The 116,802-nt window shown below is 39.1% G+C and overlaps 9 protein-coding genes across 18 annotated transcripts; 4 read left to right on the forward strand and 5 right to left on the reverse strand.

Annotated features, from left to right (window-relative positions):
• The first annotated feature begins 1,079 nt into the window (after positions 1 to 1,079).
• On the forward strand, positions 1,080 to 8,090 carry snx24 (sorting nexin 24). Of its 2 annotated transcripts, none has more exons than XM_044175172.1 (7): positions 1,080 to 1,416; positions 3,231 to 3,314; positions 4,773 to 4,877; positions 5,229 to 5,290; positions 5,413 to 5,442; positions 5,675 to 5,739; positions 5,883 to 8,090. In XM_044175172.1, the coding sequence occupies exons 1-7, from the start codon at positions 1,348 to 1,350 to the stop codon at positions 5,951 to 5,953; spliced, it is 486 nt and encodes a 161-aa protein (XP_044031107.1). In that variant the 5' UTR covers positions 1,080 to 1,347; the 3' UTR covers positions 5,954 to 8,090. The 2 variants fall into 2 exon arrangements, with proteins under 2 accessions (XP_044031107.1, XP_044031106.1); XM_044175171.1 differs by having other exon boundaries at positions 1,090 to 1,416; positions 5,196 to 5,290.
• A 15-nt stretch (positions 8,091 to 8,105) lies between these two features.
• Positions 8,106 to 16,568, reverse strand: ggcx (gamma-glutamyl carboxylase). Its single transcript, XM_044175170.1, has 15 exons — positions 16,343 to 16,568; positions 15,819 to 16,019; positions 15,499 to 15,657; positions 12,780 to 12,945; positions 12,592 to 12,670; positions 12,369 to 12,475; positions 12,096 to 12,259; positions 11,672 to 11,973; positions 11,200 to 11,331; positions 10,568 to 10,719; positions 10,275 to 10,444; positions 10,002 to 10,132; positions 9,775 to 9,922; positions 9,288 to 9,492; positions 8,106 to 9,156 (listed from the first exon to the last, which is right to left on the reverse strand). Exons 1-15 carry the CDS (start codon positions 16,365 to 16,367, stop codon positions 8,997 to 8,999), a joined length of 2,301 nt encoding a protein of 766 aa, XP_044031105.1. The 5' UTR covers positions 16,368 to 16,568; the 3' UTR covers positions 8,106 to 8,996.
• Positions 16,569 to 18,356: 1,788 nt separating this feature from the next.
• Positions 18,357 to 25,091, forward strand: gmcl1 (germ cell-less, spermatogenesis associated). 2 transcript variants are annotated; one of them, XM_044175173.1, is made up of 15 exons: positions 18,357 to 18,768; positions 19,373 to 19,555; positions 19,676 to 19,799; positions 19,927 to 20,023; positions 20,120 to 20,217; positions 20,338 to 20,450; positions 20,568 to 20,633; positions 20,908 to 20,992; positions 21,084 to 21,174; positions 21,285 to 21,425; positions 21,836 to 21,905; positions 22,019 to 22,094; positions 22,181 to 22,326; positions 22,732 to 22,819; positions 22,935 to 25,091. In XM_044175173.1, exons 2-15 carry the CDS (start codon positions 19,380 to 19,382, stop codon positions 23,073 to 23,075), a joined length of 1,512 nt encoding a protein of 503 aa, XP_044031108.1. In that variant the 5' UTR covers positions 18,357 to 18,768; positions 19,373 to 19,379; the 3' UTR covers positions 23,076 to 25,091. The 2 variants fall into 2 exon arrangements, with proteins under 2 accessions (XP_044031108.1, XP_044031109.1); XM_044175174.1 differs by having other exon boundaries at positions 18,358 to 18,768; positions 19,378 to 19,555.
• A 1,422-nt stretch (positions 25,092 to 26,513) lies between these two features.
• On the reverse strand, positions 26,514 to 28,983 carry fam136a (family with sequence similarity 136 member A). Its single transcript, XM_044175176.1, has 3 exons — positions 28,676 to 28,983; positions 28,439 to 28,579; positions 26,514 to 27,326 (listed from the first exon to the last, which is right to left on the reverse strand). Exons 1-3 carry the CDS (start codon positions 28,760 to 28,762, stop codon positions 27,138 to 27,140), a joined length of 417 nt encoding a protein of 138 aa, XP_044031111.1. The 5' UTR covers positions 28,763 to 28,983; the 3' UTR covers positions 26,514 to 27,137.
• A 2,917-nt stretch (positions 28,984 to 31,900) lies between these two features.
• Positions 31,901 to 38,218, forward strand: pcyox1 (prenylcysteine oxidase 1). Of its 5 annotated transcripts, none has more exons than XM_044175179.1 (7): positions 31,901 to 32,045; positions 32,612 to 32,756; positions 33,884 to 34,090; positions 34,208 to 34,382; positions 34,512 to 34,723; positions 35,461 to 35,637; positions 35,752 to 38,218. In XM_044175179.1, exons 2-7 carry the CDS (start codon positions 32,636 to 32,638, stop codon positions 36,420 to 36,422), a joined length of 1,563 nt encoding a protein of 520 aa, XP_044031114.1. In that variant the 5' UTR covers positions 31,901 to 32,045; positions 32,612 to 32,635; the 3' UTR covers positions 36,423 to 38,218. The 5 variants fall into 5 exon arrangements, with proteins under 5 accessions (XP_044031114.1, XP_044031112.1, XP_044031113.1 ...); XM_044175177.1 differs by lacking the exon at positions 31,901 to 32,045 and adding an exon at positions 32,101 to 32,376; XM_044175178.1 differs by lacking the exon at positions 31,901 to 32,045 and adding an exon at positions 32,101 to 32,302.
• A 4,387-nt stretch (positions 38,219 to 42,605) lies between these two features.
• Positions 42,606 to 55,480, reverse strand: slc20a1b (solute carrier family 20 member 1b). The gene is made up of 11 exons (XM_044175182.1): positions 55,185 to 55,480; positions 53,316 to 54,033; positions 52,719 to 52,859; positions 51,749 to 51,834; positions 51,332 to 51,428; positions 47,532 to 47,651; positions 45,946 to 46,215; positions 45,125 to 45,764; positions 44,818 to 45,003; positions 44,587 to 44,671; positions 42,606 to 44,357 (listed from the first exon to the last, which is right to left on the reverse strand). The coding sequence occupies exons 2-11, from the start codon at positions 53,662 to 53,664 to the stop codon at positions 44,202 to 44,204; spliced, it is 2,130 nt and encodes a 709-aa protein (XP_044031117.1). The 5' UTR covers positions 53,665 to 54,033; positions 55,185 to 55,480; the 3' UTR covers positions 42,606 to 44,201.
• Positions 55,481 to 58,652: 3,172 nt separating this feature from the next.
• Positions 58,653 to 63,735, forward strand: stard7 (StAR-related lipid transfer (START) domain containing 7). The gene is made up of 8 exons (XM_044175183.1): positions 58,653 to 59,590; positions 60,080 to 60,243; positions 60,423 to 60,472; positions 60,928 to 61,038; positions 61,248 to 61,330; positions 61,460 to 61,559; positions 61,654 to 61,738; positions 62,023 to 63,735. Exons 1-8 carry the CDS (start codon positions 59,136 to 59,138, stop codon positions 62,199 to 62,201), a joined length of 1,227 nt encoding a protein of 408 aa, XP_044031118.1. The 5' UTR covers positions 58,653 to 59,135; the 3' UTR covers positions 62,202 to 63,735.
• A 6,395-nt stretch (positions 63,736 to 70,130) lies between these two features.
• Positions 70,131 to 80,444, reverse strand: drg1 (developmentally regulated GTP binding protein 1). Its single transcript, XM_044175189.1, has 9 exons — positions 80,264 to 80,444; positions 78,523 to 78,646; positions 78,186 to 78,361; positions 78,015 to 78,084; positions 77,265 to 77,434; positions 76,348 to 76,478; positions 74,609 to 74,776; positions 74,352 to 74,474; positions 70,131 to 70,502 (listed from the first exon to the last, which is right to left on the reverse strand). Exons 1-9 carry the CDS (start codon positions 80,300 to 80,302, stop codon positions 70,403 to 70,405), a joined length of 1,101 nt encoding a protein of 366 aa, XP_044031124.1. The 5' UTR covers positions 80,303 to 80,444; the 3' UTR covers positions 70,131 to 70,402.
• A 508-nt stretch (positions 80,445 to 80,952) lies between these two features.
• kcnn2 (potassium calcium-activated channel subfamily N member 2) lies at positions 80,953 to 105,849 on the reverse strand. Of its 4 annotated transcripts, none has more exons than XM_044175186.1 (9): positions 102,853 to 105,846; positions 102,337 to 102,429; positions 92,265 to 92,683; positions 91,829 to 91,970; positions 91,530 to 91,640; positions 91,299 to 91,426; positions 89,249 to 89,257; positions 86,072 to 86,141; positions 80,953 to 82,957 (listed from the first exon to the last, which is right to left on the reverse strand). In XM_044175186.1, exons 1-9 carry the CDS (start codon positions 103,621 to 103,623, stop codon positions 82,682 to 82,684), a joined length of 2,019 nt encoding a protein of 672 aa, XP_044031121.1. In that variant the 5' UTR covers positions 103,624 to 105,846; the 3' UTR covers positions 80,953 to 82,681. The 4 variants fall into 4 exon arrangements, with proteins under 4 accessions (XP_044031121.1, XP_044031119.1, XP_044031122.1 ...); XM_044175184.1 differs by having other exon boundaries at positions 102,337 to 102,432; positions 102,853 to 105,844; XM_044175187.1 differs by lacking the exon at positions 102,337 to 102,429 and having other exon boundaries at positions 102,853 to 105,844.
• Between the last annotated feature and the right edge of the window lie 10,953 nt (positions 105,850 to 116,802).

Genomic DNA, 116,802 nt, shown 5'->3' on the forward strand with positions numbered 1-116,802 from the left:
GAACCAGAAAATGTTTGGCATTTGCATAAAGAAGTAGTAGTAGCGATTTAGTATTTAATTCACATAAAGTTGTTTGACTTGTGAGAGAAAGATTTAAAAAAGGGGAGAGGCAGCAGAGGCAGAGATATTTTGACCTTTAGACCCTAGTCAAGCTGGATCCTACATTTCCCATAATGCAACTTGACAGCATCTTTCATTAGATCCTCCCTGACTGGTAAACACATGTCTTTCAAACTTCCCACCTCCAGTTTTGACATCACTATGACATCATCAGGGTCAATTTTTATGAATTTGACAAAGCCTCTCCAGAGCCACAGAAAACATTATATAACTTTTTGCTTTTTGCCTTTATTTGATAGGAACAGCTGAAGAGAGACAGGAAATGTGGGAGAGAGAGGGGGGATGAGATGTAGCAAAGGGCTGCTGTGTAAGGACCAGGGCGCCCCAACATAGCCTAATAAGTTAACCATTGATAATTAAATAATAAAGCTCAACAAGGATTTCTGACTAATCTCTATAAAGTGAAAATTATTTAGCTTTTGACAAGACTACACATACTGACCTAGCCAGCTAACTAGCATTACACCTTACTCACTCTCCTTTTAGCTCTGTTTTTGGTCTCCACCAACTCCTGAGGGAAACATCTGGCTCTTTAGATGCTAAATGCTTCACTATGTTCACAAGCTAGTCACTACCTGTGTCTCTCCCCTTAAACAAGAAATCACGTGATCCATTGTTAATATAAAAATACTGATAATAGTCGCTTTAAGAGAGGCAGAGGGCATATGATTGGCTGAAAGATGAGGGGGCGGAGACTGGTGACACCAACACAGTCATGAAATGTGACATTATGAAATAGATGAATGAAATATAAAATAAAAACAGACTTTTGAAAAAGGACATTTTGAAAATTTCAAAATGTAATGAAATAATAATTGACTCCAATAATGCTATTTTATTATGAAAATAAGAATGATGAAGTAACATTTTATTATAATTAATATATTTTTTATTATTGGGTCGTGTATATATTCTACACAATTTATTCATATGATAATTTATTTAAAAATCGCTGATTTATTTGGTTATTTAATATTTTACCTTTGGGGCTCCATCATTTGGAGTATCGCACAATATTAAAATGATCCATAAAATCACAACCTGGTCATCCGCAGTATCCTCCGGTGCTGCAGGCGGCTCCACTGAGACATTGCTCATGTTGTTGGAAGTCACTGATTTTTATCAGGCTGTCAGAGAAACTGGAGTAAATCTAAAACACCAGCAGTGTGTGTGTCTGTGTGTGCCATACAGATATTACCTACAAAACTGTTCTTTTTTTAAGTCAAAATGCATCCGGTCAGAGTGTCGATTCCGTCGTTTCGTTCAGAAAACAACTCGATCGAGAGAGGATACACGGTAAGCTGCTGAATAATAACCTGTCTCTTTCGTCTGCTCTGCTGCTGTCATCAGTTTTTCATTTGAACTCGGATGTTATTTCTGTGCCCTTAAAATAATAAATCGTTTAACATCGTGGATCAAGCTGCGTAAATGTCACTGTTAATGTAAGGTGTTTTGTCTGTTTGGTTAACGGCTGTTCAGATGCCTCAAATCAGCCCTGAAGTCACCTCTGTTTTTATACATTGTAAACATGTCAATGTAAATTAAAAGAACAAAAACTTACAGACAAAACAGAGAAAACGTTAACTCGGGGTTTTAATTTGGTGTCTCGTTTATGTTGAAGAGACTCATGAATTTGTGTCTAAAGAGCCACTGGGCATGTAAACCAACCCACACAGTCCATTACAGACTGGTTTAAATAAAGCTTTATGACATCAATCAATTGTATAGGCAAACTCATATTAAGTGTTAATATGATACATTTCACTTTAAAGGTACACAAGCACTTTAGTGTTGCAGTTCCAGAAAGTTGGGGGACTTATGAGAGACATGTTGTTTTTTTTAAAAGGTCAAAATCAAAGCAGCAGAGACTGAGACATACTGACTTTTAGTCCTTAGTATGGGTCAACTCTCAAAAACATTGGATCCTACATTTCCCATAATGCATTCAATAGCCTTTTGATTAGACAGTAAACTCCCATCTCTTTCAAACTCCATGCCTCCAGATTCCAACGCAGACTTTGTGTCATAAATTAGTCCCAATTCAAATACCTACACTCAGGGTATCTGCTGATACCAAGTACTGACCCGATCCCAGTGCCCTGTTTTTCCCAAATTTAAAGGAATAGTTTGGCATTTTGGGAAATACACTTATTTGCTTTCTTGGAATCAGGCTAGCTGTTTCCCCCTGTTTCCATTCTGCATGCCAAACTAGAGTAAAGTGGCATTAATCCTCTCATCTAATTCTTGGCAAGAAAGCAAATAACCGTATTTCCCAGAATGTTGAACTATTCCTTTAAATTCTGTATTCCTCACATATAAACTGAGTGGGCAGCCTGCCATGACTGAATGAATGTAACTGATAGTGGAAACACTGAATTTTTATAATGACATTGACAAAGAAACTATATTCAATGTGGTTTGGTCATATCATGGCCGATACCTGATCTGTGTAATAAGGTCAGTATCAGCACTGATACCGATCCAGTGTATTGGATCGGTCCGTGCCTAATTTTAAGCGTCCCAAAGAGGTAGAACTATGCAGTATTTCACAAGAAGAAAGCAATAAAAAAGTCAGAAAAATAAATATTCTTCTTCCACATCCTTCTAATCATCTTGTGACCCACTGAGGGGTTATAATTCCTACTTGTTTACTTACTTATTTGGCGGCTCTCTGTCTTTGGGAGATTCAGTATAAGTTTATGTTACCAGTCCAGAATTACATTAACAATACTGCCGTCATTTAAGAGTTGATTTTCTCTTTTACATATTGCTGGCATGAACAGCAGTGTGTATGCAGTATCTGCATTTTCCGGAAGAATCCAGCTGAGTGAGGGAAGTCGGTTTAGGGATGTTAACCATAAGTCTGACAGGTCACATTTTTCTTCTTATTCAGCAGCCAGATGTTTCCTCTTGGTAACTAGCTGACATAGACTGTAACTGACAGCTCTGCAGTCAGCTGTGCCGTCCGTCACGCACTGACTGGGTGCACTGGGTGGAGACATTTGTGGGTGATGGGCTCTGGTGATAAATCATGATTCCCTCAACTGACTCTCAACAACAGAATTCACCCTTTTTCACAAGAGTAGTACTAACCTTTTCCTTTCTTTTAGGTCTTTAAAATTGACGTGCTGATGAATGGCAGACAACATTCTGTTGAGAAACGCTACAGTGAATTCCACACTTTGCATAAAATGGTGAGATTTAGTGCATCCCTAAAGTTTATGATCATTTATTGGTGTTGAGTATTAACAAAGTCCTCCTTTCTCATGAGTTCAAATTTAGTGTTCAAGTCCTTAAACTTTAATAAGTGAAAATAAATGTTTTTTTACATATTAACCATGTATGATGATTTATTTCACTGATATTTGTGTTGCAATAGCATTTTAATGTCTGTGCTGTATTGCCTTAAGTGCTAAAAAGGATTAGTCAAATCACTGAAAATTAATTGACAACCATTTTAATAATCAATTATTATCATTTTAAGTAATTTATCAAATAAGGCAACTGGAATATGACACTTTGGGCTCTATGGGGTTCTATCTTTTCTAGATTTTAGAGACTAAACAATCAATCAAAAAAAAACAATACATACATTGATTGATAATTAAAATAGTCATAAATACCTTTGTAAAACCCTATGTAGCACATTTCATACAAAACGTTCCAATACAGTGTGCTTCACAAAACATAAAAAAAACAAAAACATAACAAGATATACAAGAAATGGGAACATTAAAAACACAAAATTGTCTATTTACCTATTTACAAGTGCAAAATTCAGAGGTGTGTAGGCACACACAGGAAATCACAGCAGCAAATAAATAATGAATGTGCTCCATGGTGGTTAACCACATTCACCATACTTTTCCTGTCCTGTTTAAGAGTCCACATTTAGTTTGATTGGAAATCTGCTTTCTGTACAGGCCTTTTCCTGCGGTAAACATTTTGATATGTCACAGTAGGAAAAGCACAGGTATGGATAATCAAATTAATGATGGCTGAATTCCATTTAGCTGCTTCAGTTTCAGGGTCCTGATATTGTGCATGCTGGCTCACTGTCACAACTTACTGGGACACTTGGATAGAAAGGAACTATTGTTAATGTTATTAGTAACACCTGTGCTTTTCCAACTATGACAAGTCAAAATGTCTGCTGTGAAAAATGTCAATTATGGTTCATGCTGGGTTATTTTTAGCCATTTTAGCAGCATGACTCTGTGGTTGGCAATGTCGGTAGGTCAGTCCACTTTGGTCCAGACTGAAATATCTCAACAACTACAGGATGAATTGCCATGAAATTTTCATTCATGGTGCCCAGAGGATGAACCATAATGACTTTGGTGATCCTTTGAAATATCTCAACATCTACTCAGTGGATCGGCACAAGATTTTGTAGTGAGATCAGGTCAAAATTTTAATTTGTCTTATACTTTGGTTTTTGACCAACTTTGGTTTAATGACAAAACTAATGACATTAGCTGTAGTTTAGTGCTAAAACTGTTAACACGCTACAGTAGGATGTGTTAGCATTTAGCTCAAAGCACCACTGTGCTTAAGTACAGCTTCACAGTGCTGCTAGAACGGTTGCAGACTCTACCTCTTACCTGATCTGCCATGTATATTTTTTTAATGATGTTTTTAAATCCCTCCAGCTAAAAAAGAGCATAAAGCCACCTGAGATCCCTTCGAAACACGTTAGAAACTGGGTTCCCAAAGTCCTGGAGCAGAGGAGGCATGGTCTGGAGCTCTACCTGCAGGTACTCTGACACACCTTCACTGCACCTCCTGGGACTGTTTGCTTAAAATAAAGAACCAAAACATTTCTTTATGTATAAAGCTGTCAGTTTCTCTGACAGCCTGTATATGTATAAGTCAGTGTCATAAACGCAGCCTTTCTGCCTTAACCAAATACAAATTTTGTCTTTTCCAAAGTAAACATACACATTATAGTACAGATGTAGGGAGACTAAACAAATTCAAACTTCACCAGAGAAAGGTCATGCAGGTCACTTGAGTTGTGTACCGCTGCTTCATGTGCACATTGCAATTTGCTTTTGTTTTGTCTGTTTTGTCAGACTATAATTATGGAAAATGGGGTTCTTCCAAAGATATTCCTGGATTTCCTGAACATCCGCCACTTTCCTTCAGTGCCAAAAACAGAAAGCTGTGGGTGAGTTGAAACTGCAGCTTTTTTATGAAATAAAAAACACATTTGTGGCACTTTTTGTGGGAGAGTTTGTTCCAAGGCTACTAGGAGGCTATGTAGCTTAACTTGTATTTTTCCTCTCTAAGGTCATTGGATACAGAATCAGAGGAGTCAAGGTGAGTTGTTTTGTTTAATGTTTCAGTGAATATTTTAAAGACAGTTGGATGAAATAGGTCAGATTTTTTGTTTTGCACCATTTTGAACCAGTTAAAACTCAAGTCACTATTTGCTCTGCACTTAAACTTCACCCAGTCAGTGGCACCACCTACGTTTCTTCATCCTGTTAATTTATAGGTAGCATGTAGCCACCCAAAACCTTCTGACTTCTCCTTTTTGAACTCTTCTCAGTAAACTTTCACATCAGCCAGTCTTGCTGTTTCTGAGAGACCCCTACCTGCTGCCGTCTGCAGACGGTGAGTTCAGGCTACTTATGTGTAATATCATATTTATTCTGTACTTAATCATTCTAATAGCAGCATAGTTTAGAAGATTAATTATGATAAATTAACTATAAAACTACTGTACAAATATTTTGTCTTCCCTTCTTTACTTTCAGATACATTTTCAAATGTTGTGATAGAAGGTGTGATTCATGGAGTTTTCTACCCAGATCTTCAACCAAGGTAGAGCTGCAGAGCCGAATCTGGGAGCATGTCATTACCAACAGATGCTCCATATTTTCACACCATTTTAGGTGTGCATCAGGAAGGACGTAACATGTTAAGATACACTGAGCCTCACTTACATTTTCCAAAGCATAAAACAAAAATCCAGACATAAAAAATAAAAAATGGATGCCTTATGTCTCAATAAATCACTGGCAATACATTTTAAAATGCAACCATTCATTGACCTTACGTTCAGTAACTTCTGCACCATTACCATCAGCTGTTCTTAAAATGAAAAATATTGACCCATATTTCAATGGATTTGAATCCTAAGAAAATAGTTTAATCAAACATTTGTCAGCTATAAAATGTAACTGTATGTGAAACAGTTTAAGTTAACGTAGATATTTTGAGGCATTATAATCCAAATAATTACAAAAAGAATAAGATTATTTATATTTATTTATAGAAATTATAGAGCTTAATACGTCATAATTACTTATTCACTTATATTTTGCTTCTTTCTTCAGAAAGTAATGAGTAAAATAAACACAGGATCAAGTGGAAATCAGTGGCAGATCAAAGTAGGGAGACCTGAAGTCTTGTTTTTAGTTAATAAATACCAGAAATTAGTGAATGGCTCTCCAACTCTGGGGAATCAGAAAGGGAATGCTGGTGTCTGCTGGACTGAAGGTTAGTTTGCCAGACACAAAGGAGGCCTGTAAGGACAAAGCACAGGGCTGCCGTGTGGAGCTGGATCATGGCCTGCAAACAGGGAGGTGCCACTCCCTGTAGCACCAGTACTGTGGTTTTTGAATTTGTTCTGAGCTGCCAAATTGAGCCATCTGAGGGAGAGCAGTGTGGGACGGCATGGAACAGTTTCGAGGCTGCATTCTGGTGCAGTAGACAGATATGTGCCACATGTTAGAGTGGAAATGATTTGAGCTTTACTGTACTGTACTGTAGTGTTTGCAGTGGTGCTAGTGAGCTCTGCAGGGCTACTTGAGCAGCCTGGTTTGGTCAGGTGATGAGCTTGAGGTTTTGGGCCCAAAGCCAAATTGAAATGTAGCCAGGACAGACAGAAATATGTGGCACAACCTGTGAGTGAGGAAAGACTTGTTGACAGAGCAATTTAGAGTACGCCACTGATTTAGCATTATGCTCCTATGACATTGTCGGACTCACAATAGATGGTTTTAAAAGAAGGATTAAAATCGGTGCAGCAGAACCAGATATTGCCTTTTTATTCTGCGCATTCTTCTTCCTTGGCAAAACGTGGCACCTACATTACCCACAATACAACTCAACCATCGACACTTAGGTCGTAGATTCGGGTGTGTTATGGTAGTACCGGCTTGGATCTCCTCCTCCCTCTAAAGCTCTTCCCATGAATAACAAAATATGCAATAATGAGATGTGAGGACTGATAGCATATGGTAGTGACAGCCTGTTTGAACAAATAACGATAACACTTGCTAAAGGCCAGTATCTAACACTAATTCCAGTCATGTTACATTTAATGCTGGATTTACACAATGTAGAAGGCCAGTTTTTCAGTTGTGGTGATTAGAGGCATAGCCAGCTATAATGTAAAGGGATGCAAAATGTGTTTTGTTTTGCAGAGCACTTGTAAAATGAGAGATGGTGATTTAAGACTTAAAACCAGTAAAACACTGTGCAATATGAAATAAAATACAAATTGTCTTTATATTGTTCCTTGCGAACAAATGTATCAACCATCTCCTGTTGTGAACACTCAAAATGACTTGTAGCTTTTATGACACATTATGTTGCATGTCACTTCTTGGGCAGAAATTGATGACACAACACTTCTTATGTGACTGGACCTCCACTACAGCACAGTGACAACTACATATAGTATTTATACTGAATTAAATTAATCCTGAGCAATTAACCTCAACTAAACAGATCATGATTTTATGTTTTAACCAAGTAAATCATTACCCTAGAGATCAATCTTGTAGATTTATACATATTTATATTGTGTAACATTGTTCTGTTTGTGCTCTATGTGAAAAGTGTCATTTATGTGCCATAATGTCAACCTACAGTGAACACTGGAATTCTACTGTAGCACTTTAAGATGAGCGATATGTAAAAATACTGACACCAATAAAAATCATTATTTCCACAAACCTTGTTTATCACGCTGAAAGTTCAAGTTAATTTTTAATTAAAATAACATCAAATTTATTGACATCATAAGCTCTTTCTTAGAAAAGTGACTAGAAAAGGCTGTTGATTGACAAGCTAACAATTGTTTTGTATTTCTGTCAGTCAGTTTTTCTCACATTATAGGGTTAGCATAAAGTCCACATATCCTACTGCATAATCGTAAATGTGCTTGTCATGATTCGGCCAGAATTATTTAAATTATAGCTGGGCAACAAACTGAAAATTTACCAATAGGAGGGGAGTATTGTCAAACCTGATCCTGTTCATGTCAGTATGTTCGCCAAAATCTGTCCCTTTCAAACTTAAAACCATTCAGTAACGTGCTTGTTGTATATTTTCATTCAAAACAAAAGCAGCATTAAAGTCTAATAGTTTAGCTTATTTAAAATCTGATCCTCCAGCAGATCATATAATGCTGACTTCATCGGTCATAGAGCATTTTTAATTAATTGTCAATATGTTGTCAATATCTTGACTTCCTTTCGGTCATGTCACCCAGCCATAATTGCAATTATACAATTCTTAAGCAAAATTGAACAAACAGGAAATGTAATCTTGCACAGCAAAGCAGTGCATATCTGCTAACAAACAGTATTGTGGTTTTGCTGCAGCTACAGAAACGCCATCTGCATAAATTCAGATTCGTAAACAAATGCTACAACAAAATACTGAATTTACCTTTGGAAATAATCTGAAATGCCATATTTTCAGAAGCATAGAGATTTAAAAATCCTTTCTGGGCAGCTTTCTGTCCCAGTAACAGTCCAGTGGTAACAACACACACACACACACACACATCTGTCTGGAATGTGTGATCCAGCAACTGCAGGCAATTCAACAGAGTATCTTTGGACCCAAAGACAGCTTTAAAGTTCCCCATGACCAACTTCGTCTTTCAGCCGTTCATCCTGGTTGGTGTATGCCTGAGGTTCTTTCATGTTGGCAAAGGCAACTTCTCTTGTCAGCTGTTCGAGAGGAGGGAGACCCACCATCAGGTTTCTCATAGCAATGGCTGTCATCAAGAACCTAAAAGAGAAGGGGAAGGGGTTAATGAGATGCGGTGCATTTCCAGATTAAATTAATTTTGGGTTGGACACTTTCTGCGTAAATACGACCAAAGCTGGCCTGTTACTGTGCTGTTAGAGGACAACACTCACCCCCTCCGTATAGTATAGTACTTTTTCACTGCAAAGCGCTCCAGTCGCTCCAGCATGCCAGCCTCCCTGCGTTTCTTCACCTCCTTCATGCGGCGCTGCCTCTTCAGGAACAGCTGCACAATCGGGTCGGTGGAGTTGACCTCCGACCCTTCATCACTGTCTGCAGCGATGAGAGGCTGCAGCTCAGGAGAAAGGGGCTTGGTTTCTGTGGGATGAGACTGTCCAGTCAGCATCTGATGATTTTTTTTTTTTTTTAGCTCTTGAGTAAAACTTTCTTTGCATTTCGATGAAAATGAAGAAAGTTCTCATGGGGGTCAGAGTTGTTTAACATTGTGATCATTGAGGTTATTTTTCCACCAGTCATTTTCACTAAAATATGTGCCTTCACATAAGAAGCCACCTTTACTACATATTTTTTATCATGTTTGTATTGGAGCCTAGTTTTACACTTCATGGTGTGAACTGCCTGACATGAACATGGGTTTACCTGTCCCATTGCGAACACGCTCCTGGAGCTCAAACAGCTTGGTGAAGTTCTCCTGCAGCGCCGCCTCTGTGGTGTTGACGTAGATGTACATGTAGCAAGACGGGTCTTCAGACACAGTGTATACCTTATGGTAAGCCCCAGCAGGCACCTACACATTATGGTAAATGCTTGAATGTGTCCAGGTTAAACGGTATAATGGTAATGGTGGTGATAGTGTGCTGCTGTACCTTTATATGCTCACCAGGCTGAAGAGTGTAGTTCTTTTTCTCCTCCACTACCTCAACGTTCACGTTGCCCTGCAGTACATGTATGCTGGTGTTGCCCAGATCTTCACTTACAAAGTTTTCTAAGTGGAGACCTAAAAGGTATCATACATTCAATTAGCACAAAGGCAGCCTGTGTAGCACCAAGCATTAATAAGGGTAAACAAAACAACAAACTACAAGCATAACTATACTTTTCCATCTAAATTAAAGATGGGACATGGAGAGGTTTGTAACCTGGGAAATCAGCGATAAAGACGATCTCAGTCTGATTGTCCAAACTGCCCTCAATCTCCTGGAACTTGGTCCTCCATGGCGAAAGGTCCACCAGCAGAGGCATCAGCCATGTGTTTGGTCGGAAAGGTGACCAATCAGCCTTCACGACGTCCACACGAGGATCAAAAATCCTTAGAGACAAGTCCAGAGCAAATATAAAAAAAAACACACACTCTTACATTGGATTATTCATTTGATACATCTGAAGTAGTTACATTAATAGCATCTTTTTCTCAAGCAAAAGGCTCTCATACCTTTGCTGGAAGCGTTCATTGATGGACACCCAGATGTCAAAGTAGATTTCCGGATCAGAGATATTATAGCGGGGTAGGAACTGATTGAGGCACATGGCATACTGCTTCAGCATGTCTCCATGGTCTTTCCAGCGACGGCTTTGTGTGAACACCTTCAGCACACAGACAGTATAATTATTACTTTATTAGTAGTCGGCTAAACTGAAATCAAGAGAAAGTCACAATCTCAAAGATCAAGTCAGAAAGTGGTATAAATAGTGAGAACAGTGATAAGTAATAAGTAAAAATGCGATAGCCTGCAGCCAAGTCATGTAGACCTTAGAACCCTTATTTTTGATCTCAAATGGGTTTTTTTTTCCTCAATAAGACAAAAGTAACAGTTTTTCTCAAACATGTGACAAATGCAGAACTTGTCAGTTTTCATTTGCTTTATAACAGTAACAGCGTTTTATCACGAGATGACTGATAGGCCCAATTTACCTTTCATGCTTTGCAATGTGGCTCTTGCTCATACATACATACTCTGCATCATGACTGTCTATGCTGCACTGATGTACCGTTAAGCCAGACTGAATAGAGTTAATGTAATGTTCATATACTCTGTTTCTGACAGTGTTTTCCTTGTAACTCACCCCTGGGTTCAGATATCCAATTTCTCCATTTTTCCCATCTTTATAGGTGATCTTAACATGCTGATGGCTGCGGGAGTGAACCATCATGTCCCATGAGTAACCGTACAAGCCATTGGTCCAGTTGTTGTAACCCTGCATAAAAACAAAATATTAGGATAATTCCATGCTAATTCAATTCACATTGTAAAAGATATCTAACCCTTTCACCGTTTTTATTAAATATGTATATAAACCAAGACTTTAAATTCATAAAGAACAGAAAGAAAAACTGCAAAGTGTTCAGATACTGGATGATGAGTATCTTCCTCTCTAGGGCTTTCACCCCTCTGCTGACAACACCAGTCTGAGTCATTGTTTGCTGTGAACCAATGATTGTGGACTCTGATTGAGCAACTATCGGTCTAGTGACTCAGAGAGGGTTTAAAATGCTTTTGCATTCTCTGTGGAAGAACATGATGCAAGGCAGATGTACCTGTGTGATGAAGTGGGAGTAAGGCAGGAAGAACTGTTCAATTATGTAGAGAAATGTAAAAATGGCTCCCAGCTTGTGCTTAATTCTCAGTTTGGAAGCTCTGGCAACAGGCGGGGCCTCCTGGGGTTCGGTGCTGGTGCTGTGGATCTCACTGTAAACACAGGAAGTACTGGGCTGAGGGTCCAGTGATGTGAGTGGCAGGACTGCCCTTAGGAATACTGGGAAACGAGCAAAGAATCTCCTTGGCCAGTCGGGGTAGCAGAAGAGAGGACTGGTGGCCAGCATTGTGTAGGAAAACATCCCTGTGGAGGATTAACATTCTCAGTTAGATGAAGGTAAAATGATACCCCACAAATTAAAGCTGGAATTAAAAGCATTTATGGCAACAAGAAAGATGATGAAGCACGACAACAAACAAACTCACCGATGCTGAAGAGCTGAGAGTTCATACAGTGGAAGTAGGAGACAAAGAAAAATGCACAAGGTCGTGTGGCATCAAAAAATAGCAGGTAGCCGGCAGTCAAATCCAGAACAAGACCGCCTCCATGCACCACCAGCAGGTTTACTAACTCCACAGGAAGGATCACTCTGAAAAATAATGTGTGATACAGCAACATCAGAGTGGGAGCGCTGACATACAACAGTCAGTGGTTAAAGGCTAAAATATCTTTGGAATGAGCTGCTAAATAATACCTACTTGAAAGGATCAAACAACCAATGGTGTGCCAAGTATGACATCGAGTAACCCTCCACCCAATCAGCATCCAACTTTTTGATTCCAGCAATGAAGTATACAATAAATATCTTTCAGGAACAAAAAACATTGACATCATTAGATCACCTCTACCCAAGCCATGTTTATGAATAATAAAGTTGAAAAATATACAGTATTAGCTGTAAAAAGTCACTGGCGCACAAACCTGTGTCCTCAACACAGTGTAATTCCATAGAGGCACATGAGCATTTCTTATAGAAGGCCTCCGCAATCCATCGATTGACCTACAAATAGACACATGCATAAAAGGTCTTCCTCTGTTGAGCTCACACATATAGACAGGGCAGAAACGCACGAGCAAACACACAGACAGGCCTATAAACATCATCTCACCAGTATCTGTTGCCATCCATGAGTGTGAACTGAAACCCAATGAGGCCATAGAGGTACGAGTGATTGTTCCAGGCTGTTTTGTCCAGAAAGAAGATGTACCAGTACGTCGAGATGAACATGAGGCAGGAGAGACGGTAGAAACAGCCAAGCATGATCCCCAAGGCGCCTTCAATGAGAAACACACAACTTCAGTTAATAATAACAACAACAGTTGTTTCTATTAATTAGTCTATTTTTACATGTAAATATCTGTTAACTTGTTCATGGGTTGTAGTTGTACATTGTACAGTTGTATAATGTCTTCTGTGGCTCTGGAGGAGTTTTGTCAAGTCTGAGAAAATAACCCTGATGATGTCACAGTGATGTTATCAGAATCAGAAATACTTTATTGATCCCCGAGGGGAAACTCTTTTGCTACAGCAGGTCACTATCACGTCAGTGCACACAAGAATAGAAGTACTAAGCAAAAAAATATAATACACTATAATACAGGTCAGAAAATAAATTAAGTACCAAGTGGGTATAAGTATAAAATAAAATTAGTGTGAAGCACAGAGTGAGTTTACCGGTTGATGATAATACGGTATAAGTGCATGAAGTTAAGTGTAGCTTATTAAGATTATAATGAGACGGAGGATATTGCACAGCAGTAATAGAGGTATGAATAAATATCAATATATAGGGAATTTTAAACTAAAAAGAGTATATTGCACAGGAGTATTAACACAGAATATTGCACAATTATTATTAAGTATTGCAGAGATGTAATGATCAATGTCCAGTTTAATTACTTAGGGTCATACAGACTAACACTTAAAGGGAGGAGTTGAAGAGTTTGATGGCCACAGGCAGGAATGACTTCCTGTGGTGCTCTGTGGTGCATTTTGGGGGATGAGTCTTCCGCTGAAGGTGCTCCTTTGTTTGACCAGCACGTCATGGAGCGGGTGGGAGACACTGTCCAAGATGGCATGTAGTTTGGCCAGCATCCTCCTCTCTGACACCACCGCCAGAGAGTCCAGCTCCACCCCCACAATGTCACTGGCCTTACGGATCAGTTTGTTGAGTCTGTTAGCGTCTGCTACCCTCAACCTGCTGCCCCAGCATGCAACAGCATACAGGATAGCACTGGCCACCACAGACTCATAAAACACCTTCAGCATTGTCCGGCAGATGTTGAAGGACATCAGCCTCCTCAGAAAATAGAGGCGGCTCTGGCCGTTCCTGTAAACAGCTTGAGTGTTCTCAGCCCAGTAGAGTTTATTGTCCATGTGTACTCCCAAGTACTTGTAATCCTCTACAATGTCCACACTGACCCCCTGGATGGAAACCGGGGTCAGTGGTGCTTTGGCTCTTCGTAGATCCACAACCAGCTCCTTAGACTTTGTCGCATTGAGCTGCAGATGGTTACAGATGGCTACAGTGTTGCTGACCACGCTGTACGACACACAGTGCTGCAGGCGCACATGCTGTGGTCTGCCAGTCAGGTAGTCCACAATCCAGGACACGAGGGGGACATCCACCTGCATTGCTGCCAGCTTCTCACCCAGCAGGGCTGGCCGGATGGTGTTGAAAGCACTGGAGAAGTAAAAAAACATGATCCTCACTGTGTGCGAACTGAAGGGGGTCCAGGAGGGGTCTGACCATGGGCCGCAGCTGTTCCAGTACCAGTCTCTCCAGGGTCTTCATTATGTGGGAGGTCAGTGCCACTGGTCTGTAGTCCTTGGAGCCACTGGGACACGGCATCTTCGGCACAGAAGAACAGGGACCCTTTGAAGACTCAGGCTCAGGTTGAAGACATGTTGAAGGGCTCCACATAGCTGGGGGGCACAGGCTCTTAGCACCCTGGGGCTAACTCCATCGGGACCTGCAGCCTTGTTTGAGTGGAGTTTCATCAGCTGTCCTCTCACCTGGTCAGCAGTCAGGCACACAGCAGAGGTTACAGGCGGGGGAGGGGGGGGGAGTCCTCAGTCTGAAGAGGGCCGTTAGCCTGATAGCCAGTTGAGGGGGGGAGTAGGACTCTCCCAGGAAGATGGAGGAGCAGAGTACTCAAAGGAGCTTGAGGGCCGACACTGTACTTCTCCTTGGCCTCCCTGATCTTCACCTTCAGGTCAGCCTGGATTGCCCTCACCTCCTCCCTATTACCATCAGTAAAGGCCCTCCTCTTGGCATTCAGGATGTCCTTGATGTCCTTTGTTACCCACGGTTTGTTATTTGGATAACAATGGACCAAATTAGTTGGGACATTGCGGTCCACACAGAAGTTAATGTAGCTAGTAATGCACTCAGTACAAACTGGAGGTGTGGAGTTCAACAGATGTAGACATTTACCGGACAGCAAGGTTCTAACAAAAAGATGGTATAGTGTTGCATTATGGGAAGTACAGAAATTTGGAGTTTGACCCATATTAAGGACTAGTCAGATACCGCAGCCTCTGATCATTCTGTCTCTTGTGGGCAAAATCTAAAAATATATACAAAATTATTGCAAATTATAGTGAATTGAATAAATAAATAAAATAAAAGTGGAAAATTGCAGGTCTGGAATATGTACTTTCATCTTCACCATAGACAGCCACCCCACAGAAACGGTCTCCTATAAAAAGACTGCATCTGCTTAGACTCAAAAAGAAGGGGTGGCCCTTTCCTTCCCAAGCCTCAATAAACACTGAGTTGTGAGCCTTCATAAGTTTCTAACATTAAAAAAAGGAGTGTGACCCACCGAGGAACATCACCACATACACCAGATACATCCAATCCAGTGGCAGTGGCTGCAAGAAATTGAAGAGGGGAAAGCGGCACACAGGGGCACCATCCAGGTACTTATAGTCCAGGTGACTGAGGCCACGTTCCTGTGTGATGTCGATAACCATCAGCAAACCTGCATGACAGACACATGATGCAGTTGGAAGGGCACACAGATTTGCTGCATAAAACATGATTTACCTCAGTATTTTATTAGCTCCTGAGAGCAGTCTCAAGCCTGTTGCAAAAATCACTTAAACCCAGCAGACAGTCTGAGCAAATGTCATCTTAACTTACCGAACAAGCAGCGGAAGATGCCCAGGGATGCAGGGTCAGTGGGACGGTTCAGGAGGGCCACCAGGCTACTCCAGGAGGCCAGGTCCTCCTTCCTGAACCCAAAGATCTTCTCCATCTTGCTTTTGGTCTGTGGTTGATCTTTTTTAGGAGCTGCATCCTTCTTTGCAGTTTGTTCCTCTCCATCACTGCTCACAAGAGCACCTAGAGGTTTAACAGGACCATAAACGTGATCGTTTTATGACTAAGAGCAAGAGTTTTTAGTATTTTGTACTAAACACGATGTCAACTAACTTATTGTGCTTTATTTAGAAAACATGAAAATCCCTGCATGATTTACAAAACGTTCAGCTCTTATTTACACACCAAACACGGTAATGGTTTAGATAACAGCGTAGCCTTGGATAAATGTTGGTCTAAGTGGTCTACACCGTCTTATTTTGAAGAATGTTGGTCTAAGTGGTTACTACTTTGGCTAAACAACAACACACCGCCACACTGACCGTCGCCGCTAACGACAACCTCACCTGCAGTTGCGTCTCTCGCCTCCATGCTACAAAATGTTGAGAATTAAACGGATTTTTAGTGGGGACCTCCCTCTGCTCTCCTCTGCTCTCCCTGCCCCAGGTGGAGGTGTCCTGCCTGATCAAGTCAATGAAACGGACAAAGTTACGTGTCACTATCCCACACACACAAGATAGTCATTGCAGGGAGAGGAGGGAGAGGAGGAGGATGGTTTGGGAGCGATTGGAATGTTGTGAAAGAGGTGTTTGTCGTTTATTGGCTGATTCCTCCAATAAACACGCCCACCAAGGAATACCTCATACGTCATATCCTGTGGTCGGTAGATCCCTCACGGTGCCTTTTGTTTTAGAAGTAGCATTTTTCCTTACATGAACATTTCAGCAAAAACAAAGGTTTTTGCATCTGCATACATGAGTTATATAGGAATTAATCCAAGCAGCAGTAATAAAAAAAGAAGTAAAATGAGCAAGTGAAATAAGATCATTAAAATATGCAGAATATATATATATTTTTTTTTTTTTAATGTCATACTTTAACTATCTTTCTGGAAGTCTCTTTGCTGTTTCTTTTTATCTACCTTTCAACTTGCAACAAGCACAAGGCTGGAGGTGATGTACTCAAGAGGAGGGCAAACCCTGGTCAGCAAGTCACACTGACAAACTATACCATAAGCAGCACCCTGGGTGCTGCTTATGGTATAGTTGGGTATTGAAAACAAAGACGTGTGTTTAAATGAGTAAAGTCTTCATGCATGATAGAGCAGAATTAAACTGCTGGGTAACAACACACTTGAACACAGTCAATGTTTGACTGAGATCTCACTGGATGGGCAAGTCATTAAAAGATCCAACAAATGGCTTTATTGGAATAAGTATTTGTGCTTGCAAGTTAAGTCAGTGATAAAATATGTTTCTGGCCATAAAGAACACGAGACAGCACACTAAGATACACTGGAGTAAAGATAATGCTGTGAGGTATTTGCTCTCAGAATTTTAGGAAGTAGACAGTCACATTATTAAAGACAGCTAGCAATGTTAGTTTTTGATGTTAAATGCTGTTTACTCTGCACCTAAAGGAGAGGGAGGAGTAAAGGGCAACCCGTAAGTAATCACATATTATTCATTAATTATTGGAGACTTTATTCTTCATATGTGTTGAACTGTATGTTTGCTTGTATTGCGAAATTTGCGAATTACACAATTTTGCATGATCAGCTGACCTGCTGTATACCGACTAATAATCTGATTAAATAACGATTATATATGCAGTATTTTTACCTATAATCAGTGACAGATTACATGTTTTTTTTGCAGGAAACCTCCTTGAAATTAAGTGCATTAGTATTAGGCTATTTGTATAATGTATAATAAAATGAAAGCAGTTTTTGTTGTTTTTACCTTCTGAATTCAGTCAACAGATAACACAAAAAACACTTTTTTTTAACATGATATTGAGCATACTTGGCTGTTATATTTTGTGGTCACACAAAACGAAATAGTGGCTGAGCCTACCTTTCTGCTTTCGTTATTGACTTAAACATATTTTAAAGTTAACCTATCAAATTAATCTAAAAAACAAAGAAAATGACCCTTTACTAGCCTAAATACATATTTTTGCATGCTTTTTTGTGGACATAAATGATTAAAATATAATTTTCCTTTCAAATTTTCAGTGCAGTCTTAATTAAAGTTTGCATTAGGCAAAGGCATCCGAGTTAACACAGAAGATGAAACACTGTTGATTTGGCAGTGCCCTTTGGACTCAAAAGGAACCAGACAGACTGGTCAGTAGGGTTCAGCTAGGGCCTAATGTGTAGGATTGGTCATCCAGTTTTCATGTTTTTTTATTTTAATATCTGTTATAAAGGTTTATGGTGAATCTAAGGTATGGGTGCAGCATGAAGGATTATTAAGTTAAGAAGCATTATTAACTTAAAAGAAATTAGATGCAAACAAACAAACGGATTTGTGATATATTTGACTGAAGTTTTTTCAGGGTTGTGTAATCCGTCCATAGGTGGCGCCGTTGAGCAGAGCAGCCACCTGTGACGTAGAAACGCTACTAGTAACCACCGAGAGAAGAAGAACAACAAAAGCAGCCACATATCTTCAGGGCAGTTACACATCACCTTCTACCTCTGTGTTTATATTTGCTTTAATTTAGAAAAATGTAACTGGAACCAAAGAAGGTTTTACGGCCTGTAGGCTTGTGTGGAGTATCAGCTTGTCAGAAGCAACGCTGTTATTGTTTTCAGACTTGTTTTCGTTTGTGAATTCGGCAGCTAAGCTAGCTCTGAGGTTAACGTTAGCTCCTCTTCAACTGGCTCGTCAACGTCTGACAGATTGTCTGACCTGAGATAATCAGCTGCTGTTTACCGTCCAAATTAACCTGACACCTCTCCCTCAGCTTGCCCGGTGCTAATCATCAGGTAAGTTAGCTCAGTTGTTGTTTTTGTTAAACAGACTGTACGTCTGGTTTGCATATGCTGAAGCAGGGAGCCCTTCTATCAGACTTGTTACGGACAAGTGAAGTTAGGTTTTGTTTTGTTATGCTCTCACACTCAAAATACAAGTCCATGCAAATCTCTAGGCCTTTTGGGCCAATTTCTTACCTTTCTTTCAGTTAGATAGGCGCATTATAACAGCCCCACAGTAACTAACAAATGTATTCTAATGTAATTTGCTTTATTCTTGAACATTTAACTAGATAATGCCATTTTTGTATATTATGGTTATTTCAATTGATACAAGGTGATATCGACAAAGTTGTTTTTTTTTTATACCTATATTGTATGTGATGTACTTATATTTTGGAGATGATTAGTGATACTTTCAAAATAACACAACACATTATAATTTTATCAAAATGTGAAATTTGATGCCCAAACATTGACACTGACAAACTTTTGCTGGTTCCAGATTCACAAATGTGTGAATCTGTCTTATATTTTTGAAAATTAAACAATTTGAAGACGTCACCTTGGGTCTGAGAAATTGCGATTGTTTTGTTTGTGTTATGTGTCTCTTTGAAAGCGTAGCGATGGGAAGTCTGGGCAGCAGGTTCCAGTCCCCCTCTCAGGGAAGTGAGGAGGCTACAGAGGGCACAAGTACAAGCCGCAAGCATGGATGTGAGTGTAAGAAGAGGAAACGAAATGCCCAATGTGACTGTGACAGTGAACAAGAGGAGGACGATGCCATACTAGATACACCTCGCAGGCAAGTCCAGTAAAAAAATAAATAAAACCATAATCAATTAAGTGTCAAATCAAGTCATCAATATTTTGTCTTTCATTTGTTTATGTCTCTTCTCTGTTTGTGTTTTCCAAACTTGAGCAGGAAGAAATTAAAAAGCACATCGCGATACATTTATCAGACTTTGTTCCTGAATGGGGAAAACAGTGACATTCGCATCTGTGCTCTGGGACAGGAGTGGAACCTCCACAAGGTGTACCTGTGCCAGGTAAAACATAAATACAAAAACACCACAAAGACAGTCACTGATATATTCTTTCATGCAGATTATCATTGTCTATCACTTACTATTCTTTCTCCTTCTCTTTTCTCTCCCTCCTTCTCGCATTTTGCAGTCAGGGTATTTCTCCAGCATGTTCAGCGGCTCTTGGAAGGAGTCCAACATGATGGAAATCAACTTGGAGATCCCAGACCAGAACATCGACACTGAAGGTGAGAGGACCTCAGTCACAGAAAGCAGCAGTCGACTGTGTTTGTTTGTGTGTTTTACAGACAGAACTTTACTGTTTTGCGTGTGTGTGTGTGTAGCTTTACAAGTCGTATTTGGATCCCTGTACCGGGATGATGTTCTGATCAAGCCCAGCAGAGTCGTCAGTATTCTTGCCGCTGCTTGTATGCTACAGCTGGTCAGTACACTGAATGAAGTCAGCTATTGTGTCAAATGTAAAATTACCATCTTGATTATTGTCTATGCAGTCATATGCTACAAAACCTAATCAAGTCTCATGGCTTGCTGTTATCTATAGGATGGTTTGATCCAGCAGTGTGGCGAGACCATGAAGGAAAACATCAATGCAAAGACCGTGTGTGGCTACTATGCTTGTGCCAGTATCTATGGCTTGGATTCAGTCATGAAAAAGTCAGATTTGAATTAATTTTAATTATTTAAAATCACATTAATTAATCGGTAAATCATTCTTTAATGCTGTGTACTTGCATCACACTGTGTATGTGTTTTGTGAATCTCTTTCTGCAGGTGTCTTGAGTGGCTTCTGAACAACCTGATGACCCACCAAAATGTCGACCTGATGAAAGAACTTGGGTATGTGTGCTCAGTTCCCAATTCTTTTTTACACCATCTTCTAGCCTACATCCTTTCTTGGAGTATCATTGTAACTTTTCTGATAATAAAAATATCAAAATATAATTGTATATTGATTAATATCAGCATGAACCTCGTGATTACAATGTGCTGCTTGATTAAAATTGTCAAAAGGACAATCAAATCGTCGTGTTGAATAATTATGTTTCAAAACACGGTGTAAAAATATTGTCTATGACCATACTCACCATTTGTTTCTGCACTGCATTTACAGGGCAGAGGTGATGAAACAGCTCATCCAGTCCTCAGACCTGTTTGTCATGCAGGTGGAGATGGATGTATACACTGCTCTGAAAAAGGTACATGGATAAATGATATACTTTATAACTCCCAGATACATGCACTGTACCATTAAGTAAGAGCTCATTCTGCAATTCTCTCTTTCTGCAGTGGATGTTTCTGCAGCTCAATCCATCGTGGGACGGCCCAATGAAGCAGCTTCTGGCTGACGCTGATGCCTGGCTTTGCAAACGCAGGACAGGTACAGTAAGGCCACATCTTATGAAACCATTATCTTCATGTCTTTTTTTTTGTTGGTAGCCAGCAACACACAGATGTTTGACTCTGTTTCCAATTGACTTTTGTCTACAGACCTGTGTGAGAAAGAGCCCTTCTTGAACACAGAGGAGGGCGCACCTTTTTGTTCAGTGTTCAAATACGTTCGTCTGCAGTATATCATCAATGATCTGGCATCTGCACGCATCCTGGAGAGAGACAATATTTTGCCCCCTGGTAAGATATGGTTCTGTCTGACATAATTGTATCATGAATGTGCTTCTATGCTCTGGAAAAAATACATTTTCAATTTCATTATCTAATATCAAAGCCGTTAAGGGAATAATTTAATTTAAATTCAGTTTTCAAGGGCTTTCTCGTTACTTGACTGATTATACTGGGAAAAATAAGCCCAGTTATGTAGACCAATATTTTATTTCCATCTTTGTGCTTAATTCAGTTACTTAAGTTGTCTCATTTCATTGTAAGTGCTTTGAAGAATTAGACAGGCTTAGATTTTACTTTTACTACAAATTGTAAAGCAGTGTTACCGTCGTTCATCCTAACGTTTACATCTCTAGGAATGAAGAATGGTCTTTTCCATGTGTTTATGAACTGTTAATATTTTCTATTCAAACTTATTACAGATTGGTTAACGTCTGTGTACAAAAACCAGTGGTTCGCTATGCTCCGGACAGAATTTGACAATGATAATGGGTGAGAACCTGAGACTGAACAATTGTAAAGTCAGTGGACTGACCATAAGAACTGTATGCATAGAATATGATTTGAATGCTGTTGGCATAACAAAGGCACCTGTCTGTCATTAGTCCCCATGAAGCTAACAAAGAGGAGTTCGAGCTGAGCAGTATGAGGTGTGGCAGGAAACTGACTAAAGATGGAGATGTGAGTTGGACAATCACACTGCTACAGTAAATTTTATGTATTTTGTTTAATTTATACAGAGAAAACTGATATTTTTCTCTCCTCAGTACTGCTGGCGATGGACAGGCTTTAACTTTGGTTTTGACCTGCTGGTGACCTACACAAACCGTTTCATAGTCTTCAAAAGAAATACTCTGAGTCAGCCATGTGGGGGCGCTGTGAGTCTGCAACCTCGAAGGCATCTGGCATACAGGTGTAGTTCAGTCAACCTTTGAACATTTATCTCAAAGCTGCATACAGCTGAGTCTATATCACAGACTTTAAAATAAGCAAACTTAAGATGATAATTTTGTGAACTAGACAATAAAAATTACAGGTATAATCTGGAAAACACTTCATCTAAAGGAAGTGTTTCAAACAAAACAAATAGTGATATATTTAGCATTTATTAAAGTTGCTTTACATTCACAGTAGTGCAGTCAGCATAATGGTTGAAAATAGGGGATACGTCAGTCTTCTCATCTAACTCTCGGCAAGAAAGCAAATAAAGCGTATTTCCCAAAATGTCAAATTATTAATTTAAAAACAATGGTTATGTATCTGCAGCTTTAATCTTGGAAAGTCTTTAACCTACTTTTGACAATTTTTACGTGTTCAGGTTACGTCTCGCCTCCTTTGATAGCCGTGGGAAGCTGGTCTGCAGTCGCTCAACATGTTACCAGCTTCTCACCCTTGAGAAAGACCAGGTCAGTGAGCACTGTTAACCTGTAGATGTAGATGGCTCAATTGTCCTGCCATTACCTTGTATACAATGCTGTTCTTGACTTGCTTTATATTCCTCCTTTCCCTTCAATGACTCAGGAATATGTGGTGATGAACCTGGACAGCCGGTTATTATCATTCCCGCTCTACGTTTGCTGTAACTTCCTGTATACATCGCCTCATTCGGACCACCATCCAGATTCCTCAGAACAAGAAAGCGCTGCTCACAGCGTGTCGTGATGCCTGTTCAGAAGCCATTAACAGCTAAGATTCCTCTGGTAATGTTGAGACACTGACACAAGCTTGTATGTACAATCCACAGCCACATTTATCACTTTGACATTGGACATACCATCTGCATGCTATGTAACTCAGTGAGGTGTTTAGGGAAAATGTTTTGCATCTATGTATTCAGTGTTTTGGCACATTCAGAGTTGGCTACAAATACATTACAGTGGCCAGGAGGGATTAGGCCACCCTTTGCTTCAGAGCAGCTTCAAACCGTGGACCTCTGCCATGAACTGTCTGCACTGTGATGTTGGACCATTTCTCAAGATGGAGTCTTTGGAGACAGTGGAAATCTGCTTTGGACTGTGCACCTTAAATAGTGGCTACATGATGTTTAGATCTGGTGATTGTGAAGACCATGGAGGGGTTTGACTTTACACTTAAGTTAATGAAACCACTTGAATTGGTTTATCGGTGTGTATGGGGCCATCATCACCCTGAAATATGGGAACATCATGAGGGAGCAGCACCAGAGGGTGAAATTGTATCTCTACTGACTTGAATGGGAAGTTTCAAGTCTGTTGCTCGTTCTGAACATATGTAAATTGACTGGGATGTGGTCAGAGGTGTGGCCCTTCGCTCCACTGATGGGTGCGCTTGAAAACTCAGCCAGCACAGTGCCATTTTGAGAGGGGTGGACATGTTTTCCACTCCATTTCTAATCAGCACACAAAGCGGCAACTGTCATTTGTACTGACTTGAATCTACGGCTCCATGCAGCAAGCAAACAAAATACCACGTATACCAACAGTGTTGTAAACAATCTAGACTAAAAAACATTTCACATGGCTTGTTGTGACTGAATCCACATGGAAAAGGTACTGTACAATCTTTGCCAACACAAAGACTAAATTAAAGTCTGACACAGCATCTCTAGCACCTGCTGCTGTTTGATTATCAGCTGATAGAGATTCAACATCATACCTGCTGCCTCATACCACCTGCACTCCATTTAAGTGGCTTTTCCTGCCCTTGCCACAATGTGAAAAGTGGCTGGAGCGCAGCTGATGACTACACTTAACAGACATCAGTTTTTAGTTGTGAAAAATGAACTGATATATCCAGTAAAAGCAGGATTTTCAGCCTGTGTTTTTATCACTCTTAAACCCTAAGTCCATCTCACTCTTACTCGAGGCTTTCGGCCTGGAAAGTCCAACACCTCTTCAGTAAACTGGAGAAATCCCAGATTATACCCAGCAGAAGTGTCCCTTGGACTTTGTAACATTTCATGCAAAATTCTATTTATAATACCTGATATGAGCAAAAATATCAAATTCAAATGATACAAGTAAACTAGCGAAGCCCAAGTAACCATGCTGTTACATACCTCTAAGTGAACCTGCATCGTGAGGTCAAAAATCCAGATTTAACCCAATAATCTTTCTTCATGTTTACAGTTGGACATCCAATCATTGAAACCAGCTTTCTGATGTTCACAGCATAATGTTGAAACTCATAGAAATGTTGATACTCTTCAGATTTTGAGACTTTCTGCAGTGTTTACCAGCTACACTGTCAAATGTCCATTTACTGAGTCCACTGCTCCTCTTTTGCAGTGCAGCATGTCCCTGTTTGACACATTTATGCAGGACATTTAGACTGCTCCCATCACCACATTAAGTACCTTTTGCAGTTATGTTGTTGTAAATATTTGTACTATTAATTAGGTGACTATTTGTTTGACAATTTTGGAAATCTGTTGTTACCTCATGCTGTTTTGAAAACAAGTAAATTTTTCAGATTTTCAGCAGACGTACTGCTAACTCATTCTAGTCAGTATGATTCACCTGTATAGCTGCAACTGTAACTGTCATTAAGTACAAAGTTAAAGGTGTTTTTGTTTGGCATTTATTTATTTTTACTTACTTTGTATTTGTATGGATTTATTTTTGCAAAAGAAAATATGTATACAATTCTCGACGGCCAATAAAACTGCCCATTCGTGTGGGCTGTGGTGCTATCACATGATCTCTTTTTCCAGTGTAGGTTTTTATTATAGCTGCACAGTTATTCATGTATTTATGCTTCTATAGATATTACAGAAGTTACCCTTGATGAATATTGATAGTGTCTTCTGCCAAAATTCTAATTTTTACTCCAGAATATGAACAGAAAATGGTGCCCTTTGGTGTTCACCCCCATTATCTCCATTCCTCTATGCTGAAGCCTGATTTCCTACATAGTGATGTTCATTAGGACAAACTTACAGTAACATAGAGCTGTGTACCAATTTTATTCTATTAATGTCATGTTGTCATATCATGTTCTATATAATCCCATGTGAAATTACTCAAACCACTCAGACTACTGTCACAGCTCAATTATCACTTTGTTGTGATGACTAATGTAGTGGTGGCTCAAAGCTCAATGTGTAGGTGGCACAGCTTTTGTTTTTGGTTGGCTCCTCTGTAGAGTCTGTTCTGGTCTCTGCATTAAGGTTTGAATATAATTAATCAGCCGTTTCCCTTGCTAAATGTTTTTTGGGTAAAAACAGTCCTGGCTACCGAAGAGCTTTCTTTCTAACTATGTGAGGTTATAGAGGGTGCTTTTTATTAAGGCTCTAGCCTTTTAGTCTGTCACTTGTTATTCTACATTTATGTGATGTAAAGGACATAAAACAAGAATTTAGTCTTGAGAGTTTGTCAAGAGATTATCACAGTTGTTTTACAAATCCCAGTTATTCCTGTTAACAGTTTGTCTGAAGTATTTTTTTAATCAGAAAATGATGCCATGGTTCCCTCAGAATGATGGCTATTATTACATTATATTAACCTTGTTCCATTTGCCGGCTCTTGTTCACAGGCCTGCTGTTCTATGTTGCTGATACATGCTATATTGCATTCACAGGCCTGCTGTTCTATGTTGCTGATACATGCTATATTGCATTCTCAGGGTGGTTTGTCTTTGTTGCAAACATGAATTCCTTTTCAATTTACCAGATTGGTTGCATAATTAAAATAGTTTATTAAATTAAATTTTATTTATATAGCGCCAATTCATAAGTTATCTCATTGCACTTTTCATATAGAGCATACTCTTTATAATATTACACCAGCTGTGACATTAAAACATTTTCTAAACAAACAGACAATATATTAGATTTGGACCAATGAAATGGGTTGTGGGATTTACATCAGGTCTACAGTGCATTTACTGCGTCTTGTATTTGATCATGTACAATATTCTTCTGCAGCTACTCAAGACTCCACAAGGCCACCGCACAGTGTTGCCTGTCTTGTACCATTATTTGTATATAATTGAGAAAATGATTTTACAGTCATTAAAATGCGTAACGGAAGCATCACTGGCATTTGTCATTGCCTTGTTTCAATACTCGCAAGCAGAGCTCATGTTGTTGATATTACAGAAGTAATGCAGTCCAAAAACAGATACATCTACAGTACTTTTAATCCAGATATATAAACGTATCTCACCATGAAGGTCAGACAATCACAGAACAACTCAACAACAATAAAATGACAAAAAAAGAAATGAGGGATGAGAGGGCTCATACTGGAGAGAAACTTCAGAAATGAAATATGGCTGAGAAGAGTTGAGGACATTCAAATCTTTATGCATGAATAGATGCACAAGTGAATCATGATGGTGTAATAAAAATTCACTTAACAGGTCTCTTTAAAAGCATTTTTAAGCTGGTATCTTGGCCACGTGCAATGACACGACACCAGATGCATCGCTTGATTTATTTCTCGTCGTCAGCTCCCAGTCTCCGGGGAGGTTACTGTTTGTAGATTACACATAGTACAATAACAAATGTCATAGTGAGCAGTTTTAAATTTCCACAACACCAACATTCAGAGTCACAGACTCTAAAACTTCAAAACTCTTGCATCACATAATCCATTTTAAACTTCACTCTCCCCACCCTTTCATGGTGTTCCAGCCCTCTAATTCTTCAGTCGTTACTGGTCAAACTGGCTGAGTGCTGTATGTGTGTGTAATGTACTCCGGCTGTCTCTCTCCAGGACGTAATACAGCAACCCGTCCTGCTCCTCACTGCTGTATAGAGTCCAAATTCTCTTTGAGTCTTCGGGTCATGCTGGGGATCAGGTTAACGTGGTCGTCCACACAGCTGCCCACACAGCCTTCCATCAGTGATCGAACAGCTGGCTCCTTGGCGCCGGAGTCAAAGAGATCCTTCGCCTTATCGTTGCAGTGCATCGTGCATCTGGTCAGACGGTCCTGAGGGGGCAAAGAGAAGAGAAAATGCGATTTAGAGTTACTAACAAAACAGACAGAGATAAGTCCAAGTAGGCATGTTGAGAGATTTGCACACTGGAGCCAGACGGCAAATTCTTTTCAGGACTGGGTGAGTTAGGAGAAGTCACTGCATATGAAAGAATTTCACATAGGATGTGTGACAGGACAGAAACTTATTTCTTATTTCCTGGCTGCAAATCTGTAGTTTACAGTATTTCTTCTCAGGGACATTGAAGCTTGGGTTGAAATGAAGAGAACGGAACAGAATTATTTCCACTTTAGTAAAATCCTACTTAAAAGGTCCAGTGTGTAGGATTTAGAGGCATCTAGCTGTGAAATTGCAGTTTGCAACCATCTGAATACTGCTCGCCTCACCCTCCCCTTCCAAGCGTATAGGAGAAACTACGTGAACAGCCCTATCTAGAGCCAGTGTTTGTCCATTCTGGGCTACTGTATAAACATGGCGTTGCAACATGGTGACCTCCTTCGAAGGGGACCCGCTCCCTATGTAGATAAAAACGGCTTATTCTAAGGTAACAAAAACACAAAGATTCTTATTTTCAGGTGGTTATACACTAATGAAAACATACTTATCAATATTACATTCCATTTCTGCCAATAGATCCTCCTAAATGTTACATAATGGACCTTTAAATACTGATTTTAAAAATGACTCCAGTAAGAATCAACTCAGTTTAAGTAATAGGTAATAGTAACAGGTCCTGAATTTTTACCTAATCTTGAGGCCTGTCTTGTAGAAATGCCCATTGTCAAAAAGCAGTTTCAGTATCTCCATTATTTAATCTTTTATGGTGCATATTCCCAGTTAAATCTGTTTAATTTGTTCACATTGACACATTTTTACCTCAGGGCCCCCAAGTGGGTTAAACCGGCCATGGTCTGTGGCAGATTGATTAAGGTGACCACCTCTATTATTCTAAATGCCCCACTGAAATATAACCTTGTCATTGAAAGGATGCTACAATAGCTGTTACTTGTCATTTCACTACCGACTTTAGAAAATGCCACACACTCAAATGTTGACAGGGAGGCAGAGTTTGTTCAGTGGTGAAAGTGGATATCATATCCCTCACCTGAAACTTCTCCAGCTCTGAAGTGACCAGTCCCTGAGCTCTGGCCAGAGGAGTGTGACACCTCTCGATACACTGATGCACCTGAGACATGGAGTCTGTGGAGCGATCACAGCACTCTGCACTGCAGCTGAACATGCGACCCTGCAGCAAGAACACACGGTTAAGATGTGATGGATACATATGCTGCAGAGATCAGACTGGCAAAAACAAACATCTCCCTAAAGATAAGACACCTACCTGCATTTTACGGATGTGGTCCCTCTCTAGGCTTTGGACCATTTCTTCCACCACAGTCTGCATGCGTGCCTGATGTGCCTCGGCCATCTCTGTTCGTCCTGCTCACTCCGCAGTCTTCGCTAATATTCAAGACAAGTTTAGTATCTAGACCGGACTGACACGGTATACTGCGCTGTCTACGGCAAAGCTGTCTCCAGGTTTCTTTACTTTACAATTTGATAATAACTAAGGTCACCTCCATTCAAGCATGGTTCAAGATGAGACGACGATTACGTCAGTTCCGCTTAACTTCCGCATTCGGTTTGTTAAAAAAAAATCCTCATCCGTTTTGTGTGTTCAGACTTCAGGATTGACTCCCAGGAGATTTCCGATTTTAGCCCGACAGCGTTTAAAAAAACACGGAAATATTCTCAATATTTATTTATCTTTTCGTGAAAAATGACAGAAGAGAGATAACAACTTCCGCTCAGCTCCTTCAACGCTCCAAGAGCCCTGTAACATGTAAATTGCCAGCTAACTGCACAGATCAATTGACCTTTCAAAAAAAGATCACTGAAAAGTATCCTAACTGGATTTTAAGTAGCCTATGGTTCTACATTTTCAAAGTCTATTTTTAAATGTTATCTTTTGAAAGGGTAATTGTAGTATGATCTGTGATGAAGCACAAATGCCCACCTCCACTGTGCTTGTTCTTTATTTAAAGTCAACATTAATAATATTACTCCAACACAGGCTTATGATATAATTTTTTTATGCAGATGATACAGTCGTATTTGGTTCTTCTCCATCTTAAACAATGTCTAAATTACAGTTCACCAGACCAGATGTCGGGACTGGCAAAACTCTTGGTACCCCACTTGTTTAAAACCTCCCTCAAGTCAAAAAATGCATTTGACCTAGTGTTATTTACTTGGATATTTGACCTTCACTATGCAGAATGATGCATGTGCAGACTCTGTGCTCACCATCTGAGTTTCAGACATGTACAGTGGTGTGAAAAAGTGTTTGCCCCCTTCCTGATTTCTTATTTTTTTGCATGTTTGTCACACTCATTTTTGTCCGAAAAGTTACATTTCCCCAAAAGTCTTGATGACTTTTGGGAAAAAGAACATCATACCAACAGTAAAATATGGTGGTGGTAGTGTGATGGTCTGGGGCTGTTTTGCTGCTTCAGGACCTGGAAGACTTGCTGTGATAAATGGAACCATGAATTCTGCTGTCTACCAAAAACTCTTGAAGGAGAATGTCCGGCCATCTGTTCGTGACCTCAAGCTGAAGCGAACTTGGGTTCTGCAGCAGGACAGTGATCCAAAACACACCAGCAAGTCCACCTCTGAATGGCTGAAGAAGAACAAAATGAAGACTTTGGAGTGGCCTAGTCAAAGTCCTGACCTGAATCCTATTGAGTTGCTGTGTCATGACCTTAAAAAGGCAGTTCATGCTTGAAAACCCTCCAATGTGGTTGAATTATAACAATTCTGCGAAGATGAGCTGGCCAGAATTCCTCCACAGCGCTGTAAAAGACTCATTGCAAGTTATTGCAAACGCTTGGTTGCAGTTGTTGCTGCTAAGGGTGGCCCAACCAGTTATTAGGTTTAGGGGGCAATCACTATTTCACACAGGGCCATGTAGGTTTGGATTTTGTTTTCCCTTAATAATAACAACCTTCATTTAAAAACTGCATTTTGTGTTTATTTGTGTTATCTTTGACTAATGTTTAAATTAGTTTAATGATCTGAAACATTAAAGTGTGACAAACATGCAAAAAAATAAGAAATCAGGAAGGGGGCACTTTTTCACACCACTGTATGTACAAATTTGAACTGACTCTCAGTGAAGTAAGAGACATCTTGTATCCAGCAGTTCAACTTTTGAAAATGAAAAATATTTAAATATTGATAGATTGTGGATTTTTCAATGAGGGAGAAGGAGTAAATTTTTAACAAGATAATTGAACTTTTCTGTGGAAAAAACATATCAGACACAAACCATTATTCACAGCAGAGCTTTTGTCTTTGCAGACAAAATCAAATTAAATATATGCAAGTTTACAAGAAATTAGTAAATTGTTGTTAATTTTCACTCCAGGGTACTGGAGAGGAGAATTCGTCCGATAGTCGAACCTCGGATTCAGGAGGAGCAGAGTGGTTTTCGTCCCGGTCGTGGGACACTGGACCAGCTCTATACTCTCCATCGGGTGCTCGAGGGTTCATGGGAGTTTGCCCAACCAGTCCACATGTGTTTTGTGGATCTGGAGAAGGCATTCGACCGTGTGCCCCGGGGCGCTTTGTGGGGAGTGCTCTGGGAGTATGGGGTCCGGGGCCCTTTGCTAAGGGCTGTCCGGTCCCTGTATAACCGGAGCAGGAGCTGTGTTCGCATTGCCGGCAGTAAGTCAGACCTGTTCCCGGTGCATGTTGGACTCCGCCAGGGCTGCCCTTTGTCACCGGTTCTGTTCATAATTTATATGGACAGAATTTCTAGGCGCAGTCAGGGGCCGGAGGGTGTCCGGTTTGGGAACCACAGGATCTCATCTCTGCTGTTTGCAGATGATGTCGTTCTGATGGCTTCTTCAAACCAGGACCTGCAGCATGCACTGGGACGGTTTGCAGCCGAGTGTGAAGCAGCTGGGATGAGAATCAACTCTTCCAAATCTGAGGCCATGGTTCTTGACCGGAAAAAGGTGGTTTGCTCTCTTCGGGTAGGTGGGGAGTCCTTGCCTCAAGTGGAGGAGTTCAAGTATCTCGGGGTCTTGTTCACGAGTGAGGGACGGATGGAGCGTGAGATTGACAGGCGGATCGGTACAGCGTCTGCAGTGATGCGGGCGCTGTATCGGACCGTTGTGGTAAAGAAGGAGCTGAGTCGAAAGACAAAGCTCTCGATTTACCGGTCAATCTACGCTCCTGCCCTCACCTATGGTCATGAGCTCTGGGTAGTGACCGAAAGGACAAGATCGCGGATACAAGCGGCCGAAATGGGCTTCCTCCGCCGAGTGGCTGGGCGCTCCCTTAGAGATAGGGTGAGGAGCTCAGTCACACGGGGAGCTCGAGTAGAGCCGCTGCTCCTCCACGTCGAGAGGAGCCAGCTGAGGTGGCTAGGGCATCTGATCCGGATGCCTCCTGGACGCCTCCCTCGGGAGGTGTTCTGGGCATGTCCCACCGGGAGGCGGCCCCGGGGAAGACCCAGGACACGCTGGAGGGACTATGTCTCTCGGCTGGCCTGGGAACGCCTCGGGATCCCCCCGGAGGAGCTGGAGGAAGTGTCTGGAGCGAAGGAAGTCTGGGAGTCCCTGCTTAGACTGCTGCCCCCGCGACCCGGCCCCGGATAAGCGGAAGAAAATGGATGGATGGATTGTTAATTTTCATCAGTAAACGTGTGTAGCAGATTTAGTGAAGCGTTTGCATTTTTAAGGCTTTTATTGTGAAACTCGAACGTAAGCGTGCCCGTCCGGAAGTGTGTTTCAATATTAAGAGACGTTCACGGTGCTTCGACGAGACTCAACCGTTAAACAAGTTTAGTTAGCTATTGTTATTTGTAGTCTCATTGTGGCCTTTGCTAACAGTTCAGTTTTCTGTTTAAGTAGACAGGGGGAAGTTTTACCGAGCTTCGAAGTTATCTTTAAGTATAACGGTGAGGTTAACTCTGTTAACGGCTACTTCTGGATCAACAGCAGCCCTCCTGTAACGTTAGTGACTTTTGACATAGTGAGTCCACACGGTTCACTACTGAACGCTTTATATTTATAAAGTTTTAAATATTAGACAGACATGATAGCGTTGGCCTCGGCTGTGTAATAAGTCATGTTACAATTTCCTTTGTTATTCTTTGAGTCTGAAACCCTGTGACTGTACGTTAATCTTTGACCAAGACTGATAGAGACTGTTGACTTCAAGTTATTAGCTGAACTTATCGTGGTTCGTATGTATTCCTCCTGTACAGATGCTCCGTAGTGCAGAGTACTAGATGCCCACAATGAATGCACGAACCTTGTCACTGAGAGCGTTGCTCTTTCTGGGGCTTTGGCACACTGGAAGAAGAAGTCTAGCCTCAACCCCAGAGCTGCAAGATCAGCCCAAAAAGATAGGTAAGCCAGTCCCAGGGTGCACAGCAGTCCTCCTTTCTGCAACTACCTCCTCTATTTGTTCTGATGCTTCATCCTCTAAAGTCTGCTTCACTGGAGACTAGACAAGCATTATCCTCCCCTGGATGCTTAAGGTAGAGGATTCATATTATATTTCTAGGGTGGAGACTTCACTGTGACCTCACCCAGAATACAAGTGCACTGACAAACAATGGCCAGTAAAAAAATAAAATAAACATAAGTACATAAAATTTACCAAAGAGATTGTCAGACATCACAATTTACATGAATTGCATAATCTTGTATTTAAGCAAATTTGATAGTAATAGTTATCTGGTGGTACACTTAATAATACAGTGTGTGAGTTCAACAGGGAGATGGCATTTGCAAAAAAATACCCTTAATACTTATAACTGGTGATCCTGTAGTACCTCCCAGAGGGAAGCTTGTTAGATTCATTAGTCAGTCAGTCAGTATGAAGGATCACCAGTAATTTGATGAGATATTTTTCTTGGTTTGATCCATAAAATATTAGACAGTAGTCTGATATTTTTACCTTTGATTTAACTGAATCAGGATTTCAGACTTTAACATAAAAATAATAAGCGACTAATCAAAAAATAATTAATCTATAATGAAAATAATTGTTAGTTGCAGATGGAGTACAGAATTTCATTAAAGGCAGCTTAAGATAATACAGTGTGTAAGATGTGTGTATTTTAGGTATCTCACAAAAGTAAAGTTGCAGGTGTCAAATAAAAGAAAATTGGGGAAAGAAGTTCATCCTATAAATGTGCATATGGACCTACAGTATAACCAGTGTTATTAATCAAATAAAGACACAGACATATTTTCCACTGGGTGAATCAGTTATGATAGGGCCACTTTTTCCACTGCAAATGTCCAGATTTTTGATAATAAAACTCCCTTCCTTTAGCCGTTCCTCCCCTCATCTTTTCCATTCCTGGTAGGAAAGGAGGAGGAATAAAGCTTTATCATGCAGCCCCAAACCTCTGAGTGGATAGTGTGAATTGGATGCACTCGTTAACATATGCAGCAACCTCAAGAGAATGATTCCAGCTGAGCCTGTTGCAAAGTTGGTTTACTCTGTTGTCACTGCTCCTTTAAAGCTGTGGTCGGAGCAGGCATTGGTGGTACAGCGGCAGCGTATTACCTGAGGCAGGAGTTTGGAGCCGGTGTGAAGATCGATGTGTTTGAACCTGACACTGTTGGCGGGCGACTAGCGACAGTGAAGATCGGAGACTATGAGTTTGAGACGGGAGGCTCAGTGATCCATCCTCTGAACCTACACATGAAGCACTTCATTGAAAAACTAGGTAAAATCAACATTTCCTAAATGAAATAGACTCAGAACAAATACATGAGTAATTGAACCATAATTAGTATGTAGTCCAGTATATTTGAAACCAGATTATGTTTCCTGTTTTTTTCAGGTATTCCTCCGAGGAAAGATGTCCCCTCTAAAATGGCAATCTTTGATGGAAAGGAGCTCATGTTTGAAGAGAGTGACTGGTTTATAGTGAATTTCTTGCGCATGCTCTGGCGATATGGGTTCAACTTTCTTCGAATGCAGATGTGGGTGGAGAGTATTTTGGACAAATTTATGAGGTGAGGAGGAGAAGCAGTTGTCATGGCTCCTAAATCTCATTCTTTTAGCATGAGATCCAGGAATATCAACACAGAATTGCTTTTCCTTTTACTGTTGGGTGTCTTAATGATCACTCCTTTTATTCGCAGGATCTATCAGTATCAGCAGTATAGTTACTCATTCTCCAGTGTGGAGAGGCTCCTGCATGCCATGGGCGGTGATAGTTTTCTTACCCTGATGAATCAGACTCTGGAGGAAACGATGATGGGCGAAGGATTTTCGCAGATCTTCCTTAACGATGTTGTCGCACCCATCACTCGTGTCAACTATGGCCAAAGTGTCCGCATCAATGGCTTTGTGGGTATGTTTACAATGTAAGAGTTTGGATTGGTTCATCACATGTCTAACTAGAAGAGTGCACTTAGTAGAGGGCAGATCTCTGCCAGGCCTGGTATTACAAAATTGCATATGAATATGAACGCGCCAATGTCTTAAAGGGACAGTTCACCCCAAAATCAAAAATACATATTTTTCTTCTTACCTGTGTTGCTATTTATCCATCTGTATTGTTTTGGTGTGAGTTGCCGAGGCAGGCTGTATCCAGCGTGTATGCATGAGAGTAGTGGAATGAAGGGGAGACAATATGCAGGTTACATTAGGTGTAACCAGAGTAGACAGTCTATATAGAGACAAACCTCGGACAATTCAAAAACACCAGTGATTTAAAATGTCAATTTCAAAGTAAAAATGGCAACAAAAGAATCCGCCAACACCCTAGCGTAAACAAGATTCCAAACTAAAGCAGTTGTTGATCATTTGCGGCCCCTAAAACGGAGCAGTCAATAAAAGATTTTTCAGAAATTGTGACTCACCGCAACGCTCACCACGAGGGGTCCTTGATCATGCAGTCATAAATGTGCACAAAAAATATTAGGCAGATGGGTCCAGTAGTATGCGAGATTAGCTGCGCACAGATACAAACATCGACCAAACGCATTATACCCTCCAGGCTTATGCCTGGCGGAGATAATAATACATGGTTTTTATTAAGAAAGCTGTAACATAGTGGTAAGATTTACTGTATCTCTTGTCTTCTAGGGGCAGTGTCTTTAGCAGGAGCAGACTCAGGCCTGTGGGCGGTCGATGGAGGCAATAAGAGAGTGTGTTCAGGACTGTTGTACCACAGCAAAAGTGAGCTCATCGATGCCAGAGTAACCTCCATTTCAGTCAAGGTTCGACCGTCCAAGACAGGTACCTTTCAGATTCCTTCATTAGGTATAGAACCAGTCTTTTTCTCTCATGTGTATGTTCACACTTTTTAAATGTCAAACATTTAAACATCTTACAACAACATCAACAACTTAATTTCTCTCTGTCTCCCATTTTCAGGCACCACAACCAGTTACTATGAGGTTAATTATGTTGGAGAATCAGGTTCTGCACACTCTCTGTATGACATAGTGATAATAGCAACACCGCTTCACCAGGGAAAGTCTGACATCAACTTCTCAGGCTTCTCCCCTCCGATCCCATCTCACTACCCTGGGCGTTACCACCAGACTGTCTCCACTCTGGTCCACGGCCTGCTGAACACGTCCTACCTCGGGACCACAGAGCTGGCCTCGGAGTTCACCGTGTCTGACGTCCTCACCACAGACTCAAAGGACTCTGTCATCAACAGCCTGAGCTCTCTTGACCCCGTGCACATCCCTGAGGGTTACAAGCGACCCCCTGCCAGCCAGACCAAAGTCTGGAAGGTGTTCTCCCAACAGCCGCTGTCCCAGGAGCAGCTGCAGCACATATTCCTCTCCTGGGATTCAGTGTCTGAGACGAAATGGCTGGCTTATCCTTCTTATCGCCCGCTGCACCGTAGGACCCCTCCCTTCATCCTGCACAACCGGCTGTACTACCTCAACGCTGTGGAGTGGACAGCTAGTGCCATGGAGATGAGCGCCATCTCTGCCAGGAACGTGGCCCTGCTAGCACACCACCGCTGGCACGGACAGGTCAGCAAGATCGACCAAGAGGACCTGCACACCCGACTAAGAGGGGAACTCTGAAGAGGGAGAACTACTTGAGATGAGAACCAAAAGCAATAAAAAAACTATCAATCAAGTATACAGTATAAACCCACACGCCTGCTGCAATGTAATAACACTCCTGTCAGGGCAAATCCCAACTCTCTTTTAGGTGTCTGGGGTGCTCTGACCTCGTTAAAATTAAAGGACAATTCCGGTTTATTACAACTTGGATCTTATTGTTGTGGTTTTGGCCATAATTTGTGTCTTTTACTAACCAAAGTAATTTCTGAGATCTGGGATCATGGGCAACAAAGACAAGCAGTCAAACAGTCAGACAGGTTGTAAACAAGTCAGCAGTTTAACCAGATTATCTAGACCACTCTCTTTGGAGGTAAATAATCGATCATTGCACAGGAAAACTGCTTGTGTATGCACAGCTACTTCAAATATAATATTTTAAAGTTGAACCGGGAAGTTGTTCTGTAAATTGATGGATGTTTGTCTTCTCTTCCATATAAGTTTGGTTAACCTGGGGGTTTGTTTATTATTTAGCAATGTCTCAGCTTTCCCAGATTTCAGCAGGTAACTTGGTGAGTACAATGAGAACTAACAGGAAAAAAAGACCAACTGCCATTATCATTTAATCACCCAAACAGTAGCCACAGATCATCATTCACCAGCCACAGCAGCACAAATCACACAATAAAGTGTATCAACATTGTACTGTGCTGAATTTTGTAATCACTGTGAGGCATACTGCACTACAGGAGGGGACACATATTAAGTGTTCCTCTGTCTACATGAGTGTCTTGAATAAATGTATTTTTAGATTGATTTTTTTTTAAATTTGTTTTAAATGTGCATAGCTGCTGTTATGAACACTGTACAGCTAACATCTAGGAAATCAGCTTGTTGGTGCCACATAAGCCAACCATCTTTACCCTTTAGCCGAATTCTTGCATAAAGTTAACTAATATAAATATGTCCTTTTGTTGATTGATTTCTGTCTTCCGATGATTTTTCAGTCTCAATAGTTCAGGCAGCTGTCAGCAAGAGAGTTGTGCCACTAAGACATTTTCTTTGTAAATCGGATGTTGTTGATGTCAGTTATGAAAAGTATAAACAAGTCCATGTTTTTATTTGCTATTTAATTAAGGAAACAGATGTATGAGTTCAGCTTTTTTAAATTATGATTGTGCCTTAAAGATATCAGAGTAATTGGCTTGCATCTTTATTACATGATAAGGCTCCCTTGAATTTTAGAAATCTTTTGTCCTTCAGGTCTTCCTGTGTCATTTTTAATAAAGTGAAAATTGCCATCAGAGTCAGGCCACCTGGACCAAACTGAAACGAGTAGGATGCATTTCTGTATTTTGTTGTAACATATGGAGGAGAATCTGTATTACCTGTGCCTGTGATTTATCAGATGTCATGTCTCTTGAAAATATTGGACCTACCTAGACCACTTTCATGTTCTTTAGCCACTTTGGGAAGAAAATTGTAGTTTGCTAATTGTTTCTTAAGCACTTTTAGAGGTGTATTTTTCTAGATTTTTGAAAGATGTTTTCTGGTCGGGAGTATACGTCAAGACATACTGTAGCAAAAAGATTCATAGTGCAGTTTAATTGACAGAAAAGTTTCAGTTTTACACTTAAGTCCCTTTGCAAATGCCAAAAAAACAACCACGTGGAGTATTTAGACTGGGTTCTAATGCACAAATAAAATTAGGCTTTTAATTACAAATCTAAACTTTTGATTTCAGTTTTAATTTGATTTCCACACTGTACTGAATGTTTTGCAAGTGTTTACGATCGCAATAAAGTGATGAGACTGTGTCTGCTTTGTGCTCTTATTTGACATTTTACTCCAAAGCCTTCAGCTAAAAATGTAATTGCCTGATTTAAATTCAGTTTGAATCACAGCAAAACATACTGCACCCATATAGATCTCACTCTCTATGAAGCAATTTGCAAACTTGCAAACTCTTTATATAAGAATTTCTTATCCAACTTGTACTCTTGTTTTCTTTCTATCTTGTTTCACTTTTAAAATCCATTTTAATTTCACACTATCATCATTTGATTTCAGGGTTGTTGTTTTAAATTGAAGGGTGAGAAGAGTAAAATGTTCTCCAGTGCTTTTAATGACAGATTAAGGACTAAGACAAGTGGAATAGCTGCAGCTGTTTGCATTCTCTCTTTGATCTGCATAATTAATTGAGGAATTGTCTTACTGAGCGACATTGTGACCCATCATTCATAAGCCAAGGATGTGTGGTGAAATCACCCTTTTCATTCCTAAAAGGAAATTAACATTGTTTTCAGCTTGGATGCAAGCACTCCCGTTTCTTTTAAGTCAAACAGACACAATAACATCCCAAATAAAGGCCCGTGTGACTGAAGGGCCAACAATGGGTGGCACTGACAGCCTGAATAAAGATAGGTCTTTGTGCTGATGTGCCACCCAGCTGTCCTCTCAGTTAGGGAGGGACAATGGTACCAGAGCCACCTGTCCATGCAAAACATGTGATGTGACTGAAGATATAAGAGCCTAACACCCCAAGTCTTCCACAACCAGACCAGCAGCCAAGATGAGATTTTTAGTGCCACTATTTGTTTTCCTCGCTGTGGCAGCCTTTCACTCTGGTAAGAAGAATACATGTTATGTTTATGATTTTCAATGTGACAATAATTTACATTGACGGAGGCTGGGAGGTGAAAATCTGGTGACAAACTTTTGTTGCATAATGTGTATGAACATGGTGAAGCTGCATTTAGTTATTATGCCATCCTCTGTTGGAACAAACAACCAGAAGATCTCAGATTTGCCCCAACTGTAACTACTTTTAAAAACATGCTGAAGACTTTTATGTTCACTACTGCTTCTAATTCAAACTGCGCTCGCTGTTAGACTTGAACTTTTTATGCTTAAAATTGCACTTATTTTTTGCCTTTTATCTGTCTTTTTAAACTTCTTTATGTAAAGCACCTTGAGCTGCCTCTGTGTATGAATAAAGTTGCCCTGCCTCAGCTGTGCCTCTATAGAAATTCTTACTTATTTACAGATTAACTGCATTTGTTTTTCAGTTTTGTATTTATTTGAAGTCTGACTGATGTACTTGTGGTGACTTCTAGCTCTCTCAGAATTTGTGGAATCTTCAGAGGAAGAGGAAGTAGTCACTCAGCATGGTGAGGAATTATTATCAATAATAATCAGCAATAATAATAATTACATGAGGAGGATGATACTTCCATATCTTGAAAGTCAACCCAAATGTCTGTTTTTTTCATGCAGATGGGCTAACTGAACTGCAGACAACAGGTACAATGCATTGGTCCAATTGAGAACCAGTTGACTAACTGATGTTTGTTATGTTTTATGTATTTCATTATGGTTTATGTTCAAGTCTGTGTGTTAATCAACCTGGCTGCACAAGTGGCAGTCTTTTAGTTTGTTTTAAAATGACACAGGGAGACGGTTGTTAAAGCCACCTATCAGACAATTTTGGAATTTATTTAACTTCTCAATTTATTTTGTTTAATGTTTCTGAATTCATCTATTTATCTGTAACACTAAATGCCTTCACTTTCATTAATACACACTGTCCATTTTCTTGTTTGGCTCTTGTTTTGCATCATTTTATCACTCTGTCTCCTCAGATCAGATGGAGTTTCAGGCCGCTCAAAAGAATGAGCGGGTTCACATGAATAGTAAGTTTGACCAAAGTCCAGGGCAATGACCGTAAACCAAAATGAGGCAACTTCATGAGCAAATATACCTTTTATCCATTGTGTTAAGTACAGCATGTAAAACAAGTTTTAATAATTTTTTTACCCTTTCCTGTCAAGTTATGGAGGAACAGAATGAGGACACCCGCTACCTTGGTAAGAGGAATGATATGACCTTTGAACTCATTCAAAACTACTAAAAGCTGATTCAGGTGCAGTTGGTGATGCAATCTTTTAAATCTTTTTCATACAGAGGCTGATAAAAGTGGATCTGGTAAGTTATACTTAATCACATGATGGATACCTGAACACATATTGATTGTATTAGAATCAGAGGTGAGGATTACAACACAGGTGTGTAAAAACATCCTGCTGGCTTTAACAGACAACACCTGATCTTTTTGTACCTGACATTCAACATTACATACAGTAACTGTGAAATCTTCCTCCAGCAGAGGGAGGTGGGACCTCTGAGGTTACAGCTCATGAAGGTAAGAGAGGTTTTACTGTTCAAACATGAGCCTGTAGATGGCAACAAAGGACAGTTTAGCAAAGGTCTGAAAAGAACTGGATCTTAAAGTACACTGACATGTAAAATATCACATCATCTTGTGACTAATTTCTCTCCCCTGTTAACCACAGAATCAGAGCCTGAGTCCTCTGAGGAAGCAGATGGTGAGTTTGGGACATTTCGTTTATTTTAGCACATTAAAGCTGTAATTTCAGCTTCTATCATTGACAATTTCTCTTTTATTATTTTTTGACAGGGAGACAGGTTACAGTGTTGTAATTCTACACTAAAACACTTCAACTAACAGTTATCAGTTAAACAAACACTGCATTATGAGCTTTGAATAATACTGTATGATTGTGATTTTTGTCTTTTCAAACAAGTTATCCTCATATTTATGAATTTCAAATATGTTCTGTTTAAAAGAACATTTTGAGTTAAATACAGAAAGAAAGTACGCAACAGTTTGGCCAAATGGGATTTAAAAGATTTTTACTGTCCCTAGTATTTTTTTTATTGTTCATCTACATAACATTTTAATGTCTTCCCAGAGCACCATGAGGCCGGGACAGAGACTGTGAGCAGTTCGGGTAAGATCAAATAAAATGGCCACTGAAAACTCACAATACTGATGAATCCCAAACTATAACTACTTGCTGTAACTCCCTATTTTCTCATTTCATGTCTGCAGATGAAGTCAGTCGGGATTTGACCAAGGAGCAAGGTGAAAACCTCTAAATGCTGCACACATACATCAGTGGTGATTTACCATAAAGATCCACATATTAGGCTGAATGTATGCTTATCTGTTTACTAGTATTATCCAGCTAGCTAGCTCAGAGACGGTGATTAAAATATTTGAGCAGGACTCGTTGTACCTGCTGAGGCAAGATGTGGCGAACTGCTTTGAGCAACACGGTGAAAAGTTAAAATGTAGGTTATGCAATGAACCGGATAGTGACAAACAGAGCCAGTCAGAGCCAGTCTCAGCTAGATTTAAACAGTGTTAAAAACCTTTATCTGGGTTCAGCATCAAGAAAACAGTAAAATGCCTCAAGAGCAATTACAAAACTCATCTGCTTGTAAAAGCTCTAGAACTGTTTTCCTATTTCATGCATCTAAAAAAAGTCAAAACAAATCTTGTTCTAGAGAGATATTCGAGTCACAGCAGAGATGATAAAATCTGCTTATGGCTTGACCTCATAAATAAGATGCTGGGATTGTTTATTTCAATATAGTCCTCGTATGTGAGTAAATCTAGGACAAGAATTCAGGCCACTTCGAGACGTCTGTCCCCAGGTGCTTATTGTGCTTGATTTATAGCCTACTGTATCATCTGCTTCTGGTTATTTCAGGAGCAAGGATGCAGTCCCTGCCCTAAAAGATGCTGAAAGGATTGTTTTCAAATGGATCCAAGGTTACTGATGACGTGATAAAGGTCACTGTGTTTAGAAAAGTTAATTTCGTGAGAAGGAAAACCTTCATGCGCTGGTGTAAAAAAAAAAAAAAGAAGAGAAACCTGTAGCAGTAAATCCTAGTCCTTTGGGGACAGAATAGGCCTCACTTTGTGCTTTAGAGCACTAAAATCACACACTGGTGCAGTCATCGTTCATCAGTACCTGCAAAGGAGTGACTCCTATCAGAAAAACCTAGGAAATGTGATTCATACACACCCTTTGAGAGCCCTGGAAAACTACTGAATTGTGGTGTGTGCAATGTAAAGCTAGCGTAAAGGAATCCTCTCTGTCTGTCTCTGCATCACAGATGTACTGGAGTGAAAGCACAGCAGCATGTGGATCCCACCACTCATCACCCGGTGCCTGAGCTGCACCGAGCTTACTGTCAATAAAATGGGAACTATTCCACTTATCTGTACAACCTGTGTGTCCTCTTTTGTTTCATGTTATATGCTATGGCATATATACTTGTACAGTATTTCAGGACTTCTACTCAAATTACTAACAAAAACAAATTCAACACCAGTATTTTCCCATTTTTATTTTTCAGGTTTTTTTTTTTTTATCCACGTTTGGACTAAGTATGTTGACGTGCATTAAAAAAACAAAAACAAACTAAAAATAACCTATTTTCTTTGGTACCTAAGGGAAAATAAAACAATTAAGGCAACTACAACATCTATAGGTCTGAAATGCATTTAGTACTGCAGCCCAGTAACCACACACACACACACACACACACACTGGTAGCATGTGACGTATGTCCGCCATCAAACGAGAGACAAGATCAGCTCAACACCAAAACCACCTTGTTAGATAACTTCCAGTTTTAGGTTCCTGTTCCTCCTGATTTACAACCTTATTCAGCTTCTCTGGCCAAAGGAGAAAGAGGAAAGCTAGAGCAACCCAACTATCTGGGCAGGTGCAAATTCCGTAGAAAACCATACTGGGAAGTGGTGGATACAAGGTGTACTATAAAAACAAGGCTGACGCAGGCCTAAAGCATTTAACCATCAAGAATGATGCAATCAAGTTTTAACAGGAGACTTAAGGTCTTGTTTGAGAGCATGTTTTTGCATCAGTGGACATTCTGCTGTTACATTTCTCAAATTCAAGTAACCAAGTTATTTCAGGCAGTTATTTCTGCACTGATCAAGAATGTAGAGCCTCTGGAGATTTAGATGAAAGAACTGGATTGCAGATGATCCATTGACTTAAACGATTGGGGCTTTCTCATTCCCTGCCAGAAGTGTGCTGACTTTATGCTACTGATACAGTATTTCACAAAATTCTGCAGGTGGTCATCCAGTGTGTACAATGCTTCTACCATAGCAAATCACTCAGATAATTATTATAAAGACAAAACTGCAGTGCTGTGAACGTGATCGCATAACTTTTTAAGTATGGTAGGAAACAGTCACCAACCTCTCTGAATTTACAGTTAAAGTAAATTTTGTTCTATAACGAGAGGAAAAACAAATGTCCTAGTTTAGGGGATACAAGGAAGCCAAATGTAAAGTATGAATTCATTAACAAATACTTTGAATTGGGGAAAAAACAAACAAACACGCAATACATCACATCAATAACCTTGTTTTTCACCTAAAAATACACCTTTTGTGTCTACGTTACTTTCAGCATGTGTTATGACTGGAGAGTTACATCTGCAAAAGGCTAATACTGCATTTTAATTGTTCATTTCTTTCTAACATGTAAAACAAGATTAAAACAGAGCATTGTTGTATATACATAATTGCAAAGTAAAAAAAAAAGGAAGTATTAGAAAAAAAAAAACAACCTGTTTTTGCTTTTAGATTAACTCTTTGCAGAATGATGCGATATGAAAAAGCAAGTCAGAACAAAGAAATGCAAGCTTCCCACTGGAAGTAATGTGGCCCAACTGGAACAAACAGCAAATTCTAGGTTGAAAATGATGCAGCCAAGAACCACAGGCCCATATCACAAGTCCTTTCAAACATTTCTATTTTTTTTTTCCTTTTTCTTCCAAAGTTGTTGGTTGAGGTAAGCGATATATTTTGGCCTTCCAACTTTACTCTTTTCCTTCTGGTGCGCACTGGAGCGGCTTCTTTCTCCTCCCCCTGATTGGGGTGCAGCCGAATGCTCACAGGATGCCGTAGATGAAGATGGCCATGATGGCGGCACTGATCAGGCCGGAGATGGGCACTGTCACAAACCATGCCATGAAGATGTTTCTGAACAGACGCCAGTCTACTGCCTTCTTTGAGCGCAGCCACCCTACAGCAACCACAGAGCCCACCTGGAAACACAGCAGTTGTCAGATAAATCCCATCATCTTCCTTAAATTTATGGCTTTAAATTATTGGTCTGCATACCTAAAATGTAATATTTTATTGAAGAGAAAGTTGCTCTACTTTTGGACCGTGTACCAGACTGGGTTCCTGTTTACTTTAGCCTCCCTAACACTAAATAGTTTCTTCCCCTGTGTCTCAGTCTAGCTCCCAGACCACAGTGTTTGACCAGCTTACCTTGCAGTGGGTGGTGGAGACAGGCAGGCCAATGTTAGAGGCTACCACGACAGTCAGGGCTGAGGCCAGTTCGATGCTGAAACCACTGCAGGGGAATAAAAACAACACTCATGTCTCTCAGGTGGATGTGTCTGAGTATGCTTGCTAAATTCAATGACTGGTAATGTCTGAGGAGGATGTGGTTTTATGGCTATGGAGGAACAGGTTCTGCACTGTCTGTGGAGTCTATACCTTGAGGGGGTGATGGGGGTAAGGTCCTTGCCCATAGTCTGGATCACTCTGCGACCCCACACCCAGAGTCCAGCGCAGATGCCAACGCCACCATACAGCAGCAACCAAATGGGTGTGGGTTCATTTGAAGTCACACTGCTAGTTGTGTAAACCAGCCACAGAGCTACCAATGGTCCAATGGCATTACTGCAGAGGAAAGAATGAGGTTATTTCAACAGTAGCCAAAGATGCTGACTGAGTTGAACTGTGATAAGTAAAATGTCACTAACAACATGCCAGGGAAACAAAAGTGAAGGAATCTGCATACCTAACGTCGTTTCCTCCATGGGCAAAGGATCCGAAGCATGCGGTGAGAATTTGGAGGAACTGGAAGAGAGTTGAGACTTCTGGCTTGTCTGCCTCAAGCCCATCATCATCCAGAGAGCTTTGACTGCTACCTGCATCCTCCTTCCCCATTTCTAGTGTCACATCACCCTCTCCCAGAGCTTCAGGAGTCGTGTGCTCTGCTACAGCATTGCAGTAGCTAGTGTAACTGTCCATACGCACGCGCTTCCTGTCCTGACCACCTGACCCTGGACCCTTGTCGCCATCTTCGCTGGCACGGAATTCCCCTTCTTTGTGCTTGTAGTCTCCATGCATGCCGATGATGGCCATGGTGTAGGAGGTGTAGCTGTTGTTGCGTCGGATAGGTCGGTCACCCCCCTCGCCCATGCAGTCACCAACCTTGGCCAGGTGGAGCTTGTGCAGTAGGTCCTTGTAGAGGCCAGAGTCCTTGTGGACTGTGTGGTACTGGCTGTAACCGTTACTTGGAATCTGTGCTGGCCTGTTGTTGAACTGAGCGTGGTTGTTGAACTGGACCTGATTGGGACTATTTGTCGAGCCATTGCTGTGCTGGACTTGCTGGTTGTTGACCTGGACCTGACTGTTTGATTCAACCTGTTTGGGGGCTGCAGAAAGGGGTTACGATGAAATTAATTAAAACTTGTAAGTCTTAAATTGTAAACTTCATGTGTGGCATTTCATGATTATATATGTAGCAGAAGAGTTACATTACAATTGCATACCATTAGGCTACATAAATTTATTACATATAAATGTACTAACAATATTGTTTCTTGGCATACTTACCACCATTTGTAATACTGTAGTCTGTCTCATCAGAATCTCCAATGTCAAACGCGACCTTGCGTTCCTTATTATTGTCGACATCGTCAGAATCTCCAATGTCAAACGCCACCCTGCGCTCCTCGGGGGCTTCCTGGGGCTGAGCAGAGGGGCTTGGATTGACATCTGGGTTGGCAGGCGTAGACGTCTGTTTTAGGATTGGACAGTGGGCCTCTCTCAGCTCCCTCTTCTCCATCAGTGGGCTCTCAGAGGGGCTGGAAGACTTGATATCTCCTAGTAGGGGAGGAGTTGGTGTGAGATATCACATGGGTCATGTCCAAACATATACACAGTACAGCAGAGAAATACTAGTACAGCTCATGTGTTTCATGCAGGCGTAAGAATTGCATAACCAGTCAAAAAAACAAAACCTTTGTCCTATAAATGCAACGTTACCCTCTGTTCACAGGATCAGATAAATGGATTATGACCTTACAAGGAACATATTTACACTACCGCTAGCAGCTTAACTTATGATAGACAATAAGACTCAACACAGCCTGTGGCTCACATGACATTTGTTTGTGGTTTTAAAGTGAATCAGATACTTAGTGCTGTATGTGATGTGCATGCACAGTGAGTATTCCGACCAGCTGGCCACATTGCATGATCCAAACTTGTCAAAGCAAGAGCTGAAGCAGTCAGTAACCCTCAGCATTCTCCCCACACATATACAGTAAATTCCATGTCACCAACTTAAGTCAACTAGGCTTATTTTAGTCAAGGAGGTAAAACCAATTAGTGGATCACTATGACCCAACTAGGCTACTTGTCTACTAAATGGTGGCTGATCTAGACAGATCGATAAACCTGCTGTTTCTCTGTTACTATAAGAGACAACACTGACAGGTAAGGTCACTATCACTCAAAAAATATTTTAAGATCTGTCCCTCTGACAATGAACATGTTTATCAACAATAATAAGCAAAGAAATCTAAAAGACCTATTTATTAAGTATTATATATTAAGTTTTGAATGTATACGTTTGGTAAAAAGGTTCTGTTGAAAACTAATAGGAAACTGCATTTGTACGCCTATGCCCTAGGTAGTGTCAGATTCAGCTATTCTGTAATCTGACCTAATAGATTGTTCCCGCAGTAACAAAGAATGCAAGACCTAACCTGTTATGAGGGACCACTGAATACAAAAGCACTGTATTTGTTAACAATAGAGGTAAGTACAAAACATTCATGAAGGTTAAAATGAATGGTGTTCCCCTTCAACACCAAAGCCACGCTGTTGGCGGGTAAATGCCAATGGCTCTTGGATTTTTAACTTTAATCCAGGATTATAGAACAAAAACTGGTGACAATATTTTCGGATGATTTTCATTAGAAGGACTCCGTTATGACAAATGATCCCTGAGCTCCATTTGCTGGATTAATATGAGCCCTCAGTGTGAATAGGTTGAGGTTACATGTGCAATGCTAAATCCCTCGCTTGTGCAATGGCTTATGTGAGGAAACACTAATTTCAGTGGTCAGCAGAAACCGGTGACAGGGATTTGAAAACTAAGTCATCAGGTTGCAAAAAAAAAAAATGTGACTTACGTGCAATCTTCTTCTTGAGACGAGGGCAGACAACAAACCAGACCACAATGGCGGTCAGCAGAGAGAAGCCCAACGAGATGAGCAGTATGCCCCACCAAGGGATCTGGTCAAATCCCAGCACTGAAGGACAGCCAGGTGCCCAGACAGAATCAGACAAACACACAAAGGCAAATAGAGAAAGGCAATTAAAAAAAAACAAACAAAAAAAAAAAAAAAAAAAAAAACATGGCAGCAGGTGCTACCTTTCCTAGTGGACAACAGAGACTGAAATACCAACTTAAAACTGGGCAGTTTTGTGAATACTATCTTGTCTTACATTTTACATAGTTTTATAAGTCAACATGAGGTCATATCAGGAGGAACTTGCATTCTTATTTAAAGCATTAATGGCACCAATGAATGGAAATTAACTATAGGGAAATAACATCAATGACATCTGACCATGCGTGTCATATTTAGTTAACATTACAAGTATGACTTCATTGTGCCGCATCCTAGGTAAATATGGAAATCATGTGTACCCCTAGACGTGAACAGTTATGTAACACCTAAATGTGAAAGAGCAAAAATGTCACCATGACCCCAAAACACTGCACATAGACAATGAGTTCCTTAAAAAGGCGACATAACTTAAGGAGAAAAAGAAAAGGGGGTTGTCATTCACTGGAGCTGTTTGCTGTAGCAATAAGGGCACCCTCTTGCCAAGACTGCAGCAAAGCTGGTGCAGCAGAGGTAGATATAAAGCAGCACATGCTGGCAGAAAGATACTATTTAAATTTCCCTGGAGAAGCAGTCATCTTTGTCATACAGAGAGGGTGCAAATCAGCAGTGTGGTTAGGAGAAAACAAAAACAAGAGCTGCTGAAAATTCCAACACCACCACCTCTGGTCAGGTGACCTTGGCCATGCATAACTAAAAAAACAAAAAACACTTCCACTAGCTTGGGGACTGTTTGGGAAGTTTAAGATAAACAAAAGGAAATGAGTGCCAAGGCAGAGCGCAAAGTGTCTCGGACACCATGTTCATTTGAGGGCAGAGTCCACAGTGCACTCTCTCCACTGAGTCACACTGCAGCACGAGTGCAGAGCACCTAAGTGATGTTTACTTAGTTACGCAATGGAAGCTCACTCCCTTCAGGACTGGAGAGGCATAAGAGGAAAAACCGGAAGGAGGCTCTGTAACAGCTGAGGATCCCATCTTTCACTGCAGTACATCAGCTCACATGTTGCGAGACATCCAGAGACAGGTGTGACTCAGCTAGATATTACTGTGCAGTAACCCTCCAGGGAATTCAACAAAACAAAAAAGACAAAAGGGGCCTGACAGCATTCACGTGGCTCTTTGTCACAGTGACTGGTTTGTAGGCAACTTCTTACAAAATATAAAAGAGAGGATTTAAAAACTAGCCTAGGTCTAGCGGTCTGATAAACACTCCCACACAAAGGGGTGAGTTTATACCACAGCCATGCAGTGGGATGAATAGGACTGCACAGGAAATTGAATTTAACCACGGCTGCGTTCCACACTCCTCCCTGAACCTCTGTATCCCGTGGCCTACATTACACAATAACATGGTTTGTTGTTTTTTTGCCATCACTATATATGTGCATCTCACCACCAACCTCAGTTAGAATGTTAGTTAAAGTGGCCATTTATGACTCACTTGGCAAGGAACCTTTGGTTATTTGTCTAGGACCCAGTGTAGCATTTACCAAGAGTATTAGGAATAAGTGGCCGCTGCATTAAGTATCAGCACTGAAGGGATCTGTAAGCCCAACATTCACTCTGCACAATAAGTGTCTATCCTTGACAACAGCAGCCTCTGAAGACACTTAACATTTCGTTTCAGGACCATGGCTCAGGTTAAAATAAGTCATGTATACCGAGATCACTTTTATGATGCCGATTGTTTGGTGTCCCTAGAGCAACCAATGCCACCGGGTGTTTGTTTTTCAGAGGGTAACCCAGGCAGAAAATTCATATGCAGCTAAACACATCAATTGTTCATCAATTGAGGCTAGTGTGAGGGGGTCAAAATCTACTGTCGCTATGACACTCAGCACTCTGAAACATACACTGGCGTGCAAGTTTAGACCTGCATAGCAAACACTTTGTGACATTTCTCTTAAGGCCAGCAGCATGAACAGAATTCAGGGTAAATTCAGCAAGTGTAAGGAACAGTTCCTAGTATTTCTGAGATGCCAGTAATAGTTGCCAATAAGGAGTTGATATTAATTTTATACTGACTTAGAAAGCCATAAGTCTTCATAATCAGGCGATTAACATTTGTGGAACATTTGTTGTGGACAGGAATTATATCATAATTCTGTTTCAGGATAGATTTTAATTTTACAATGAATGAGGCTACAGTGGAGTGACAGCAGAGACAGTGAAGAACCCAAATCACACTAAGCCTCATCTGTAAAGGATCGACATCTGACCCTCAAATTCTTTGGCCCGCACTGCATGCGCATGCTGACTTGAAGTTTCTGGCACTGGTGTATATATTGAGTATAAGAATGTGCTGTGGGATGCCTGGTGTCCAATCGCACCACTATGATAGGATCTAGATCAGGGAAACGCTGACTCCTATCACAGGACACCAAACATACTGTACTCTGTTGGCTTCAGATACCACTGCTGCATTAGAGTGCATATATCAGCAATAATTAGACGTTGTCCTGCGTGCCAGTGTAGTGCACTGTCCAAAACTGGCCCTGAAATAAACATGGGATGTTTGACTTTGAGGATAAAAATAAACTAGTTTAAAAGATATTATCAAACAATGCATACTGAATTAGCTGTGATTCATGCTTTGTCTTATTATGGGACATTGATCATGTAGGAACAATGATTATCCCAATGTTAAACTGGCTCCACTGCGGTCTTGAGGCTTTAACAATGAGCCCGTGTGTGCCTGCATGTGTGTATGTGGTGACAATTTGCCCTCGTCTACAGTATACAGAATATATGGATGCTATGTCTATGTGGATATAAAAGTAAAATTAAATTCTAAATTTCAACTTATACCTGCACCCAACTTCACAGAAGATGCAATGGGCTTGCTAAGGTGTCTGAAATGCAATCTCGCACCTTTTTTTATGTGAGGTACCCAAGTACAGGTCCTCACGTACAGTGTGTTGAGGTGTGAGGAACTTCACAACTCAACTGTACAGAATATGAACGACTAAGCAGGGTTATGGGCTATGCTGGAAGTGATCTCCTCTCTGTGAGTGTGCTGCTGATATGCATGTACACATCAGTGCACCATATCTGGTCAAACTCTGGCCTGTGGCAGCCATTTACTGGCCCAGGCCAGCTAACATCTTGAACTGTTAGGCCCTGTAGAGAGAAGAAAACAAAAGGAGCAAAAGTTGCTCATTTAATGAAGAGATTCTGGAAGACAAAAAGCCAACAAGTATTCAGAGCATTACTATACAAATTCTGAGCAGCAAAACAACTACTGGCAGTAAACAACTATGACCATTTGAAAACACCCTCTTTACTTCTCTTTTCCTCCATGTCTGAAGGGCACAGCCAGTGACGTCAAGAGTTAAGTGAAATCTTATTTCCATCTCCCTGTTGTGCTCCGCTCTAAAACTTCATTCCAGCTATGACCCACATAGAATCACGAGCAAGAGAGCCCCAAAAAACATGTTAAAATAAACACGGCTTCTGTGAAAATGGTAAACACAGTCTGGAATACGTGTGGGCATCCGGCTGTCTGAGGGAGCAGTTTATTTTAAGCTGTGGATATGGGCAGGCATGCAGAGCAAAATGACTCAAACAATGATACTCACACGGAGCTCCAGTGAACATGATGGAGAACAGGTTGATTCCCATAGTCACGGCATAAAAAACAGGCAGGGCCCTCAATCCATTAGGCACAGGGTCTTTCTACAGGGGACAAAACAGAGCACTAAGTCAGAAACACAAATTCCACTGTATGAACAGAACTGCCCCATTTTGCTGTCAGGTTACAGTTGATGGCATAACAAGGACACGGTGGTAATTTGAACCTTGCTGTATGATGCGAATAAGGAACTGCTTCAGAGAACAGTAGCTTTATTATTGCCATGTAACAAACATTTCCTCAATTTCATTTTGAGCATGGACTAGTACGGTGCTGAAACTGGAGCTAAACTTATCACTCCGGAAGGTTTTTGTCTCACTCAGAAATACACATACTATCAACAATTTGATAACAGCCAGCTTACCTTGTGTAAGATGAATACGCGCACAAAGTAGAAAACAATGCCTGACATTATTCCAGACAAAAGGGGACTCAGGAACCAGGAAGCAACTGTAAATTAAAGAAATATGAGCAATGCAATTTAGTGGAAATATAATCTGTGTAATATCCCCCCCGCCCTTCTAATCTTCCTTGAAAACGGTACATTTCTTCTAGGAAATGCACTACTGGTTTTTTCTAGGAAATGAAATTCCTGTTGGGAAACAATCATGACATGTTAGGTCATTACCCTGGTAAAGTGGACATTCTTTGGCTGTTTTGACAACATAGCTCACTGTCCCATGGACAGGCAAGGTTGATTGTTTTACACTTTATTCAGCCGTTAAAAATCAATAAAGTTTCTTTATTGTGACCTCAATATAAAATGGCCCTTTCCATAACTGAATGACGTAAAAATTGTATTATTTGTGATTCAGTTTTGTGGTTTTTCTAAAGAGGGCAAACAGTCTGGTTTACATCACGTTTGGGCTTTGTGTAGAGGAACACAGACCTGAAATCCACCATGTGATGCAACAAATGTGAGAAACAACTTGTGAAATCAGTACTGCTACTATATGTTCCTGTAAAGGTATGAGTGAAATTGCATCATGTTCTCTGACAAGCCTTGTAAGATTATCAAATATCTTTACTTCTCCCATCTGGACAGCCCATCCAATCTTCCAAAATATTAGTGACTACTGGAATCACTACTGATTCACATATTAAATACATTCCATACAATTTGTGTTGTGGATTTAGCTCTGAACCTGAAAAGGTCATTCATAAAATTTCTAACACTGGATTGTTAACCTGGATATTGACGTTCCTCAACAGACAAAACACTGGCTAATGTATTATGATAATAATGCTACTACCTATCATAGTATAGGATGTGATGCAATTCAACCAAACACTGAGAACATTTCTAGGTCAGCTGATTAGAGCGTCTGACTTACCGATACGGAGGAGTTCTAACCACTTGACTCCCTCCTGGCCTCTGGCAACCAGCGAGAAGCCAATAGTAGCACCAACAATGCAGTGTGTTCCAGAAATGGGGAGCTTAAGGAAGGAGGCGGCCAGCTGCCACACAGCAGATCCTAATTAGAATAAATTGATCACATTAGATTAGACCTCATCTCAGCTTTTCTACATAACTTTTCAGACAACTTTCAAAATTGGCAAAAAGGACACATTTAGAGTGCCCCCAGCAGTCCAAGGGTCTCGTGGCAAGACACAGTAGAAACTAGCAAAAGTTAAAAATGTTTAATATTTGCTGTTTATGGTCATTTCATATGAATTCTTTGTTTGTTTTTTCCCCAAGTAAAAGTATTTTGGGCAATTTTTCAATTAAATGGTCAAATCAAAAACGATGTGAAAATTATCAATAATTTACACAATTAGTTTACAGCCCCATTCCCAGGTGTTGATTTGACATCAACATTTTTTAGTTGTAAGAACCAAATACTGCCAAGCCCTACGTGCCTCCAAGCTCTGTTCACAGGGTTCAATGACCGCAGGTTTAATTACATACAAGATAAGCTGCAGATACTCACCAAACATGGCACTGATGGATCCAGCCATCAACACGTGCTCAGAGCCATTGTACATGCCCACATCGATGATACCCTTGCGGATGGTTTCGCTCACTTTGGCCCCAAGAAGCACAGAGCCCAGAGTCTCAAACACTGTGGCCAGAATGCATGCCTGGCGCAAGGTGACCACTCCAGAGCCCACGGCTGTGCCAAATGAGTTGGCAACATCATTGGCACCCACGGAAAAGGCTAAGATGAAGGCGATGATGAAGCCGACAATCAGGAGCCACATATACTCTGTCAGAGCAGTCTGGGTGGCTAGCCCTACTGTGGTGGCCAGTATTATTGCAGTCGCAGTTGTTGAAACCATGATTGTAGACTATAGAGGAATTGCTTCACAATCTTAAAGGGAATAAATGCCTGTCAAAATAGCTATTTATATAATGCTATTGCTAAATAGCAGCTAGTAAAATAAAGAGGTAAGTGGTAAAATAAATAATTAAATTCTCTTTAGGGCCACCTGTTTAAACAGGATTTCTGAGATTTAGCAGTGCAAACTTGTAACGTGTTTATCTGGCAGTGACCAGAAAACAATTAAGGTAAACAGAGGTATAGTGTGGGCTTATTGCTATCCTGTAATTGTACTAGATTTGTTGATTTTTCTTTGGTGCTGAGCTATCAAGCAGAGTGAACAGACAGCCATTGTGCAACTGTAACTGCAGATGAGCAGGAGTACATCCTGAAAAAGACAAAAGACAGAAAAGGCCTGCTTTAATAATAGTTTCTCCTCAATCCATCTTCATGTAAAAGCAGACAGAAAAGACACTGACAACACTAAGGAAATGCACGGAAGAATGGGATGGTTTCTGTAAGGGGAAATCAGCTTCTTTACAGACTGTAAAAAAAGACTCAAAACAACGGAAGAAGGGTGGAAAACCTAGTAAAAAAAACGCTTAGACCGGAAGGAGCACCTCCAGTAACGTTATCTGCCTTTCCTGAAAACCCAATGGGAAGCCATTTTTGGTGAATGTCGCAGGAAGGGGCCGGAGCTTATTTTACACCAACGTCCTCTAATTTCACCCAGACGCTTCACTTATTTTCTTGTTTACTGCTGTTTTTGTTTAGCATTGCTGACCATAAAGGCCGTTAGGAGATAAACAGTACCTTATATAGGAGACATAATTCTTAACTGCGTGCGCACGTGTCGTCATTCATTCATAGAACACAGCCATGAACACGAGCGCCGTCTGTCCATACCGGTTCACGCGAGTGTAGAACAGAAACAGCTCGACCAGGTCTAGACTTGACATTTGAGGCTTTAATTTGCTGTTACAGCTTCTATAATAGCTACTGTGCCTATTATCCTCAGCTTCAATTATGTTTGACGTGGTTTTTCGTAAAAGGGGACGCACCCGGATGTAACGTTAACTCGATTTAGTAATGACCTGCCAAGTGTGTGCTGAACAGATGGTCTATACTGCTAGCTTAGTTAGCTTAACATTAATGTAAAGAACCGTGTTAATTGCGCCGTTCACCGTGGTTCGAGCGAAGAGCTACACAAACCTAACGTTAATGTTAACGGAAACTCACAATCAATAGCCATAATCTATCCTTGGTCAGACAAGATGTTTAACCTACAATAACGTCAACTCTTCGTTTATACTACCCTGGGTCTTCCAACGGGTCTGATAACAGTCACTAGCTACCTAACGTTAGCAAATAGATCACTCATATCATTAGTGTTGAATAACTTACGTAGCACAAAGGTCTAACGTTAGCGTTAGCTTTACATTAACATCAAATGGTGATGTTAATCTTAGTTGCGGTGTTTAGTGAATAAACCACAAGGAGCTCTTTATTCTGATAGAAAGTCCAAATTATAAAACTTACCACACGTTGCAGTTTTCAGTCCTGTGAAGATAGTGCTTCCTAGCCAGTAAGCTAATTACCGCGCGCACAGACAGTTACGATACCGCGCGCGGGATACTGGAAAAAGAAAAAACTGATTATGAACAATATCCCCTCAAAAAAGCTGCAATGTGTTCAAAATAAAGTGACTACGTGAAAAACGCTATTTACGACTATCTAATTCGATGTGAAATAAATCCGTCTTTTTGAATGAGCGCTTCGCAGCCACATGTAAAACTTGCTCGTGCCGGTGAACTGAACAGGGGATTTCTTTTTTTATTGGATACACCCACACCCTTCAGGAAGCACCGCCCAGCTGTCAAGACTTCTATCTCTTTTTTTTAACTCATCATGTGACCAGTGGATGGATGTAGTGCTCGTCAGAAGATTCCACTCCGCAGCAAAGTCTTCTTATGCAACATTACTTTTCTCGTGTCCATATTCATTCACTTCAAGTATATAGCCACAAACACTACAGAAAAATCTGGTTTACATCCACTGTTACTTCTAAAATACACTTACTATCAATTCCTGGAGTATTAGGACACTTATCTTTACTTGTATATTCAATACCTGTACATACGTTACTGTATAGTACATACATGCATATCTGTACTCCATACAAACAATACAGTGGTGAAATGTAATTAAGTACATTTATTCAAGTATACCATTTTATGCTGCTTTATAGGCTACTTCTACTCCACTACATTTCTGAGTGAAATGTTGTTCTTTGTACTGCTCTATATTTATTTAATAGTTGTAGTTACTAGTTACTTTGCAGATCAAGTTATTGTATACAAAACCTATGGTGATCTTATAAAATACAATGTATTTCTATAGGTTAATATACCCAACAGTATTTGAGTTAAACTTAGCACTAGTACCTCGACCAGTGGCCAGTTGCTCACTGTGGTATTGTGACTTTTACTTAAGTAAAGGATCTGAATACTTATTCCATCATTGCCGGTGTAATCTATCTATCTATCAATCTCATAAGGCTAATGCTTTTATCATTACTGTATATACTACCTAAACTGTCATGTGACCCAATTTAAAAAACATAACCTTGTAGACATATATAATAGACACAAACCACAATTAGGCCTACCCATAGTAACAACTGCTTTCCTAACTAAGGGAAACAATGTCACGTTAAAACACCCGGTGGTGATGATGTTAACTGCATTACAGAAGACTTGTTATTCATTCAAGTGCATCCGACCGGAAATGATAACAACATTCGCCCTCTAACAAAAGTCGTTTACTTTGGTGATTGTTCTTTTATTATGTTCAAGAGAGACGTCATATGCTGAATGGAAGAAGTGCTCAATAAGCGTAGCAAAATATGTTTGGTTGAATTCACTAAACACACCACAGTAGGCGATTTATTTAGGCTACATGGGATACTGATGTAATATAAGCACATATAATTATTATTTTATTACGAACTCCATTGTCCATTGTCTCTCCGTGCTTGACGTCACTTCTTTTGAGGATCATGGAAAATTTCCTCATTCCCAATCCATTGGGCATGTTTAGGGTCGGCCGTGATCGCTTGAAATTACGATTCTTGTCTTAGCCCCTGAAGGCAGCATTACACAAAGGAAGGAGTGGCGATAACGTCTGTTTCAAAACTACTCAATCGGGGGAGTTTTACACTCGCAATTTCCAGAACTCCATTGGTAACTTCAAAAGATATCATTTGCGTCTTTAACCTCCCTCCTCTGCCAATATAGCAGATATTCACACCAATAATAAGCCTCCCTGTTTACTCCCTTGCCAGTAACCAGAGGCCAGTTACAGTGACCTCGACCTAATAAATGATTAGATAGTGGGGCTGTCAATGTCAGAAAAGAACTCGGAATTCATGTTTACTGATGTTTGTTTTTCTAGCTTCCACTCCAGTAGTCCTGAATAGGCTGTAACATAGACCGAATTCAAACGTACTCGAAATTACAGTGAAAGGCTGCTTAATTTTTTTTTATACTTTATGTTCAAATGTCAGACTCACAGAAAGGACAATGGACACCTGTTGGGATATAACCATTTTCCATTTTGCAATATAGCCCACATCCTGTATGCAAATATATATGTATACTATAACTCCATAGAGCAGTCAGAAAACAAATGATTGTGTGGATTTGTTTGCTTTAGAGTAAAGTAAACTGAGATAGAGGCATTTGTTGTGTTTGCAGGAGGTTCTTGTCTCATGGTCTTATGATACTGAAATCACTCACAGCTTTCATGAGTAAGACACAGATGACTTCAAATAAAATGTGATGAATCAATCTAACACAGGGCCTGGGCGGTTAAATTAAGTATTTCTCCAAATTACACCCACTTAAGCAATATAATGACACTGTAGTCAAAAATAATAATATAAATTGTGTTAATATTTAGGTTATTTCATTACTTCTGGCCTATTTTGTTTATAAAGGTTTGACATGTTAGGCTGGCAAGATAATTCAATGAATGGCTAAATGAATGACTGAATAACACGGTTGGACAAAGGGAAATGCAATACATTAGACTGTTGCTTCCATGGATTCCTGCGGAGCCAATGAAACCATAGAGCTTTTGCGCTGTTAAATACAGTACCACTGCTGATTAAAACCATTGAGTCCAGTTCTCTGATGTACCTGTTTTTTTGTGTGTGTGTTTAAAAACATTTAAACTTTTATTTATGTCATTTTTTTTTATTACTTTGAGCAAAGAACTCAGCTTGTATCAGATATGCAGGATTCTCTACGGATCTGTGGCGACATTTCTTGTTCTCTGCATGGTTACACAGCGCCATCTGGCGTATATTACTCTAATAACATTTTAATATTTAAGATTTCTTTCTCTGCGTGTATCTTTTTTGTATGACGATTCCAATGTCAAACACTTTAGCTAATTTTCACATTGAGGAAGTGTTTGGGTTAAATGCTTTTTGAAACTGTAACGTATCAGCAAGGTCACTGCAAAAACAAACTACAAAGTATTGTTTTTAGTTAACAGCACACATATACATAATATCAGCCAATAAAAGAAGTTTGTTTTACCACAAAAGTGACTGTCTTAATCATGCTCCAACAGATATATGTTCAACTCAAATACACGTGAGGAGTCACTACTTAATGCTGGTGACTTTGGCTTTCAACGTTGCTGCTGGAGGGCGACTCTAACTTCCTCTCTCCAGTATGGGTTCATCTTTCAGTAGACACTGATCCTGGACGAGGTTTGAAAAATACCTTCTCCTCTTATAGCAGCTAACCTGAGCAGCTGGGACGCAACATCTGATCCCAGTTCAGCGAAGAAACTGGAGCTTTGGTAGAGGCGTAAAGCTGGACTTGTGCACATGCTAGTGCCCGATCAGCTAAATGCAAGACAGTCTCCCACTTGGACCAATCAAATTTGCCCTAGAATAACAAACGTCCAATGTACTGCCCGCTTTACAATTTGTAAGGCGGGGTTTCCGCGTGGGTGTGTGTGAGCGATAGTAGGAAGTGGAGGTCAAATGCGCTGCAGGAGTTTGAAAAACATGAGGCTGTCTCCATGAAAGACACACAGGTAGACAATTGTGTTGGAGTTACAGCAGACGACGTAGTTAACAGTGCAGTTTTTAGAGTTTCGATTCTGAAATAAGTGCGGCGCTGTTGGGGTGTCGTTTTCCCGTGTCGCACTAACGTCAGTAGGCAGTTAACAGAGATAACGTTAGCTAATGCTAACGTTAATACACGTAGCGTGCTCGTAGACAGCTCGATAACGTTACAGCCAGAATAAAATCTTGACTTTTGCTTGCCAAAAGTCCGTATTGTCATCTGTTTAAAGGTAATGCATAGTGCATCTCCGCAGACCATTAGCTTTGGCTGCGAAATCCGTTAGCTAGGTGCTGAACTTTGCTGGCATTTGTTTTGTCTTTGGGAACTTGTTACGGTCACAGCTGTCATGTTTCACTCTGTTCCCCGTCGTCCGATCTGCGAGATCGGTGTGAATACAATGAGGCTTCAGAGCAGCAGGTCGTTCAGGCGGGCTGTCGAGGAGGGCAGAGGAAAGCTTGAGAAGGTCCCATGGCTGGGTAGGGGCATGGGCCTGCTGTTGTCCTGGCTCCAGAGGGCAAGTGTCGGTGCCAATGAGGCCGCTGGATCTGGCCAAAAGAGGAAGGGCTTGCTCTCCATATTTGCGGACCACTGCAGCTTTGTGACCGGACAGAGGCTCCGGCGTGCTTGCCAGATCGGCGAGCTTTACTCCAACCTGTACTCTGAGCGGACCAGGTGGACCCTAGTTGGGAACATATGGCGCAGATTTCAGAGCAAGCACGCCCCAACTGGGAAACTTGTCGCGGCCCTGGTTGGTGTCTTCATGTGGGAGAATGAGAAGATTCAAGATGAGGAAATTCGCAGGTTTGAAATCTTTCTTTTAAATCCACATGAATGAGTGGAGACACACAACAAATATAGATGCTTCCGTAGACGGCACGAGGGGGTCACTGGATGGTTGATTACTGGATAAAATTATGTGAATTTATATGCTATGGCCTTCACATTTACCAGATCTCAACCCAGATAAACACCTTCAGAAGATTTTAGACCAACATGTAAGACAACACTCTAGCCACCATCGTCAGAACACCAAATGAGGGAATATCCTTTGGAGAATGCTGTTCATCCCTCTCGTAGAGTTAGAGACTTGTAGAATCTATGCAAAGCTGCACTGAAGCTGTTATGGAAGCTCAACACCTTTTATTAAAACACTTAATATAATTTTTCCTTTAATTTGTCACCCATCTGTTTGTGCAATTCAGCATTTCATATTGATGAGACTATGATCTGTAATGTCAGCTGTTCAGGATGCTGAACAACCTGTCCTGTTGTTTGCTTCCCTTTTTGAAGGTGTGGACTTGAGTTGCAGGCCCTGCAGGCTGTAAACTGTCTAAACGCATCTTCAGGGACAGTGGCCAGACACCTGGAACCTGGCTGGGAAGTTGTGATGGAGAAGAAGGACTTCAGAGTGTGGAAGCGCCCTATACCCAACAGTCACCTCTATGAATACAGAGGTCAGTCAACTCACAATCTCACATGTGTAACCAGGTCTCTGAAATGCAGATAAAGCACACATTCAACTTTCTCTGAGTTACTTTTGTGCTTTGAGTTTTTTCTGGTACTTTGGTTGTGATGATATTGGTATGATTTATCTGAAGAGTCAGCATCCTTTTTATTTATGTTTTATTTGCAGTGTTGGGCTCCTACAATGATGTCACCCCAAGACAGTTCTTCAATGTACAGGTACAGACTTTTCAAATCTCCTTATGTGCTACTAGGAATATGTCAGTCTCAATTAATGAAGAAATTAAGTGAAACGGATAACTTGTTCTACTGAGGTACTGCCTTACAATAAGAAAACAGCTATCTCCTCACTCTTTACATGTGACTTACGAATCATGGGGAATCTTTGTATTACTGAAATAGAATTATGCAAGTGGATCCAACTTGTAATGGTAGTAATTTGGTTGAATATTTAATATTCATCGCAGTGGGACTTTCACATGTGTTTTATTTTTTCATGGATTGTGTTTATGGTATATTTATCGCAGCTTGTTTTGAGTTTCCATAACCCAGCTGCTCTGGCACAATCAACGTGTTTGCGCTGTATGCGTGCAGCACAAAAGCAAATGTAACACTCACTCTATGTGCTATATTAAGCACCTTACCCTTGACTTTTGCTTTCTCCTTTCCCCCAGTTGGATACAGAGTACAGGAAGAAGTGGGATTCTCTGGTTATCAAGCTTGAAGTGGTGGACAGAGATGTCAGTACAGGCTCAGAAGTTGTACACTGGGCTACACACTTTCCTGTGAGTTTCTGTTGATTACCATTGTGCCTAAAGGGAGGAGGCTATTTGTTCTACATAGTGTGTACATAAGGCATTTTTTTTTGTATGAGTAAACTATGATTGACCTTGGCTTATCATTTGGTCAAGAGCAACTACTAAGTTATAGTATATTCATCAGTTTATTTCAGATAGTCAGCTGTTATTTAATCTTGTTTAATCTCTCCTCACAGTATCCCATGTACTCAAGAGACTATGTGTATGTGCGGCGCTATGATGTTGATGTAGACAACAACCTGATGATCCTGGTATCCAGGTGGGACTTAAAAAATAATGTGTTTCTGAAGTCAAATATGGTTTAGATTTGACACATTACTAAACTTGTAGTAACTTAGTAACTTGTCTGTGTCTTTTTATCTTGTATATTTGTAACTCTGTTGTGTAGAGCTGTGCAGCATCCCAGAGTCCCGGAGACTCAGGACTTTGTGAGAGTCCATGCATACCAGTCAAAGATGGTCATCCGTCCTCACAAGTCCTTTGATGAGGTTTGTGATGAATGTTTTTTTGCCACACAAATGATTTAACTTGTATCCTGGGTCTTCTGTTTTGCAGCCACTGAGTTACTTGTGTTCTTTACAGAATGGATTTGATTACCTGCTCACCTACAGTGACAACCCTCAGACTGTCTTTCCCCGTTACTGTGTGAACTGGATGGTGTCAAGTGGTGAGCTCTTTTCACTGGTTGGGGCTGCATATAATGGTTCTTTTCATGATCGTATCTCATTATTGACCCAGAGATATTCAATTTACACTGATATTTAAGAAGAAAATCCTCACACATGATAAGCTGGAATCTGCAAATGATTAGTATTTTTTCTTGCTGTTACATTCATATTTATGTGCATTTTTATACTTTGTGAATTTATTTTTCCTCGCATACATTTCATGTTCCCACTGACTGCATATTCTACCCTAATAATAAGGAGGCTCTCCATTTGCACCTGGCAGGTATGCCTGATTTTCTGGAGAAACTGCATGCTGCTGCCTTGAGGGCCAAGAACTTGGAAGTGGGGATCCACGACTACGCAGGTGTCAGTAAATCCAGCGACACCAACCGCCAGCCGAGCCAGGAGCGCCTCACTGGAGAAAACCCACACACAGGTGGTCCTGGACAGATCTACGCTTGAGATGGATATTTTATAGACCAGGGGTTATGTTGGTGTGTTGTCACTTGCACTTGAACCCGAATCAAACCCTCCAACCACAACTTTTTGGGTACAGTACACTGCGTGAACTGCAAATGGAAGTTGCAACCTACATTAAAGACATATATACAGTATGTCCATTCATAGACATCGTTATATTGGTTGTAGATGAAATGTCACAAGAACAATGGACTGTATTGGTGACAGCATTACTGTCCTTTGGAGAATATGTTGCCATGGAAATTTTCATCCAGACTGCTGGCATTGGCACTATTTTTGCTTAGCCAGGCAATGCCATGTGGCTTTTTTTTTGCCTCCTTTGGTAATGATGTATGTCTAAGAACCATTGATAAGATCAAGCAAAAATTCCTAATTGTAGAGATGCTTTTGCCAAAGCACTGTTTCTCCCATTTTAACGTCCTATGTCCTGTCTTCCATTGCTTGACAAGGCTTGACTTCAAAGGCTGTTTAGACTGCCAGCAGCCACATCACTGTATTAGTGTCTGTAATGTGTTTTCAGTGAGATGTTGTGGAAATGGTTGTGCAGTATTGGGCATAGAACAGTAACTGGCTTCTATCACTGAAACACAAAACTACGGCCAAGATTTCTGCACTGACAAATTGAGGCCTCTGGGGTGAACAATTTCTAACGTGTCTTCATTTCATGTATTTAAAGTAACCTGTTTCTTGTTTGCTTGCAGCATGAGTGATTGATAGTCACATGACTGGACAGATAGATGGATTAAAAAAATATGCCATTATTAGAAAATTTGTCCACAGAATTGAAAATGAAAACTCTAGGGGTTCTCTTTGGTTTTTGGTGATGGCATTGTTTGCTGTGAGCACAGTTGAGGTTTCACGCTGTCCATTTCACCGTGTTTGTTAGAAACTGCCAGCATTGATGAAACAGCCTTCTGAAGATAAACCAGTCCTTCAGCATTGGGGGCATAGTGTCTTATAACAACCACATAAATCCTCAGATACAATGGTACTGATGTACTTTAGTTTTACTAGCAAGGCAACCCTACAGACACAAATTTTAATAAACCAATGCCTATTTTAGAGAAACAGAGTATTTGTGCCACATCACAAACTATTTACATTTCATATGAGTTTATGAAGTCCCATTAGTCCCATTTCAGCTGAGAGATTCTTTTGTTATCCTGGTGTTCACAACAGTTGTAGCAGACATCACTAAAGTTTGCACTATTGGAGTTATGGGTGTTTGTTTTCTATGTGTTACTGTAGATCTTGTATTCAAAAATCCATTGCCTGAGTACTGGAAATCCCTGTATGTATGAGTAGAACAAGCTCTGTAACATGTTTCTTCTGCATTGTGTTTCTTTAGTTTCGGTTATTAATGTGGTCCTACTGAAACTCCATAGAATTCATCCTTCCAAATCATCCTTGTTGCTTTTGTGATTAACTGTCTGCAGGGGCTGTTATGAATGTACAAAGAGCACCACATGCTTTGGAATAAAACATCGCCCAATAAAGGACACTGTTTACAGCCTGACAACCTGGCGCAAATATCTTGAAATACATTTGTGTTTAAAAACATCTCATCTCATCTTGTACTAAAATTTAATGTTATATTTGTTGTAGGTGGTACATCAGAGTGAATCAGATGCAGTAACCGTCTCAAGGTAAAGCAGTACAGTGGGATCCAGTGATGGTTTTCCCACATGTATAGGTATTGAGTATTTAATATATGTATAATTCTTTTCACTAGTGGTATGTGTGTGTGTGTGTGTGTGTGTGTGTGTTTTTAAAAAACCCCCGAAAAAGGCAGTGTAAGACGTGAGGTACACTAGATATGTTGAAACTGTGAGGGAGGAAATGAAACTAATCAGATCAAATAAACAGATCTTCACGTGTATCTTACTGTGTTCAGCTGTTGATTGCGGAGTATTCTTGGTTTTGACCTTGTCTTGGTAGAGAAAAGGGTAATTAGCATTGTTTTTGTGTAAAGCAGCCACCAGTCTAATGGGATAATCTATAAACCCTATATTCTCTGTCTGGGCAGAAGGTCAGTGACAGGCTCCACAGTTTACTGAAAGCAATGTCTGATCAGCTTGGAACAAGACTACTATAGCTGTGTACCAAAGCCAGACTTCATACACTATGTACGACAAACTAATCGTCATAATATACTGTTTTAGCAGTTACTACACAAAAATAAACATACTTTACTATTTTATATTAAAGGAAATTATACAATATGCATGATGTCAGTTGTCAATCAAACTAACTTTGGAAAGCTACTGCCAATTAATCTGCTTAACAAATAGCGCTCACAATATTTGACCAAAGATTTATTAATTATTTTTTTGTTTTCCTAGATTTTTTTGGAGCTGGTTCACCACCACCCACAATTTATTTACATTTTTTTCCAGCTGTGAGTAGTGCCTGTATTTGTGCATTGCATTGTGGGAGAATAGTGTTCATTAGCAGCACACTCAAAACCTGCTTAGAATCAGTATGTAGTATGGAGTTGGAACATGGTGTGTTTTGTTAACTAAATTGTTGTTAGAATCTAGCATTTTAGCTTAAACTGTGTTTGCATTGGAATACCATATTTTAATTATACTTTAGATATAGAATTATTTCACAACTTTGTTTGGCAAATAAGTAAATGTACACTCTGATCTTTATATCCACTGATTTGGCTGTACAGAAATTGTTCAGTCTTGATCAAACTTGCTGCAAACTCTGCTTGTAGGTTTTGTTTTGAGAGGCTTACTGAATATTATTCCTTGAAAGGTCTTGCTGTGCTTACCTGACGGAAATGTGTGCCAGATTGTCTGCGCCTCTAATTCTGATCTTTTTGATTTCCATTTTACGATGCCCTCTCAGTCTCACAAGAGAATCTCCAATAGGCTTTTTTCAATTTGACATGTGACAGCAGGAAAAGCACAGGTGTAAATAATCAAATTAATGACAGCTGAATTCCATTTAGCTCCTTCAGTTTCAGTGTCCTGATGTTGTGCATGCTGGCTCATTGTCACACTGTCATGACTTACTGGTACACTTGAATAGATCAGAGTGTTAATGTCATTAGTAACACCTTTGCTTTTCCTATTATGACATGTGTCTGCTCAAAATGTCTGCTGTGTAAATATAAATATAATAGCTGACAGCAACTACATTTGAGGAATTACATCACCCTATCTACGGTGAGAGTGCAATCCCATAAAACAAAGGTATAACCAACAATGACAGTATCTATCATTTAAACTCTGGCACATACTGCTGCCAATATGAAAATTTCCAAACGAAGGAGGGTGTATATTTCTGGGAATATTTTGGATATGACAAATGCATGAATAAATATTTCTCCAGGATAGAGCACATTTACTCAGTACATCATAAGTGAAGGCCTTTTGGTTTACTTCATCGCTGTGAAGGTAATTCTGACAGTGTTTCAAACCCAAAAGTCTATATTTTGTAGTGTACGTTATATTATCATCTAATGCCTGCAGTGCATGAAGTGTTAGTAAAGACTGAATTAATTAAAATATGAGTCTTAAAGAAAGGAGGAGTCTGGTTTCATTGTTCCAATGTATTGGTTAAATGCACTAGTTGTGATTTGACTTATGGGACAACATAGAAGCACTGTAGAGAAACAAACCTCACTTAATTTTATCATCATTTCAAGAACCTAAACTCACTGTCTAAAACACAACTCAGCATTTGATTTACAGATCAGTGATGTGTCTGCAGTCTTACTCTCAGAGTGCATATTGTGTTAATATATGACCTCCACTGGCTGAACTTATTAACCATAGTTAAAAGCCACTGAGCACTTACAGTAATTGATCGTTTCCACAAATCTGCCATACTGACACCAACCAGCTTGTAGAAAATGACTGTTTTATCTATATGAATGCTATAAAACCCTTTGAGCCCCACTCTCTTTTTTTTATCCATTTTTGCCCTTCATTCAGCATTAAAATGTTGCTGCCAATAAAACACACAGGATGTTTAGATTATATTTATTGGTCAGAGTCCTACATCTTAGAGTACATCATGAGAACAACATGATTAAGAATAAACACAAAATTAGAGCCTGGAAATGATAAAACTATCATATAATAATTAAATTACCTTATGGTTATTGGTCCTTTTGTATGTACCCTAGAGTCACAATTTCCTCAAAATATTTACGTTTTATTGCCAAAATTTTAGTGTTAATTTCATTTATATTTCAGAATTTGAAAAATGCACAAGTACATCACTGACTTGAAAATGGAAATATGAGTTTTTTTAAATTGCTTGGGAGTTCACAACAGAAGGCAGATAGTGCTCACAAGCCTCCAAGGTGCTTGGCACAACCATGGACAGAAGACGCACTGCATGGTTAGATCAAGCACAATGGGGTCCTGGGCAAAGACAAAAAACCCAACACAGATCACAGGGGATCCAGCTCAACATAAGGCATCCAAGGAACTTGAAAGCTTTGTCACTTTGTTTAAATGTAAATGGAAGAAAAGGGAGAAAATCAGTAAAACAGAATAAATATTATTGCTTTCATCAGCCAACTCACCATTGGTGAGTGTGTTTAAGTATCAAAACTCCAAAAAGAAATACATTATCGTCAAGTATTTTCTTTCAGTTGAAGGACAATACAACGGCTAGATTTGTATCTGCAGTCCAAGAGTCAAAAAAGTCCAAAGGTGTGAGGGAGGGGATCCGGGCTCATGGATAGATTGTTAAAAAATCAAAATAAAAACATATCACATCATTGATTTACATAATGATTAGAAAAGAACTGTTACACAGCTGCAGTTAAGAACATCTGCAGAATAAAAAAAAAGATTAGTCATAGGTCACACTCACTGCGGAAAAAAGGGCTACACCCTTCCTGCGCACAAACTGCGTCAAACCCCACCCTCCCGTCCTTCGGGTCCGATTCTACCAGACACGATTGACAAAAATTTCTGTCACTATTTTATCATACAAACATTCAAATATGAAACATTTTCAAGAAAAGATTTACAGCAGGCCTGAGGAATGGTGGCTTAATCAAATGAGTTCTCCATCAGTCTATGAGGTGTTCTTCAGCTGATCAATGGAAACAGAGTTTGGGTAATTTGACAGTGATCTTGTTAGGAACTGCAACATCTCATAGAGTCCACTCTCTGAAATTTTACAAGCAATTGACTAAAAAATAAGTCTTGGTGGCCACTGATACCAGTGGACTCAAGAATGAAACTTATTGCTATATTGCTGTGGTCCATCTGAGGACATTTACCATCTTCTCAGAGTAAAGACACAACCTCTCCTGACATTTTAGTCCTAACTATATTAACGGTCACTGAGTGCAATGTCAAGAGTCATGATACCATCAAGCTAAGAGAGCTGTTTCTCCAAAAGGTTTGACAATCTTGTTACCTTCTCTTGTGGCTCCCCTGGGACATCTTACTAAAATGAGAAGGCATGGTGCAATAATTAACTTAGAGCTCTGGCAACTGAACCACTTTGTGTGATGAAATTACTCAGTAATGCATATTTATGCACCAAAGAGAAACCCTGCATTTGTTGTGACCAAATGGCACAAAAATGGGAGGACTTGGGGTGAAAATGGTGGGCAGTGGCGGTGAAACAGACCTCTGTTTTTCAGAACAATGAGGATGTTTCAAAGGGAATGCAGTGTGGCTGATGGGATGGTGTGATGGTTTTTTATGCATGGATGATTGTGATACATATTATGCATCCTTACCTTGTTTCTTTCTTGCTTCAAAAAATTGACAGGGATTGCCACAATTGAGATCTTTCCGGAGTTGCAGTTCAAACTCATGCATCTCAAAATCTAGTTCTAAATTTGACTAAAGAATGTTTAAATGTTTCTTATATCATTTATCATTAAAAACATCTGATTAAAAAATATTAAATATCAAATTCTTTAGACTAAAGGTCATAGTGACCAACCCAACAAACTATCAACGCAACACTACAAATAAGAGACGTCATAACTTACTTTGTATTTTACTGACAACCTCCAGCTGATGTCTTTGGAAAGTCACTTCCCACCTTTCCTCTGGCCCCAAAGTCGATGTTAGTTGCAGCCAGTTGAGGGGCGATGAAGACAAAGATTGGGTGCTCTGAGCTGTCTTGGGGTCTTCCTGCTTGCTCTACTGGAGGCAGACTGTCCTGACTGCGTCCTCAGCACCCTTCAAGTCCCTATCTCCTGCCCCTCCTTCTATCTAGGAGGGGTTGGTGATGTTCTCTTGGGATAGGTGCACTGGCAAGGAGGACTTGGTCAGGCTGGGATTGGACATGGGTTGGGGAGTTTGGGGGGGCCACCGGTTCCGCATTTCATAAATATTAATACAGAGTCCTTCCTCTCCAAATGGGTAGATTCTTTAATTTTGTTAGAGGGGGAAGTGCTTTATTCACTTAATGGCTTTTATTAGTGCCCAGTCTTCAACTCTTTCATTAGCTAAAGTGCTGCTATAATTTACAGGGTAAAAGGGGGTGGGGAAGAGGTGGTGTCTGAGGAGGGTTGATCCTGCTGCGGGACAGGCAGGCAATACCCTCAACCACTGCAGCTTTTCCTAAAAAGTGGTTATTCTTTCAGTAAGAACTGTAGTCTATAACATCAAATACACTCGATTGCATCCTTATTGACCATTATAGTGTTGTAGTAAGTGTTGTGAGCATGTTGTCTCTCTTGCACATTGGCTTTTTAAATATCCATTAACTTGAATCCTGTTGCATATCTAAATCCACATCCAACATCCAAGACTAACACTGTTCAGAATCAGACAGTGTAACCAATCATTAATGGACAATATTGATACCATTTCTGACAATTAAATGACTTCTTATATATGAGCAGATTATTTTTGTGGTCTTGCAAAGGGTTTTTCTCCTCAACCATATTTCATTTGCATCAAATATTGAGATTTTTCTCTGCTGTTGTGTATTGTATGACTTCATACATGTTCTTTTTGGTAAATGCTGATAGGCTGAAGACTGTTAAAGTTGCTGTTCTGTATACTGGATATTTTGTATTGCAAAGTGCTTTTGTATATCTTTACATAACCTACCCTTTTCTGTTTGATACATTTTATGTACAGATGAAATGTAAGAGTCAGTTTATTTAACCAGACAAAGCTCGAATTATAAAGGCAAGCACCACACATATGCAGCATATTTAATATGCTATGAAACAAGCTCATTTACCTTTGGGAAGGTTAAGCTGAATTGTTTGTAGTTTTATTGTTTGGTTCGATTAAGTGTATCATATCAGTGTCTTTACTCTTCAAATTTCCAGTCTGACTATATCATACCATGGTCTATATACTTGTGTATGCACTGGCGCCATCCACTGCAATAACTGGCTAGTACCAGGCGCTCAGACACAAAATGGCCACTACACTTCATGCAGGTTGCAACATATCAACAATAGATAAAGCAAGCTTCCAGAAGTGCTCCCAGCTCTGATGAAATGCTCTTTATTTTGCACTGTGGAGTCTTGTGCGTTGTGAACAGCTGGCTTATGATGTCCCCAGACTGTGTCTGAGTGAATGAACTGATTAACCTGAGTGGCCATCCCTACCACAGAGAGGGGGTGGTCCACCAGCCTGAATAACTGCCTTCATCATCAATGTCACATAAATCACTTAGCTGTACAGGGCTGTCGAATGAGACTGTTTTCCCCCTCTGAGCAAGACTGAAATGGTTGTGGTAATGGTTGTGGTTGTTGTCTGTTGCTTAGTGCCGGTGTGTTTCTGAGGGAGACCATGTAGCAATGATGCAACATGTCTATAACGCTTTTGTGCAGACCACATGAAGCACATTATATCATCTTGATTTAAATAGAGAAAAAGTGTGCCTGGCTATGCTAACATTTACGTGAAATGATGATATAAATGTTAAAAAAAAAAAAAAAAGGTTGCACAAGAATGAAAACAGCAGGATTCCTTAGTTTTTATTGTACAGATTTTTCAGATTTTAATGCAAACCTTAACCAATATTCAATATGAACTATTCATGGTGTTAAGTACTGTAGGTTCTTTTAAATGTGACACTTAAATTCATGTCATTTTTGTTTTTAAATTAGAGCAAGAAAACTGGGAACCATACAACACAGATGCTCTAAAGGATATATTTGTGATTCACTGAGCAACTGTATAGAACACTTTGTGATACACAGGCCATGCAGTGAAGGACTCCATTTACTTTTTCACCAGCTGGATAACGTCTTCATCCTCCAACACGTGGTCCTTTCCCACCTTTTGAGGATTGTGTTTCACAGATGCTCCCCACACAAGTGCACTGTAAAAAAAATGACTGAAATTATTGGACATGAATGATTCCTTTCAGGCAGTAATGTTTCATTTTACACTACCTTATAGAACCACAAAAAAGGATGAAAGAGCTTAACATGCGGTAATCCACACCTTAATTACATCAGAAAAGAATTTATACAGTTATTATTATTCTTTCTTTGCTACAGCAACAATGGTTCTGCACTATAAAGTAACCTACAGGGTAAAATGACATCCTTTAGTTACAAAGGCTTTCAAATCGTGTGTCACTGTTTGACCCATTCATTCCCTGGAGGACGGGTAATGCTCAGCAGCATTAACATATTGACTGATGGATGATGTTAGCTCTCCCATTTGGAGATGGTGGTGCGACACATCATCTCAGATCCTAATCCAGACTCTCAAATGAATGCTTATCTGGCGTACCGCGTCATAAAGAGGGCGATGGCTGTGATTAAAGCGACCGTATTGTTTTAAACCATTTGATGAACACTTATCATTCTGGTGTAAGGTAACTACACATATACACATATACATATACATACATACATACATATACATATATACATATACATATATACATACATATACATATATATATATATATATATATATATATATATATATATATATATATATATATATATATATATATATATATATATATATATATATATATATATATATATACATATATATATATATATATATATATATATATATATATATATATATATATATATATATATATATATATATATATATATATATATATATATATATATATATATATATATATATACATATATATATATATATATATATATATATATATATATATATATATATATATATATATATATATATATATATATATATATATATATATATATATATATATATATATATATATATATATATATATATATATATATATATATATATATATATATATATATATATATATATATATATATATATATATATACATATATATATATATATATATATATATATATATATATATATATATATATATATATATATATATATATATATATATATATATATATATATATATATATATATATATATATATATATATATATATATATATATATATATATATATATATATATATATATATATATATATATATATATATATATATATATATATATATATATATATATATATATATATATATATATATATATATATATATATATATATATATATATATACATATATATATATATATATATATATATATATATATATATATATATATATATATATATATATATATATATACATATATATATATATACATATATATATATATATATATATATATATATATATATATATATATATATATATATATATATATATATATATATATATATATATATATATATATATATATATATATATATATATATATATATATATATATATATATATATATATATATATATATATATATATATATATATATATATATATATATATATATATATATATATATATATATATATATATATATATATATATATATATATATATATATATATATATATATATATATATATATATATATATATATATATATATATATATATATATATATATATATATATATATATATATATATATATATATATATATATATATATATATATATATATATATATATATATATATATATATATATATATATATATATATATATATATATATATATATATATATATATATATATATATATATACATATATATATATATATATATATATATATATATATATATATATATATATATATATATATATATATATATATATATATATATATATATATATATATATATATATATATATATATATATATATATATATATATATATATATATATATATATATATATATATATATATATATATATATATATATATATATATATATATATATATATATATATATATATATATATATATATATATATATATATATATATATATATATATATATATATATATATATATATATATATATATATATATATATATATATATATATATATATATATATATATATATATATATATATATATATATATATATATATATATATATATATATATATATATATATATATATATATATATATATATATATATATATATATATATATATATATATATATATATATATATATATATATATATATATATATATATATATATATATATATATATATATATATATATATATATATATATATATATATATATATATATATATATATATATATATATATATATATATATATATATATATATATATATATATATATATATATATATATATATATATATATATATATATATATATATATATATATATATATATATATATATATATATATATATATATATATATATATATATATATATATATATATATATATATATATATATATATATATATATATATATATATATATATATATATATATATATATATATATATATATATATATATATATATATATATATATATATATATATATATATATATATATATATATATATATATATATATATATATATATATATATATATATATATATATATATATATATATATATATATATATATATATATATATATATATATATATATATATATATATATATATATATATATATATATATATATATATATATATATATATATATATATATATATATATATATATATATATATATATATATATATATATATATATATATATATATATATATATATATATATATATATATATATATATATATATATATATATATATATATATATATATATATATATATATATATATATATATACATACATATATATATATATATATATATATATATATATATATATATATATATATATATATATATATATATATATATATATATATATATATATATATATATATATATATATATATATATATATATATATATATATATATATATATATATATATATATATATATATATATATATATATATATATATATATATATATACATATACATATATATATATATATATATATATATATATATATATATATATATATATATACATATATATATATATATATATATATATATATATATATATATATATATATATATATATATATATATATATATATATATATATATATATATATATATATATATATATATATATATATATATATATATACATATATATATACATATGTATATATATATATATATACATACATATATATATATATATATATATATATACATATATATATATATATATATATATATATATATATATATATACATATATATATATATATATATATATATATATATATATATATATATATATATATATATATACATATATATATATATATATATATATATATATACATATATATACATATACATATATATACATATATATACATATACATATATATACACATATATATATATAAAAATGCAGGCATCTCTACGGCCGATAACGCCAAAACTCAGCAACTCACCAAAACAACCTAGACGGAAAAATAGCACTAAAAGGTAAGAGGAAAAATATATATTTTTAAACTGTCCCTTTAAGATATACTGAATAAACCTAACGCCACCTGTTTGGATTAAGACATAATAAAATAATAAGAAAAGGATGGAGGGGGGAGAAAAAAAGAACACTTCTGTAGGGAGTAGTGTTCAAGACTGCACGCATGATCAAATCTGTGTGCTAAGAGACAGAAATTCCCTTTAAAAACTGAAAATGTAAACCAAGTCTTCAATACTCACTACTTCAATTCTTTGAGGAGGTTTTTGTGGATCTTCAAGCAGAAATCCTCGACTGCAGTTCGTTCATCAGGGAGCACAACAGGAGATGTGTAATCAGGAAGCTGGCCTTTGGGTTTAGTGTAGCTGCAAATGAACACATGAACTGTCAAATTCTCCAGTCTGAACCAACAAAAATTTCACACACTCCTTTATCCTGCACTAAAATCCCCAACTGTCTTTCACCTCCATTCACTGGCGACTGTATAAACAACTCTTACATGCGCACAAGCTTTAAGTAGTCCCACATCCTCTCCAGCAGGTCATCGAAGTTCCAGCGGTGGTGGGCCGAGATGGGTACACAGTGGGGCACCTTGTAGATGATGTCAAGCTCCTCTATGGAGATCTGATCGATTTTGTTGAGTACATAAATGCATGGGATGTAGACCCTGTTGTGACAAGAGATTGTGAGTGGCTGCTGTTCATGAAATTGCTGCACAATCAGCATCCATCGATGTAGAGCAGACAGAAGTGAATTCACACCTTTGTATTGTCTGTTTCAACTGTTGTAATTGAAATGAAAAAAAAAACAACAACCCAACAACAAATAAATAATTCCCAACAACACAAAGCTACTTTCAACCTTTTACTGCATTTACTGGTAGCCTCTGTTAAACTACATGTAAGCTGTTTCAGGCTTGAGTTGTCAGATACAAAGCAAATGTAATTTTTCCTTTGCTTATTAAACAGACATGGCAGACAGGGTTAAAACATTTAATTTAGCTTATTTATTTGAGCAAGGTAATTTTTAATGTATGTGTAGTATTGTGTATGTTGCTGTGCTAAATTATGAACAGAGCATTATAAATTCCTGTGGAATCCTATGTGGATTTAGTGGTGACTTTTATTTTGAAAGGTACATGTTGACACTTCCCAAACTTCTGTTAATGTATTTTTTTAATGGGAGAAATGTGTTTTCATGTAGAATATAAGTGCTTTCCCATGAAAGGGAATGTTCTGTGTCTTAACAGGAAGTCTGGCGTGTTTTATTTACAAACAAGACTGTGTTGCACTTCCACTAGCTTTACTTCCTCTTTTTGTTCGGGACTCTTTCCCCCTGGGAAGGTACACATGCTCTTTGCTGTTAATTTACTTTATGTGTTTTGTGATATTTGTGATGCAAAGTTTCTTGAAAGTTTAACGTGAATGTACTGATATTTTTACATTTTGGAGCTAAAAATTTGTTTATTTTCACACGTAAATCTATTAAGTAGAAGAGAACTTTGTCAAGTCGTGTGTGTGGCAGGGATGCTGTGTAGCTTGCAAGGCTAGAGTGTGACTGTGCATGATACAAAGACAGAGAGAGCATTTATGCAAAATGCAGTTTGCAAAATGCAGTTTGCAGGTATGTGGGCGGGAACATAATTTGATTATTTCTTTCTTTTATAAGAGTTTTATTCACATTGTAATATTGGTGTGCATTATGCTCTCTCTTTTCATTACTGTCTTTTCCCCTGTAATGGCACAGAGTGAATTTATGCAAGAGAGACCCAGTGAATGTTTTGTTTCTCTATGATTGCAGGGAGGTTATGCTGTTGCCATGTCTGGTACCATGCAATAAAATGCTGAAAGACAGTGGGAACTGAGGTCCTTTTCCAATATACACTATTAGCGCACAGTTAGACCCACTACACACGCCCCACCCCACATTATCCATAACCTAGATTTGAACGCATTTATTGAGTTTTTATATTTAATTACATTGAGAAATGGTAATCCCATAGGTTTTTAAGTAAGAGATGACATTGCTTAACTACACTTAATGCATTATACACATGTATGAAAAAAAAAAGGTAAGTGGTCTGAAATGTGTGGTTGGAACCCTGTATGACACATGAACAGCATTTTCAAATGTATCTGCATTGGTGTAGTGGAAATTGAAATGGGACTGAAGATTTCAACAGGCCACACCCACTGGGAATGACTAAGGAAGGCCCAGTCTGGCACTTCAGCAGCTTACCGATTTCCCTCGACCACATCAATGAGGTCATCAGCTGTGGAGTCACTGCGCAGAGTGATGTCGGCGTTGTGGATCTTGTACTCTGCCAGGATACTCTTAACAGTTTCAGCATCCAGCTCACTTTGTGCACACTAAAGAGAGAGAGAGGTAGGACAAACACTGTGTCAATCAACAGTGAGACAAAGAAAACAGAAATAATTGATGCTTATTAAAAAGTTGCATTAATGGATAATTTTCACATTGTGCAATTTACATCATGCTTCAAGTATATATTTTCAGTGTAATGAAGACGTATCAGTAAAATAATATAGAGCCATGTGTAATTATGGTATTTACTAAATACAAAACAAATGCTGATATTTTGCAGAAGGACCAGAGAATAAATGTATAGAAGCAACTTAGTTAAGTGTAACTGTATGCATGTCCACTAGAGAGCAGCATTAAAAAGTGTTTCAGTGTTTGTTGCCAAGGTGATGAGACATAATTATGTAAAAATGTGTTTTCTGCATTTGATTTAAACCTTTAAAATACCTTCTTCATACACATAGTGGTTATTAAAAGGCTTTTACATGTTTGTTTAAACTAATGAGATGCCAGAAAAAAGCCCATCAAAATGAACTGACAACCAGCTACTGATTAACCTGACAACTAAAATCCTGCATGCCAGAATAATGACAGTATTAAGGGACATCTTTTAATAGACTATCAATTTATAGAGTGACGGTTCGTGTTATGATAATCTCACTTTTCCAGCTCATCAGTTGGTTGAATGACTGTCGCACACGTAGTGCCACTAAAACCAACTAAAAACTCTTATCAGCATTACATTGTTCATTTCAGTGATTCATTTAGAAGTGAAAATTGTGAGAAGTTTGTGTTCCTGTATTTAAATTGCTGTCATTCAGTGTGAGACATACTGTAGCTGTGAAGTTGATGCCTCCTTTGTCCTTCTTCTTGAAGCCGATGTTGGGTGGCTGCTTGTTAAGTCGGATGCCAAAGCCCTCCAGCTCGTGTTCTATCAGCTTCTTATGACCGAGAGGCTTCAACACATCGAGCACTATTAGGATTAGGTTGCAAGTTCGAGCCACTAAAACAGAGGGAGGAAGGAAAAACAGACATTGGGGTTACAGCAGAGTGGATGCTTGCTTCTGTAGTGGATACAGTACATATCTGCAGCCATTTAACAATAACAGCACTCATGAAGTTTTACTTTTTCCTGCCACTATTTAAGAGCACAACATGTCTAAATGCAACCATGTGTTTGTCACAGTGTACGTTGTTTGCTAAAGCATTAGCTGTAAGCCAATAGTAATTCAAAACTTTGTTAAAGCAAGCTTGTTTGTCTTTCTGTCCATATAGTGGTCAAAAAAACCTTTGGCTGGAAATTAATTTGACCAAATCACGAACTCGTAACATCACTTTCCACTCTTGATTAAGTTTCATTTTGCCTCTTTGCTGCCATTAGAAGCACATAGCAGCACACAGTAAGTGTCAAAAGTGAAAATTGGCTCATTAAATGGAACGACTGGAAAAGCATTCCACTTCTGCATTAATATTGATAGGGAAAGAACTAAATGTACGTGGAATCATCCTTTGTTTTCTAATTTTACTTTGTCACTGAAAGCCTGTTTCAGTCTTAGCAGAAACCTCACTGATCACATCTTTACCTGCAATGACCTGTCTGCCTCTGCCCTTGCCATCCTTGGCCCCCTCAATGATTCCTGGGAGATCCAGGAGCTTAGAAGGAAGAAGCAAGAAAGTAAAATAAGCAACCCACTTTAAACATACCACACTGATAACACTTTTGCAGGTACTGGACAAATAAGAAATTCTTATACCTGAATTTTGGCACCTTTGTAGCGAATGACTCCAGGTACCGTCGTAAGAGTGGTAAACTCATAGGCGGCAACCTCAGAGTACACACCTGCAAGGTTACTTAGCAGTGTTGACTTTCCCACTGAAGGAAAACCAACGAAGCCAATACGAGCATCACCGGTTTTTGCAACATCGAAACCTAAAAGACAGAAAAATAAATAAAAATTAAAAAAAGAAGAAACTTGATTCAGCCAAATTTCCACTATGATGCTTTAGTTGACAGAAAAGGCTTAAAAGCAGGTTTATAATAAAACCTAGATAAGAGCAGAAACTGTACTAAGCATTTAAAACGAGTCTTACCCTCTCCTGTTGCACCACCACTGCCTCCTTTTGGTGTGATGAGTTCCCTCCTCAGTTTGGCAAGACGCGCTTTGAGCAGACCCAAGTGGTGAGCTGTGGCCTTGTTCCTCTGCGTTCTGGCCATCTACAATTAACAGTAACAATACCAGCATGAGGTCTTATACTTGTTCTTTGCATGACAGTTTTGTAGTAAGCAGTGAGCAGTATCTTAATACAGTTTTTGACAGTTTACAGTCAGGTAGAATTTAAGATTACACAACTGGAGAAAAACAATAGCTTGTGCTCCTGCAACACACCGCAGCTTTATTAGCTATATATATATATATATATATATATATATATATATATATATATATATATATATATATATATGTGATTTAATGTCATTAAAGACTCAGATTCACAATATTGTAGAACACTGAGAACTGGAAAGAGCTCTGCTGGTACTCATTCCAGTCACCAAACCTGGGATGGACTTACAGGATAGGTTCCCATTTTTCAAGTCTGTTGTATTGTGATGGGGGACAAAATCAACAGTCGTCATCCTGTGCAAATAATGTATTCGATAGTTTATCTATAGCTAATATAAGGTTCAGCAGCATGAGTTAATCAAATCAAGTAGGTATCTTACAAAATTACCTTCTTTTTTTTTGCACACAAAGAGGACTGTAGATTTTGTCCCCCATCACCTACACTGGAAGTACATTAGGAAGAGATCTTTTAATGGCCAGTATGGAGAGGAAGAATGATTACAGCAAGCACAACCTGTTTCAATGTACATATGGGCAACAGGACTATTGGTTTAAGACTGACTTGAAAAATTCGGAACCTATCCTATAAAGTAACAAGCTAGTGGGATATAATACAATGATGACTACAAACCATGGGTGTGATATCATCTTAACTGATATGTGTTGATTTTTAATGGGAGGTACACTGTTTTCCTTTACCTGGTCTCTCGGTTTCACCACCTGCTCAGCTGAGCCTTTACAAGCCCCTCAGTCTAAAGTTAACTTGTAAGGGGTTGTCGCCAGCCCTAAAGGATCACAGTTAGGTTCATGTTTCTTCTTGCACTCTCTCTGCTGAAAACTATAACATCAAGCAACTTAGCTGTATTTCTAGGTAAGCCCTTGCACTGCACTTCCAGTTTAAAAACACTCTTGTCCAGGGTTACTTTCAAATGCTTAAAATAACCACCATAAGACAGTATTGTAATACTGCTTCCAAGTCAGAATCTGTTACACACCATCTTTGTAGCCTAATTTATGGGTAGGACACACTGACTCGTCGAAAACGCTGGCTGCTAAAAACTTTCATATTACGCTAATTTAGGAATAAATTTAGATGTTTTGTGGGCTAAGGGAAACAGCCTCTGAATGTGGATGCGGGATTTATTACAACACAGAACCTGTACGCGGTTGCAAATTTGATTGCCAGCCAGTCAAACCGAATCTGGAGTCAGCACTAACCGTATCTATGCTAACAGTTACTAACCTAGGGGATAGCAACATCCTCTACATTCTAACATTTGATTCATAACACATTAACAAGTTGAAAGAGCACGTAAAGCAACTGTCCAACTATCGTTTTCACACTGTAATCTGTCAAAAAAATATTAAAGTTTACTACGAGGCCCAGCTGTGGGAGCTAGGCTAATATTTGCTAAAGTTAACAGCTAGCACTTAGCTAGCCACAACGTGACTGATTCATTGGGTTAGCCAGCTGTCTACTTATACCTTACCTCATTTTCAATCTCTGCTATCTTGGCGAGTATACTCATGGTGACGGAGATTCCGGTGTACAATCAACGTTACCGAAAGAAGCTGCAAAGATTTTACATGGAAGTTGGTAACGTTAGATGATGTTTAGCAAGCACACTAGTCTACACCGCGCAAGTGCTGCGGTGCGCTGCTTTTCGGGAAATCTCGCGAGGACATAGTCTTTGGGGAGCGCTCTGCCCGGTGCGTTGACTAGCAGGAACTGACTTCTCATTTACTTGAATATTTCCCCTTTACGTTACTTTCTAGCCTGCTATCAGACACAATTGTCAACTCGTTACACTCCATTGCCATTTTCAAAATCAGTCAACTCGATGGATCGAGTGGATTTGAGGGTCAAGACCCAGGCAAGGTACTTTCTACTTCTACATTGCATTTCAGAGGCAAATATTGTACTTACATATTTACCCTGAATATAGGCTACATATGATGCACACCTCTTTAATTTGTCTCCACTTATTGGTTGGTCAGCGAGAAATCAAAAAAGGTTGCCACACCAAATCAAATTAAACTGAAAAGTGGTCTGGACCACAATTTATACAGTTATATGTCAGTGTAATCATCTTACATGTTTATGCACACGCAAACACACATTTTAACTTGTTATATTTATTACAATTATTCTCACACAATAAAAAAGGATGCAGGCCTGTCAAATTGTATATTTTTATTGTTTAATTGTTTAAGTCGCATACAGTATAATCTCTCAGGTTTCTAGTTGCTGAAGTTTGTGGACTGAACATCTGTCATTTTGTTGACCATCTGATTGACTTATTGGTTAGTCGGTGGGCTGGTTGAACAAGATCAGTGCTGCTGATTTGACCAGATCTCCTCTGTCCCATGCTATGCTCTGCGTTAACAACTATGTCCATATGGGGAATATTAATTTCTAGAGGGTATATAAGCCACAACAAGGCTTTTCACACAGTTAACAAGGATATAGACTGTATGAAAGGCCAAGGAGGATATTTCAATCAAATTTAAATATTTTCATTAGATTTTTGACATTAACACTAAAAACCTAATAAATGCCACCCACTGTAGGTAGATTTACCAGTTCTGCTCTTGAGTATTGCTCTTCCAGCTCAGCCAACAGTGTCATCTAAAGCATTTGCTGTAAAAAATAAATGCAATCTGAAGAATAATGCAAATTTTAAATAATCTATAATAGATGACTTTATGTACCTTAACTCCAATCCAATATATTGAACCATGTGCTAGATATGCTGAATCTGTCACTTCAAACATCCCCATTGTTGTTTGTTTAGTTGTAGGAGGTGTGCTTGTCCTCATCAAAATATATAAAAATAGGCATTTTCTTTTTAAAAGGTAGATACGGTTTCAGCGAGTTGTTGTTCAGCGTTTGTTGTTGCCCAGCTGGGGTGACAGCAAGCATAAATAGCACAGGAAGGGAGGGCAGGAGGTGAGACACAGCAAGACAAGCGGTAATTACTGAGTTTGTGATCACTCATTACTTTTAAGTTAATGCTTCTTTGTGGGAAACAGAAAAATGGCTTTGACTTGATTCATCAACACTAGCCACAACTTGAGAATTGACAATAATAAACCCATGCCCAAACATCTCAAATGTTCTTCTTTTAATGAGCAACGCATCTTTATATCATACGTCAGTCAGCATTGAAGTGCATTGATTAAAAAGTAAGTGCAAGTACAGATCTTGATGCATTCATTTTGACTAGAGGATTAAATTATTTGCAGCGTTGCCCCAAAAATAGTCATTCTACAGGGGCACTCTGCAAAAGAAAACTGCTATAGTTGATGCTGTTTCTAACCTAAAAGATATATGCTTTTTTTCCTCATTTCAAGCTTTTGGAGTTATCTTTGACAGTGTGTAGGAGCGATTTTCATCTGCCTTCTGGTGTCAGTTCACTCCAGTCCATCAAACACAGCACTTTTCCTCAAAATCACTGTCATGCTCCCTGACTAATTTCTCAGTGGTTTCTCAGTTTGCTTTGAGGACCACGGCAACTGAATCAAGCCAGCAGAAGCACAGAGTCTGTGAGAAGCACTATTTTAGTGCAATAGTTTCACACATGGTAACCTTGCCACCTAAAACTGGCTATCTCTGCATAGAGATGGAGTAGAGCTCTTATCATAGCCCCATCGATAGGCCTTTTAGTTTTTACTGAGGGAAGCGCCTTTATTTGTGGTCAAGTCACCAGAGCAAGGATAACAACATCTTTTGAGGTAATAAAAAACAAATAACAGCATGAAGTTATCCATTAAAATGCATTGTCCCCAGTATCTTGGATTCTGTCATCAGAATTTGGATAATACTTATTGAAACCATAAGGCTTTACGATAAATGCAACTTGGCCATATGATGGCAAAAGTCTTCAGTGGAGGCATCCCCTTAGACTCTAGCTGCTCTCAGAGGAGGTGGGCGGTGCTGTGGAGGATGACCTCCGTCGGGACACAGACTGTGAGCGCTCTGGGCTGTGTTTGTCATAAGGCTGGAGCTGCACCTCCAGGAAGTCCCTGTGCTGTTGGCTGATGACCTGGCTGATAAGTCCTGGCAGAGCCTGCAAGTTACTCAGTAGAGTCTCCAGCTTTGTCTCCAGCAGGGCAATCCTCTTCTCCATGTCCTCTCCTCTCTCATTCAAGTCCGATATCATGTCATACATGATGTTCTGAGTCTGGAACAGGGGAGAGGAAACACACTTAACATGATCATTCCCCAAATTGGTGTTATTTTTGATGGACAATACTGCATATGTCGATTAATAACACACTGGATTATATATAAAAACACAGGCTTCTACAATAAATACGCAGGTGAAAGTGCTCTGAGTTTATTCTGAAAAGGAGAGGAAATGAAATAGAAGAGGCTGTGAGTTTCACATGAATCACTTCTCAACACATTCTGTTCAGACTGCAGGCCGACTTTAAATAATAGAAGAAAAAAAATGAATGAATAGAGCGGACATTACCAACTGTTAATTGTCTGACTCAAAAGCAATTAAAGGATAGGTCACATTTTTTCAAGTCTGTCTGAAAACAATACTCACATGCCCATATGTACAATGAAAGCGTTAATTGTCATTGCAACTGTGACTTCTCTCTGTACTAGCGGCAAAGAGATCCCTTTCTGAAGTCATTTCGATGTAAGTGATGGGGGACAAAATCGACTGTCCGTAAAAATGCATTTTAAAGTTTTTGTCGAAACAAATATGCGGCTGGAGGGACAGCAACACAAAGAGGGAATTTTGCACTAAAAAGACTGTGACTTTGGAAGATACCCACTTGATGTGACTGACATCTAAGACTGTTGAAGTCTCATATCAGTTTTCACTGAACTTTGAAATGCATTACACGAGGAGTGTGGATTTCGTCCCCCATCACTTACACTGAAATTGCTTTAAGAGGGGATCTCTTTGTGGCCACTATGAACAGGAAAAACAACTACAGCAAACAAAAACTCCTTCAATGGGACGTGGGTATTGTTTTAAGACAAAGTTGAAAAAATGTGAACCTATCCTATAATCTCAGCATCTAACACAAAATGCCAAAATATGCTGATTAGTAAAGCAAAGAAAATATAAGTTATCAACATGAAAACCCAGCCGAACTGACTAATCAAAGTAAATGCTTTTATTATGGTACTGCCCGTCATGGAGTCTATGTTATCCATTGTGTTGGCCTCAACTTCCCAGCAACTGTCCCATTGTCCTCCAGCCTTGGGGGAGCAGAGGTTGAAAGCAGGAAAGAAAATTTCACATTTAAAAAAAAAAGGTCAGGTCTTTCTGTTAAAGACTGGCTGAGAAGGGTAGATTTTATATGACCAGTTTACAAGAGTTCATGTTTCCATGCAGACCAGAATACATTAGCCTGTGAGCTTGAGGAGACAGGAAAGGTGCCTGCTGACGTAACATAAAGCTTTCTGCTCTTTTGATGCATCAATCATCTGTACACAGACCTTTAAAAATATACTGTAGCTGCTGTTTTTTTAACTCCTGAGGTTCAGTCTTCAAAAATAGTCAGCAATGCACTAAGAAATCCATGTCACATTTTGGATGAGGTGTGGGAGTGATGCTGCTGGTGGGCGGGTTCTAAGGTATTATTCAGCGGGCGACTAATAATCCCTGGCAGCCTAGAGGCGATGCCATCCATCACTTACCTTCTCCTCTTCTGATCTGAGGAGGGAATAATGGGATAGGTTGTTTATGTGAATCAGTTAGAACTAAAGTAGCACTGACTCAACCTGACAGCGAGTGGAGACAAGGGTTTCACTATGTTGTATTACTTACATAAACACTAATCTAATCCTTGATTTCTTGTGATGTGCAGATTTTTCAGTGGATTATAAATGTGATTTAACATTTAAACAGTTCATGTAATGATAACCAAATACTTAAATGTATGGATATATTATCTTATACACATTCAATTATTCCTCTGACTAAGAAATTAATTGCATCCAGGCCTGCATGTGGACTGAACTAACCCAAGCCTCATCTGTAAATCATGAAATGAAACAAGAACAAATTAAATAGTGATGGCAAATGCTAGAGACCAAGAAAAGAGGCCTAGTAAACCACGATGGAACAAATATCATAAATAGAAGATTAAACTGATGGAGCAAGAATATACACGGTTATTATAGATCAACTTCAAATGTTCAGTAAAATCACAAAAGGACACTATCAACCTATTCCTGGACAAGAGAATGAGAGAAGAAGAGAGATAATTGTGACAGAGATTGTTTTAAACAGCAGCTTGAGTGAGCAAATCTTGCAATTTGAGGACATGTAATTCAGGCTGAATGTCAAAGTGAAGGAAATGCTGTGGAAAGAAACAACATTCACCCAAACAGTACATCAATTAAGTCACATTAAATGAAAAGCCACATCCTATATTAGACTGGAGAAGAGATAATGAGTTAAGGGGATACATTGTGATCTGAGGAATTCCACATTGCACTGCAGTGGCAATGCAGCTGCCAATGATATGTTCAGCTCTATTTAGCTCCATCTTTCCACTAGGAGCATGAAGACACTGAAGCTACACTACCCTCTTATGGCAACAGACTCTTATAACAACAAGTACAGATCCAGCTGAGTGGCACTGGCTATAAATCCAATGTCACATCCCAACTTTTGCTGCCGTTTTACAGCACGAGGCGATTGGCAATATCAACTAATACCTTTCATGACATGCTGGCCTGAATGCAGTTTGACTGTGGTGTACTTTTGAATGTCAAAGCGTTCTGCCTTTCTCTCCTCTCTTTCTCTGCCTTTACATCTGGCTGAATCATCAGATCACAGTGTGTCTCCCTTCCCAGGTTACTGTTTCTGCTGTGTCAGGCTGGCGCGCTGCCTGATCTTTCCCTAAGGTTTGTCAACTTCTGTTTAGTGCATCTGGAGACAAACATCAGAGAATACAAAAAGTGAAAAACAGCGCAGACACAAAAGGGGGTTTCTTGTTACTCTCATTCAGTAATTTTCAGGAGAACATGTCCCAGGGATAGTAGTTTACACTGGAAAATAAAATGAAGTTATTATTTCAAACCCAAAAGATTGAATCTCAGGTGAGTGCAGACAACCAGAATCATTGCACAGATTTATTTTTAATCACCTTGTGAACAGCCTGTCTGTTTATTTGACACCTGTAGACTTTGGTTATATTAGAAAACACAACTAATTCAGCGAATGAACTAGCATGCATTGAATTCAATCACACAAAGGAAAGAAACTCATCAGGATTATCTGTCCTAATATACAATGCAGCGGTAGACTGTTAGTCTAGCTTACCTTAGCAAGGTCCACTAGTGAGTTTGCTTGGTCATTCAGCTTGCGTTGCTCCATTTTAACACTTCTCAATCTGAACACAAGACCATTCAGAACCCAATAAATTAACGCTATCAGAATTTTATCATTAAATTTGTGCACACACAAGGCATACACACGGAGAAAACACTCCTAAGACATGCACAGGATGTGTGTAGAAAATGCAGGAGTCAGTCTGATCAGTTGAGCCGCATGCAAGTGGAAAGGAGACCACAGAGGAGGGGAGATCTGCCACTGAGGAGAATGAGGCCAGCTATGTCCTACTCAACTGACACATACAACCATAGTAAAGGAATAAGGAGGACTCATACAGTATCAGAGCACCTATGAAGTGCAAACATTTATCAAATTCTATAGCTCACTTGACATGTCAGATTATAAAACACCAGAAAAGGCCCACTGTTTTATCTTTAAAGTTCTGCTTCTGGTTCAACCAACTTTTCTCTGTTTAAGTTGATGAATTATTTATTCACTCAAAAGCCACAGATATCAAACATTATTTTAAGTAAACCTAGAGACTAAAGTTTAACCTTTCAAAAGCAACTATCTGCACATACAGTATGTTTGCCTTTTGAGACATTCCAATATAAACATAAACAAATGTGAAATCAGAATTGAGAAAAATCAAAAGGTCTTCACAATTTGAAACAAATCCTGTTAATCTTGCATCGTGAATATAAAATGATACATTACTTGTTAAAAGTCATAAAAATCTTTTACTTTTTGCAATTATCTCATAAGTTTGTTAACTTATGAGATAAGATAACCTGTGATATGACCCACCTTTTTTTATCCACTAAAAATCCTACTTGTAGAGTCTGCAAAAAATGACTCACCTGCTCCATACAACATGCTTAAATAATTCACATCTCCTGTTTAATTAGGCTTCTAAAGCCTTTTTACTCATCCTCTCAGGGGGCTCAAAAACAGCAACTGTGCAGTATTGTAGAGTCGACCACGCGTGGTTTCAAGATATTAAAGATCTCTTTTTTCCTGAATCACCCATGCATGCTAAATTAAACTGGTCACAATGCACAGAATCACATCATGATGGCAAGTTTGCCGAACGTTTCAGATTTTGATAAAATAATAAAAAAACAACAACCCTAAACTAACTGAGACATGAATGCAGTGTGAGGTGATCATTAGGTTGTGTGTGAATCAAAGGCAAACAGTAAAGAAGATCGAGAAGGGATTTAAGGGGCCCTTGGGGAGTCTGCTAATTAGCTGCGATATACCCATTCTCATGCAATGCAGGATCATTTCTCTGTTTCCTGAAGACAGGCAGATGTGGAGCAGAGATGACAGGTTAGACCAACAGAGGGTGCCACACCAGTCACTAAAGGAAACTACAGGCAAGGCAAGATGTCCTGACAACTGAGGACCGAAATGCTTCATACAGAGCAGACTCTAATGACAAGTACAGAATACTACTGCAAAACAGCATTTTTATTATTCAAGTATTTAAATGAAAGAAGGAGAAGGCATCTAAAATGATGAAAGATAACAGATGTTCAATGTTACATGACTTTGCAGTTGATGTAAGACCTGTTAAAAGTATACATTTCACAGTTGGATGACCAATAGCTGTCAGATGGGGCTGAAGCACAGGGCGAGGAAGTCTACTTGCTCTGTCTTTTATATTCTGTGTCTCTTTCCCTCAGTCACTCCTCATGGGCAGTTCTCCTTTTGAATGGGCACTCTAAATCTGCTTGCTATTCATCAGGGGAAAACGGCTATGCTAAGCTTTTCAATACCCCAGTAAATCAGTTAAGGCAATCTCTGATAGTGCTGCGCCATATTGTTTACCCTCCTGACTTGCTTTCTTTTTTCATGACCTCTGTTTGCCTCATTGTGGAAATAAATGCAAATTTTTCTTCAGTGTAATGGACAAGGTGAACATTCTGCAGCCTGTCGTTTTTTGTCTTTTTTGTCTCTGCTGACAGCTTCACGCTGTCGGTCACAGTTGCAGCCTCTCAGGCTCAAACGGGATTGCTTCAGGCTTTACCCTGACCTTCCTCTCAGGTCACTTTCCTGTTTCTCCAGTCCACTGATCTCTGAGCTAACAAGCACTCACTGTCCTGCTCCTTGCTATGATTCCCACTTCGACCTTGTGGATGGAAAGGGACAGCATTCCCAAACGGGATGGTCTGACTGTACTGAGACACTTGGCTTAACAGCTGTTATGGCCTAAAACATACTGTAAGACATTTGGTTGCATGCATGCAACATCATGCCTGCGGTGTGGTATGCACCATCCAAATGACCTCAGGAGTGTTTAAACTGTGTCCCCTGCTAACTCTGCTAATTCTTCTCAGTGCAGACATGCATGACAGCTGTATGTCCGTGTCATTATGCTGTTTACCAGCCATGATAACACCGGATCAGCGTCTCTGCTACTGTGTCATCCAACAGAGAAATGGAAGAAATGTGGCTGCAAATGTAGTAACAGGCGTGACAATGGTTCCACACGCCGAAAGATGACCCTGAGCCCTGATCTGTATGAGCATGACTGCTAAGTTGTGTAACAAGACTTGAGGAATATTATAAATTATATACTTGTGCTACTGCAGGTATGTCTCCTGTAGAGCTCTAGTCGTCATCCTTCGGTACGTGAAAGCACAGTTGATTGGAGTTTAATCAGTGGCTTTCTGATTAAAGATCAAATTCTCATCACATCCATGCAGAAATGGAAAGAAAAACACCCTCCATCACCGATAATTGAAATTCACTTAATATGCATCTGTGGGCGTGTTTACAATGTACAGCATGTGTCTGCTCAATAAGATGTAAAAGGTGTTTGTGTTAGTTGCTTAAAGCTGTTTGTTTGCAACACAAAATGTTGAAGATTGAAAGAAAAAAGTGAGACTAATATGCATTTTATCAAATTGACATACTACTCAGTTGAACAGACATCTAATAACAAACCTTTGTAGCAGCTTAAATGAACAAATCTGGCAACATTATGCTTATGTCATGTGGAACAATTCAATCATTGCAAACTACAACATTTTTTGTGGCATGAATTTCACTTATCAAATGAGGGAGTGTAATTTTTTAGTCACATAATTAGGTTCAAGGACAAGCTCTCGTTAGCATGCACACAACAGGTCTGTAACTACATGTGAGGCGAAGACTTACTTTCGAGCTCTATTGCATTGTGTCGACACAAACAGGAAAAAAAGGAAACATGAAGTAGACAAATGAATTATTACAACATCAGATAAACATATTTTGATGGCAAAATCTGTTTGCTCAAGTCTGGCTGCTGTAACCCTCTACACTGTCACCTCACCACCGAACAGCAGCAACAATTTATTCTTGACATATTTCTTCCTGTGTGTTATCTCTCTCTGGACTGTTTCTGGTAGCTGCAGCTCTGCTTGCTCTCTAAGTCTAATCCCTTTTTTCCTCCACACTAGTCCTAGTTATCAGAAACACAGTAAATCAAAACAAACTTCCTGTTAACTTCAGTAAACATTCACCAACACAAACAGTGCCTCGGCGCGTCTATGGCTCCATTTAACAACTGTTTACGCCTCACATCCTTTACAGTGACTGATGAGGACCTTTGAGAAAGTTTTTCACACCGTGTTGCAGCTTTGACCAGAGGAAACAGGCGCAATGATATCTGATTTGATGTTTACTATCGCCCTATGACAGGTCAAGGATGGCTGTAGGCCTTTTCCAACCCTCCACTTGAGCGATCTGCTCACTGTCAGGCCACTTCCTGTCCTATTCATATTCATCTCAATCCAGAGTCTGTGTATCACACCTTGCACATAGGCAACAGGCAAAACTCTCCAAGATAAGGCCTGTGAACACACTACCTCATGAACAAAACAGAATCTTTATAAGATAAAGGTGTGACGGGAGGATATTGACACCATGCTGAGTAGTTGTCCTTGCACACAGAGCTGGACGTGACTTTTTCCCACCAAATCTGGTTCTTTATACATTTAGCTTTAGCTCAGAGGGATTTCCATTATTAGGCTGTCCTAAAGAACAGGAGGTGGACATGAGACGTTGTCATCACCGCTGCAAATCGCCTGAATATGACAGCAAGGACATAATGACTCAACAAAGCAACCGTGACAAAATGCTATTAAACGGTATAAATTTGGATGCGGGTTGCAGCAGCAGCAGACAGTTTGTGTATTTCTCTACCTTGCAATTAGACATCCTCATGTCTCTAAAACAAATGTATGTTCAAAAGATTCATGAGCAAATCAAAGTTGCACACAGGAGACCATTTACATACATAAAACCACAGAAAGCAACAAACATACAAAAAGGGGACATTTTACTTGAGCATAAAGCTACATAATAACACCATCATTGTATATCTAGTTATGTATTTTAATAAAGCACCGAGCTGATTGCCAGTTATTGAAAGAAGCCACAGACTGGATGTGCTTGTAAGCACTGTAGGTTGAAGAAAAACAAGAGTGAGGTGAGGCTAAAATCAATACTGTTTTGGAGTTAGATAGCACTTCGGGGTTCCTTGGGGACCCACTAAAAGACTAGCTGACAGGTAAGTGTCACCAGCTACTAGAAAAGTAGAAACCCAGATGTGTCAGCCCCGAGGTCAGCATGCAAGCTGACTCACAGTGAAAAAGACACACAAGAGTCAATCTGACAGTAAAAGATAAGAGACAGGGAGAGAGATCAATATCATACTGCTGTGAATTCTGTAACTCAAGAATATTTCAAGGTAAAATTAGTTTTTTTTTCCAGGAATACTTCTGTAAAACTGAGGCTGCTGAAAGACTGAAGTTTACCAATTCTCATTCAGAGAAAATGCCATTTTACACAGATAAAATATGCAACTTTCATACTGACAATTCTTACTCTGTTTTCAATATAAATGGATTACAAGAACCTCTAGTGAAACAGTAAATACTATTTACATAAATGTCGTTCCCTTGCATATTTTACCACTCTTTATGATTCAGAATCAACAGGCCAACTCATGATCACATCTGCAAATTTAAAGTTAGTCAAGTCAGGTGAATCATGGTCATGAAGTACAAGATCCTTCAATAATATGATCATATATTTTTGCTACAGGTGTCAAACAATTCAGATTTCAGGTTGGTGTCGCATCAATAAATCAAGTGAATACACTGATGGTTAAAAGGTATTAGACCAACATGAGTGGCTGGGTCAGGGTTAAGAGCGTGGTACTTACTGGTGAATGGCTTGGAGAAATTTCCTCTGGTGCTTCCTGACTCTGGCGTGGTCCATCTTCCTCACTAGTTTGGTGTTCTTATAGATGAGCCACGTCTCCCTGAGAACATTCGCAGCTGTGTTTTTCACCTAAAGTGCAAAAAAAAAAAAAAAAACAACAAAAGGAAATGCATGGTCAAGAACACAGAAAGGTGAAATATCTGTAATGTCAAAATGTGGAGCTTTCACATACTCTTTTTGTTAGCTGGGTGTCCATCATAAAATTGTGGACATGTTTTTCAGCTTTGGTTAATTCCAGTTTCTTTGCCACCACAGCCACCACCAAGGCAGTGCAGCCAGCGCCCTGTGAAATAACAAGAATGGACAGGCACAGATATACAACGTGGATTTTTACTTGTTTCATTTTCTTGTCAACTATTTTTTTCCAGTCATGAAATATGAGTAGCATATTAGTTACTTTCTGTCAGACTTTCAACACTTTCGGAAATAAAACAATGGAGCACTGAGTCTGCTTTTCTCCACTTTTCTCACCATAATGCCAGTCAGGAGGCAGACACCTTTCCCACAGTATGTGTTTGGGACCATATCCCCATATCCAATGGTAAGAAACGTGATTGAGATCAACCACATGGCTCCTAGAAAGTTGCTGGTTATGTCCTGGTTGTCATGGTACCTGTAATAAATAATAAATGCAATAGGTTGACCGACCTTCATGCACCTGAAGAAACTGATGCACTCCAGCTTCACCTCATAACTAATTCTCATTTCAAAAAAGAAAAAAAATCCAATGTAGTACTGTACATAAGATTAAATGTTTACTGCAGGGTTATAATCTTTTCTTGTAAATCTTTCTATCTTGATGCTCAGACACAGAGTGAACTAAGCAGTGTGTACATTATCTATTTTATGCCTTATCTATGTTCCATGCTGAGCAGTGCAGCATAGCGTGAGAAACTGATCCAGGCACCTCTCGCAAGCTCTCACAGTCCATGCAGCGATGATCCATAGCGAGATGGTGAAGACCAGCAGCACAGTGCCAGGACAGATGGTCATGAGGGTCTTCATCACAAAGCGTGTGTTAAAGTTAATCTTGTTGAGTGCACCGATGCTGCGGGACGAGGCGTCCGTGAAGAGCTTGCTGTGCAGCAGCATGACACGAGCGATGAGGTACAGCCGCAGGAACATGGGGATGGACAGGATGATGTCCACATCCGCATCTGTCTTGGATGGCACGTAGGAGTAGGCCAGGCGTGCCGTCCAGGTGAAGGTGTAGTTCCCTGGGATGGGATGGATGGCGCACACCAGGATCTCCAGGCAGATGAAAAAGATGCGCTCATATGTCATGGCTATCCTCCAGTCATCAGCTGCATTGTCCACCATAAACAACTGCAAGGAAAAGGCACGGTGAAGCTGATGGAGGGTAAAAGACATCTAACATTTTCATCATGGTGACACAGCAAACTACAGGAAATCATTAAACCTCATTAAACAATAAGTCACAAATAGCTTTGAGTCATTAAATCATTTTTTGAGTCAAATTTTTTAAAGACTTTTAAAGCAGTTTTTTTCATGTTTGCCCATTTAAGACAAATGATATATATACAAAACATAATTTTATTAATTTCAAATTGATTCAAAACAACATTTGGAGTATGTGCAGCCCAAGAAAATAATAAATAACTGATGACTATGATAAGGAGAGGACGCTACACTCTTCCAAGGCCAAAAACGATATGTACAAGGGCATCTGATGAAGGCTGCAACACTGAAATATCCAGCCTTTGGTTTTCTAAATAGATTTTCCAAAGAATACCTTGGTGTTTTACATGTTTTTATGTGTTTTATCCTGCCAATTGTTTCTATTCATTTCTGTATGGTAAGAAAACTGCGATGAATTATTATTATTATATATTATTATCTCACGCTTCAAACATTCAAGTGATTGTATATTAAAGTGAAATGTCCAAAAACCCAAATATCTTTGGGTTTTTGGACTTTTGGTTGAACAAAACAAGACATTTGAAGACATCACCTTGGGTTCTGAGATAAAAATTTTACAATAAATGTAAAGTATGCAATTTGTAGTAAGATAGGCCAAATAGTCTGTTTCCACATGTGTCTCCACTACTCCAGGACTCAAGGAATTCTGCCACAAATGTTCCCCCTACTCTGTTTCTCTCACTGCTTTCAGATTCCTTGAAAAGTGTTACATTAGCAGCATGCAGTAAGCGTTTTCAACTTCAAAGCGTTATACTGATGACAACATCTGTCGCCTCCACATTAGCATTAGGTTCTGGTCGCCTGGCCACCCCGACCAGAAGGTAGGCTGATCCACTCGGGACTTCAGTGTGGGTGGATTTCAACACCCCTCATCACTCTTCTGCACCCTGTCCTCTGTCATATACAGCAGCTTCCTCACATGGTCACCTCTGCTGCTCCGTCCTCTTCCTCTCCCTCCTCTTCATCACTTTGAATCAAATCTATAGTTATCTTCCAGCTGAGTGATCCCTGATCATGCTTATAGTTGTAGATACACTATCTCAATCTTACTTTTTTATTTAACGTTTTATATTTGCTGGTGTAGGTTGAGGATTAAATACTATCAAACTTTATTAGCTTCCCCTACATTTGTCAAATAATGCCTCTCTTTGACTTGCCATACTGATATTCCTCCACAGCTGCTCCTGCTCTTTCCATTCAATCACCTCAAGGTCCTCTGCCTGTGTACAGGCCGTCACAACTGGCAGTAGATATTACACAAAATGTTGCTGTCAGCAAATACAAGCGAGGTTTCCTAGTGGATGTTTTTGCCATGAGAGCAGAAGCTCCTCTAAAGGAGAGAAAAGAAAAACTGCACATAATTACATTTTGTTGGAAACCTCCTTAATATGCTTAGTAATGAATTATACGATGTCCAGTGACTTCTCAGGATTTAAAATAAAAATATGCACATGCAGTACCATGTTTTTGCTTAGGGTTTAGCATCTCTGGATTGTGCACAGGTCAGTTCATCTTTCAGCTCAGCTCATCTTTAATGTTGTGTGCAGTTTGGATTTTCAGTGACTTTTTTCCCATGAAGAAGAATTTTATATATATTTTAAGTTTAGGGACTGTACAGAAATGATTAGTGGGGGAGGTGGGGTCAGAGAGAGGGTTATGTATTTTTTTCTTTTTGCTAAAAGGAGGGTGGCCTCAAATGGCACAGCAAGGGAGGGACTTTAATTCTTTCATGGATTTATATTTATATTTAGATTTAATTTCATCCTTTTCTTGCAGGTTTTACTGTTAAAAAATTGATTGAAAATAGATTGAATAGATACAGTAGGTGTAGATTTTTATAGTTATTAACGATTGAACATAATCTCACTTAAGAACGTACTGTTTTTTCACATCTTTACTTCATTACAACAGAACTACGGTAAAGTTAAATGTATCATATAAGGTTAACCTATAATATAATGCATTTTCAGCACAAACCAACCAACAAGCCAAGTGAAAATATGACGGTGCTGACGCCCCTCAGCAGCCACAGAGCTGCCAGCTGTGCCCCGTTTGCTTATTCAGTAACAGTGGTAATAATGTAAAAATGATTGTTCCATTAACATATTAAGTTTGAAATCAGAGTTGAGTTGAGAAATTAGAGGGGTGGGTTTTGCAATTTTCTCTATGTCAAAGGGAGGGTCCAAACCAAATATCAATAAGCTTGGGGAGGTTATTGATATAATGTCCTCTTCCCATCCCAATAATTTTTGTACAGTCCCTTAGATGTTTAAGTCTGAAATATACTGGATATACTGTATTGATTTATCAGTCAAAACTGCATTTTTAATTCTATGAGAAATAAAATGTTCATCATATTCAACACACATCACGACTCGGCATCTTGCCAACTAGTCTCCATTTAGTTTAATTTGGAATTTCTCATTATAGAAGTAAAAAACTGTCCCAATCCTGGAGGGCTAATGGGATCAGTGACCTAGATTGTAAATTCAGCAGTGATATGTTACATAAAATTTAATTGCTGAAACAGTCATATTTCTCATGTTGAAAATAAAGCCCATAGAATAAATCAATAATACTGTGCACTGCCACTTTTCTCACAGACATACATGAATGCTCCACATACTACAGCTTGACAGCTTTGAAGGCACTCTGACACTGAAGCCGCCTGCTTCACTTTAACACGCAAACTGCACTGAACCCACAACAGCAAACACTACACGCTTATTATAGCTTCTGAGCCAATTATATGTCCAACAGCCACTGCACAAGAAATGTCAACAAGCTGGCTGGCACATTACAACAAAAAACAGAACAAGCTACAACCAACACATGTCCCTGAACAAATGGCACAACTGTCCCACAAACCCTCATTTGTATTTATTTAAAAGCTACAATCAAAGTTTCCCCAAACACAGAAAACACATGAATAAAATTTTCAGAGGCAGTTGTTCATATCAAATGAGTGACACAGAGCTCCTTTAACAAAGTGACATCTGTCAGAGAAGTGTGTAACTCTAACCACAGCTCGTCTTGTTCAGCTTTCCAAGTGAGTGTAATGTAGACACGGAAACACAAGCTGTGACTCCACTCTGCTGTGGTTTCTTACTTACAGAATTAGGGCTCTGAAAGCAGCTAAATCTATTGTTTGCACACAGCACAAGCAACGTTTTATTTTACATTTTAAACAACAAACCCTGTCCTGTCAAATGCTGTTACAAAGTTTGTTACCTCAAAACAATGTAATTAAACATTTAAACGCAGGTTGCATAAGGAAAGCCTACTTGGTGGGTAAAAGCAATTATGGTAATGGATGACTTGAAATACAATACTCAAGGGCCCTTTACCTCAGAGCATCAAATAGTCCATGCAAGCAGCAGAATCAACAATTATGACCGAGAGGTGGAGGAAATTACATCTGCAGTGAAAAATCCTCAAATTGTGTTTGTGTTTGACACAATAGTGTTTTAAATCATGTCCAAATATGATTCAGTGGAAGAAGAGAGTCAGGTATAAAAACAGAGAGACACAAGACACGTTTAAATGAGTTACCTGAGGCTGACAAATAATTTAAACACAGCAAGTAAAAGGGTTTTAAATTTGAAGTAACTTAATCACAGTTAAAACATGTCTACAAAGGTTGAAAGCAGACTGCGGTCTGGCAATCAGCACTATGATATTTGAGTGTTTAAAGCAACATGAATTATCCCTTCCCAAATTTAATTTGTGTTGGTCAAGTAAATCTTTGGTGACCAATTGTTTTATTATATTTTCAGAAATATACAGCATAAATCAAGCAATTATGTGTCTTGAAAGCCCAAATAAGATGATATGACCTCAGTCATAAGGAGGTGAATCAAACACACCTCACAACCCCTCCAAAAAACGATCATACTGCCTTTGACTTCAGCAAGGAGGGAAAAACTAACATACGTCCCATAGTTGTTGAGAAATTTCAGTCTGAACCAAAGTGGTCCACCAACTGACCGACAGACTTACATTGCCATCCATAGAGCTATGACACTAGCATGGCTAAAAACTCAACAGCAACATTTCTTTCCAGAAACAATATACCTCATACACTGGAAAAGCCACCGAACTGAGACAGAGATGGATAACTCCAAACCAAATCAAATCAAAACTATCTGCATAGCCAGATACCTTTATAGAAAAATAAGGAAATACAGTATGTTTTTTGTAATTTGTAGGAACTGAGCCTTTAAGTCCTTTTTTATGTTTATGTTCTTTGTTCCCCTATTTTATTATACGGACACACACAAACACACATACGCATGTGTATCCTAACCTTAATCTAAACCTAATTCTAACCATAAGCCAAAATGTCCTCACTTTCCAAAAGTTGATATTCTCACAGTGACAATAAAGTACAAGAGCACACACATTAAGCCCCTGCATTGTACAACAGATCTCAGAGAACAATCAGCCAATATGGTGAACAAATCCAGCCGTCACTGGCTCTGTTAGACATTCAGCTATTTTTTTCTGATGGATACAAAATACGGTCTAAGAGTGCATGCCCCTTGCTCATCATGGGAACGTTTAATTCATGTCAGGTTGAGAGACAATACAGCAGACAACGTTCTGAGATCACTCCCTGCCTGCCGCTGTCCTGCTTCTACGCCGTGCTGTCTCAGAGGAGCTCACCTGCGATGCTAGCTGGGTTGGTTACTGGTTTCACTACGCTCAATATAACTAATGGAGTCCAGCTCAATATTTAATCTGTGTAATGTGGAGATGGGAACATATATCTTGTCACTGAGAATGAAATCGTTCAATCTCATTAGTGAATTAGGTTGAGAGGTTCAGCCCAAGTAGACATTAATGCAATACTTTATTTATGATATCAAAGTGAGCCACTAACAGGCCACTTTGCTGAGTAAATCTGATGCTGTTGCAGATTCAGTTTGCTTTTGTTTCTGAAATTAAGTCTCACATTTGCATATACATTCTTCTATTCAAGCAAAGTAAAGCCTCTCTGAGCCAAAGTAAAAGCTCGTATATATCTTTATTTCTTTAAAGTGTTGCTGCTGCAATCTAAAATCATCCCTGCATGTTTAAAGTCACTGGCAAAGCACAATTTAGTGAATGCCATCACTAAATCATCACTTTGAGGATTCTCCACTCTTTGGGAGGCTGAGTGTCTCTGCCCTTGAAAGCCTGTATGTTCAGTGAAAACATTGAGGTCACCAGCCAGTGGTGGTTATCTGACTCCAGTCTGGAGTCTCAGGTAGAGGACAGATTTCACTGTGAGAAATGCAGAGCATCTCCTGCAGTTACACCATATCTCTGACACATACACACCACCCAGGGGCGGTCTGACAAGCACGGCCAAGTTTGACTTTGGCAGGATTCGCTGGCACAGTTGGGGCGATGTGTTGTTATTTTATCTTTTCTGCAGATTGTAAAATGTTATTCTGTGTGACTGTGAAACATCAGCGCTGACTTTTATCACAAAAGTACACATCAAAGATAAAACAGCCCCTAAAGCATTTTGCATTAGTTTAAGAAAACTCAGCAGAACTGTCATCACAAGGTACAACGACATAGCAATGGCCTTAACACAAATGCCCCTCGGCTAAGAGCCTTTGATGTCAGAAGAAGAGAAAACTTCCAAAATGTCAGTTTCTGTCTGTTTGGGAAGAAGGCGAACTCATCAACCATCTTAGCAGCAAGAGCAGGAAGATGTTCCCAGACACATATCAGACTTTGACAATGACAAATCAAAGTCATGAAGCAGCTACAGACTCTAAACTTTCCATTTCCACTCGTACTGTACAGTAAGACGCTGCCTGCCAACACAGCAAACTCAGCTAAACTAAAAAGTCTAAAAATTCCTCGGGCGGATCTCCAGCTGTCAACAAAAGACATCATGGGGACTGAATCAGGCCAATAACACTTCAAGGAGGAGTATAAAAAGATACTGAGCAACATCAGTATGTGCAAAGGAGGATTAAACATTAATATTACTTCTACTAATTGTAAACGCCAGGACAAATCTAAGGACATTTAGCAGAACATGGACACGCTGTCTCTCTCTGTTAATGCACTTGGCTCAGTAGGTCAGCCATCACTGCCATTGCAGCACAGCAGATGTATCCCTAAACAATTCAAATGACAGCTGGTGTCCAACATCTATTCTGTCTGACCTGACCTGAGTTTTCAGTCACTCTGTACAACTGTTGTTGTACCCAATAAAAATGAGAGGGCACAGTCTTTACTGAGTTTGACAAGTAAATCAGTTTTAGTGGGCTAGAAGTGGTGGGGAAATATTTCATCATCCTGACTTATGCTTCTACATCTGACAGGCATCTGTGAGTACACATGGATGTGCATGCATAATCTATTTTACAGCAAGAGCAAAATTTCCCACTTGGAAAAGTACACTTTAGAAATAGCACTCTACTAACATCACTTCACATTACAAGTGGGGGTCACAAACCAGGGACATTACTCTGAATAACACAACAGAAGTGTTAAAAGTATATTTGATGCAATGTTTCACCCGCTTATATACTACATATACATATGTAGTCAATTAGTCAGTAGGTTTGTGTTTTGTTAAGTGAAATTCTATGTCAGAAAGCTATGATTTAAAAGAACACTCCACTGATTTTACATGTCAAAATCAACATACTAGTCATTAGGAGTACAGCACAGCCTATGAAAATAGTTATATAATGTCTGTGGCTCTGGAGGAGCATTGAAAAGTCTTGAAAATGACTCACGTAACATCACTTGAGTGCATCAGCTTGGGCTAAGAGACTGCACAACTGTTGACGGTCGAGTTGCATCGTGGGTAATGTAGGCACCAGGTTTTGACAAGGAAGAAGAATGCGTGGAATAAAAAAGACAATATCTCTTCTTCTTCTTTTGATTTTGATTTTTTTCTTGTAAACTGTCCAACAATGTTATAGAAGTGCAATGCTAAATTGGTGGAGTACTCTTTTAACAGTAAGTATCTATTACAAACTAGGTTCATGGAGTTGGAAAGACGTGGCTTTTACCATGCAGAAAGGGTCTAATAAACAATTATCCTGTCTTTTAAATTGAACACATATGAAGTCGAGTCACATTTTTATCAGATGCAAATGACAGAAGCACAGAGAAAATGAAAAGGAAAGTCACACATCCAGCGCCACTATGTGTGCATGTGTGTGTCATTAGCAAGATAGATTTAGAATTCATTTGTCTGCCTGTATGTATGTGAGTGTGTATGTGTGCAAGCACATATGTCAGTCTGCATGAACCAAGTAATGACAGATTAGCAACAACAGGCACAAAAGCCCCTCATGCAGGGAAGGAAAGGAGCAGCTGGTGTGGTGGAAGTTGAAGTATAAACACTACGAACTGGATTTAAATAGTAAGACAGAGTCAGTTTCCAGGAACTGGCTGATAGTTTGTTCTAAAGGGGAATTGATGAATTAGAAGACGGACCTTATAATCAACTTGTACATTTAGAGAGAAGCAGTAGGGAGTGAGTAAGACTGCAGTGACGTGATGATGTTTTCTAAATCATTTAAGTATCCAGCCTTCTACGTTTGGATAAATGTGTATATAAATCGTTGTGGAGAGGGCATACGTGGTGAAAAGTGCATTGCAGTAATCAACTCTGAGGCAAACAATTGCCTTAATAAAGTTTTCTAGGTCAGCAAAAGAGGAAATGTCTTTACTGTGAAGAGAGAGCTATCTAGGGTGAAAAGTGTTTTGGGTATCGACGTGACTGTCAGAGGAGTCTGGATCAAAGAGGTTTGAAACAGCCTTCCTGTGGGGTAAATGTGCAGCTACTGACAATTAAAGGAATGGAAAGAAAAGCTTGTTTTAGTGCTATGAAAATTTCAGCTTGCCTGTAGTGAAGGAAAGAATATTGCTTCAGAGGCATTTTTAATGTGTAAAACAGAGGATACAAGCTTTTTAAAACTATCATCACCATATTTAACAATGCACATGTGTTGCTGTATCATGACAGTAAGAATATATAAGAAACAGCGATTGAAAGCGTGTAGCACAATTTAGTGCTTAAGCATTTAACTGGTTTATTGTGAACAGGGACCATAAACGTACAGCTGAGGCACGACTACCAATTTAACACAAACTGTTATAAAAGTCACTAAATGGAAAGCTGCTGTGGAGAAGAAATGCAGCTTTGCAATATATTATCGCAACTAAATCGTTACATTGTTTAGCATCAAGGAAAGTTCGCACAAGCAAGAGGTTAAAAAGCTCCGTTTATGAATTAAATTATTTACACAGGATTAGAGTAAAAGGTGCGGAGGCCAAGGGAGGGAAGAATGAACATGATACTCTCATGCAAACTTATAGTATACTCTCTAATTTATAAACAGCTACTGGGAACTGTCTGCAAGGGAAATTAAAACACCTCTGTTATGCATTGAAATATGGTAATGATGTCTGTACATTTCTATCATCCCTCATAAAGAAAGGTTTACAATGAGACATCTGAAGGGGGCGACACATTTTACTGTTGGGCTATTTCAATGACTGATACTCCCCTGGGACTAAATATACAAACAAGGCTGATGAATATACTGTAGCTAATGCAACTTTTAATGCAAAAAATAAGAACCTAATATTTTGTCCAAATGTAATATTTTTCTGTTTCACTAAAGCCTATTCTTCATCTTGAATAAGAGCATATAAAAACAGCTGGATCAGCTCATACAATTAAGCTAAAGGCATTTAAAATAAATCTCATTTGAAATAAAGAAAATCCATTAACATGATTAAACATGGTGTCATTCGAGATTTGAGAAAATGCTTGAGCTGTGTTTCTTTTCAAGTGAAGTTCCTTTTAAGTTGATTTAATTAAAGGGGAAAAAAAGAACAGATTTGATACATGAAAGCTTTCTTTCAACATACATCCACCCTGCAGGAAGTGGCACGATTAATTTTGTGGCTGCTCAACAAAATGCAGGAAGAACTGTAAGTAATGCAACAACGCTCAGAGGCAAGGTCATAAAACTATCCAAGTGTTGGAACATCTCAAGGGAGGCTGACAATCTATATTCACCCACTGAGCCCTGTGAGGAGTTCCTAAATCTTATCAAAATGTATAATGAACTGTTAAAGTGGCTTCAAAAGATGATGATCAGTCTACTACAGTCTGCCATAATTTATGCAATCACAGGGCTGTTTAGATTTTTACTTTGGAATGAAGGAAATGAAAATATATAAAGTTAACAAAAATGTTCATGTTGGAAATATAATTCAATTGAGTAACTGCTCCATGCTGCAGAGAAACAGAAATTTAACACTTCACCTGCTTTCACGTGAAGTTATTTGCTTTGGCAGAAGATAATAAAGAACACCTTTTCTAACCTGCAAATACTCTGGGCAATTTTCTGCTAAACTTATACCAAACCTATTTGTGACATCCTGTAAAGTACAGGGGTGTAGACATTTTAACATTTGTTAAATGTGATGAGACATTTGGTGTTATAGCAGACTGCTGACCCTTCAACATCAACAGTTAAAGAATAAGAAAGGTGTTTCAACATTACCTGTATCTCTCTTGCATGGTATATGATAATCAGCCCCAGCAGAATGATTGTAGAAAGGCTTATCAGGCATTTTAGAGCTAATGAATACAGGGACTCCTGGAAAAGAGCAACAACACTAAAGCCAAACAAGACACAACATCATGACATAAATGCACATTCTCACGTGGTAAACCAGCTGTTGTTACATGTGTGTGACAAAAATCGGGGGGGACGGGGGACGGACACATGTAGGTAATAATTCAGTTTTTTAAGGTGCAACAACATCTGACGTGATATATTTCTGTAACATTGGGATTCCCCTTCATGGTTGGACAGCAGTGGACCTTTTGGCCTGCATGTGACAATGTGACTGCATGGGACACTTTGCAACGAGCCCACACTTCTGTTACCTGTTATTTAAAGTGGCTGCTTTTCTATAACTCTTTTGGCATAAGTTTTTTTATTTTTTATTTGCTCCGTCAGTCGCATGGCACTAAAATTAACTCTGAACGGCACGGGCTTTGAGAAAATACGCACCTTTCCATAGGCTCCCCATGAGAGTTCAGTCTCTATAACCATAACAACGATCCCAAACATCCCAAAGATTAAAGCATAGTCGCTGAGCCGCTTCCTTTTCTCAAACAAGGCCCTCCTGTGCCCGAGCTTTTCCCCAATGTTCTGGTTCTTCTTTTTACCCGATTTACCGCCGCTGTGGCCGCAGCCTCCCCCTCCGTCTCCCGATGCGTAAGGCATCAGGGTGGTGGAATTATTCTCCGGCTTGGATACTAAAGTGTCCGACGCATCTGCGGCTGAGATCGGCTGCAAAGGCTGGGACTCGGAATCAAACTCGTGTATGTTTCTGCGGGACGAGCTCAAGTTGCTCAGCGGCCGCATAACGCCGCCGTTGTATCTGCAGCTGCTCATGGCTATTTCATTGTAGGAGTTACTGTCTTTGTGGCTGCTGCCCAGGCTGCCCCGCTGCCGATCGCGGCAATGCTGCTGCTGATGGTGAGGATGATGATGCCTGGATGAACTACCATGACTAGAGGGTGTGAACTCGCAGACGCTGTACTGGAAACCTTGCCTCGAAGACGTTTCCGAAGGTGTCCTTAAAGTTCCCACAGTGGTCGGCGACGTCCCGCGAAAGACGAGGCTTTTTCTCGCATCACAGGTGCAGTTATTGCAGGTGCAGCATTGGTCGTGCTGCTTGCCGAGCCGATCCTCCCGCACGCAATAGTGCTGGTACTTACAGTGCTGGAACTGCTGCTCTGGAAAGAAATCGTTCTGCAGCTGCAATGGGGTTTCCATGTCAGTGCTGCCGTTTAAAGCAGCAGTCGGGTACCACAGAGCACCCGACGAAGGGCGTTATGGTACTTACGGGAGGACAGAGCCGTTGCATGAATAGATCCATTTCGGCTCCGGTAGAATGTGAGCGGAGCCTCCGATTGGGCAGAGGGGACCAAAACAGCTGGCTCGACGTCATGAACAGGTTGCAACCATGGGATGTGAAGCCCACCCTAATTTCATAAGGATCAACAGACACTATACAGAATTATTGCTTTTTTAAAATATAGATCTACCTGCACTTTTACACCGTTACGAAGAGCTGAGCTTTTAATAAAAAGATTTCTTTCTGAAACTGCAGCCAAAAAGAGAGTAAAAGAAGAGACTTTTAAAAGTATGAATTAAAGCATATAAGGTTTATTTTCTCCCTTTTACTGTCGATAAATATCACTTCATGAACACACCCCTGCATAGGTCTACTGCAATTCTCACAGATGTAATTTAGCTTTTGCACACAACACCCATCAGCCAGGCCTATTCATAAATTCCTGACTGATTTCCCATTTATTGATTTCATAGGAAACACACGTAACTCGCTGTAACCGCTGATTTACGCGGTGCTGGTTCCATTCAGCTCATTGGCCGCTGACCATGTGACCGTGCAGGCCTGTAGCACCTATATGGGCTCGTGTCTGCAGCCACAGATTGATGTGACCGCTGGTGGCTGCGTTATTAATGGAGTAGAAGAGTTATATCACCCTGAGGAAATACAGCCAACTGCCCGAGATTGAGCAGCTGTGGAGGCATAAACCAAAGGCTGAAACCCAATCATCCACTCGTCCTGGCGTTGCAGCAGTAACAAATTTAGTCTTAGGGTTGTTAGGCTGTATTGGAGTTATGTTTTTTTATTTGTAGTGGGATTTTAGTCAGAGCTGCACAGCTTGCTCACAAAGCTTTCCTTGCTTCAGTTGCATTGGACTCGTAAAGTTGTCTCTCTTTACATACACATCATCCATGGAACCAGCAAACAACAATAACGAATCTAAACAACTGCAAAGTTGCAAAGGACGAGTTTAAAATTCATAAATGTTGTATTATATTATTTAGAAAATCTAATGTGTATTGTTTTTGAATAGGAATTAAAGGGGAGCTGCCCGTGGTGCTGAAAGTCAGTCCGTCATAGTAACTTTCAGCACCGTGGACAGCTCCGCTCGCTCAATGATCACTACCAACCCTTTAATAAAACAATCCTTCTGCACAGGATCGCAATGCGCACTTACTCCTGATTGGCTGGGGCTACATACCACGTGACACCTCCCACCTTCTCGAGACGGAAGCTTGTTTTCTGTGTGTGTGTGGAATCCAATGAATGAAGACAGTGCATAAATTCAAGCCACAGGATGGACATGGACAAGACTTGAGTCGTGACACAGTCAGAGAAAAGCGCGCTGGAGAGTTGTTTATTTAAGCTGAATGCTGATCTTTCTATATGGTATTACCTGGAAGCATACATCCCACTTATCTTTATAGTTATTTTCCAGTTATCTGGAATTCCAGTTATCTAAATTCTACCCAAAATAGTCTGTATTTTTCCTAATTTATCTAATGAGTTTTCCCCTGCCCTGGTTTTGCCAGTAATTTATTCAGAAATTCCCTAACCTCTGCAGTTTTACCAGTTTTGTTTTATGAATCTGAAACTTAATGGAACTTTTCCAAATATACAATAGTCTAAGAGATACCATACTTAGGTCTGAGCATACCCATTGTGGCATTAATGTTGAAAAAAGCCTTTTGACAGTGTTTATTTATTTGCACTGTCCCCTTGTTAAAATAATACATAAGTCTATCTATCTATCTATAGAATGAACCCATACTGACAATAATTGTTTTTCAGCCCTATAACCTTATTTATTAAAATTCCCAAGTCTTAACTAAATGTTTTAAAGTCAAGTTTCTCATATAAGCTTTATTTAATCAGTTAAGTGCCACTGAGATTGAGATCTCATTCCTGATTACATGTAAAAACATAATACAGGATACTGAAAAACAATAATATACATTAGAATACAGGAAAATTAGCAAAGTAAAAAATATATTAAAAAGTAGAACATGAAATAATATAATAATCTGTATACTGTTTATTCACACATATCAAGGCCCTGCTCAGGGAGATCTGTGATGAGCCTGCATAGTTGCTCATGGAGTCCCATGAGAGTCCGAGGCCGAATATTCGTTCATTTAGAGATGTATGATCAAGGCACTATAATTAGCAGAAGTGCATTCATATTAGTCAAACACATATTCTTCATTCATGTTCTGTGTTATTGCCTGTGAAACAGGTTATTGCTCCCTCTAGTGGTGGAAATTACTGTGGAGACTGAAGTGAAGAGAAACCTAATCAAATGAGGTGCTGGCTCACAAAAGGCAGACATGAGAACTTAATAGTTAATCTACAAACTGACATTTTGGTACATTTTGCCCTTTTTCAGGATGAAACCACATTCCATCCAGATGACATGTATACAATAGACAGGTGTTTCAAATCACATGTAAAGGTGTAAAGAGTTCATTCATAGTCTGAGAAAGGCCTCTAACATCCCCACATTAACTATTCTAGGAACTAGGAGTCAACAATACAGAATCACACTGTAAAAATTACGGAGTAGAAAAACTTTTGGATGCATGCATTTAAATATACTGTAATAAGTCTATAGGAGAATTCAATAATGCATTGCAAGATTACAAACTCAAATCCCACATACAGTTAAATGTACATGTATGAATATAGAGAATCAATGAGATTTTGATACACACATTTACATTTATTGATTTTTACTCTGTTGGTTGTTTGCTGATTCCTACCGAAAATCACATGTATGTTTGCTACTTTTCTTGATTATAAATCTCATCTCCATTCATTCCTTTAGGCTATAAATGTCATTCAGATCAAGTGTGGTTTTATATCTTGCAGAAGGTCAAGTGTACTGAACCGTCACTTGTTAGGTTCATGAATAAAAAACTTGCATCAGAGTTGTGAGCGTGCAGCCCTTTCCTGCTTTGTGCAACTCTCTCCAGTCTCCTTCTGATGTACCTTGAAAGGGGAACATAATGCTGCCTCACGCAATTACAGAGTCAGCACCACTTTACTCCCCAATTCCATGTGTTTACCTACTGGACTGTGTTTTGATCATCCTGACAAGTAGGTAAAAGTAGTAAGAAAAATGTGGAGTGAGGCGAGTAGCAAAGCAAGCAGCCTTCTTAGGTTGACAGAAACAGCCACTCAGATGCTCAGCAGGCATTTCCCAGTTTCTTTTGGGTGAAGGTACTGGCCCATTAAGACCAAGCACATCAAGAACACCCTTGACCTCAATAGCTTCTTCTTGAGAGTTGTGGCCATTCTTTACCAATCTTTTTATTGTGAGTATGCTCTATAAAAAGCACTTTTCAGACAGTTTTTCACTTCAGAGAAATCTGTATATTTGTATTGTTGCCACCTGTATTTTCCTACAGTGTCTGCACATTCATGTATACTGGGAGCAGGCACATCACACTTAACACAACAAAATAATAGGCTATCCAGATATAGGCAATCTAAAAAATTGAAATTCCTGTACATTTATTATTACAAGAAACTTTGGTTGTTGGAAGAACATTGATTGCTTTTAAATTCCTGTGATGATAAGGTGATACATTGCTTTTGTTATGTTATTGTTATATGCAGAGGTTTCATTTGCCTCAGATGACTCTGACACCACAGGTGAGAAAGATCAAAGCAATGACTGAGCTCAAGAACCTAAATGATGCTATTGTGTTCGACAATAGATGAGAGAAGTCCATTAAATCATGCAAATGCAAATGACTGCGAATTACAGTTTTTTATCTTACTTTAGCAGTGACAAGAAGTGCCCTCTTGGATGCTCCTATGGTAGATAAAATGTGATAAAGTGCCCTCTGGGGTGCCCTTCCAGTGATGAAAACGCAATACAGTGCCATATACCGCACCGCATACAGCTGGTGCCCTTTTATTGTTTTTGCCCCTGCCCCTCAAACAGCCTGAGTCCGGCACTGACTGGACATATAGACCCCACCAGGACTATATGTTTGAACAACATGAGACATAATGAGATGGTTGTAAATGTCAGTAAACTTCTGCAGCAAATTACAGGCGTGCATTGTCTAAATGTAGTTGTCCATTTGTGTACAGCATTTTCAAACTATTATACTTGCTGGAATGAATGGTTTAAATTTGCTTAACTCTGTCTACAGCTTTTGCCATTATATCTGCACTTCCTGTGCTTTATGTAATAGATTTGTACAGTTTATTACCTCTGCCAATAGAGTTGAATCGTTGTTATGTTTTTGATCCATTTCGGTTGGTGGGTTTGGAAGTAAATGTGTCCTCTTTAAAAACACAAACAATAATTAATTTGTTTGCCAATCAACACATATGGAAGCAACTCTGATGTGATACAAGTTGATCATAAGAAATAAAGCATACAATTGTTATTTTTATATAAAAATCAGTTGGTTGAGCTATGTGAGCTCAAGGCTTAACAGATTCTTATCTTTGTTTTGGTGTAGACCTTTCTAGAGTTTGACCTCATGGCCTAAAAATGAAATTAAGACACCATCTTGATTGCTGAACACTGCAGTCAACTTTCAAGGTTCTATAGATCAAAATGGTGATAACAAGGCCAGAAGGCAATTTCAATAAATAGTGAAACTCTAGTCCTTAAGAAAAACAAAAAACCCAGCTTCTGTGGTTGCTATTTTTTTGGGGGGTTATAATCATTTATTTTACAGAGGACAGTTCCACAGTTTTATAATCTGTACTTTGGATTTTGGAGTCCTAAAAAGCTAACACAACTTTTTGCTCTCAGATACTGTAGGCCTTGTTTGACTTTAGTAACTTCAGACTCATAAAATTTTAATGGTCACATAGTTGTTTGACAGTTTAAAAGTTCTACGGATAAGTATTCACACCATGTACTTGCAAAATAAATTATTAAAACACAAGAAAGCACCAGAAAAAGTTGATCTTTGGCTTCACCAAAAGAAAGTGAAAAGGCTTTTGCTCTGCATGTTGTTCATGGCAAAGCAGAAAATAATGACTATAATATTTTACTATTTTGTATTCCCAAGTGTTTATGTGGTTCAATATGCTAATTTGATTTGTTTATTATTATGTTTGTTTATAGCTTAGGTTGTTAAAAGCCTTTTTTGAGTGCTGTTTGTCCATCCGTCCACTATGGAGGTAACTAATTTCAGCCAGTTGTATCCGCAATCTCACTCTGTCATTACCCAAAGTTCACGGCCATAGGTGAGGGTTGGAACGCAAATTGACTGGTAAATCGAAAGCTTTGCCTTCTGGTTCAGCTCCTTCTTCACCACAACGGTCCTGTAGAACGTCTGCATTACTGGTGACACCACCTGTCAATCTCATGCTCCATGTTACCCTCACTTGAGAACACCGCCCAGAGATACTTGAACTCACTTCACTTGAGGCAGCAACTCACTCCCAATCCGGAGGGAGCAATCCACCGTTTTCCGGGAGAGAACCACGACCTCAGACTTGGAAGTACTGACTCTCATCCTGACCACTTCACACATGACCACAAACCACCCCAGTATGTAATGAAGTTCACGGTCTGATGAAGCCGACAGAACCACATCATCTGCAAAGAGCAACAATGCAATTCTGATGTCCCCAAACCGGACACTCTCCTCCCTCCGGCTGCGCCTTGAGATCCAGTCTGTGAAAATCACAAAGAGAATGAGCAACAAGGGACAACCCCGGCAGAGCCCAGCACCCACTGAAAACTTGTTTGCTTTCCTGCTGAAAATACGGACACAGCTCTCACTCCAGGACCGTAGAAATGGCCCCAGTACCCCATACTCCCACAGTACCCCCCACAGGACTCCCTGTGGCACACATTCGTAAGCCTTCTCCAAGTCCACAAAACACATGTAGACTGGATCGGCAAACTCCCATGACCCCTCACCCCCCAGTAACCCTGCAAGGGTAAAGAGCGGGTCCACTATTCCAATCCGCATTGCTCTTCCTGGATCTGAGGTTCGACAATCAGAGCCTTAATCTGGGTGAGGCTTCCCCTGAGTCTTCTCCTTCCACACCCGGGTTTTTGCATTTGCAATCACTGAAGCTGCAGCCCTTCTGGCCTCCCGGTACCTGTCTGCTGCTGCTGGAGACACCTGGGCCAACCAAGCCCAAAGGCCTGTTCAGCTTGAAGGCCTCCTTGACGGGTTCTCTGGTTCACATCAGGCACTGACCATTATGGTCACAAGGTCGTCGGTGTCTGTTGATTGCTGTTTATGCATCACATAATTATTGATAAATATTATACATAATCATCATAAAACTGTAAGGGTTTAATATCTATCTGTGGGGTAGTTAAGACAGTTAAGACATTTTTAACACAAATATCAAAGTAAAGCTCCACCTACCTCAGTAATTATGCAAATACAACTCTGTTTGCATAACTTTTGTAAAAAAACAAAAAAAAAAACAAATTGGAGGGAAACCAGACATTTGTCTAATATAAAAGAACAATAAAAACCAAAATAAATCATTAAAAAACTTAAGGAACTGATATAACAAAAAAGGTATATCTTGTTATAAAGAATCTAGGGCATGTGTTATCAATTAAAGTAACATTTATTGAACTCACAGTTATCAGTATTAGCATTGATCTGCCTGTGTTGATGTATCTTCCTGCTCATGACAGGCAGGAGGTGGGGTGGATGCTGACTGAACTGAAAACAAAAAACAACAGGGTAAATATTGTCATAAAGAATCTTAAGAGGGCATGGTATATGTTATCAATTAAAGTGAAATACTGAACTTACAGTTTTCAGTATCAGCATTTGGAGGGGGCACTGTCAGAAACTTCAATAATGATCCTGAGGAGAGATAAGAAAGTGATAACAGTAGCCTATGGTACTTATTATAGTAGCATGTTAATGAAAAGGTTTCAGTCGTAGTCATCTGGACACTGTTTTCAGAATCAAGTCATTCTCAATTGTCACATTGAGAATGACTTACGGATGGGAGCCGATGGGAGTCTTGATTCTGAAAACAGTGTCCAGATGACTACGACTGAAACCTTTTCTACGATAGAACACTCCTGGACGAATGAGGGACTACACCGTCATGTTAATGAAGTCAATTCAAAATACTTTCACACTATAGAATTAATTCCTCAAGTTCAACTTTTAAATGTTCTCCTTGGACATAGCTTTCATAGCATTCACAGCTCGGACACAGCTTTCATCAATTAACTTAGAGAAAAGGCTATTGTCTGATGGTTAGCTGTTTTTTCCCCTCCAAATCACTCCATTGCCCCATACGAAAGGTTTACTCTAGGAATGGCAGAGACAATGTTAATCTCGGTAATATTGCCCGGGGTTGAATGGTTGTGTTTAGTTTCAGTAGCTTATTCGGTTTCTTTCAACCTGCTAGCTAGCAGCACTCAACTCGGTCACGGCCGCTAACTAGGTTAACTACCTTACAAAAAGCTGAAGTTATTCAAGTGTCTTCACCATAACGTTAGTTAGACTAAAAAGGCATTCAGTTATTTATTGTTTACACCTTAATCGTCATATCTGCTCCACTTACCACTGTCTTGCTTTCTTTTTCCTTATCCTCTTTTTTCTCTTTCTTTTTACACTTCCAGACTGATAACTCCTCTTCATTTTCCTTCATTTACTTTCAATTCAAACTTCATGTATAGTGCAAGGTCAACAGGAATGACAAGGGGCCCCTTCAGGGAGGTTTCTTACTGAGATGTCATTGCAAAAAAGTCCATTTAAGGGGGAGGGGGTTGCTTTCACTGCGGTTGCCACATTTTGAGACATTGCTGTGGATTATATCCGTAGCAAATTATATTTGTAGCAAATCCTAATTTTCTGTGCCGTTTTAATATTTAAAGCTAAACTGTAGGCTGTTAGTCTCATGTTGTGCAATGAAGGTTTAATCTGTTAACAAACACATCTCGTGTGGTTGATAATAATACTTATCAAAACAAGAGGTTACAAAGTGCTTTACAAGGCAGACATAAAAAGAACAAAGGAAAGAATACAATGCCAGATACACACACATTTCCACATATATATAATTACACACAAATATAAAGAAAACAATAAATAAAGAAAGCCTAATTACAGCTTGATGACGTTTGTCAGCCATAAAAGTGGAATATGTTTAGTCCAAGAATGTCACAGGTTATAACTATTGTCAAGTGACAGAAAAACAAATAACACAATTGTTGGAACTGAGTCTAATTATGTTAATCACTGAAGGAAACTTACTGTCATAGTTGTTGCTTTTCCTCCCGGGTGTAGCCTGGACTATTTCAGTAGTTCAATTTCTTAAATTTAGTTTCTTATGATTTTTAAATGACAGTGCCTTTACATAAATTTTCTATGTAGGCTATAATTATTCAATAAATATGACTTCCAAGGGCTAAAATCTGCCCAATCTTTCTCTTATTCTCTCCTCAGTTATAACAGTGGCATCGTTAAACAAATAAAATGTTATGACAAACTAAGACCACTGTGAAAAGTAGATTTATTGTTATTGTTTATTGTCCATCTTCATGTAAAAGTAGGGAGATCTCTTCTGCTTCAACTTCATCAGCAATCAGGACACATATATGTGATTTCTTCAGCCATAATTATCCGCATTCGTCACCCTTCTCCTGTTGTATACTGTGATTGCAGATCAATCAGTAAAACACTGAAGGAGAAGTGTGTGTCCTGTTGGTTCTTTATCAAGCTACTGCAGATCTGCTTCACAATCAAGATATAAAAAGACAAATGAAGGGTGGGTTACTACAACAGAAACATCTGAGGCAGAATAAATTCACCCAGAAAATCTTAATTAAATAAATAGACAAGGCAGCAAGGGCAGCAATGAAAAGAAAACACACACAAAGAGTTAAATAAAAATATTATATAATAATATAATATGTGTAATTGTGTTATTGCATTTTCACCACAAATCCAATGTCACCCGCCTCTATTGTGCTTGAAATTAACTGACATGATTTATTTAGCTTTGCGTCATATGGACACTGGATACCTGACTTGAGTGAGAAGCTTGCCTGCCAGCAGCGTTCTGCACCTGTTTTCACTCCAATTCCTCTTCTAATGCCCCTGATACCTGAATCCAGAGGGCTTTAAGGCGTGTCACACCTGACAGAGGAGCCATTTGTGTTGAGCTGGAGATTTACTGGCAATCTGGTTTAAGTGCCACACTCTTGTTACTTCATACACAAGTGTGTTTTATGGCCAGATGACTCTGGCCGACTGAGGATGAATGTTATCATACAGTGTGTTTACTGACTGGTGTCACACTGACAACTTTGCAAAGACAAGATTGTCTGGTTACTTCACAAAAACACATTTAACATATCTGAATGTTATTATTAACATCAATACTTCCAAAATCCTTTTATTAAACTTGCTTTGTCTTCAGCTGTACCCATTTGTTTCCTGCCACTGGAGATTAGAAAATTCATCTATCGTGATTGGCACTTTGAGGACAAATTTGACAAGCTCTGCATGTTTAATCTTTGAATTTGAAAGAGAACCTGAATGTATCACTCTTTGTTATTTTGTATTAGTACATATTATAGTTACTGACAGCATTGCTCAGATACTGTATATTAGCTTACACTGATGAAGGTTTATCAGACCAAAGTTTGAAATCAACTACATCTTTAACCTTTGCTGCTCTTTGATCTCTTCTGGTCTATAACCCATTAGCCCATCCCATCATCAACCCACAGATGAGAAAAGGCCACTTCAGCGGACTCTTGCAGCTGGATGTCGTTCAGTGAAATAAGAACAGTATGTTTGTAACATCTGTCAAGAGTCAGGTAAACCCAGAATGTTAAATTAAGCCTTTCCAGGCTGGTCTTCTAGAGTGGCTATGGAGGGTTTCAAGCCTTACAGTAAAACAACAAGACTAAGCGTCTACAGCCATGCTAGCTGCTCTCTGAGGCTATACTTGGGCATGACGGTGCTTAGAGCTAATGCTAATGTCGACATGCTAACATGTTCACACTGACAATGCTAACATGTTTACCATATTAATTTATCATGTTAGGATTTGCTATTTAGCACTAAAACACAAAGTACAGCTATGGCTGTAGGGAATATAACTAGTTTTGCAGCTTTTTGGTCATAAACCAAGCATTTCAATTTGTACTGGAGAAACTGAAATGCTGACCTGATGATGACGCTAGATGAAAGTCAAGGGATAATGGAAGTTACGAAGGTAACTATTGTTCTGGATGATTTCCAGTGGCAGTAAACAAAGTGGATGTGTCTCCTCACACTCTGCGCAGGTCGAGATCTCATGTAAACAAAGTCACATGTGTGACGTGTAGGCCACCTGCTCGTCCCATCCACAATTTCACAGAACCATAGTTACTTTCTTAACTTCTGTTCTGTTTCATTCCTTACAGACTGCTAGTAGCAGTAAACAAAGTGGGTGACTCATACCAGCAGTGTCATGAGGAAGCAAACACCCGCCTACTTGTCAACTGCAGTTGCCAAAGGTAGAATGGCTGATGCTAGTGTGGATCCAGAAGCAATATTAAGGCAATAAAACCTTGAGAAGGTGCTGTCCAGGATGCTGCTACACAGATCTCCGATAGCAACACCCCTCTCATTGCCACCCAAAGCTGCCCCCTCAGACATCATCTGTCATTCTACCAGGGGGGTAGAATGACAGATGATGTCTGAGGGGGCAGCTTTGCCTGCTACCTCATAAGCCTATTTGATTGTCTCAACAATGCAGTGGGACAGCCTGACAGTGCAGATCTCTTGTTTTTCCCGCTGTAGCAGACAGCCACAACACCTGAAACTGGACACAACAAATTGTCCCTTTCCTCCACCTTGGATCCACCAAGTCCTATGTAACTAACAGAAAGTGCGTGGAACTCACTCACATGCTATCCTGTTGTAACTGCCAGAAGAAAGGCAGCTTTCATCAACATATTTCTCAGGGTCACCCCTGCCATAGGCTCAAAGGGTGACTTGCTCAAGGCTTGCAGGACCAGCGGCAGGTCCCATGCTGCAGTGCACTTTACCTGGGGGGCTGTAGCCTCCTGGCACCTCGCAGAAACTGTGTCACCAAGTAGTGTGCACCGACTAGCCAGCCTCAAAAAGATACTGCAAGTACCGCACTATGTCCTGTAAAGGGCAGGAGACTTGGTCTTACCCCCTGTCCCTGCATCATGAAGAAAACACAGCCCAACAGTTTCCATACACCATCCCTCACATTCTGCAAGGTCTCACAAATTGAGGGCTCAAGGCCAGTTAGGAGTGGCCGATTATCCTCAATGGCCATACCCCAAGCTGAAGGAGGCTCAGAGATGGATGCCAAACCCTCCCATCCAGCTGGGACAGGAGGTCCATCCTTACTGGAAGCTGCCAAAGATCCCCGTCCACCAGGCTGATGAGTGTGGAGAACCAAATCCTCGATGGCCACCTGGGGGCCACCAGGAGGACCCTGTGATGTGATAATCTCACCCGGTGAAGTGGGAACGCTATCAAGGGGATTGGAGGGAATGCATAAAGAAGACCTCTCGGCCAGGCATTGGCGAGAGCATCCATTCCAAGGGGGGCACTGTTCTTTGCCAATGAAAACCAGACAGGACAATGAGTTGTGCACTCTGAGGCAAATAGGTCTACCTGGGCTTCCCCATACTGATCCCAAAATAATCTGCGCTACCTGAGGGTGCAACCTCCAGTCTCTGGCATGAGAGGTAATCTGTCACTGAGTTTGCTCTGCCTGGGAGGTGCATCGCCCTCAAAAAGGCCAGTTGTGGATGATCCCATATTGACAGTCTCTGGGCTTCCCTTAAGGACTTCAGTGACCTGGTCCCTCCTCGATGGTTGGTATAAAACACAGCTGAGGTGCTGTTTGTCCGAATGAGCATATGCTTGCCCCTGAGAGAGGGCATCCGCAGCAGCCTGAGCCATGTCTGGACCGTCAACCTTGCCCTGAGATGGAAAGACTGCAGCAGGTACTGAATCCTCTCTACTCCCTCCGCAGTCGGGTGTGCCCGCATTACGACTGAATCCAAAGATAAGGTGGTCTTTCTGTGTTGGATTAAGGGACCTTGTTTCCCGATTCACAGACATGTCCAGTGCCTCGATATGAGCGAGGACTATGGCTGTTTTCTGTTCTGCCTCCCAGAACGAGGAGGCGCAAATAAGCCAGTCGTCAAGGTAAGGGAGAATCTTCACCCCCTCAGACATAGTGATGTTAAGGCTGTCCTCATGCATCTGGTGAAAATGCGAGGAGCCAGGGACAGGCCAAATGGAAGGACGGCAAACTCATATGCTTGACCTTGAAAGGCAAAGCAAAGAAAATTCCTGTGTTCTGGGTGAATAGAAATGTGAAAGCAGGTGTCCTTGAGTTCAATGGAGGTGATCCTCAACCTGAGGACCTAAATTGTGGGATCCCTGATAACCAATACAAAACAGTTAACAGAAGGAAATACCCAAAATACTAAACGTGGAATAATTTGAGATTTGTTTTAAAATGTCAACTATGGCTACTATCGCACAAAAAACATACACTGGAGCTGAACATGATCAAATGTACATTAACAGTCATGAGTACATCTACTTGATAGACCTGGGACACCTTTCCGACATCGGAACTGGGAGAGGCTGTGTCCGACAATTTCTGTAACTTTCAGAAAACCACCAATCTCACATTCACACTCACTTCACACCGTGATTGGCCAGTTGTTCAGAAGTGAGAAAGGAGCAAAGGTTTGAACTTCTCTCTTTAGCTAGCTTTTTTCATTCACTACTATTTCTGTCACTTTTGAATGTCTTCCAGGAGAGACAATGTGAAAATGTGTTCCGTTATCCACATATTTAAACGATATATCAAACGGAATTTAAAAACAACAAGTTGTGGTTTAACAGGGGGTTTTGTGTTGCAGTATTTCTTGAGTAAGAAATAGTTCCATCTTAACTCCTGAGATATAACATGTTAATTAGTGAGATTTAGAAGTGCTTGTAGGCAAATTGTTTGACTTTTGGACAAAGAAAGTCTAGCTCTGTATATATATGGTGGAACAATTTCTTAGTCAAGAGACAGTCCAGTACATAAACCCCTTTTGTTAAACCACAACATGATGTTTTTACAATTCGGTTTGT

This window comes from Siniperca chuatsi, linkage group LG18, assembly GCF_020085105.1.
Source record: "Siniperca chuatsi isolate FFG_IHB_CAS linkage group LG18, ASM2008510v1, whole genome shotgun sequence".
In the NCBI taxonomy this organism is placed as follows: domain Eukaryota; kingdom Metazoa; phylum Chordata; class Actinopteri; order Centrarchiformes; family Sinipercidae; genus Siniperca; species Siniperca chuatsi.

What these genes read in the sequence shown, in the direction of transcription:
- snx24 (XM_044175171.1), top strand. Translation starts at nt 1,348, where the DNA reads ATGCATCCGGTCAGAGTGTCGATTCCGTCGTTTCGTTCAGAAAACAAC. An exon ending in ACAGAATCAGAGGAGTCAAG is followed by an intron (nt 5,443 to 5,674) that starts GTGAGTTGTTTT and finishes AACTCTTCTCAG; the next exon opens with TAAACTTTCACATCAGCCAG. An exon ending in CCTGCTGCCGTCTGCAGACG is followed by an intron (nt 5,740 to 5,882) that starts GTGAGTTCAGGC and finishes CTTTACTTTCAG; the next exon opens with ATACATTTTCAAATGTTGTG.
- ggcx (XM_044175170.1), bottom strand. Translation starts at nt 16,367, where the DNA reads ATGGAGGCGAGAGACGCAACTGCAG. An exon ending in CTCTCAGCTCTTCAGCATCG is followed by an intron (nt 11,974 to 12,095) that starts GTGAGTTTGTTT and finishes AATCCTCCACAG; the next exon opens with GGATGTTTTCCTACACAATG. An exon ending in TTGGATATCTGAACCCAGGG is followed by an intron (nt 10,720 to 11,199) that starts GTGAGTTACAAG and finishes TGTGTGCTGAAG; the next exon opens with GTGTTCACACAAAGCCGTCG.
- gmcl1 (XM_044175173.1), top strand. Translation starts at nt 19,380, where the DNA reads ATGGGAAGTCTGGGCAGCAGGTTCCAGTCCCCCTCTCAGGGAAGTGAG. An exon ending in GCTTTGCAAACGCAGGACAG is followed by an intron (nt 21,175 to 21,284) that starts GTACAGTAAGGC and finishes TTTTGTCTACAG; the next exon opens with ACCTGTGTGAGAAAGAGCCC. An exon ending in TCACCCTTGAGAAAGACCAG is followed by an intron (nt 22,820 to 22,934) that starts GTCAGTGAGCAC and finishes TCAATGACTCAG; the next exon opens with GAATATGTGGTGATGAACCT.
- fam136a (XM_044175176.1), bottom strand. Translation starts at nt 28,762, where the DNA reads ATGGCCGAGGCACATCAGGCACGCATGCAGACTGTGGTGGAAGAAATG. An exon ending in ACCACATCCGTAAAATGCAG is followed by an intron (nt 28,580 to 28,675) that starts GTAGGTGTCTTA and finishes TTCTTGCTGCAG; the next exon opens with GGTCGCATGTTCAGCTGCAG. An exon ending in CAGAGCTGGAGAAGTTTCAG is followed by an intron (nt 27,327 to 28,438) that starts GTGAGGGATATG and finishes TTGCCCCCTCAG; the next exon opens with GACCGTCTGACCAGATGCAC.
- pcyox1 (XM_044175179.1), top strand. Translation starts at nt 32,636, where the DNA reads ATGCCCACAATGAATGCACGAACCTTGTCACTGAGAGCGTTGCTCTTT. An exon ending in AGATCAGCCCAAAAAGATAG is followed by an intron (nt 32,757 to 33,883) that starts GTAAGCCAGTCC and finishes GCTCCTTTAAAG; the next exon opens with CTGTGGTCGGAGCAGGCATT. An exon ending in GCACTTCATTGAAAAACTAG is followed by an intron (nt 34,091 to 34,207) that starts GTAAAATCAACA and finishes TGTTTTTTTCAG; the next exon opens with GTATTCCTCCGAGGAAAGAT.
- slc20a1b (XM_044175182.1), bottom strand. Translation starts at nt 53,664, where the DNA reads ATGGTTTCAACAACTGCGACTGCAATAATACTGGCCACCACAGTAGGG. An exon ending in GTTAGAACTCCTCCGTATCG is followed by an intron (nt 51,835 to 52,718) that starts GTAAGTCAGACG and finishes TTTAATTTACAG; the next exon opens with TTGCTTCCTGGTTCCTGAGT. An exon ending in TCTCCACCACCCACTGCAAG is followed by an intron (nt 44,358 to 44,586) that starts GTAAGCTGGTCA and finishes CTGTGTTTCCAG; the next exon opens with GTGGGCTCTGTGGTTGCTGT.
- stard7 (XM_044175183.1), top strand. Translation starts at nt 59,136, where the DNA reads ATGTTTCACTCTGTTCCCCGTCGTCCGATCTGCGAGATCGGTGTGAAT. An exon ending in CTCACAAGTCCTTTGATGAG is followed by an intron (nt 61,560 to 61,653) that starts GTTTGTGATGAA and finishes TGTTCTTTACAG; the next exon opens with AATGGATTTGATTACCTGCT. An exon ending in GAACTGGATGGTGTCAAGTG is followed by an intron (nt 61,739 to 62,022) that starts GTGAGCTCTTTT and finishes TGCACCTGGCAG; the next exon opens with GTATGCCTGATTTTCTGGAG.
- drg1 (XM_044175189.1), bottom strand. Translation starts at nt 80,302, where the DNA reads ATGAGTATACTCGCCAAGATAGCAGAGATTGAAAATGAG. An exon ending in AGGCAGACAGGTCATTGCAG is followed by an intron (nt 77,435 to 78,014) that starts GTAAAGATGTGA and finishes CCTCTGTTTTAG; the next exon opens with TGGCTCGAACTTGCAACCTA. An exon ending in GATGTGGTCGAGGGAAATCG is followed by an intron (nt 74,777 to 76,347) that starts GTAAGCTGCTGA and finishes TTGTCACAACAG; the next exon opens with GGTCTACATCCCATGCATTT.
- kcnn2 (XM_044175184.1), bottom strand. Translation starts at nt 103,623, where the DNA reads ATGGAAACCCCATTGCAGCTGCAGAACGATTTCTTTCCAGAGCAGCAG. An exon ending in ACACCCAGCTAACAAAAAGA is followed by an intron (nt 91,427 to 91,529) that starts GTATGTGAAAGC and finishes TTTGCACTTTAG; the next exon opens with GTGAAAAACACAGCTGCGAA. An exon ending in CACTAGTGGACCTTGCTAAG is followed by an intron (nt 82,958 to 86,071) that starts GTAAGCTAGACT and finishes CCCCTGTTCCAG; the next exon opens with ACTCAGAACATCATGTATGA.